At 40.6% G+C, this 143,995-nt stretch overlaps 1 protein-coding gene and 2 long non-coding RNA genes across 7 annotated transcripts; 1 reads left to right on the top strand and 2 right to left on the bottom strand.

The window, feature by feature from the left end:
* Positions 1-7,176: 7,176 nt before the first annotated feature.
* Positions 7,177-61,358, bottom strand: LOC309661055. The gene is made up of 2 exons (XR_014263833.1): positions 53,225-61,358; positions 7,177-41,049 (listed from the first exon to the last, which is right to left on the bottom strand). It is a non-coding gene; the product is annotated as an uncharacterized lncRNA (long non-coding RNA).
* A 15,664-nt stretch (positions 61,359-77,022) lies between these two features.
* LOC309661059 lies at positions 77,023-88,554 on the top strand. Its single transcript, XR_014263838.1, has 2 exons — positions 77,023-84,549; positions 84,589-88,554. It is a non-coding gene; the product is annotated as an uncharacterized lncRNA (long non-coding RNA).
* Positions 88,555-99,773: 11,219 nt separating this feature from the next.
* On the bottom strand, positions 99,774-141,754 carry SPATA18 (spermatogenesis associated 18). Of its 5 annotated transcripts, XM_082462310.1 has the most exons (13): positions 141,408-141,754; positions 127,349-127,454; positions 127,101-127,216; positions 125,570-125,682; positions 120,763-120,858; positions 118,613-118,852; positions 116,676-116,931; positions 115,076-115,234; positions 114,051-114,226; positions 111,751-111,874; positions 109,860-109,943; positions 107,176-107,221; positions 99,774-106,865 (listed from the first exon to the last, which is right to left on the bottom strand). In XM_082462310.1, exons 1-13 carry the CDS (start codon positions 141,492-141,494, stop codon positions 106,858-106,860), a joined length of 1,611 nt encoding a protein of 536 aa, XP_082318436.1. In that variant the 5' UTR covers positions 141,495-141,754; the 3' UTR covers positions 99,774-106,857. The 5 variants fall into 5 exon arrangements, with proteins under 5 accessions (XP_082318436.1, XP_082318438.1, XP_082318437.1 ...); XM_082462312.1 differs by lacking the exon at positions 118,613-118,852; XM_082462311.1 differs by lacking the exon at positions 118,613-118,852 and having other exon boundaries at positions 116,676-116,940.
* Between the last annotated feature and the right edge of the window lie 2,241 nt (positions 141,755-143,995).

The following is a 143,995-nucleotide window of genomic DNA, read 5'->3' on the forward strand; positions in this document are numbered from 1 at the left end:
CGGTTCTATTATTCATTTGCTCACACATACATACACACAGAGTGATTTATTAGATGTCTGTTACCATGTGCCAGCCACAAGGCAAAATTCCACTAATGACAAATCTTTCAAATCTGCCTTATCTGTGGGAGCAGGCAGGGAGAACATGACACCAGGCCAAACTTGGTCTAGCTGCAGGAAAAACGTTACACCAAGTATCAAAAGAGCAGGATTGAACCAAGCAGAGCAGGCCATGTGTCCATGTGGTGTGACTGTCCTGGGAGTTTTTAGGGCCAGGATTGGATGCTCCCACAGTGAAAGAGCCCTTGGGGAGATCCCTCTGATTTATAAAGTACAGACTTCACAGGAAAAAGGAATTATGAAGCAACAGCCTCATGCCAGGGAGAGGAGGGTTTTTCTCACAGCCGTCGTAAGGAGCTGCCCCCGCAACCGTTGCTCCTATGCCTGTGTTCTCTGCCCCATGCTCCCAGAACGTGCCAGAATGCGCCCATTCTGTGTCACCTGCAGTGGAGTCAGATTGCTCCTTATTTCCTGAGAGGAGTGTTGGTTCCTTCTCCCATGCTGCACGCGCCCCAACTGTGCTCTGAGGCCCACTGGGTGGGTCAGTCCTGACCAAACCCCTCCTGCCCAGGCTTTGCGCGAGGACGGGCACACCTTGGTAACTGAACGCTCGTGGTGGTCAAGAGGGCAGGCTCTGGGGTGTGAGCTGTGCAAATCCACCTGGGTGCAAATTGTGGATTGATAGTAATTAGCTGTGTGAACTTGGACAAATTATTTAACCTCTCTGTGCCTTGGTTTCTGCATCAAAACAGGAGAAGGGATAATATTATCTATCTGCTAGGGTTGTCCTCACATTAAAAGACGTAATACTCAAAAAATGCTCAGAGGTGTTCCTGGCACTTAATCAGTATTAACCTTTATTATCATTTTAAAGTTATTATCATTATTACAGAATTGGGAAGGCTCTTGAACATTTACTATCGTTTCAAAGTTATTATTACTATTTTGCAGCAACGTGGAGGGACCTAGAGATTATCATACTAAGTGAAGTATGCCAGACAAAGACAAATATCATACGATATCGCTTATATGTGGAATTTTTTAAAAATGGTACAAATGAACTTATTTTACAAAACAGAAATAGATTCACAGACATAGAAAACAAACTTACGGTTACCAAAGGGGGAAGGTGGAGAGGGATAAATTAGGAGTTTAGGATTAACATATACACACTACTATATATAAAATAGATAACCAACAAGTTCCTACTCTATAGCACAGGGAAATATACCCAATATCTTATAATAACTACAATGGAAAAGAATCTAAAAAGGAGATATATACATATATATATATAAAATATATATGTAAACCGAATCACTTTGCTGTACACTTGAAACTAATGCAACATTGTAAATCAACTATATTTCAATAAAAATTGAAAAAAATAAAATGAAAAAATAAAGTTATCATTACTCTTACAGAATTAGGAAGGCATGAATTTCAGACTCTTTCAGCCATAGATAGTCTTTGTAGCTCTCAAAATTTAGTGACTATACAGAAACTCTTTTATCCTCTTTTTCTAGCCCATTTTCCCCCTACCATTCATTAGATGATGAGCGAGTGGAAATCAGAAATGAAGTCTTTGCTCTGGATCTAAACTGAAATTAATTTCCACTTTAGTTTCCTTGCCAAATCCTGCGGCTGGAGGGACCAACGAACGAATGTTGCAGGATTTAGAGCTGTAACAGGGGAGGGAGTGTGGTCGGGAGCCTGCAGCAAGGGAAGAACGAAGGAGGGGGGTCTGAACTGGGTCTCCTGTGTCTCCCCTTGAAGTCTCCTTTGTGCCCAGAGGGGGGATTCAGATGAACACTTGAAAGTGGCAGTGTGATAGGCGTTGCAGTTGCCTTTTGGGGTTGTTAGGACTTGAGGTATTATTTCAAAAATGGCTGTGACATCTACTCCAAAGTTTTGCCGGATGACATAAACCACCAAATCTTCCACCTTCATATTTATGGGGAATTTTGTTAAATGTTTTCCCTGTGCCCTCATGTCTGGACACACCTCTGTTTCGAGTCGAGAAGATCTCTGTACTATGACTAAGAGACCCCAAAGCATTATATTAAAATTCAATCAGGGTATCACATATTATTTTACAACAGAACGAACCCAGGGCCCAGAGTGGCCTTTTGGGGCTGTTTCATCCCAGGCAATCAAAGGGAATTTGGTTGGGAAATAGGGTAGCAGGCCTAAACAGGTTCTTTAATATTCACCAGAACCTGCAAATCACCAAGTAGTTCATAAAAGTCTTACTAAAGGCTTTCAGTCGAACTCAAAATACGAAACATTTAAAAATGTGCATAGTGGATTTTTAATAACGTCTGGCACAGTTATTATGAGTATTTCCTCTGAAGGAGACTTCTCAGGTTCAAAACCTGGCCCTACTGCTTATCATCTGTGTGACCCTGAACCAATCTGCTGACCCTGCTGTGCTAGTTCCCTCATCTATCAAATGGAGATGATAGTAGCCACCTCCTAGGGTTGAGTAAAGGAAATAAACCTTATAAAGCCCTTAAAACGGCACTTGGCTCATAATAACCTCTCAGTTGATGTGAGTTATGAACATAATTTTAATTTTCAAGTGTCTGGTCAACTGCCTGTGTAAAATCACAAACACATCTACCTTTAAATGCTTAAGAAATAATATATTTTTAAAAAATTCTTTTAATTGCCATATTAATATCTGATCAATGAAAAACTTACAACAGTGGTTTTATTTTTTGAATATATATAGGCATACCATAAAGAATGAATATTTTAAAGTATAGGCTTGGTAAAATACTTTATCAAGGTAAAAATACCATCAGATTTTCTCTTCTGTCCCTTGTTAAGGAGGAAGAGGAAGTTGACTTTCAGCTATGCTTGAATCTAGAAAGGTCTAGAAGGTTGCTGTCTATGGTCCATTGAACGCTCTACCAAGTGAGCACCAAATGTCATCCGCTATGCTTCCGTTGTGGGCATGGGTGGCCAGGCCTGCCAGCTTGCATCAGGGCTTGGTCTGCATTTACATCCTTCACCTAAAACCAGAGATATTTACATGAAACTGCAAGTCTCTCCTCTCCTCAGTCTATTCTCTAGCCCATGATTTTAATTACCTTCTCTGGAAAACTCACATATTTATAGCTCCAGCCCAGACTTTCCAAACTCTGGACTATCTCCAACTTAGTATGTCCTCCAGGATGCCCAAGAAACCTTGAAATCAACATAACTAGAACTGAATTCATCATCTTCTCTCTCAAACCTGATGCTCTTTCAAGCATCCCTGTTTCATTGAATGGTACCACCGTTCCATCGTTCAAGCCATAAACTTCAGCTCAACCCTGACACCTTCTTCTCTCTCTCCTTTTACCCAACTCTTCGCCAAACCTCATTGGTTCTACCTCTTAAATTTCCATGGAAGCATTTACTTCTGCATGTATCTACTCCAATCCCCACTACTAGTACTTTAGCTCAAACTACCCACATTGTTCATCTGGACCATTGCCTTTTAGCTGGGTTTCCCGAATTCACTCTAGGTGAGTAATCTAGAGTAATCTTTTCAAATCTGATTAAGTTACCTCCCTGCTTAAAATGCTCAAATGATTTTTCATTATTTTTAGAATAAAGATAACTTCTTGGCTTCTTAATTCAACCTACAAGATCCTACATGGTCTGGCCTCCCCCTTCCCTTCCTCTTTCATCTTGCAATCCAATTTCACTTGGTCTCTCCTCCTCTGTCCTTCAGGCCTTCTTTCTGTCCTTTATCTTTTTCACACTCACTCTTGCCACAGGGTCTTTGCACATATTGCCTTGAATGATCTTCCATCCTTTCTCAGCCTAATCAATGCCTACTTTTCTTTTCAGCTCAAGCGTCACTTTGGCAAGGAAGCCTTTCTTGACCTCCCTGATGAGATCAACTTCTTCTAATAAGGGATCTCTGAACACTGAAAACTTCTGACAGTACTCTATTAATGTATTCATCCAAGGAATATTTATTGAGCACCTACCATGTGTCAAGTTCTGTACAAGATACAAGAGCTATATCACTGAACAGGACAGACCATGTCTCTCTTATGGAGCTGCCATTTTAGGATGGGAAACAGACATTAAACAAACAAATAAATATAAATGTCACAGGATGATAAGTATTTTAAAAACAGATAAAGCAGGGAAGTGGAACGGATACATGGGAGGGTGTCAGATTTGCAGTTTTCCATTTGTTTGTGTGGTTATTTGATTAATACTTGTATTTTCCACTAGACTGTAAGCTCCAAGAGGGCTGGGCTTTCTCACCATTTATCTTCAGCATTTAGCACATATATACGAGGTAGTGCCTATTTAATAATAGACATCCGGTAAAAATGGTTGAATAATTCTCATTCCAACTAACAGCAATTGTACAGAATGGAATACAACACTGTTGGGTTGCCTTATATGAGTAGATATTAATATTTTTTAAAAGTGATATTTGAAAATGAATGGCATGTCTCACTTCAAAGCAACTTAACTTTTTAAATCCCTATATTTGAATGTAACACAGACATCTTGGGATATTTCAGACACTGAACACTGAGTGCACTTTGTTCTTAGATGAAAAAAAAAATCCTGAACACTTCCTGCACTTTCTTAATTTTTACACTTGTAAATGATTTTCGAATTAAAAATCAAAAACGTAATTAAATTAGTGAAATCTTCTGTGGTGGAAAAAGCCAGCTAAAACATGGCCCTGCTTCACAACTGGTTCTGTACTTTTGGAAAAAGCATAATTCTCCCCAAAGAATGGGCAATGGCCCTAAAACCATATGCTTTAACTTGAGCTTTGTAGCTATTTCGAGGAAGCAGGAATAGCTACATTTTCAAAAGGTTTATTTTTCATTTCTATAGAGAGAGTCAGCATTTTTGAAAAACAGAGGGTTTGTCTGCTAAGCATTTCTGAGTAAGGCAAAGCGCCCTCTGGTATATCTGCTTTATTTCTCAATTAGAATGAAAACTAAAATAGGGGGGAGGATGGTGAGGAAAAAGTAAATGCAAACAGGATTTTTTGGTGACATTTAATATTAAAAGCACGAAATCTGTCTGCAATAACTATCCTAAATTGTTTTTGTGAATTTACTCTGTAGCAGGTTTTCTCTTGGTTTTCACATTTTCTGCTAAAGGAGCTCTTGAAAAAAAATAATTTTGTAGAAATCCCTCCAGAAAATGAAAAGGAGGAAAGCTCAATAAGGCAGAAAATTGTACTGAAAGCAGAATTCTAGTGAGACGGGTATGAGGGTGGGTATGGGGCAAGGGCACATGAATTCATGGCCATTTGGTTAAAAAAATGCAAGAAAGCAAAAGCACAATGAGTTTGCTTTGAAAATTTTCCAAGAACAGAATATCCTAACCAAGCAGTGATACCAGTTGACCATAGAGCTCTACTGACATCTATTGCACAAAAACGTAATGACATTCTATGAAATGAAATACTCTCCATTGTTATATATACTAAAAAGTAAAATATTTATGTATCCATATAGGTCAAGAGAAACCATAGCAATGGAAATCCTTCAGTGGAAGGCTTTTTTGTTTTTTTTTTTCCTAATAACAGAATCCCAAATTGTGAACTTTTTTTTTTTTATAAAGTCAACCAATACTTTTTTTTTTTTTTTTTTTTTTAATTTATTTATGGCTGTGTTGGGTCTTCGTTTCTGCACGAGGGCTTTCTCCAGTTGTGGCAAGCGGGGGCCACTCTTCATCGCGGTGCGCGGGCCTCTCACTATCGCGGCCTCTCTTGTTGCGGAGCACAGGCTCCAGACGCGCAGGCTCAGTAATTGTGGCTCACGGGCCCAGTTGCTCCGCGGCATGTGGGATCCTCCCAGACCAGGGCTCGAACCCGTGTCCCCTGCATTAGCAGGCAGACTCTCAACCACTGCGCCACCAGGGAAGCCCGGAAGGCTTTTTTATATAACATTTCATTTGTTCCTTCTGCAATAACCCTGCAAGCAAAGCAGAGCAATTATTATCAATCTCATCTCACAAATGGGAAAACTGAGGCTTAGAGAAAGAGAGGTGATTTTCCCAAGATGACATGCCTAGTGAGGGACAGACCAGGACAAAAACAAAAGATTTCTTCCATCCCAGACCTCTCTCTTATGCAAATCTCTCTGCGTTCACAGTACTGCCTTCCCAGCTTCAGAGGACACTGAAAGACGTGTCCTCCAAAGGTAGATAAGAAGGCCTCTCCTTATTTGGGGGAAGGGGAGGGGAGAAAGGCATGGTCTGATCTCAATCCCAGGGAAACTAATTGAGTAGTCTCTCTAAATTTGTGCTACCCTAGCCTCTAAAACCACAAATTACAAAAATCCAACTCCCTAGTAAAAATGGTCATTGGAAAGTAACAAACAAATATCCTTTTTCTCCCTTTCCAAACAAAAAGAAAATATATATATATATATATATCACCCCCAAAAGTTAGAGTTTTTTCCTCCAGTATATTTTACGCTGCGGGCAGATCCCAAGCATCTAATTTTAAGTTTGTCCATTTAATAGCAAAGACAACAAACAAACAAAAAACCCAGGAGGTCAGATAAATAGTAAAGAAATTATAAAAAGAATAACTGCGGGGAGTAAAGATAGCTTATGGGAGAGAACATTTGCTTTCATTTGGGTTTCTAAAAGGATTTATTTGGGGATAACTGCAGCCCCATTTCAGACTTCTGACCCGATTCCAACCTTTCCAATGGCTTTTTTAAATGTTTGAGGTCTCATAGTTAACGTACTATAAAGTCAACTTATTCTGAATAAAATTTAATAATAACTATGCACTAAAAAGTGAATTTAGGGCTTCCCTGGTGGCGCAGTGGTTGAGAATCTGCCTGCCAATGCAGGGGACACAGGTTCGAGCTCTGGTCTGGGAAGATCCCACATGCCGCGGAGCAACTAAGCCCGTGCGCCACAACTACTGAGCCTGCGCGTCTGGAGCCTGTGCTCCGCAACAAGAGAGGGCGCGATAGTGAGAGGCCCGCGCACGGCGATGAAGAGTGGCCCCCGCTCGCCGCAACTAGAGAAAGCCCTCGCACAGAGATGAAGACCCAACACAGCCATAAATAAAATAAATAAATTAATTAAATTAAATTTTTTTTAAAAAGTGAATTAAAAAAAAAAGTGAATTTATATGAACAGGTCAAAATATTTGGGGGGAAATATAACTTTCCTTATTCATCTAGGGGAATCATGATTTGTTTAATAAATTTTATAAGAGCGTTTTTACCGGTGAAAAAGTCATTACCTATATATACCCTGGTTTATTTTAAAAAGCATAATCTCAACTTCTTTAATTATAGCTTAAAGAGCAATCAAAGAGAGCAGACATTTGTGCTTCATCTGACCTATAACCAGGATTAAACCTTCTGAAAAAGAGTGAAAAGATCTTTATGAAGATCTTTTAACTTCATCTTCATTATGAAATCTGATCTTTTTACACTGAGTTGATTACAAAAAAATGTCCAAGAGAACACTCCTAAAATTTAAAATGAGAAGGGAAGGGGTGGGGTGGTATTTAGAACTTAAGGATTTTCCCAGGCCATCAGTTTTAAGATTTGACCCATTAATATATGTTTTCATTGGAATCCTAAAAGCAAAGAAAAGGTTTAATTGAGGGAAAATGATGGTTATTTGTTGAAACAATATAATTATTTGTTTGAACAGAAAATTACTCTAATTTACTTAAACTCCCATCCAGCTCAGGATTTCATTTTCATATCTGTTTCCTTTGACGTAGAAAATAAACATATTGGAAGCTGCTGAGAGATTTATTAGGACATCTTTATCTGAGCAAGAAATAATTAGAAATTGGCTACCTACCACTTTTGTGTATTCTTAAGAGTTTGTGTTTTGTGACCATAGAAGTTTTAGCACAATGAGCAAAGGAATAGTTTGTCAATTGCTGTGTTAATTTCAACAAGGAAGCCGCCAACCCAGGTCATTAAACAGCCACCTGGTTTGGTTGTTGTCTACATTGACTGAATTAACCTAATACTATACTTCCTCTGAAAAGGTGCACAATAGTCAAAAACCTCTAAGTAGGAACAGGAAGGAAGTTATGAGAACCTGATAGGAGTAGTTCGTCTCAAGAAACTGGTAAAGGTTGTCATGGTCAAGAAATTTCTTATAACAGGAGTTGCAAGTTTAAATATCCTTAGGAGCCGCAGAGATGACATGGAAGAGAGGTGAGGGTTGGAGTTATAATCAGGGGTGGTAAAGAACGTGACAAATTGGACAGCACATGCCCTGATTCAAGAAGCATTATCTACTACCCTCCTCCAGTCAGTTATGTGAGGTAAGAATGTCAGGAGAGGTCAGGAATCAGGAGTTTTCATTGAAATCTCCCAACTTTTAAATACTGGCTATTAATTCAACCCAAAGACTCAGACAGGGCCAAACCAAGAATGTCTGTAGATTGCATTCAACTCATGAGTCACCAGTTTATGATATCTGACATGTAACATCTGGGCTGCATCAACTTTGCATTTCTCAGTGTATATATATGTGTGTGCTTGTGTGTGTGGGGGTGTGTGTGTGTGTGTGTACACAGATGTAGATTTACATATCTTAGATCTATCTACATGGCCAAGGATGAGTCAAGTTGATGAATTAAAATAACAGCCCCCGCCCCCCCCAAAAAATCAGTCTGCTGATGGATCCCCTTCAGCTATGTGATAGACACTGGTAAGGCCAACAGGGTCACCCTCCAGATCCCCTCCCCTCCCAATTCTTCTTGAGCCTCCCAACTCCTACCTCTGCCCCAATTTCCCACCTTTGCTGTACTTCGGCCTCCAACAGGCAGAATCTGCAGTTCTTCTGTGCAGGACGCCTTAGACCAACAGAAGCCACTTTGCTGACAGGTGCAGAGAACCAGAGGTACATTCCCCCTAGGGCAGGCAGCCCTTAACTACTGACTTTCCGGCATGGGAGTATGAAAGCCTGACTCCCCTGTCTTGGATTGCGGTGACTTTGAGCTGGAACATCCACCCCAGAGCTCCCCTTCAGGATTAGGATGATGCTTCCTTCCACAGGACTTTGTCTCCACTCGACCCTTGTTTGGCTTTCTCCTCTTCCCCTTTCTGCTCCCCTATTCCCCTTTGGTCACCCCTGGGAGCAAGCCCTTCCTTGATAAATCGCTTGCACATAAACCCTCCCCTCAGAATTCTGCTGAAACCAACCTAAGAGCACCAGCCTCCACTGCACCTTAATTTCCTCTTCCTTATTATGAGGACAATAATGTTACCTACCTCATAGGGTGATTGCGATGATTAAATGACTTAGCGTGTATAAAGAGCGTAGAACAATCTCTGGCAATCACTATGTAAGTGTTGGCTGAAAGTATCTCTCATGATGTTAAGAAGATACAAATAAAAATGAAACCATCATCATCCTGTCTTTCAGCCAAGTTCTGTTTTCTAATGCAAGCACATATTGACTTAAACTTTGGAGATATATATATATATATATATATATATAGTAGGATATAGTCTTGCAATCCTTTTGGGCAGGAATTAAGTAAATTATACTTGCTTAGGACTTACGGCTTTGAAGTATATATATATTTATATATATATATATATATATATATATATATATATATATATATATATATATATATAGCTCAATACATCTTTCTGTTTTCCAAGATGTACATATGACCACATGACACGCCTCTGTGATGAAGCAGGATCCCAAAAACAAACCCAACCTAAGCGCAGAATGGAGGGTGTGTTTATAGGTGGCAAAACCACCAGACCGTGGCACGGGACATCACAGACACATCAGACATCCTAATGAAGCATCACAATTGATTCAGCTGCAGCCCATCTGTCAAATGAACAGGCCATAGTAAGCTTAACTCCCATGGTCCATTTGTTTCTTCAACATTGATGTGGCTTAAGCTTCCCGTCTTTCCTGCAGAAACAGGCATCTCTTTCCAAATTTCTCCATTGTTGTCAACAGCACCATCATCTTTCTAATCCCTCAAGATTACAAGCTTAGGATAGTTTATTTCCAAATTCATACCCCCAAACCAATCTATCATCATGTTTTGCTTACTGTTTTTTCATGAAGCTCAGCAGATCTTTTCCTTTCTGAAGCTGCCACTGTAATTAATATAAGCCCTAATATGTCATGTTTGGGGATTCCCACTGCTGACTTGTTCTCATGCCTTCTTGTCTCTTCTGTCTTCAAGTCAGTGTCAATATAGCTGGTAGAATACTCTTTTAGACTTTTCATGATTTCTTTCTATAACCAAAGTGCATGTATAACCTGCTCAAATTATTTAAAATAAAAGTACATAGTGCAACCTATGTGCCTGTTCTAAGTGCTTTACAAATACGAACAACCCTCCAAGGTAGGTGCTATTATTGCCCCGGTTTTATAAATGAGGAAACTGAGAGACAAATAACTTGCCTGAGGTTATCAAGCTAGTAGATGTCAGAGCCACGACTCAAAGTCACAGCAGTCGGGTTCCAGGGTCCATGCACTTACTGTCAGGCACCTACTGACATACTGCAACACCAGCCCTGCCTCCCGATCAATACTGGCTGTCACCATTGTCAACCTTTACCACTACCTTCTCCCAAACCCTCTGTTATCCTCATTTCTGAGTTAATGTGTGTCATTTTGTAGAAACGTTCTGGGAATGGTGAGAAGATGGCTTGCTTGGGAGATTTAAGGAGGAAAATCATAGGAAATAACACTGGGGTGGGTGATCTTTTGGTGAAGAATCAGGCTACAATTATAGGCTGATCTACTCATGAACACACTAACTAGTGAATGTATCTATCACTGGCTCTAAAAATGTTAATAATCTCAGTTTTTCCAGCCTCCCACCTTGAGATATGTTCTTAGGGAACCTGGCCAGAGACTGCTTTATGGCCCCACTAAGTCCTTTTCCCCACAGACCAGGAACCAACCTCACAAAGAGCTTATGTGTAACTCTCATTTTCTTGGATTCCTTAAACCTCCAAGACTCTTCCTCAAAGGTTGGAGCAGGGATTATCTCTCTTTGTTTGAGAGTATTAATTCCAAATTTCCAATGCCATCTCTTCAATACTTTTCCAGGATGCCTAAGGGGTCTTCATGCCGATAGAACCCAAATGGCCTGCTGAATGTCCCAAAGACCCCATGAGAAATGTAAACATTAGGATACACTTATGACTCTACTACACTTGAATATATATATATTTTTTTAACTTAATGACTTTGAGGATTACAAGTAATGCTTCCATTATTACCACACTGATGTAGGTTACTTCACGCTCAGAAGGCCTGCCTGAATTCTTATTTACCTTGAAACAAACTAAATTTGGCTGTGGCCATGAATCTTTAGTAATTTACCCATCCTTGCCCTACTTTGCCCACCCACACAATTAATTTTCAAAGTAATTGCTTAAATGATCATTAACATCTTCCTTAGGAAAACATTAATATCTGCTGAATCTTTTAACCAAAATATAATTACTAGGGGTGGTTTCATAAACAATTACAATGAAGTGCTAAAAATCAACAAAAATATAATATGTTCCAAAACCTTTGCAACATAACTATTAAACTGAAGAAAATAAAGACTTCAAATATATGTGGTTCATTCACCGCATGGAATGGCTTAATACAGTAAAATACCAAAACAATACTATAGAATGTACTTTATTGTATTTCTTCAAACTAACTCAATTATAGAGCCATATAGCAGGAGCAGATTGTGGTTATTTCGTTGGGGTGAACATAAGCTTTTAAATTATTGTTTCAATTGCTGAACCCAAAGGGAGGTGACAAAGAATAGTTGGACATTAATTCCTTTAAAATTATCCCCTGAGGGAATATAGCAACAATTTTATTTCATTGTAACTGAAACATAATATCAATATGCCTCCCCCAACTGGGTCAAACATGATACATGACAGAACCATCGGCAGCAGATGAGTTGGTGGCATGAGGATCAAAGCAGGAAGGGGGCAGAAGGTACTCAAAGTCAAATTCTCTTGGCCAAAATTAATTAAATTTGCAGATTTTAAATATTCCTTATGATACTGTCTCAGGATTCAGAGCAAGGTTGTAGAGGGTTTGTCATCTTATATAAAGTTCTGCTCCTAGCTGAAATCTTAACTTCAATAGTCAGATATAGCCCACACCACCCTAGGTATCTCTATTAAATAATTCCTGGAGGGGATCTTTACAAAAGATTAGTTAAAAATGCCAAAACCCATTTTAAAGCATCAATACTGTATAAAGCTTGCCATATATTAATTTGGGCATCAATAATCACCATTCAAGCATGAATTCATACCAAATCTCATTTTAAAAGAGGTGTAATTTACATTATTAAAATATAAAGAAATGTAGAAAATTAGTAAGAGAAAATTAAGCGTAGTAAAATATTTGAAGGCAAGGTTAGTACATTAAAATATAATGTACAGGGCTTCCCTGGGGGCGAAGTGGTTGAGAATCTGCCTGCCAATGCAGGGGCACGGGTTCGCGCCGTGGTCTGGGAAGATCCCACATGCCGCGGGGCAACTAGGCCCGTGAGCCACAACTACTGAGCCTGCGCGTCTGGAGCCTGTGCGCCGCAACAGAGAGGCCGCCATAGTGAGAGGCCCGCGCACAGCGATGAAGAGTGGCCCCTGCTCGCCGCAACTAGAGAAAGCCCTCGCATAGAAACGAAGACCCAACACAGCCAAAAATAAATAAATAAATTAATTAATTAATTTTAAAAAAAAGAAAAGTAGGTAAACATATATATTTAAAAATATATACATATATAATGTACAGTTGTGAGAAATAGTTAACAAAACTGGTTCTAAGCTTCATAGAGGCCAAAGCAAAGAGAAAAATATCTTAATGTATGAAATACACAGAATTCATAAACATAAGAACAGAACACTTTTTCAGTGGAAATCAGTCTTTCTTAGTATTAAGATCTGAAAGTAATTTTTTTCATACTCCTTCATAAAAGAGGTCTGGGCGAATTCAATTTTAGCCATAGAATCTTCCTCAACAGCCCAGTACATGTGCTCTTTCCTTTTTCCAAACTCTTAACATGTTCATTTGTCTTTCATTCCAAAATGTTTATTGAGTACCTGGCATTTGTGTCAGATGCTGGGGAATTCAATGGTTGAGCAGAACAGCCCCAATCTTGCTATGGAGTTTATAGTCGGTGAGCCAGAGAGAAATGAAGTTTTTGAAAACCGCATAAACAAACATGTAATTATAATATATATCTATAATGCAATATATAAATATATATAATTACAAACTATGATCAGTGCTATAAAGGAAATCTATGAGGTACTATGAAAGCAAGTGGCTTGATCTACCTTTAAAGGCCAGAGAACACACCCCTGAGGAAATGAATGAAGTTTGTGCTTGGAACTACAAAAGGAGTGAGTACTACCTCATTTAATACTACATTGTGTAAATGCTGGAGAGGGTGTGGAGAAAAGGGAACCCTCTTGCACTGTTGGTGGGAATGTAAATTGATACAGCCACTATGGAGAACAGTATGGAGGTTTCTTAAGAAACTAAAAATAGAACTACCATACGACCCAGCAGTCCCACTACTGGGCATATACCCTGAGAAAACCGTAATTCAAAAAGAGTCATGTACCACAATGTTCATTGCAGCTCTATTTACAATAGCCAGGACATGGAAGCAACCTAAGTGTCCATCGACAGATGAATGGATAAAGAAGATGTGGCACATATACACAATGGAATATTACTCAGCCATAAAAAGAAATGAAATTGAGTTATTTGTAGTGAGGTGGATGGACCTAGAGTCTGTCATACAGGGTGAAGTAAGTCAGAAAGAGAAAAACAAATACCGTATGCTAACACATATATATGGAATCTAAGAAGAAAAAAAAAAAAGATCATGAAGAACCTAGGGGCAAGATGGGAATAAAGACTCAGACCTACTAGAGAATGGACTTGAGGATACGGGGAGTGGGAAGGGTAAGCTGGGACAAAGTGAGAGAGTGGCATGGACATATATACACTACCAAATGTAAAACAGATAGCTAGTGAGAAGCAGCCGCATAGCACAGGGAGATCAGCTCGGTGCTTTGTGACCACCTAGAGGGGTGGTATAGGGAGGGTGGGAGGGAGGGAGACGCAAGAGGGAAGAGATATGGGGATATATGTATATGTATAACTGATTCACTTTGTTATAAAGCAGAAACTAACATGCCATTATAAAGCAATTATACTCCAATAAAGATGTAAAAAAAAATACTACATTGTGTTTTGGGGATTTTTTTTCCCTACTGTTTAAGGGGGAGGGAATCTGGTCTTGTTTTCCAAATTTCCCTTGTGGATGCTGAGCCCCTCTTGGCATAAATCATACCTTCTCCTTCTGTATCCTCCATCCTGCCTCAACCATGTCAGGGACACTGCAGTACTCAAGAAACCCTTGATTCGGTCAACTGCAATTGAAGAAGAATACAATATAGTTTAATACCACCACCACCAAAAGCACTCAGCAAGAAAATATAGCTCCCTTAGCCTCAACTCTTAGTACTTTGGACTAACGAATGTTTTAATTGACGGGAAATTCAAATACATCTTCCAATCACTTTATTATTATTACAAGTTTTCAGGGGGACTGGACTTCCCCTGCAGAGAAATTTAAGCTGGAGAGCTGGAAAAACCCATGCTTTGTCACAAGCTGGGACTTTCTCTTCACATGCTGTTTCTCTTCTGCTCACAGTAACTGATATTTCAATATTCCCTCTGCAGCAAATAACCAAGCAGCACCTGCAGACCTGTTCTCTTGTTGCTACCATAACAAATTGCTAATTATTCACAAATACAGCCAAACTGTTGCAACATGCCACTGAGGTCACTTAAACCAGTCTCAACTTCTCTCTTCCCCTTTTCTCCTTTTTTTCAACTTCCCGTCTTCCTTCCCTCCCTCTCTTTTCTTTCCTGTAACCCTCACACGCATCTCTCTCCCCTTCTAACCCTACTAGCTTCCCTTCTCAGGATGTAAAAATAATAAAACCTGACGATGCTGCATCATGACGCAAAGCCTGTGGAGATCAGTGATTATGCGCTTGGTGACTTCACCCCTAGATTCGGGCTTTTCCTGCCTGGAGGTGCAGGAGATGCGGCTGGCCTTGGACTATCCCTGCGTGTTTGTAGGCGGCAGTCAAGGTATAGGCAAGGAAAGAAGGTCCGGCAGAATAAAAGGGAACTGATGTTCCTATCCTACATGGAGCAGGAGCAAATAGCAAGGGAAGATATTAATAATGAAACCAGTGGGAATGGGCAGAGAGCAAGGCTGGAACCCAAAGAGAAAGCCCTCAATGGGGAATGAGCAATGTATAGTTAGGGAGTTTGGGTTAGAAAACAGATTTTCGAGGAATTCCCAGAACCGAGGACATAAGAGACAGACCTTAGTCTTGGGCTGAGTCTGGAAGGAGGAATCACTGTTGAGGGTCCTTTGTCCAGATAACCTTTTTCCCCCAGCTTTATTGAGATATAATTGACTTAACGTTGTGTAAATTTAAGGTATACAACATGTTAATTTGATACACTTGTATATTGCAAAATGATTACAACCATGGCATTAGCTAATGCCTCCATCACGTCACATGACTACCATGGCAGAGCGATGAGGGAGTGTGCAGTTAACTGCAGCACTCTGGGGTCAGATGACCCAAATTGGAATCCTGATTCTGCTTCTTAAGCTACATGACCCTGGGCAAGTGACTTACCTTCTCTAAGCCTCATTGCCTGATCTGTAAAATGGGGAGAATAATATGAACTACAGTGGTAATTGCCCAAGAAGTGGTAGCTCTTATTATTTCTTCTTCTACTATTACTATTCTAACAATGTCTAGCGTATGGTAGGTGCTAAATTTTGTTATTGTTGTTGACTGTGGAAGGGATATATGTGCTATCTTGGAAAAGTAAGGAAAAGTTCTTCTCATAGAACAAAGTGCAACCAATCAACAGACTTTAAAAAACTTCTTTCAAGGGGCTTCCCTGGTGGCGCAGTGGTTGGGAATCCGCCTGCTAATGCAGGGGACACAGGTTCGAGCCCTGGTTCAGGAAGATCTCACATGCTGCGGAGCAGCTAGGCCCGTGCGCCACAACTACTGAGCCTGCGCTCTAGAGCCCACGCACCTAGAGCCGGTGCTCCAAGACGAGAGAGGCCACTACAATGAGAGGCCCGCGCATGGCAATGAAGAGTAGCCCCTGCTCACCGCAACTAAAAAGAAAGCCCACGCACAGCAACAAAGACCCAACGCAGCCAAAAATAAATAAATTTAAAAAAAAAAAAGAAATGTATTTCCAATAAAAATTTAAAAAAAAAAACTTCTTTCACATATTACGAACGTTGGCTGGATATTAAAGAGCTTGTGTTAAGCCCTGACAGTCCCCATGTGGCCACAGAGCACTGTCCTATGCTTATTTTCCTGGATGTCCCCCTATCATACGATCGGGTTTGTTTCACTCTTTGGGAGCTACAATCTGCCAATGGAAACATCAGCATCCTCTTCCCTCAGGCCAGCAAGCTATGCTATGGAAAGGAAAACAGCCCTCTTGACCTGCACTTAGATGCAACCTTGATTTGGGGCAGCCAGGAGCTGAGAGGCTGGACCTCAGTGTTGATGGTCTCTGGGCAAAGATCACAGTTCTGATGATGTGGATTTCTATCAACAGCATGGCAAGAAAAGTGACTGCAAGTCATCTGCACTCTCTATGACCCTGACAATGTGACTGTTAGGACCACCCATGCCAGTTTGGATGACTAAAGCAAATGAGAAGCCTTAAATAAACCAAGCGGAGATGTCAAAATATTAAGATGGTCAGATTCCATCTGGCATACTGTGTTGAATTTTGGAGACCATATTTTAAGTGAATATCCTAAAGTTGCGGCCCAAGAATAGCAACAAGATGAGAAAGATAATGATAATTTATGGACCACAGCACACAGATGTGTCAGGTACTGAATTAAGAACTAAAAAACACTTAATAAGCATCATCCCATGGAATGTTCACCACAGCCCCATAAGAGAGCTAGTGGTCCCCATGTGACAGACAAAAACACAAATACTAGAGAACTATAGGTAAAGTTTCTAAAGTCACAGCTAAAAAGCTATGAAGATGAGTTACAGCCTCAGGTCTGTTTCATTCCAAAGTCTCTCCCCTTTACAGTTACAGAGATTTGGGACATGACCTTTCAGAAGAGGCTGGGAGCACTTGAGAATGGCCAAGATGGAGAAGAATTGACAAAGACAAGACACAGCATTTGTCTTCATTGTAAGAAAAAAAAAATTTTTTTTTCTATTTAGCTACAGACCTTGATTCTAGGATGGAAACTTCTTAGAAGCAGGTTTGACTTAATATAAATAGGAATTCTCCAACAGCCTGAGCTGACTTAACAAAGAAATGGGCAGATGGGCAAGTTCTGAACGTCCCTACATATTCAAGCAATAGCCCAGTGTTCTTCTGACAAGGAATGTGGTAGAGAGACCCTTGCATCAGGTGATGGCCAGACCATTACTTCTAAGATCTCATCAATACCAAGATTATGCAGTCTTGAGTCAGCATTTGCATTGTGTATTATCAGGTCATGTTGCACGCACAACAGGCCAGCTCTTGCATAGAGCAGTGTCTAAAGGAGGACTCTTCTGATCTCAAATGACTGAAGGCCCAACTCAAACTGGCCTAAGCAAAAAATAATAAAAATGGAAATAAATAAACCAGAGGGAACATACTGGCTCAAGCAATTGAAAAGTCATGTAGCTGTGGATGTGGCTAGAAATACCACTGGATCTAGTCACAAATAATAGCTTCAGGATCTGACTTCTTCCTTTTTATCCCTCAGCTCTGCTCCATCTCTCTTGAGTGAGTCTCGCTTATAACATCAAGATGGCTTCCAGAATTTCTAGGGGACTACATCCTTCCACGTTCAAAACCATCATGAGAAAAAAAAAAGTTGAGCTAAGTGTGTTTGTCCCAACCTTCCAATGAGTCCTGTGATTCACTTTGATAAAACTGGCTTCAGGACCTATTATGTCCAGAGAAATGAGAAGGTCTGATTGACCTGGGCCAGGCCACAAGTCAATTCCCAGGAGACCCACCCAGACCACGCAGACAGAAGTGGGGAAAGACTAGATGTTTTACTCATTCAGTGAACATTATTCTATAAAAAAAGAATGAAATAATGCAATTTGCAGCAACATGGTTGGACCTAGAGATTATCACACTAAGTGAAGTAAGTCAGATAGAGAAAGACAAATATCATATGATATCACTTATGTGTGGAATCTAAAAAAATGATACAAATGAACTTATTTACAAAACAGAAATAGATTCACAGACATAGAAAACAAACTTATGGTTACCAAAGGGAAAAGGGGGAGGATAAATTGGGAATTTGGGATTAACAAATGTACACTACGATATATAAAATAGATAAACAACAGGGACCTACTATATAGCACAGGGAACTATATTCAGTATCTTATAATAACCTATGATGGAAAAGAATCTAATATATATATAATATATACATACATATTTATACGTAACTGAATCACTTGGCTGTATGTGTGAAACGCTGTAAATCAACTACAACTTTAAAAAATGAATATTATTGAGGACCTACTATGTGAATAGAGCATTGTGCTGAGCACCAGCGAGCATACAAAGATGACTAAAAAAATCAAACCTGTTGTGTATGACAGCTAAAGACAAGGACGGTTCATTTGTACTGAATGACATTTAGGAAGCGGTTTTATACTCATCATTTTGCCTTTGTGTAGGAAATCTTATTTTTCTTATATTATGAAATCTGGGGAACCTCTCACTGGTTCTCAATCGAGACAATTTTACTGTCCAGTCCCCACCTCCTGGGGATCATTTGACAACATCTGGAGACAACTTTTGTTGTCACAAGCAGAGGAATGCTCCCAGCATCTGGTGGGAAGAGGCCAGGGTGCTGCTAAACATCCTATAATACACAGGACAACTCCTGAAAAAAAAAAAATATGCAATGCAAAATGTCAATAGCACTGAGGTTGAGAAACCCTCCTGTAATGGAAAGCACATTGCATTTGCAATGTCCAGAAGCCTCCCTGTTACAGGTAAAACTCTATGGTACTGTAGTAACTGATAGCACAACAGTATAGCTCTAAAATGGGAGAGGTGTGCCACATTCAGATTGGAACAAAGGGTAGAGAATCAGGCCTGGGTTCTGCTTCCTGCACAGGCACTGCTAGTAATTGCTCACAGGTGGTTGGTCACCTACTCTCTCATCCTAATGAAACCATCCCCAACTGGAACGCACACCACGTTACCTTCCAGCTTCCAAACTGATCACCCAACAATCAGTAACCCAGGATCACTAGGAATTCATACCTGCTGGAAACTAGCCAGACAGCTAATGAATTGCACAGGGTTGCTGTCAAACACACGTCTTTAATTGGTCAAGAGACCTAACTTCATTTCAAAACTATTTGCTTGCCTCGCAGATGGGTGTTCCAGATGTCAAGGACAGAATTCTGTTGATGATCCAGGAACTGTGCCAAAAATATTTGCTGGCAGTACTCCAAGGAATTGACTTCACACTCTTTGCAGTGGGCTAGAGTCGGCCAGTGGTCGTGTGAGGGTTCTTATTGAATTTGTGCTGCACAACCAGACCTCACGGCCCAGAAACTTCATCAGCCTACAGTGAAATTCTGCCTACACTATCACTTTAGCACGTCTGAAGCAGACTGGCAGATTGAAGGACAGAACATGAAAAAAAAATATGACTGAAACTGTATTATTTCAAACCAAAGAGCCTTCTTCTGCCTTTCTGCCTCATTCTGAATTTGCAAAATCCTGCTATAATAAACTAATCCATGGATAGTCAAATATCATCACTTTTAGGCCATGTCTATTCAACTCCCCCAACACTATCATTTTATTTATTCAATTTTACCAATGGGGAAACAAATCAATGGTTTGACTAATTTAGCATTGATTTCACTTAAATCGGTAGTTCTCAATTTTGGCTTTATGTTGGGACCACTTATGGAGCTTTTATAAGTCCTAGTACCCAAGCCACTCCCTCGACAAATTCTTACGATTATGTAAGAATCTCTGGAGGTGGAAACCAGGAATCAGTATTTTTAAAGCTCTCCTGGTGATTCTAAAGCACTCCTGCCTACACGTCCATATTTCCCACTTTATGATCTGGTTACCATGAATGACTTAAGGAGGCTTAGACTATAAGCATGACCTGAGACTTACCACTAATGAAGGAAAAAGGAAGGAAAGAAAGGGAGGAGGAAGAAAGAGAGGGAGGAAGGGAGGGAGGAAGGGAGGAAGAAGGAAGGAAGGAAAGAAGGAAGGAAGGAAGGGAGGGAGGAAGGGAGGAAGGAAGGGAGGAAATTCATTTCAGACCATTGCTATAGGTTCATTAGACTTGGAATTTGGGTTTCATGTATGCATAACTTCCTCTCTATTAACAATAAAAAAGTAGCTGTTCAGTTCTCTTGTGCAGCAATAATTCTGCATAGTGAAAGTGATTTTCTACAGTTTATGCAAGTAGAAAAGAAAATCATAAACATTTTAGAATGGATAGTGTAGTCAACGCTGAGATAGATCATTTTCTGGTATTACTACTTGTTTACCCATGCTAATAAAAATATTGAGCCACAGCCAACTGCATGGTGGTTGGGGACAGAGGAGAGACTTCTCAATTTCATGTTAGTCAATTCAGGGAAGCACAGATGACTTCTATGCATTTGCGTTAGCCTTAACTAGAGACCACAGCTCTGTTATAGATTCTTGGCTTCACTTGGGTCATTAGAGCTAAGAGATGCCACCCACCTCCTTGAGCTTAGATTTTCCTAAAATAGTGGGACATAAAAGACGGGACGAACGTTCTTCTTCCCTGGTACAGGAGAGTTCTCTGGCAATTAGCTTCTCTGCAGGATCGAAAACTACCCTTAAAAACTTCATAAATTCTGCCTGAGAGTTATGTTTTTCCAAGCCTAGGTTGCTAGTACAAGCTGTTTCCTGAAATTAATGACCAGTTGGAGAGAATATATGTTTGGAATCTGCATCCATGTAGGCTGTATAACCATCTCAGGACTAGATCCCTTTTTCCTGGGAGTGGTATGCTTCTCATAGCCCCTGATAGCTCATCATAAAAGGTTGTTGCTGGACTTCCCTGGCAGTTCACTGGTTAAGACTCCGCACTTCCAGTGCAGGGGGCGGAGGTTTGATCCCTGGTCGGGGAACTAAGATGCCGCATGGCACGGCCAAAAAACAAGGTCTTTGCTAAATTACTTGCCGTCACTCCCAGTGGAGACAGGAATGTTTGATACCATTTCAGGCAGTGAGGATAGGTGGACGGCAAGGCAGATGCAGAGAGGGTATGGGGCGGTAGGCCTACTCGGCTGAGGCTTCAAACGTACACTCAACTTTATCTCCAAAGCATGGAATTCACAGAGTCACCAAGATGACTGGGAAGATTCAAAGGAGTTATTCATTACATCCATTTCATGTATACCCCACTAGCTGTCTATGGTGCCTCTAATATATTATGAGTTAATATTTTAATAAATTCTGAATTTCTTATGAATAACATCATTACCTTGCATTGTTTTTTCATGTGTTAAAAGTGCTAATATATTAAATGTGGACATTTACTATACACTACGATTTTTATAAACATGTTTGGATACGTCTTTTTTTTAAAATGAACCTCAAACTATGGAAGTGGTCAAGGTCTCTCTCAAATTCTGAGGGGCCAGCGTGAAAGAGTGTGCATCAGGAGATGGTCAGCAGAACCCTTCCAGAGGGAGCAAGGTATTCCATGTGGCTCTGTTCTCTGAAGCTCGGCAGGGGCTGGGGTTTGGTAGCCCTTTGATCTCCCACATGCTGACAGAGCCACATTCGGCTCTCCCTCGAGCTGGCATAAAGGAGAGACCGGATCCCCTTTGAACGGTTCCTGCCCAACAGAATGCAGACAGATGCTGGGGGAGGAGGTACCCCCAGTGCAGAGGCCTGCTGGATTAACCCTCTGCCCGTCGGCTGCTCTTTCACACCTTCCCTGGTGAGCAACCAAAGGCTGAGTTCAAAGGATACACAAGTAGGGCCCTGGCCTCACTGGTGAGCACTACAGTACCATATCCTGAGAAGCTGGACATGCCCTAGACCTTGAGTTGAAGACTTTTAAACTTATGTCTATGGGTTTTCTCAGATGATGACTCTACAGTAGAAAATTTTTCTCAGTGCCCCAGCACCATGGTTAGAGGAGCTATTGCTAATAAGAAGGGGGAGTACAAGTGGTTAGGCTAAATAATTTTTAAAAGAGCCAGTTCTAAACTAGTTGTAATAACAGAGCCAAGGATGATGGAGTAGTTTCCTACTGCAGCTGTAACAAATTACCACAAACTTAGTGGCTTAAAACAACACGAATTTAATATCTTATAGTCCCAGAGGTCAGAATTCCAAAATGGGTCTCACTGGGCTAAAATCAAGGTGTCAGCAGGGTTGCATTCCTTCTGAGGTTCTAGGGGAACATCTGTGTTCTTGCCTTTTCCAGTTTCTAGACACGCATTCCTTGGCTTGTGGACCCTTCCTCCATCTTCAAAGCCAGCAACGGTAAGGCAAGTCCTTCTCACCGAGCATCTCTCTGGTTCTGTCTTCTGATTCCCTCTTCCACATTTACCCTTGTGATTACCTTGGGCCCACCCAGATAACCCAGGTTAATTTCCCTATTTTATGTTTAAATTCTTTTTCTTGGCAATTTTTAAAATTTTATTTTTCCCAGTTTCACTGAGATATATTTGACATTTCATTAAGATATAATTCCCTGAGATTATTGTATTAGTTTAAGTTGTACAACATAATGATTTGAGATATAGATATATATAGATATATATATAGTGAAATGATCATCACAGTAACATTTAGTTAACATCCATCATTTCACATTGTTACAATTTTTTCCTTATAATGAGAACTCTGAAGATCTATTCTCTTACCTATATTTTTGTATTCTATGGAAATACCATAATCTCCCTATTATAAAGTCAGATGATTAGCAGCCATAATTCCATCTGCAAGCCTAACTCCCACTTTCCCCACAACATGTAACCTAACATCTTCATGGGCTCCAGGGATGGGGAGGTAGACCTCTTTGGGAGGTCATTATTCTTCTCCCATAGGCGACATGGATACATTCCAATTGGAGATCAAACAGGCTTTTATTAACAGACATCTATTGAACACCAGTTTGCACCAGGGGCGTAAACACTAGACATGAGGGGAGAAGGCAGTGCGAGAAGTAACAGGATGCATGCCTCGGCAAAGAGGAAGGAATGGCTTACTCTGCTCGGTGGGACAGGGAAGTTCTCACGCGGAACGTGCCGTTTATCCAAGAATCTCACTTATTTCCGCCACTTTCCTGACAGTCACGTCAGAGCTGCAAAACTAAGTAGACAAATGGGTTCGTGTACCATCCTCATCGTTGCTAATGTTTAATGGAGCACTTACTGCACGCCAGGTACTGTCCTAAGATGCTTTACTTATACTAACTCATTAAACCCTCACAACAATCCAATGAGACAAGTGCTGGTATCTCTTTAGTGGAGAAGGAACCTGAGGCCCAGAGTTTGCATAACTTGCCCAAGTTCGCAGAGCTGGAAAATACTCTTGCTCTCCCTCCTTCTGCTGGCTGTGTTTGTCATTGCTGTGGCAAAGAGACAGGCAGAAAATGGTCATAGTAGTGGTAATAGTCATAGCAAGTGTTTATTGAATGTTTTCTCTTTACCAGGTGCAGTACTAAGTGTCCTACATACGTGAACTCAATCCCAGTGACACCCCTGAAATATATTTATTATTCCCACTGTCCTAATAAATACATAGAAACTCAAAGACATCCACTTGACCATGGTCACCTAATCAGAAAGTGGTGTTCCAGTTCATCTAGCTTCAAGCCCTGTGCTTGGCAAGAGAAAAACAAGGAGGAAAAGCATGGCTCAGTGCCGTGGTTCTCAAACTTCAGTGTGCCTGAGAATCACCTGGAAGGCTGGTTAAAGTCCAGATGTTTCTGATTCAGCGGGAATCTAGTTAGATCTAGAGCTCTAAGCTGTGGCTATGGCAGAAGGAAATGACAGCTTCCTGGTTCTTTCAGCACTTCAGCTATGTTGAACTTTGACCTTTGCCTCCAACCATCATGTGAAAACCTTCACCATAGAAACATATGGGTGATATGCTCATGGAGTCAGGCCTCCCAGAAACCTGGGAGACAATTTCATCTCAGGAGAGCCTTACTAGAGCCAACCCTATTCTCCCAGAACTTCTGGTAACAGTGATGGGGACATTTGTGGCATCAAAAACCTGGTGGGTCTGTGAGGACTGAGAAAAGAGCTTGGAGACATGAGCACTTATACAAATTGTATCATTATTTTTTTTCTTTAAAGGGTAAACGTTGTCTCATTTCAAACATTTCTCCTTCAGTCATGTACTTGAAACAAAACCAGCGCCAGAGTCTTTTGGATTTGATGAAAGGTTAGCTTCATTTTTCCCCAGAAGAAGTTCCATCCCTCTGCCAACCTCCTCATCATTAACCACTGATCATAACCCTCAGCTTGCACTTTCAGACACGCCTGGTAGAGTTCTCTTTTAAGATGCTAAAATCACCAGAAAGAGCCATAGACTCTGAGAAAATTTTCAGTTGTTAAGATACAACAACAAAATTGACTTACTGAACACTTTCAATATTATCTCCTTTGGACACAAAATATGTTCCCAGGAGAGTTAATCTGATAAAATAAAATGAGAGGCCAATGTCATGATTTATTAGAGAGATAGTTCTTGGAGAAGTAACGTCCAGGCCCTGGAGTAAGGGCTGATAAACACTTGGAAAACAGGGCCATGAGCATCAAGAAAGTCTGGTGTCTGTTATGCAAGTCTGTGAGAAAATTAGAGATAAAAAATGTCAGTCTGTGTCCCTATTTCTTAAACATTGCAGACGTGTGTGCTTACACACACACACACACACACACTTTTTTTAAAGGGTACCCAGAATTTATTTTAATCAGGTATGGTAAGACATGACAACATGAAAATGATGGTCATGAAGGAAGAAGTTTCTTATACTCACATATTCCTAGAAACAGGAGGCATGAGACACCACACAGGGCCACCCGGGGAAGCACCAGGGTTGGTGAGGAGGCAGAAGGAGTGAGGGGAAAACATGGGCAAGAGCCTTTATTGTGGTTTTTGTGGGAAGGGTAAGCAGGCTTAGGCTAGTTTGAATAAATTCAGCGAGTTCTGGGGCATAGGGGCTGTCCCTGGTTGTCTGGTATCTGGCCTTGGAGTGATCAGGGAGGGTAAATAGTGGCCCAGAGTGTGAGAATCCAGTAGAGAAGGTGTTTGGGGGAGAGGGTGGACTTTGCAATGATTGGTTTGCATTTGAAAGGCACACCCCTGGGAAAGTGGGTGCTATCTCTAGGAATTAGCTAACCCTGGAATGGCAATCCCTCCAGGGCCAGCAAGGCCCCAAGATGTCAAATCATCAGAATACAGAAAATAGGAAGACATGATGAACGTACACACACATACACACACACACAGAGCTGGGAAATTTTACAGCATAATACCTTACATCAGGCATCTGTTTGATTTCAGGATTGTTTTGTGTTTCTTCTATAGACCCTTTGCTGGCAGTAGATGCTTTTTTCCCCCTGCAAGTGACTGGCTTGGTAATGGATGTTGCTGTCTTGCTTCTGCATCACATGTTGTTTTTAATCACCCGTGTAGTGGTGGGAGGGGAGTGGGGGGGAGTCAGGGTTTTAGCTTTTCAGGACCTTTCAGGAGCTGCCCCAGCACTGAAAGAAAGGTGAAATCTAAATTTGGTGTAAGTCTGATAGGAAAGAAAAAAGCCTCTGCAGACTGATGAGAATACTGATGATAGCAACTCCGTATATCACTGACACAAAAAAATTTCAAGGATTTTGGCAAACAGGTATTCTCTCAATATCCTCAAGAGGCCAATTAGGGGCATACGGAAGCTTTGGTGTTTGTTTACCAGCACTCAGCTCCTTGCCCCTTTCTGATACCATACTCGATTGACCCCCTCTCCCGCCAATACTGCCACCAAGGTGGGTGTGTGACCAAGGCTAGGCCAATCCTAGCATCCCATCTTGCTGGCCACATGGACCTTCACCCAAGCTGGAACAACCCCAGCCCTTCCCTGGGAGTTCTCTGCTGGTGTCTTCTAGGTTCAAAGAGCTAAAATAAAACAAACACTTAAAGAAACAATAATAATAACTAATATGTGCTGAGTGATTATTAGATGCTGGACATACTCAAAACACTCTACATGGGTTATCTCTTTTAGCTTGATCTTCACAATCACCCTATAAAGGTAAGTACTGTTTTTGTCCTTATTATAAAAAGAGGAAACTGAGGCCCAAGATAGTTAAGGAATTTGCTCAAGGTCATGACCTTGTAAGCAGTAGAGCCAGGATGCTGCCTGAGGCAGTCTGATTCCTGAACCCAAGCTCTGAACAATTATTGTCTATTTTCTCTGGAATTGCTGGCAGCTGTGTTCCCTGCTGTTTGAAGGAAACATATGTGGTAGAAGAGAATACTAAACTGTTTCCCATTAGGAATTGTTTTCAACTGCATATAATAGAAAACCCAAATAACAGAGCCTTAAACAAGATTTAGGGAGTTAAACTCTTCTTTTGTATAATATGAAGTGCAGAAGTAGGCAGTCCATGGCTGGAATGCAGGCTTTCAATGTCATCAGGGATGCAGCCTCTTTCTTTCTTCTCCTCTGTCTTTAGTGCATGGTTTCCATCATCAAGTTTGCTTCATCATCCAAGATGGCTTCTGGAGCGCCAACCATCAGGTTATGATTCCAAGCAGGAAATACGAAGAATGGAGAAATGTGGGAAATGGTGGTTTTATCAACTCTTAAAGCCCCACCTGACAACTTCTGCTTATATCTCACTGGCTGCTCTGGACTGAAGGGAACTGGGAGTACAGTCTTCAAGGTGGTAATTCCAAGGAAAAAGGGGAGAATAGGTGGCAGTTCTCAATTTCTGCTACAAACACAGATATGTTCTAACAGGACACTAACAAGCAAAATTCTGTGTGTCCAACTCACTAGCTCACATTTGCAAAACTGGGAAAAGATTTCAGTCTTCTGAACTCCAACTCAGGGAATTTATCATCACACAAAGAGCTAACCTCCTAAAAGCAGCAGCCGATGTTGAGTTTGGCATCCTTTTAAGCTCAGGAAAAGCTGGCAAAATTGAGCAGAATCCATTGGCATCTCCATGTTATCTTGGGGCTTGTAGAAAGCCTCATGCAGGAGAACTAGCTTGTTAGAAATGAAATATGCAGCAGGGCAATGCCAACTTTCTCCAGGGGCTACCACAGACAGTGCTGACTGACATCCCAGGCAAATCACACAAGTTGGTTTCGAAGTTCTCTTGCGTATCCCAACCCACCAAGGACTTAGACCACCAAATCCATTCCATAAAAACCTAATAATGCAATTATCAAAAAGCCCCCAGGGCAAATGAGAATGCTTTGTTCACAAAGTAAAACAGCCCTTGTAAACAGACCCTAAAACTGGATTTCTCTCTAAATTTATGAGAGCAGTGAATTTATATTATTTCATATATCATGTAAAAATGAACAGTGCTGTGACATTTACAAGGCCCTCTCCCTCCTGTGTTATTCTTTCCTCGATATATATTCATACATACACAGTTAGTTAGACTTGACTCATTCTTTAGGAAATATACCAAGAATGCAAAAGGGAGGGCATTGCTGGTAATTAACCCTACACATCTCTCTGTCATTATAAGATGGAAGAAAATGCTGATTCTTCACAGATGTACACACACCCTATATGCACATTCACATGGTCTTTAAGCAGCCCTCGCCAGACCCTACACACCTCATGGGCTTTTGTTTGTTTGTTTGTTTGTTCATTTTGGCTTCTATGACTTTGCATGTGTTTTTCCCTCTGCCTAAAGCACTTTTATCTACCTATCAGTTTGATGAACTCCTATTTGTCCTTCAAAACTCCACTTAGATGTCACCTCTTCTGTGAATCCTAAACTCTAAATTCCCTAGGATTCTCAAAACAAATTCATTACCGACAAGGACCTACTGTATAGCACAGGGAGCTATACTTAATATTTTATAATAACCTATAAGGGAAAAGAATCTGAAAAGGAATGTATATACATGTGTGTGTATAACTGAATTGCTGTGCGGTATACCTGAAACTAACATGATACTATAAATCAACTATACTTCAAAAACAACCCCACTGCTTTCTCTCCTGTGCCATGCAGGTACTTAGCATAATTATCATAACAAATTGTTACTTTTTTGTTTTCATCTCTGTCTCCTTAACTGGACTATCAGCTCACCAGCAGGAACTGTGTCTTACTTATTTGTGCATTCAGTGCTGGCTACACAGTAAGTGCTTAGCAATGTGGTCGAATTTTAAAATGCATTGCGTTGGACAATAGCTCCCATCTTATACTGGTTTTCCGTGAGCATATGACCGCACCGTCATTCTTTCCCTCACTCACAGGCCTGTGCTCCTCAAGGAATTGTATTCCATCTCACAATGCTCAAGTTGCCCCATTCGTCTCAGCACCTGAATCTAAAGTTCTGAAAGCTTCAAACTCTGATGCCAAGAAATCCACTTCCCTCTTTGCACCCTGCTTATTTTTACTTAGCTTCTCTAAATTCTTCCCAAGAATCAGAACCTGTGAAAGAGGAAATTATGTCTTCTAACTAAGCAGTTACAGATAAGATTTTAATTTCAATTAAAACTCCCTATCTGATCCAGGAAAACAAAGGGGATATTATTGGATCAGGAAAGTTCCATAAGATACTCCTTATCTCTAAGTCAGACTGGCAAACTCTGAGCTCTGCTGGAGGCTGTGGACTGTGGATGGGAGGCTGTGATGGGTGGAATAGAGGACTGAGTGAGTGTATTGGCAAAGGACATTCGAGGGAGAGTGGGCAGGATGCCTGGATCAGATGTGGTTCATGTACAAGATTATCGGACTTAGTTTTAGAACGAATATTATATGGTTGATGGACATAGGAAGGCCCAGCTTTGGAGTTAGTCAGATTAAGGTTTGAATGATGGCTTGGTCAATCACTAAGCTTGCTTAATTACTAAACTTGTGAGCTTGGGCATATTCTGTACTGGACCTTAGTTTATCATCTCAAAAATGAAGACAGTAATATTCACAGGGTGTCTGCTGGGATACAGTGAGCTTATCCCTTTAAAATATCTAGCGGCACATAACTAGAACATAGGAAGCTGAGTGTTACTCTCCTTCTTTCCTCTTTGAAACACTTGGGTCAAGAGAGACAGAGATCATCATCCCTGACTGCCCTCCCCCTCGACCCCCTCCCTCAACCTTTATAAGAAAAAGGAGACTTGCTTTGCCGTTGAATAGAACCAGTATAGGCACTTTCATTCACTCAACCAATATGATTCAATGAATATTTAATGATGAATTGGACTACATCCCTTCTCTCAAAGAACTCACAGTCTAGAGAAAAAGACAGATCAGTAAGAGTTAAGATTTTATCCCCAAGGGCAACAGAGAGCCAGTGAAGAGACAATCATATGTGCACAGAGTGTAGAGAATGGATTGGAGGCAGAGCGAGGTGATGGCAATGCCAGTGAGATATTTGCAGCCTGATGGAAGGGGTTGCAGTGGACAGTTATGGAAGGAGAAGGGCAGTTAGAGCAGGTGTGCTGATTTAACACAGTGTAAAGAGGTAGGTGACAAAACTGGATAGATTGAATGTAAAGGAGGTGAGGAAGGAAAGGAACCTTAGAGTCATTTATGAGATAGAAATACAAGGGAAGGAGCCTGTTGTGGGAGCTGGGAAGAAGGGTGGATAAGTTCAATTTTAGACACTGAGTTTGTGATCCTATGGGACCTCCAAATAGAGATGTGCAGTAGGCAAATGGATGGGCAGTTCCTAAACACAGCAAAGAGATGTGGGCTACGGGCTCAGACTTGGGAGGAAGAATAGAGATGGCAGATGACCTGCTGAGATTATCCAAGAAGGGTACATAGATCCTAAGCCTTTGATCAGGAGACCAAATAAAATATTTCTGTATCACTTTTAATTATGAGGTTGACTATGTCTTTGGGGCCTACGGTTGTGTAGCTAAAATGTGAGCAAAGAGTAAACCAGAGAATCAGAAACAGGATCCTACCACAGCCTCAAGAACCCATAACTGGTTCTCTGTGGTTCAAAGATAGTGGCTTCTCTGGCCTCTCTTCCCCAAACATGTTTTGATTTGACTGATATTCAGAGAAAGGCCACAGATGTGGCTGAGCGAATGCATGACAAATATAACTGTCTCCCTGTCCCAGATTTCCACTAGCAATTTAAGGTGCAAATGAGTATGGGCAGAGCTATAAGGATAGGACCTTGTCCTAGCTTGAGGTAAGCTGGCCCTCCTCCGCAATTTCCTGTAAAGGTACAACCTTGTTTATCCTGTTGTCTTCCAATGACATCTCTGGTTTTCAACGTTCAATTCAATGTGCCCATAGTAGTTCCTAGGTGCACGGTACTGGTTCTGCCTGGGCCATGTGGCCCTGACAATAGCATATCGTCAAGTCTCCAGACAAGAGCAGCCTTTCTCACCTTGAATTGTGTATAGTCTTGAGATATCCTCTGCGATCAAGTGGCACAGCAAGATATCCACCCAAGCAGATGGGTCCAACTTCAGTTGCTCTTTTTTTGGCCAAAGGAATCCATATGGGCATTTACAGTAGCCACAGTGATTGCAAATTTTAACATATCTGAGTCATTGAGATAGCCATCTAAGAAAGCTAATGTTGGCAGGCCTATTCACTGAAGCATCTCAAATCCAGTGTAAGGAAATACAGTTTCTCATGGACACAGAGTCAGTTTCACACAATGGCTATACAGTTTTCAAAAGCTCTGGCTCTGGAGCTAGACTGACTGGATCCGATCTGTGGCTTCAGTGCCTATTAGCTGTGACCTGGGACTTCTATTTTTCCAGTCTTTAAAATGGAAATAATCCTACCCATGTCACTGGGTTTTTGTGAGAACTGAATACAGGTAGCATGCCTAAAACTGTACCTGGTACATAGTAAGTACTCAATAAACGTTCGGTATTATTATTTATATTACTATTTCTACATGTTTCTAGAAGGAGGATAGTGTGCTCAATCTTGTCTCAGTCTCACACAGTCATCCAAAGAAAATATCACAAATATGGAGTTAATTAAGAAAAAGTGCCTGGGAGTATGTCAGAGTCAACTTCGAAGGGCTGGAGTTGGAACGCTAGCTGCACACAATCTGGCTGATGACGTCTTACAGAAGCTAAGATCATCAACGTGTTATGAAAAGGCCCAGAGCACTACTTAGAGTCCAGTTAGCTCTGACCAACCACATTCTAATGACCTGGGTGCAAATGAGTCAAAAACACATGGACTAGATTTCCTGTCTTATACACATGGGTTTCAAAATTAAGGGGAAGGAGCGCTTGCCAAAATGCATTTCGTAATAATCACTATAATAATGAATGGCTCATTGAGCCAGAAACATCAGTGGATCATCTGTGATCCTCATTAAACCCACGAGGCAGCAGGTTGAAATACTCAGGAAATACTTAGAAAGAGATCAAAGAGGCTCTGTCCCATCAGTGCTTGAAAGCTGAAATATGACTGATTGGAGAAGAAAAAGGAAGATGTTTCTTTTTTTTTTTGGAGGATTATTCCAAAGGAATATGATTTATTTAGAGAAAGTAGTCTATTTAAAGCAACATCATTAAAAACAAAAAACAAAAAAACCGGCACACTGTTCTAAACAGGGGTTTACTGTAAGAAGATGTTTCTTAACTCTGGTCAGGAGCATGGCACTAAGAAAGAGAAAAAAGGTAGATTGAAAGGTGACAACTTGCTTCTCTGGACCGAGTGCAGGGTTGCATTTTGGGAGGCTGGATCCCATGACAGTTCTTCCCTAGTTAGCTGCCGGACCTTGGACAAGTTCTTTCACCTCCTCAAGCCTGTTTCTTCATCTGCAAAGTGAGGGTTTGGATACAATGTCCTCTAAGCTTTCTTGCCATTGTGAACATCGGTAGGCATTTTTTAGCAGAAAATAGGGACTTGAATCCTCTTGGTGTCTAGTAAGAAAATACCATTCCAAATTAGAAACAATATGTCAGGTACTTGAAGATTTGGAAGAGAAGAATGTTCGAGACAAGAAAACTTTCCTGATCATAGCAAATCTCTGCTTTTGCCAATTGAAGGCCTCATTGAGGAAAGCTGAAAGACTCACATCCAGATGGGAGTGTTTTAATAAGGCAGTTTTGGCCCAATCTCTTGCTGCTGCAGTCAACAGCAGTTTCTGCTAATGAGCTTTGACAGGATTAGAAATATTAAAGTAAATTATAGATGTGGCAAATACACATTTTGACTGAATTACAAATGTCTGGATGAAAAAAAAAAAGCAAAAGTCACCTAAAGCCAAATTATCCTAATCAGAGAACATACTTCTGGGATAACCACGATAAATCTAAATAATAATAATTATTATCAAACCTTTATTATTTAACCTTTTATTAGCTAAATTGTACAAATTTACCATTAAGATTTAGAGGAATAGTTTCTGAGCTTTGCCAGTTGCTAGATTGCTCCTGGGGTTACTTGCCTTCATGTTTGCTGCACTGAATAGCCACTGACTTTAAACTGATGGCAGAAAAGGAGGGAGAAGGTTTTTAGATACTTCATTTTTCTCTAGTACTGCCTTATGTTCCTCATAGTGTATATTTTTTATTACATCTGGATCAATGGTAATTTTTCATAGATGGTGCTGTACATGATTATGAAGATTTTCCTCCTTACATAATTTTGAGATGAAAAAGTTGGCGTTCTGCTTTTAATTCATTCACCAAAACTCTTAAGCAGTCTTTGTCTTCAAAGAAATAACCCAAATGGGGGTTAAATCACTCAAAATTAAATAATTTCTTTAAGATTATTTTGTTCAATGTTAGGAATGCTAATACACCAAATGATTCCACAAAGATTCTAATTATGAATAAAATCGAGCTTTATTATTCAGCCTTGTGTTATTGTTTTAATTTTTATAAGCACTTGTTGGCTAGAAAAGGATATAAACTTCTTCCTAAAGTTGCCTAGTTAATACATTCTCTTAATGTTCGTACAATGAGTCAATTTACCTATTTAACTGTTCGAACATTCTTTTTGTTTTTGTATGTAAAATTAACAACTTTTACAATAATTAGTAATATAATATTACACTCTTGAAATTAGTAAGTGTACACCTACTTCAAAGAAATAATAGAATTTCAACATATAAAACACATAAAGAGATTTTTCATCCAAGTTACATCAGCAGTGCTTACCTACATTTAAAAGTGAGTATTCAAATGTTAATAAATTTGCTTTGTTCACCTTATAGACTTTGTTACAATGATTAGATACGATAGATGTGATTGGAACTTATCCAATCATGCAATCATTGGGACCACCCAAGTTCAGGAAGGCCAAAAATGATACTGAAGAAGAATTTGGCTATTCATTTCCAACAGTGGCTAAGTTAAGGGGCAACTTTTGGCCAAAGCCAACCTGCAGTGCATTCCTGCAATGCTCACAGGACTTCCCTCCAAAGCCTCTTAAAGAGAATTCTTCGCTCAATCCATTTCTGGGCCTTAATTTCACTATTTAAAGCTACGGCTGGACATTTAAAAAACTGAAGAGCTTACATTTATTAACACGAGAGAGGCATGGACCTGAGTCTGGAAGGTGAGAGAGATCAGCTGAGGCTGGAGAGAAAGACGAAGACTAGAGACTGTCGGGGGGAGCAGCTGCTGTAAAGATGCAACTCTGGGGAGAGAGAGATGTTTAAAGATGGGGTTTAGGAATGTTTGCTGTGTACTGTGTGGCAGTTTTCCATTTACTGCCTCTTCAAAGAGACTTTCATAAATTTTCTTTCCAAACATTTTGATGTGAAATTTTGTTTCCTTCTAGATGAGTCACATGCTTATTATTTTGAGAACACAAAGGCTCAGTCTCATTCAAATGGCAAAGAAGAAAAAGTCAAAATCACGCTGTCCCTGCAACACTGTTCACATTTAAATAGCTCTTGGTTAGAAACGACAAGTGGAAATATATTTCAAGCACATATAGAAATGTTCATTTTGACTCAGCAATTCCACGTTGAGTAATCTAGAGTAATTAGAAATGTAAGCAAAGATCTATGTGCACAGGTATTCATTATACCAAGATTTGTTAGGAGCAAAAACAGTGGAAATCTTCAAAAGAGAAACGGTTCAGTACATTACATATAATCACATGATGGAATGTTATGTATCTATTAAAATGATGTTTTCAAAGAGCCTTTGATTAATTTGGAAAGGTCTCACATTTTTAAAGGGTTTTTTTAATCAGTATAAAATATAATTTTATGACTCCATGATGTATTTTTACCAGTATAAAATATATGTTTGACATAGATGTTTCATTTGCATCTTCCTGAAAGTTTTCCAGGCCAAAACAGTTTGGGCCAGACTAATGGAATAGAACTTGGACCTTCAAGTACCCATTTGTCTGTGCTTTGTAGCCCTTTGAAAACAATTTCCCCAGGGAAAAAACCTTGGGAACAAGCACCTCTTCAGCTCACTTCTAAATAAATAACGGGATGGCCTTCTAAAAAGATGGGCAAGGTTAGGCCACTTCATTTTTCCAAGAGGATTTCAACTCTACCCTCAGTATTTTACCCCAACTCCTGGAATCCCCACCATGGTCACCACCCAAACTGTCTCTTAAGACCCATGGGTCCATATCAGTGGTTCTCGAAGAGTGATCTCTGAAGTAACATCAGCAGCAGCACATGGGAACTTATTAGGAATGCAAATTATTGGACCCCACCCCAAGCCCTCTAAAGCAAAACCCCTCGGGGCGAGCTGATAATCTAGGTTTTAAGAAGCTTTCTTGGGGAATCTGATGTAAGCACAAGTTTGAGAACCACCGTTTGTTCCATGTTTAACTCCAGGGTTCACTGGTAGTAGACCTCACTACTGTACTCCCCAATACTTACCAATCCTCGGATGAAAAACATTTTAAAACTATACTTACAGATGATTAATTACAGGATATGAAGTCCATCTATTTTTCTTTAGAATCTAAAATCTACCTCTATAGATTGTGCTGCTCTCCCACATTAATTGCCTTTCCTGAATTCAACTTGGTCTTTTCTGAGGGATGCTACGAAACACAGACCACAAAATTCATCTTTTGTCCCAGTTGGGATGTTCCTGAAGTAGGCCTTCCCTTCTCCACTCTGGCACTCTCCCCCTACTTGAAATGATATATTTTTAACTTATTTACTTGGTTATTGTCTGTCTCTTCCACTAGAATGTAAGATCCCTAACACAGAAACTTATTAAATACTGTATTCCTAACACCTAGAACTGCCTGAACCAGAGTAGGTGCTTAATAATAATGAAACAATAAATGAAAGAATAAATAGCCTCATTAATTACATTACACAATAGCCAAGTATTTATAAGATTATTTCTGCCTGGTCATAATATCAACAATAGCAGTATTTCTGTTGACAATTTGATCTGTTTTTAATCTTATGAACACCAAGCCTTTTGTAATGGACAATGCTCCCCTTTATGGAATTAGAAGCTTACAAACTTAGAGCAAACTTTGTGGAATGCCAGAAGCATAAAAACCAGAAGGTTTTTATGGTTTGGAATTTTTAGTCAATTCCTGATTCCATTTTATGCTCTTACCTTTGTTTTTCCTTCCGCTGTTCCTGTTTTTAACTGATGTCACATCACTCTGTTCTGTGACTTGGAGTGTGGGTACTTAAGCACAGTGTTCTGGTTCAAATCCCAGTCTCACCACTTATTTCCCTTGTGACCTCGGGCAAATTATATAATCTTTGTCTGCCTCAGTTTCCTCATCTGTAAAATGAAGATCATAAGAGTTTTAACTTTATATGGTAAAGTGCTTAGAATAGTGCCAAGCTTTTAATAAGTGCTGTCGTGCTGGTGACGGTAAAAGAAACAAATACGTAAACATAGAGATATAAAGAAAATATGCTCAAATGTTTATAGTGGTCATCTCTAGGTGCAGAGTTGGGGAATCATTATTTTCTTTTTACACTTTCTGTGTTTTCAAGATCTTAAACAAAGAACATGCTTTTAAAAAAAAAAAAGAAAAGAAAAGAAAAAAAATAGCTCATGGAGTAATGTAGTTGTGTTTAAAAAACATGACAGGAGAATTTACTCCAGTCATATCCCTAAAGAGCAATATATAGATCTGTCAAAAAAAATCAGCCCTCTAGTTTATCCAAAGATATATGGCTGGTGTAGATGACTGTGAGAGACACAGAGAGATGATTCAATCATAAAGATGACAGTGTTGGCTTATTTCCCTCAAGAGTTCCTAAAACCTGGACATGGACATGTAGGAAGATGGTGATGGTCATATATTTCCCTTACATGTTTCAACCACAGTAAATAGTGTTATTTTAGGGTTTTACTACCATTTCTAAACTTTCACCCATTTTTTTTTTTTTTACTCAGCCTAATTTTAAAGCGCAAAAGAACAAAGGAAGTAGCAAACAATAAAAGGCACGTAAAGTGTAAGGCTCATTGCCTGGTTGAGATGGGGTGCTGGGTTGTCTCACTTGCCCTTCCAGATCCACCCTTCACCCTGCTCTGTGTCCTGGGACACTGACCTCTATGGAGTCTCTCAGTTGGGCTTCTTTGCCCTCTGTTTCCTGTCTGTTTTGGCCAATGGCCATCCCTGGCAAGGGATTCAAGGTCAAGAAGAGAAAGATGTTGGGATATTTTGCTCCACGTTCCTTCCCTACTGCGTTGGCAGTGGCTGTGGTCCTCCACCAATAGCTACAGCTCCTGTCAGGCAGCCATCTCCTACAGCTGCAGACTCCTTCCATGTGCCAGCAACTGCTTCTCATGTCTCCTCCAGGCTCTGGCTGCAGTGGCTTCCTTCCAGCTGCAGCGAGCCCCAGGATGTCCCACCGTAACTCACTGGTTTCCCTTAACCCTCCCCAGACCTTCATTAAACTCTTGACAATGACTTGTTTAAGCGTCAGGAGGGCCAAGACTCTGCCTTATATGGGGGGAAATGTGCCAGAAGAGATGTAGTGAAGGAAACCAACCAGACTTGTATACAGTACGTAGTTCCAAGCCCCCTAGCAGCCAAGTCAAAAAGAAGAGCATGATGGATTACACGGCTCTCCTTATCTAACAAAAGGAAGCATAGCTGGTAGCAGAAAAGGATGTTCTTGCTTTATTCGATATTCTGTGATAACCTATGTGGGAAAAGAATCTGAAAAAGAGTGCAGATATGTATATGTGTAACTGAATCACTTTGCTGTACACCTGAAACTAACACAAAATTGTAAATCAACTCTACTCCAGTAAAATTTTTTTTTAATTTTTAAAACTTCTTTACTCTGGGCCCTGAGTGGAATTTTTCACATGCGTCTTTACACAGTGGAAGCGTCCATACATCTCACCCCCATCATGGTGCTCTAACTCCTCGTGTAGGAAGAAAGTGATGAGCATCAGGTCAAATCAAGAAGTAGGGCAAGAGTGAGGAAGATTCAGCACCCTGAGAGCAGCTCTCCACACTTAGCCAAGGTGATCATCATGCCTGTGAAGTAACCAGACTGCCAGGAACTTTGTGGTATCTTCTAGAAAAGTGCCACTAGGCACATAGAAGACTCTCAATAAATAATAGCTGAATGAGACAATGAATATCTTAAAATCTTTGAAGCGTCACATCTTGGCCTCTTGGCCTCAGTTTTTGAATGCCACATTTCCCATAAGGAAGAAACATGATGTAGTAGAATAAGGTTCTCAAACTTGGCTGAACATTGGTGTTATCTGAAGAGCTGTGACAAATACAGTTGCCCGGGTCTTATGACAAGTCATTCTGATATCCTTGGTCTGGGGTTCAGCCAGGGCATGAAGATTTTCCCTAACATCATCCAGATGATTCTGATGTGCAGTCCAGAAGGAGAACATAGGTTTGCAAAATGTTCTGAAATTGGAGTCAAGAGACCTGGGTCCAGACCTCAGCTCTACTAACGACAAGCAGAGAGTTCAACTCCTCTGAACTGCAGTTTTCCCGTGTGTGAAATGAAGACAAAAATATCTGCCCCGAATATCTCACAGGCTTTTGCGTGAATTAAGTAAAATTATGTCTGTAAAAATTCCTCGTAAACTCTAAAACACTCTACATAGACATCACCATCATCATTAACATGTAACAGGAAATGTGTTAACATATTAGTGACACATAAACCTGCTTACAATGTTGAATATTCTCCCTCAGGTCACATTTTAAAGTCCCCACAGAAGTGCATTTGATGTTGAAGACTTTCTTGAGATGCTATTTGAGGTCTGTAAACCATTATCCCCCAAGTTAAACAAGACACACCATACTTGGCAACAACACTGATAGCTCAAAGTAGAGGAAAAAGGCTTTTTCTTTAAACTCGATGAATTTGTAAAAAAGCCATGCTGAGAATGTGAATTTCCACGGTTGTTTGGCTACACATGAGTACAATCTCAAGCTTGGTCATGCTAGAGAGTCCAACTGTGGCCCAGGATGGATGGACTTGACCCCAGCATTATTCTTTCTCTCCCAGATGTGCGTCCTATGGTGATGATCATTATCTCAGGTTCTTAGCATTTTAGAATCCTTGAGTCAGTTGGCTCCCTTCCATTGTTTATTCATCCCCTTAATGTGTGTGATCATAGGAGATTACATTCCTTTTTGAAAACCCCAATAGATATTTTTTAAAATTCAGTCCAAAAAAGTTGGTATTACATATTCTACTAGTATAATTCTATTTAAATCTAGTGGGACATTTTGAAACTATCTTTGGACTAAAACAAATAGTAGAATTCAAATGATACATTTTTATAAAACTGTAGATTGTCTTCTAGTTACTTGAAAAATCTGTTTTCCTTATAAAGTGTTTAATGTTCACTAGATCCCATTTAATTTCTATAAAATTTTCCAGGATGAGGAGTTGGGGGAGAAAAACCTGTAGGTTTTTTCAACCTAAACTTTTCTGTAAGTTCCCTTAATCATGCAAGTCTCATATTGGCTCATCTTCACACAGCCATTTCCTAGAGCAAAAAAAAAAATCTCCCTTATAAGTCTGGAAGCCTTGTCTATCACGTCTGAATTCCTTAGGAAAATCACTTCTTGCTAATGCTATGACTTTAATTCAACCAAGTGCCTCTGGCATCTCTTCAAGGTTACTCTAGGCCCAAATGTCAGCTTATAAACTCATTTGTACAGATATTGATGGGAGATGGTGTAGATTTCTAAAAGGCCATAGGAATGTGAGGACATGGAAGGGGCAGTGTAGAGAAGGTCACTTTGCCTGAAGAATTTGCCTGAAAACACCCAACTAAATGTTAGTTCTGTAGATAGGAAACAGAACAGAATCCTCATAAATTTCAAAAAATATAAGAAAATATGTTTAGAAAGTGAAGAGATTAGATATAAAGCAAGATGGGGGAGAATTCAGAAAAACATTGATACATTTTTAAAAACATACATTGGAGTACTTTGATTCCTTGATAGCACTTATATGCTCTAATGATTTTATATGTTCAACTTAGCAGTTCAACAGTTAGATGACAAATTACATGGTCTTGGCATATAAAACCATGCCCAGATGAAAGTCACCCTTTTTAAGTGTACAATTCAGGGGGGTTTAGTACATTCACAGAGTTGGTATATTCAACATAACCACTACCTAATTATAAGTACATTTTCATCACCCTAAAAAGAATCCCAGACCCATTAGCAGTCACTTCCCATTCCCCCCTTACCTCAAGCCCTAGCAAACACGAATCTACTTTCTGTCTTTATGTATCCGCTTATCTTTGATATCTGATACAAATGGAGTCATATGATATGCGATCTTTGCATTCATATTTTCCTTTAATTCTGTAGACATTGTTTCCTTTAGTTCTTTGCAAATATTTGCAATAGCTGACTTAAAGTCTTTGTCTAGTAAGTCCAACAGTTGGACTTCCTCAAGGACAGTTTCTATTGACTTCTTTTTCTCCTTTGTGTGGACCATACTTTTCTGTTTCTTTGCAAGGTGGAAACTGGATATTTTAAATAATATAATGTGGCAATCCCAAAAATAAGGTCGTCCTCCTCTCCAGGGATGCTATTGTTGCTGTTCATTTTTGTTGTTACTATTTGTTTGCTTAGTCATTTCCTTACTAATTCTGTAAAATCTATAATATTTTTTATTTGCAACCATTGAAGTACCGTATTGGTTAGCTTAGTGGTCAGCTAATGATCGTATAGAGATTTCCTTAAATGCCTTGAACCAGTAAGTTTCCAACTCTCTTCTGAGGAGTTCTCTGTGTATATTGTGACATGACTTCAACACTGTGGCAGTTTACAATTCTGCCTGAGCCTTTACTACTTGCTTATACAGAGCCTCAAGGTCAGCCAGAGGCTAGAAATTAGAGCCTTCTCTTTCCTGATAGTGCACATGTGTGTGTCCTTCTAGGCTCCCAGTAATATGCTGGAGCTTTTCAAAGTCCCCTATTCCAATTTTCCCTTTGGAAATCCCCACCTGGTATCACTGCCTCCGGCCATTGTGATGCTAAACAATTGCCATTGATTATTTACAACAAACATCCTGGGAAAAGGGATTTCGCACTGAGCTAGGTCTGAGTCAAGTTAAATAAAGAAAAGCTCTGCAAAGGAGGTTTTCAGAGAGCTGCCAGACAGGTCATTTTATGACAAATCTCTGGAGATGGGACTTGGGGGAGCTCCAAATCCATCTGCCATCTTTAGGGGCAGTGAGGCTGTTGACATAGCTGTTGTCATAGCTGTTGTCATGGTTGCAAGGCTGTTCGTATTCAAGGCTACCATAAAACTGGAGAGAGGAAAATGAGATAGGGATAGTTAAAGTGCCACAAAGCATGCTGTCCTTATCAAGATACAGCCATTTTTCTTGAATAAACACTCTTTAGATTTGTGCAAACTTTTGATTAATTTGCAGAGAACTGAAAATTTTAATTTTGAAAATTTTTACCAATGTTTCTGTTGCTTTCATTGAGGAGTGGATTTTTGGACGTCCTTATTCCACAATTCTGGAAGTACTTTCTCCCAAATAATAATTTCTCAAGTGTTATTGATTGAGATACTCCTGGTTTGGGATCACAGCTCCAATTTTAGTCAGCCATGTGACCTTGGACAAAGTACGTGACCTTCCTAAGCCGACTGGTTTTCACTTCAGAAAATTTCTTGGAAAATCTTTGTAAGAGCCCATAATAGATGCCCACAAATGTTCATTTTTCTTTCACTTTGCCTGAAATGAAATGATACTAGCACTCCACTCTAGTGAGAGATCTAGTAGCAAGTCTGCTATACATTAACTATTAACCTGGACAGATTATTTAACTCTAGGTATCTATATCAGCTATAAAATAGAGGGGTTTGTTAACCTCCCAAGTCCATTCTTTTTTTTTTTTATAAATTTATTTATTTATTTATTATTTATTTTTGGCTGCATTGGATCTTTTTTGCTGCGCGCGGCTTTCTCTAGTTGCAGTGAGCTGGGGTTACTCTTTGTTGGGATGCATGGGTTTCTCATTGTGGTGGCTTCTCCTGTTGCGGAGCTCAGGCTCTAGGTGTGCAGGCTTCAGTAGTTGTGGCTCGTGGGCTCTAGAGCGCAGGCTCAGTAGTTGTGGTGCACGGGCTTAGTTGCTCCGCGGCATGCGGGATCTTCCCGGACCAGGGCTCAAACCCCTGTCCCCTGCATTGGCAGGTGGATTGTTAACCACTGTGCCACCAGGGAAGTCCCCAAGTCCATTCTTGCACTCTGTTTCTATGAAAACTTGGTGCTTTCTTTTCCCACTAAGCAAATTAATAATGCAAACAGGCAGATTTTTCAAATTGATGCTTAACACTGTCTCTAAGCATTTTCAAAGTCAAAATAACATGATCCATTTACATGCACAAAATACATCATTACAAATTATGTTATCAGCTTGTTAAATTAGGCATTCTTTTAAGCAGAGAATTATTAATTTTTGTGATATTAAATCCTAATGTACTAAAAGAGTTATAACTATTAATTCTGATTTTCATGAATTTGAACTGTCTCTCTATATTTTTTTCTACATTTGTAAAGGCAACTCAAGCAAAAAAATGAAGTTCAAAAGTGCAAGATAATCAAAGTTTGGATTTAAAACAAAATACAGGTAGTTATCTCAAGAGTTAAAATATATTTATTACCTATAATATAATAAATATAATACATATGTATAATATGATAAATACTTTTTTTCACTCAAGACTAAAAGTGTGCTTAGATTCAATTTCAAAAATGAAGTGAAACAAAAGACTAAGCCTCCTTTCCAGTTCACTTGGATTGGCAGTCTTTTCCTGCAAAAGTTTTTGCATAATTATATTTCAAACTCACAGGACCTCCCAGATTTATTCATAGTAAATACCTGCAACTACAGTATGTCTCTCTTCACTCTGAAATCTACTCTAAAAGAAACTACATGGTATCAGACTGTGAGGAATAATGTGACCTCGTGTCTGTCTTCTGACATGACTGCACTGAAGTCTTCATTCCTCATGTCTACTTGAAAAGCTGTTTCATAGTAGTAAATCCCCCTTTTCCAAGCAACTGAAAATATTGGGCAAACTGAGGACAAAAGGGTCCAAAATTTATACCTGAAATGCAAATGTGAATTCTTCCAAATTTTTAAAGTAACTGTTCACTTTTGATTACAGAAATGATATATTTTACAGTTAAAAATTATAAAAGTATCCAAAAATAAAAATAAGAAAAAAATGTCACCTATATGTTGATCATGCAGATGTGGTCATTCTTAATATTATGGTGTTTTTATTTTCTACTCACACATGTATATATAAAATATATGTATATATATATTTAAAATATGTTATATATTCTCCCTCTCTCTCTCTGTCTCTCTCTCTCTTTCTCTCTCTCTCTTTTGCTCTCCACTTATCCCTCAATATCTATGAAAAATTTGTTCCAGGATCCCCGCAAATACCAAAATCCAAGGATGCTCAAGTCTCATATAAAATGATGCAGTATTTGCGTATAACCTACATACATCCTCCCGTACACTTTGTATACTTTAAATCCTCTCTACAGTAGGCATAATACCTAATACAATGTAAATGCTATGTAACTAGTTATAAACACAGTGTCAGTGCTGTGAAAAATATTGCCAGGGTGTGGCAAACTCAAGTTTTGCTTTTTGGAACTTTCTAGAATTTTTTTTTTTAATACTTCCAATCGGCAGTTGGTTGAATCTGTAGATGTAGAACCTGCAGATATGGAGGGCCAATTCCATATGTTTTATATATATATATATATATATATATATATATAGAGAGAGAGAGAGAGAGAGAGAGAGAGAGAGAGAGACTTCTTTGAGAGAAAACTAACTTTAAAATATAAGTGTACATTGGGATTCCCAGGAAAGGAACAATGAAAAGAAGAAGGGGGAGCCCTAGCCATGCGAATGTTCCGGGGGAGGGCAGCCCTTAGCTAGGGATCCTAAGGTGCAAGTGTCAGCCGCTCCCGATGGCTGACCCCATATCCCCTTGGCCCACCCCCGAGTTCACCTTCAGTTCCGGTGAGCTAGTGCTTAGCACACTGACAGCTGCATACCTCAACACCACCTCTCTCCGCCTTTCTGAATGAGGGCTTTCTCCAGCACCAGAGGAACCACCATGGCAGAAATGAGGGCTGTGCACGTGCCCGGTCTCATGAGTCCCTTTTCACCAAACCTGATAGAGGTACTGTCACCGATGGGTAACCGACTTATCAGGAGCCAGACTGATACTGAGCTCTTTTGAGGAGACGGACCAAACATTTGATGTCAAGTTGATTACCAGGGACCCCTTCTACTCTGGAAGGAGCAGTGATTTATGGTAAAAGAAGTTTGATAAAGGCCACATAACCATGGAATTCACTGCTCTTACCATATAGCACCATCATGCAGAATCTCTTGATTGCCCTGGTAAGAGCTTTGAAATGGGCTCTCAAAGGCTCAGCTAAGGCTCTAGCTGGAGGAAAACACATTTAGAGCTGGGGCACTGTCTCTTCCCAAATGCAGTCTATATGTGGAATCAACAGCCACTCACGATGCCATGTCCCATCAGCCAGAAGACAAATGCTAGGAACCAAGGGGGTGGCAATGTCCTGCACTCCCGGCCCCTGCTTCGGGGATTTGTGCTTCCACGGCCACAGTTTTAGGTTCTGCAGCATCATAATCCCCAAGAGGAAGTAGAGGATGCTTCCACCAAGAGATATAATAAGAGTTCCACTTAAACCTAAGTTTACAACTGTCACCTGGTCATTTCGTGATCCTGATGGTCGTAAGCCCACAGGCAAAAAAGGAGCTACTTTACTGTTGCGGGGAGCCAAGCCACGAGAAGCTAAGGTCGTGTCTTCATGGTGGAGGCGGGCAAGTGTACGGCAGTGGGTGAATTCAGCACGGGGCGGCGTGGGGTGTAGGTCTCGGTCCTTCCCCATCCCGTGAGAACTGGATGAGCAGCTGGTGGGCTGGAAGAGATCACGGCTGCCATCCCACCCCTCAACTCCTAGACAGTTTGAGGCAGGTTGTCAGCTGCCTTCCTAACTACTTGCCTCTCTTTGCTTATCTGCCTGAGGGTTTTCTCCATCCCCTTGAGGGAATTTGTGCAGCCCTCCTGCAGGGCAACCGCAAATGCCAGGGATGTTGCACATCCAAAGATAACTCTCAATTCATGAAGGACAGAAGTTGATGGATAAATACTGCAGCTTCCTTGCCTCTGATGGAGGTCAATTCTAGGACATGTTCCACATGGTTTCTCCAGGGGCCCCCAGGGGGTTGAACTCAGTCCCTGACAGTGGTAAGTCCTCATTACTGCCCCGTGCATCAGCTTTGACCGCTTCCCTCCCTCACTTTCCCTGCTGCCTTACTCTGTTCCTTGGGCTCACCTTCCCAAATGGAGTACCTGCACTCCAGCCCTTGCTTCCGGGTCTGCTTTTGGGAAAACTCCAGTTCAGACAGTGTTTTAAAAGTTAAAAACAAAAGCGCCAACAGGGAATGAACAGAGGCAGAGATAATACCCGGGAAACAGGAGTGGGCAGTGCAGCGATCACGGGCACATCCTCACCCAAAGTTCATATCAAGAACTGGAAAGAGAGACAGCAGGAGAACAGAGGGGCCCAGGACTCCAAGTGGACACCCTCTGCATGGATGGTGGCTTAGGTGGGGCACCTTCATCCACTCAATTTAGAAGAGAACTGATGGGAAGAATTCCAGGAAATCTTATGAGAGGGAAGTACATGAATAGGGCCTCAGGGCGCAAGGGAAGTCTGCATTTATTCATCCGCTCATTCACTCAAATATTTATTGATGGCCCACTGCTTGCTGGGCATCATTTGAGGCCCTGGGGATACAGTTAGGACCAAACTAGCAAGACCCTGCCCTCATAAAGCTCCAGTTCTAGCAGGGGAAGACAGACAATAGACACAATTAAATGTACAACATTAGATGTGTGCTATGATGAAAAATAAAGGTGGGTAAAAAGAATGGTAGGATTTGTTTAGCTTTGTTTCTGTTTTGTTTTAAGGTTACGGGTCTCTTGGGGATTCTCTGATTAGGTGACATTTGCACATAGACCTGAGTGAATAAGGAAGCAAACCGTGCAGCTTTCTAGGGGAAGAACAGGGAAAAGAAATGGCGAGGACAAGGCACTGTCCTAGCCCAAACCCTCCAATTAGACCTGGAGCAAGCCATCTGCCTGATCAGCATATTTGTTTTCTATCTCTCAGGTAATAAATTACCACACGTTAGCGGCTTAAACAGTACAATTTATTATTTGCCATTCTGGAGGCCAGACGTCTGACGTGACTTTCACTGAGCTAGAATCGAGGTGTCTGCAGTGCTGTGTTTCTTTCAGAGGCTCTAGGGAGCATTCATCTCCTTGCCTTCTAAGCTTCTAGAGGCTGCCTGCTCTCCTTACCTCATGGCCTCCCCTTCCTCCATCTTCAAAGCTAGTAATGCTTTGTCCCTTTGACCCTTCTTTTGTCCTCACATATCTCTCTGAGCACAGGCCTGGAAAGGTTCTCTGCTTTTAAGGACTCATGTGATTAGACTGGGCCCACCCAGATAATCTGGGATAGTCTCACAAAGTCTTAAACCTTAATCACATTTGCAAAGCCCCTTTTGTAAAGGTAACATATTCACAGGTTTTAGAGATTAGGGCGTAGGCATCCTTGGGGGCCATTTTTCTTCCTATCACAGAGAGTTTGGATGAAGGATGTGGGCAGGCTCGAGGTCTTTGCTGATATAATTAAAGATCTTGAGATGAGATCATCCTGGATTATCTGGGTGGGATTTAAATCCAAGGACAAGATTCCTACTAGAGTGAGGCCGAGGGAATTTTGACACAAAGAGAAGATGGTGATGTGAAGACAGAAGCAGAGTTTACAGTTACACAGTCATAAGCCAAGGAATGCTGGCAACCACCAGAAGCTGAAAGAGGCAAGGAAGGATTCTCCCTTAGAAACTTCAAAGGGAGAGGGGCCCTGCCAACACCTTGATGTTGGACTTCTGGCCTCCAGAACTGTGAGAGAATAGATATCTGTTTCAAGACACCTAGTTTGTATATTAGAAAACTAATATACAAGTGCATCCAGTGTTACTGGATTCTCTCACTTTCCAAAATTAGGTAGAAATCCAGAATTTTGTCCATGTGAAATCTTCTTATTTTTAAAGGTCAACAATGTTCTCAATGTTAAAACACTGAACCATCCAAACAAAACACATGTGCAGGTAAATTCTGAGTCACTGGTACCAATTTGCCATGTTTCTGCTAAATATTCACAAAGCCTTCCCAATGCTTAACCACTCATTAGTCAACTTTGACTTCAACACACATCCAAAAATCAGATTTTTTTTCTCTATGGGCCTTGTTCTGGAAATAGGCTAAACTGGTCTCCAAAATCACAAGGTGGAAAATAAAAATCACTTGTTCTTTACATCCATCATTGTTCAACACTAAAAATGAGAAACATTCCAGATCCCCTGTTTGATACACTTAGAGATACAAATGCATCGATTAGTTTTTCTGAACTTGACATATGTCTTTCAACCCAAATCTGTGTCAGAGACAGATGCTAAATTTGGCCTGTTCAGACATCTACCCTCGTTAAGAGTTTGGCCAGCAAACACTGGCTTACAGGCCCGTGACCCTGTCAAAAGAAATCAGCTGTGAATCCATCTCCTCCTCCTCTTTCCAGAGAGTTTTGAATAATTGCTGTTAGATTCATTCCTGTAAATAGTTTTAATTTGCTGTCTCCCCATTAGGATTTTTAGGTTGCTAAGTCATTTTGCCTGGATTCCAGGGTAATTTTTAAGAGGAAATAACAACTAATCTTCCCCATATTTGGGCTAGGCCTGGCCAGCAGGAGACTTGGGCTTCACTCCCAGTTTGCCACTAAACAGCTGCATGACCTTGGCCAACTCTCTTCACCTCTCTAGTCCTCAATTTCCTGTAGCTGATCTCTGAATTTCCTTTCAGCTTTAAAAATTATTTGGACAGGGTAATTCAATTATGCAGTAAGATCTCAAATCTAGTTCATCTTTCTTCAGGTTTACCCAAGGGTAGGGAACGCAGGATGATTGCTTGCGTTCATTCACCAACCATTCACTAGGCTTCTACCTTGTGCCAGACGCTCTGCCAAGCGCTGGGGCACAAATCTGAATACAACTCCGGCCCTGCCCCATGGATCCCACAGTCTCTTGGGAGCTGGGGGTGCAGCTACAAAGAAATCAGCAAATATGATACAGGACTATGTTAGAGGGCTGCATGGAGCTCAAGGGAAGCCTTAGAAAGGCCAGGCAACTCACATGGGAAGAGTCAGGGGAGGGTCATTGAGGGGGTGGGGCTTGCAGGACCAGCAGAGGTTAGAAAGACAAAGAAGAGAAACAGCAGCCCACGCAAAAATATAAAGGAATAAAACAGTCCCCGGAAAGCGCACGGCACTCCGAGAATGGCCAGTAATTTTTAGCTGAATGAATAAAACGGGATGACGACAACACCACCTGAACTACATTTTCATTCATTCTTTCAAGGAACAGGATCCTCTAGATGTTGCCAAATAGATGTGAGCTAACAGACTTACTACTAAATGAAATCTGAGTAATGGGCACTGTCACAATGGCTCACAATGGACAATGTTCGTTTTCCACACACCCGTTTATATGAAACTTTAAAGTTCTTGGGTGCACAATAGACTCCCCCACCTTATCCTACCTCAAACTTTTGTGGCTCCTTGACTACACAACCCAAGTGCTGAAAATATTCACAGCACACAAACAGGAAGTTAAGGATAAGATAAAGCTTTTCAGCTTACTATGAAAGACCAAGAATACTGTATTTCTATGTGAAGGACACGTTCCTTCTAATTTGATAAGAATGAGAATCATAGCAACATACTGTGATTCCTTCTTCCTGAACATTCAAGCACATAAAACGCAAGATCTACAGACGATGACCTCGCATAATCTAAAGTGTGTTTACAAGTTGTCCCTAAAGATGATCCTTTCAAAGGAATTAGGCAAAGAAAAAAAAACTGTAAAAATAGTCAGCAGTCAATAGCTCTTCCTAAACCAGTTAAACGGCTACAGAATTGACCTGTGTACAAGAACTCTCTGGAACTTCTCATTAAAGAACCTCATCTGACCTTTGGTTTAGAACGAATGTCTTTTCAGGAAATTCAGCTGTAAGAAGGTGTTAGCGTCTTGGGAGAAAGAGGATTGAAAAATGTACACCATGTATTTTCCTTAAAGAATAAAATCATAGCAAGCAAGTTAATTTGTGCCCATATTCCCAGCATGTTTATGGAACTGCTACGAGGTCAGTTCAAATATTTTTATTTTTTAAAAAATTCTGGAGAACTCAACAGGACTTCTTGTGACTTTCTTTTAAATGTTGGAAGGCATACTGCACAAAGGAAGCACTCACCAACTGGTGAAGACACAAAAGAATGGAAACAACCACCAACTAAGCACACTTAGCAGAAAGCCAAGGCAGGGGGATCCTAACCTGTGGTCCTGCAGCACCTTTCCCCACTGCCTGCACCCGCTCCAATTCCTTTTTGCTTTATCATTGCTGAAGATGGGAATCTATTGTATCAGCAGTCATATGCATTCTATTGTATCTCAAGGGACTGCTGAATCCTCTTCTTATTAAAATTATTTGATCTCACTCATTTAGCTCCCTTAGAGAGACCCCCAAAAAAATGACCATTTAAAATACATGAAAAGACTTGACATTCAGACATGTTTTATTGCTGGTGTGATCAGTGATTTAAGTTATTTCACGTACAAACCACGAACACTTGTCAAAAGGATGTTTTGCAAAACGAAATATTTTCTCTTAAACATTCCCTTATCTGCACCAGACTTCGCTGGATATGCCTTGACTCACGTGAATTTTGCTTTTTTCTGTTTCTCCTGAATAGTCATGATTTGATTTACCTTTAAAACTAATCGATAAAATACGGGAACTTGAAAAAGCAAACATGAATCATACTTATTCTTTGGGTTTTATCAGGTAGATCAGGCTGAAGTTAATTTTCTTTGTCTTCTAGGAAAACATTCAAAAATATTACCTTCTCGTGCCATTATCTTTAGTTTGAGGGAGCTCTTTATTCTTTTCCAAGGCCAATGCAGTGTTCTGGATCCGGGAGCTCTTAAACCCTCAGAAAGAGGTAATAAGATGAAGGACTGAACTTGTCCTTGCTGTAGGTCCAGTGCCTCCCTCCCCTCCAGCCAGGAAGCCACTGGCTTTAGGTCCTGCTTACTGCCTGTAACCTCCTGCAGGGCATAACAAAATCTCATTTCTCTCTGGACCTCCATCACCAGATACATAAAGAAGCAGGTGTTCAATAACCGTTTGTTGAATCGATTAGTTTAGTGGCAAAAAAAGATAAAACTGAGAACAAAATAATAATAAAAAATAACAATAATAGTTAACATTTATTGAGAGCTGCTAGTGCCAGCCAATATTTTAAGTCCTTAAATATTTTTCAATTTGTTAATCTTATACAATAGCCAAAGGAGGCTATTAGTATTACCAATATTAATGTCAATTATTATCAATAGCCAATAGAAGATTCTGCTTCTATTCTCCAGTATTCAGATGAGAGAAATAGGCAGACAGGGTAGTCATTTGTTCAAGGTCACGAAGCTGATGAGTGATGGATCTGGGAGGCACACCCCCAGGCAGTCTGACTGCCACGCAATTAACCATGACAGCTACAAATTGCCATGTATCCAAGGAGTTCATGAGTTCTATCAACTGCTATAAACTGTTGCCCAGACTTTGTGGCGCTTTCCCCATCACATTCCATCATAAGTTCCACTGGCTCACATTTCAACAGAGAAGTTCTGGGGGCACTTGAGGTCTCAGGATGGTTAGGTGACCCAAATCCTCATTATAAGAGTTATAGATATAGAGTGCCTCCATTGTGTAAAATGTCTTCCAACATTTAAAAGGCTGTCACAAGAAAAGGGAGTTAAATCAGTTCCATATTCATCCAGAGAAGACAATAAGGACTAGTGGTAGAAGTTACTGGAAGGTTGACTTTTCCCCTAGTCCTTTATTATTTCAAATATAGAGAAAAGTTGAGAGAATAGTAAAATGAACACCTCTATACCTATTCCTTTCAACAATTAACTTTTTGTCATATTTATTTTATCTACTATATATAAGTATATATGCTATTTTTCCTGAACCATTTTAAAGTTAGTTGCAGATATCATAATACTTCACCCTTATTTTTAAAATGCATCTCCAGTAATAAGGGCTTTCTCCTACATAATCACATGACCATTATGCACACCTAAGAAAATTAACAATAAATGAGAAGACGGATTTGATACAATATACAAAGGAATTTGTTCAGAACTAGAGCTCCCCAAAAATCAAATATGAAGTGAGTTCTCCATTGCTGGTAGAATGAGTTCATAACTACCTCTCAAGGAAAACATAGAAAGACCGTACATATCAGGACTTGCTTGGAATTCTAGGTCCTTCCTGGGTTTGAGTTACATAACTAAAGCCTCTTCCCATTATCTTATACCAGGAGACAGAACAAAACCTAACCTACTTTTCTAGGAAGAAGTGTGCTTTTTCTCCTTCTGCCATCACCCCAGTACCTATTCTCTCATAATCCCAAGTATCTGCCCACTGGGACCACCCAGCCGTCCTTCGTGGCTCCACTGCATAATTATTGACTCTTGAAGTTGGAAGATTCCATCAAGGCCACCTATGTTAGAGCCTGCTTGGCATCTTAAAAACAACCTTCCTCCACCCTGAACCCACCTTCCTCACTGCCCCAAAGCTGAATCTGCAGTAGATCTTCAAAAGCTCCAAGCCCAGCCTGATGCCTGAACGCTCTTCCTAGAAAGGGAAGTCTGAATGCCGGGTCCCACATGGGGTTATAGTTTATTGGCCTAAGCGCAAGCAAGGACAGCACTGATCTATGAGCCCAGAGTATGGGGTTGAGGATTATTCGAGTTCAGGGACAGTGAAATAGCTAGACCAAGTGAAGGGGCCATCCAAAAAGACTAGGCTGAAAGCCAGGCTCCCCCCTAGGCAACAGGACAGAAGCCATATTAGTCAGCGTTTTCCAGAGAAACAGAATCGATAGGATATGCATAGATAGATAGATAGATAATCATTTGTCAATTGACTGGTTGATTGAGTGATTAGAAGTTACTGGTTCACATGATTATGGAGGCTGAGTAGTCCCATGATCTGCCATCTGCAAGCTAGAGACCCAGGAAGGCCAGCAGTGTAGTTTGAAAGTCTGAGAGCTAAAAAGTTGATGGTGTAGATTCCAGTCCAAGTCCAAAGGCTTGAGAGCCAGGATCTTTGCGGACAGGATGAGACCAATATCCAGCTCAAGCAGTCAGGCAGAGGGAGCAAATCCTCCCTTCCTCCACCCTTTTGCTCTATTCAGGCCCTCAATGGGTTGTATAAAGCCATATTGGGGAGGGCTGTCTGCTTTACTCAGCCCACCAATTCAAATGCTAATCTCTAACAGAAACACCCTGAGAGATACACCCAGAAATAATGTTTAACCAGCTACCTGGGCACCCCTTGGTGCAATCAAGCTGACACATAAAATTAACAATCACAGACACCTAGGATCCCAGAGGTTGAGAGAGAAGGGTTGGGGGCAGAGCCTAGTAAGAGATGCTAAGCTGTTAGCAAGGCACTCTTGATTAGTGTCCACACCCCCAGATGAGTCAGGAGGAAGCTAAGGGAATAGAAGCGAGTGGTTGCAATGAAGCCCAACTTGCAAAAAGAGGTACATGAGCTAGGGGAGCAGGAGTTCAATCTTCTAATCCAAGGAGTCTGATTGATTTCAAGATGCTCTACTCAGAGCCCAGCCCACTCTGAGGCACTCTGCCTTTCCTGTCCGCTACCTTGTAAGCTGAAGCCACCTTGCCAACCAGAGAGAAGAAATGACTGAAAACTTTGAGCAGGGGCTAAATAACAGTGGAGGAGGAAACAATGGGATGAAAAAGACAGAGACGCTGTAGTAGAGGGAGGGAAAAGGCAGAAAGAGAGAAATTCCGGAAGAGATGCTGTCTGCTGACTGGGAGGGATGGTCACACAGCATATTAAAGGAAAAAAAAAAAAAAAATCTAGGGTCTGACAGAACACAGGGGAGGCTGACAGGCCAGCAAAACCAGACTCAGTTCCCCTCCTGCTGTGAACAGGATGATAGCTCTTGAATCAGAAGTAAAGAATGAATTGAACATTCTCAAGATTGCAGGTGTGGACTTGACCACTAACAGGAAGACCACTGTGTTACAGATGACACTGCCAGTCTCTTGTACATGGGGCATAGTGCAGAGCTACTAAGAGCTTTTCAGAGGTTATCACAGGAGAAAAACAACTTCCCCATACTCAACTATTCCTCCAGAAAGAAACCAGAAATTCACTTGTTTATTTTATTAAGAAAATACCACCTTGTCTTTGTGTCTTACCTTCAATAAATGATGATTGGACAGAGACAGAGGTGGAAACGTGGATACTTCTGAACTTCCCCTTTCCTTCTTCTCTGGCTATAGCAAGGAGAGAAGACGAGAATGAGCCCGGGGTCTAGAGGAAGCTGGGAGAGGAGGCTGCCTCTCAAGCTGCGTGTCAGGAGAGACCTGAGCCCCAGAGATTGTGGTCTGCCTTCCTTCAACACACTCATGGCGGCTCTGCAATGCGTCGGCTTGGCTGAACTACACTTCCCAGAATTCCCTTTTCTGCACGTTTCTGGGTAGGGTGGGCCAGAGGAGACATTTTGGTGTGATATTTGGAGCGCAAAAGTGAAGAGGCAGTCATATCGGTTCCTGTGCTAGCAAGGTGGGCGCCTGCTCTTGTGTATCATTCTGTCTGCCGACCCACCTCCTTGTCAGGCAGCAGCCAGCTCTGCGACTGTCCCCTGGTCCCCTGGGTCCTGCTTCAGCGTTCCTTCTCGTGGGCTAGGTGTGTGTTTAGCTCCTTCGTGCAGGGCGCTAACTTCTCCTGCAAGATACCGCATCATCAAGGTTGGAAGCAAAGAGAACTGACTTGAATTCCAGTCAGTCTTCATGGGTTCCAGCTTGTCCTTGCTCTCTCCCACTTGACATCCATCTCCCCTTCCCAGCTACCGGCCCTGTGAACTTCAAGCTCATGATTAGACACAAAAATATATCTCATGCACAAGTAAGATATAGATATAGGTATAGATATAGATATAGATATACATGTATGCTTCTCTGATTGAACCCTGACTGATTCAATTCTCAGAGGAGAGTTCCAGATCCTCCCCAGGACACGCTGCTCAACGTTTTCAAGGTCACATTAATTTTCCACCAGATTGTTATCAGCAAACCATTTTACATGCTCCCCTGTCAGGAGAAATAAAAACACAAGAATGCAGCCATTTTGAAGAATTTTCTCAAACATCTCCAAGCTGACAACTTGTATTAAACATTCTATGTCTCATTCCAAGTAGAAGAAGTTAATGATTCCCAAGCTATACGTGTTTTTGTTGTTGTTGTTTTTAATCTCTCTGAGCAGTGAAAAGCCCCTTGTTAACTGCGCAATTTTGAGCAAGTAACTTCAACTCTTTGTATTTCATTTCTTCATCTGTAAAATGGATCTGTAAGAGGATTGTTGTGATGATTAAAAATAATGGCAGTAAAGAAATTTGTATAGTATCTGGTACAGAATCATTATTCCATTTGGAAAAAAAGGAGAGAAAGCAAGGAGGTCTTGAATTTTGCGTTAAGAAAAGAGAAACTTAGCCATCTAGAAGAGAACTTGGAATCAAAAGATCAGGCATAGATGCAAAGAAAGAGCTCAGGAATTTTTCTAGATTTTCTCTAGGGGCTGGCTAAATAAACTTTGAAAAGCCTTTTATTTTAAGAAGGAATAATCAGATGAAGACTTCTTTAGTTTGTTGAGTAATTGTGCTTAAGAGACAGGGGCACCTGCTTCTAGAGGTCACAAGAAAAATGTAAGAACTTCAGAATATTGAAAGAGAAAGTAGTATTTTATCCTTTTAAAAATTAATTTTAGAATTTATTTTATTGATAGTTTTAAATGGGAACAATTGCTTATCGTACAAAATTTAAGATATACAAAAATACGTATAATGAAAAGCAGTCCTCCTTCCCCCATTTTCTATTTCCTCTATTACCCATTTCTTGCATATCCATTCAGAGACAGTCTATACACGTATAAATACACACACATACACACACACAGACCCATCTGACAGAATACAGGTCAAATAGACATGTATGCTTTATATAATTATACAATATGTATTTCATATATTGTTTACTTTTGTATAGTTTATTCTACATATTCTTCTCTACTTTGCTTTTTATACTTCACAATGTATCCTGGAACTTCATTTCAGTACAAATATGCCTGCCTCATTCTTTTTAATGGTTGCATAATATTCGGTTTTATAGATGTGCAAAAAGTACAATAATTTTTGACCTGTACAATTACAATGTTGCCATTCTTTCACTATTAAAATAATGCTGCAATGAACAGACTTGTACACATTATTTCACATGTGTGTGGCTATATCTTAGGTTAAATTCCCGGAAAAGGAAATTGTTGAGTCAAAGGATTTGTATGCTATTTATAGACATTGTTAATATAATTTTGTTAGAGATTTTATCAAGTTTTACTCCCACTATACAATTCTCTGTTTCCCTACACTAACAACATTGTGTTATCAAAAATTTCATATTTACCAATCTGGTAAAAGATATAACTCATTTTAGTTTTAAGGACATTTCTCTTGTCATGAGTAAAGACTGGATCTTTTCATATTTTAAGAGTTATATAAAATTTTATTTTCTGTGAATTATCTGTTAACATGCTTGCCCAATTTTCCACTGGTGGTTGGTCTTCCTTATACCTATTTGTAAGAAAATTCTTTATACTAAAGAAATAAGCCCTCTGTGATATGAATTGTAAATACAGTTTGTCTTTGGTCTCCTGACTTTGTGGTGTTTTTATCAGGCAGAATTTTTTCAAACAAGTTGTACTTTTATATCCTATTTTGCTCCTGAAAAGTGCTGATCTACCAAGCTTCCTGAGAGCTCAAATGTTTATTCATGAAAACCTAGATTAAAACTCTCAAATAATATTAATTTAATAAAATGTTGCTTGGATTTGACCTAAGATTGAAACCATAGGTGGACAAATTTCTCCAAAAATGTTTATATCCTAGGAAAAGCTTGAAGGATTCCATAAATAAGTATTGGAGAAATATAAAGAAATGTCCAGTTTGGGACAAAAACCAACTTATTAAGCATTAGTTTAATTAGACCTTTCTGTTTCAACTATCAGTATTGTTAAGGTATCTGTGCTAAATACTGAACCAGAAAGTATTAATTTAACAAATTTATTAAAACTCTTATTAGTGTAAAAAAATTAACTATAAAAGAGCCACAAGCTACAAGGTACACTAGTAACCCACAGGAAGAAAAGCCCCAAACCTAAAAGCTCATGTCTGCAAACATTTCACAAAGCTACATTCTCCGCAAGACACTTCTCACAACCTGTCCAGAGAAGCTTCTGCTGAGAAGCAAAGGGCAAACCACCTCCAGAAACCAGAGCATTTGGACTTGTGTGACGTCTCTGACTTCACAAAGGCATCTCAGTGAGTTTTGTCCCCTGAGATGGGAGGAAAATGGAGTAATTCCTGTTCTCTAATTGTAAAAGTCAAGTGCTGTCCCAGAGCCAAACTGAGAGAAGGATACAGGAAGAAAGATACAGGCAATCCCGGGCAAAACAGGAAGGGCAAGAGGGTTCCGCAGACTTGAATGGACCACAGACAAACCCAGCAGGTATTCAGAAAAGAAAAACAACATCTCTCCCCTCTGACCAAGTCGCACTGCTGTCCTGGGAAGGCAGCCATCGTTTAGCAAGCGCTCTCTCTTCCTAGGTTCTCCTTGGAGAAGGGTCAAACCCTCAGCTAGGGAGCCCCGTGTCTGTGACCTCAGAGACCTTGAACGATCGTTTCTGTTTGTGCCTGATGTTGTCACAGATGCTGCTGGTTCCCTTGCTGACTCTGGCTCAAGGACCCATTGCCATCCCTCCAGAATGACTTCCCTTTGGGGTCCCTTTCCAGGTTCTCTCAACTCTGGTTCCTGAGACAGCCTTTTGGTTCTTGGTCTTCCATTTTTCAGTAGCTGAAGGAGACACTGTCAGGAGGTGCAAGGAAATATGTTGTGGAAAGGAGCTGCTTTTTACACCCCTCAGCCAGCATGAAGCCAGAAAAAGCAGTGTTCTTTTCATGGCTTCACTCTGGGTCGGTGTGGGCCAGAGGGAAGCAGTGGAGTAGGCTCTTCTGTAGCCAAGGACAGAGGAAGCTGTCTAAAATCAATATACGGAGTTGTCTCATACCATCAATTCTCACTTTCAATATTGTAACCAGACTTTCTGCCCCTTTCCTTCTCTGCCTGCCCTTTCAGCTGGAAAGCACTGTGGATTTCACAGAACAGCGAGCATCTGAGAAATATTGGGACTTAAGGAAGTGGTAAATTATGCAGATGCTGTTGATAAACTGGGTCTCTAAAGCCAGCTGTCTGTCTCTATGCCAAAGCCTTGACTCAAACAAATGGTCATAGCTCGTACAGCCAGCAGGAACCCTGGAGACCATCAAGTACAGACACCCTTCTTACAGATGAGGCAGAGAGAGTAAAGGTGCTTAAGTGTCTTGTCCAGGGTCATTCAGCTGCAATTGGCAGAGCCAGGATGCTGAGCCAGGTCTTTTGACTGGAGGTCCTGTGCTGTTGCCATGATCCACATATGAAGTGACTGCAAATCCAATGGCACTTGCAGCCATGAGCAACTGGCTGTCCATAGGCTGGGATTTTGTGAAAGGATTGCTGCACCCTTCTTTGAGCTAGCCTCAGCAAGGGAAATGTCATACACACACACATAAATACACACACACACACACACACACACACACACCCTATGTACAGTGCCTTTTCAGTCCTCAAGTCAGAAAGCAAACCCTGGACTTCCTGGTGGCTCAGTGGTTAATAATCTGCCTGCTAATGCAGGGGACACAGGTTCGAGCCCTGGTCCAGGAAGATCCCACATGCCGTGGAGCAACTACGTCCGTGTGCCACAACTACTGAGCCTGCGAGCCACAACTACTGAACCCTTGTGCCGCAACTACTGAAGCCCACACACCTAGAGCCAGTGCTCCTCAACAAGAGAAGCCACCAATGAGAAGCCCGCGCACCGCGACGATGAGTAGCCCCCGCTCGCCACGACTAGAGAAAAGCCTGCGCACAGCAACAAAGACCCAACAAAGCCAAAAATAAAGAAATAAATTTATAAAAAACAAACAAACAAACAAACCCTTAAGCCTTTGGGCTTCTAACAAGTTGTGCACAACCCTCCCTAGCCAGTAATTGGGAGGTTTCTATAATATCAAGCAATACATCAGCCATTCATTTGTCTAAGACAGTGAAAATTTGACCAATCCGAAAAAGTTACCTTTACGTGTAACTCCATTGTAATTGCTCAGAGGAGTTCTCAGGTTTTGAGAATTTCAGATGGTTTAATAAATACTTCTTGCTGTTTATCTTTTGACTTTGGTGACTCCCAGATGAGCTTTGTCCAAAAAAAAAAAAAAAAAGATTTAGGAAACGAAAAAATTATGGACTTTCAGCTAAAAGTCTGGATTTAAAAGTTTTATTTGGCTCACATCGTGTTTGGCCTGGGAAGCAAAGGTTTTCCCTCAATTCTGGTCTAGAATTAAATGTCTTACCATTTTTCCAGATATCTCATCTTTTCTTACAGATGTCACTATAATAATAAATTTGTTGGAGTAAGACACAGGACTGGCTGGGAAAGGTCAAAGGGCACAGAGAATCCCATTTCTTGAGCAGCAATCTGGTCAGGGATGGTCGCTTACTCTTCATACATTGGTAGCTGGCAGTCAGTGCTGGCTGTGAGCTGAGACTCCCACTTACAAGGGAACTAGAAATTCATCATTTTCCTAGCTCCCAAGGAAAAAGCAGGGCTCTGCTGCCATTGAATAAGGGGAGTTCCAGTATCACCCACAGATGCTGTAGGCAAAATAAAATCAGATCTTACCAATCCACTACGGTCTTCCCCGCTGATGACCCTTTCTCAGGTAGGAAAGTTACCTGCCACAAGGGAAATGTGCTGTCATCTACCCCAGAGAGGCATTTCCTCTCTCTCCTTGTACTCAGAGCATTACTTGGATGGCAAGGTTGGTGGGCTGGCAGTTGGAGGATGAAGGGGAGGGGAGCAGGTCAGTGGTCTGTGCTATCATCACCACCATCACTCTCTCAGCCAGCACTGGTTGTCACTGGGTCCGCACGGGACCTTTGGCGGCAGCTCCCTCCTCGATAAAAGCAGCCCTCGAGGCTCAGAGGCTCAAGACCTCTCTGAGAAGGACCCCGTCTCTGAGTGTGTCTGACGACACTTTACTGATGATGTGATGAGGAACTGGGGAGCCGGGTGTCCTGTCTTCCTGTCTTCTGGCTCCTGGACACACCAGAGTAGTCTATGCACTCTGGCTCTACACTTACCTTTGCATTTTTACCTCTCTTCCCTCCTCCATGCAATCCAGTTAGAGAATCAAATCTTAAATCAACCAATCTGTAACTGGATAGGAAGGAGGGGTAGGTACAATCTAATGGCTGTCATGATTTATCTGTTTTCTAAATCTTAAAACACTTTATTTCAACTTAAAAATATATAAATGTACCATTTAAATTGTATACAATATATATTGTATATTAAATATATAATACGTAATCATAAAAATAGAAAAATATATATATAAATATACAAGGTATTTGTCAATGTGTAGGGCCAAGGCCTTTTCTTTTGGTGTGAGTACATTATTTGATGATCTGTAAAATCTGCCTGACACCAATCATACCCATAATTCATTGCCTGACATTCCCAACGTCAATTTTTTAAAGATGAACAGAAATTTAAAGACACTTCCGTATCAGTTAAAGAATAAAATTTTTGAATTTCTATTACTTTTTTTCCAGCCCTTGTCTAACACATGTAGTTATAGCTTATCTTTAGTTTGTGGCAATGAATATTTTGTGAGGTCTACAACAGTGGTCATAAAATAAATAGAACCATAACATTTTCTATCACTGATTTCATGTGTGATCATGTTTCATTTAACATTTGTAACTTTTGTTCTCTCTGAGAAAGGCACACTATAAAATGGGGAGAGAAATTCAAATAAAAACTGGTACACAAACGTTCATAGCAGCACTGTTAAAAATAGCTAAGAGGTGCAAATTACCCTAATGTCCATCCACTGATGAATGGATAAACAAAATGTGGTCTGGCCACATGAGGGAATATTATTCAGCCATAAGAAATGAAATACTGATACATGCTATAACATGGATGAGCCTCAAAAATACTATACTAAAAAGAAGCTAGACACAAAAGGTCATGTATTTTATGATTCCATTTATATGGTATATCCAAAATAGGTAAAACCATAGAGACAGGAAGCAGATTAGTGGTCGTCAGAGGCTTGGAAGAAGGGTGATGTGGGAAAGACTGCTTAAGGGGCACAGGGTTTCCTTTCAGGGTGATAAAATATTTGGGGACTAGATAGAGGAGGGGGTTGCACAACATTGTGAATGTACTAAATGCCACCGAGTTGCACACTTTTAAATGGTTAATTTTAGGTTATGTGAATTTTAACTCAATACAGAAAAAGAATGGGAGAGAGGGAATAGGTCCTAAGAACTTAGGAATAGGTGTCCCCCAGCACACTCCCACTTGCACTCATGTGGTACACGTACATGTACATACATGAGTGATGTCGGTGACCTAGGGTTTCCTTAGCAGTGGGTCCTTCTGCCTTCCCAGAGGTTACTGCACAGTTACACCTTTCTGTACCAGGGGCCTATTGATCTCTCAGACCCTTAGCACCACTGTAACCATCTTATGATCGTCAATTTCTCCCTACCCAGACTAAATCCCATTCTCTCCTCAAAGTCTGCACTAAAGGGATTGCCAGGATCCAGCCTTATTGGCCATTTGGGACACTCTCCTGAGATGACCCCAAGAGGTCTCACTGGGCCATTTCCCGCTCCATGAAAGTGACCAGTGGCGTAAGCTGCATATCCCTCCCCCATTTGCATTCACTGAAGGACATTACTTCCTTTCCCGAGCACAGATGGGCCACATCTGGAGATGAACACACCAACTGCTTCTCCCAAAACGTAGATGTCGTAAGCTAAGCCCTGCTGGTGCTGCACACATTAGCCGCACTGCCGTGCCCAGAATGTGTATCTCAGGATTGGGTGGGCTCAGCGACCTCTGACTGAAGCTGCCAAATGTTCCACAAGAAGAGGAAGAAAAAGAGCTCCAATGGGACAGCTGAGCTCTGAACAGGAGTTTCTCCCATCCTTATCTCTGGGAGCCCTACATAAAGCAGATCCTGCCCTGGGAGCCCATCATGAGATGCGGTGAGCCTCGGAGAGGGGGATTGAGGCTAACAGAAAGCAAATGTCTACTTTGGCAACATCCGCAGCTGACGTCAGTGTATTTTTCTCTCCATTGTTAATGAAAAAAAGGTTATAAGAAGACAGCTCTAAAAAAAAAAAAAAAAAAAAAAAAAAAAGAAGACAGCTCTGTGGAACACGCTAAATACAAAAATGTTCTGTTTGACTCTGATCATTTGCACTTCCTATGATAAGCAGCATATGGCAGCAACCCTATTGTGCGAATGTACTAAATTAACAATTTAAAGATCTTTTCCACAAAAGTTTATCTGCTGGGGAAGAAAATGGCATAGGACTAAAACAAAAAGAATGACTCCAGCAAAGACACAAATATATGTTTGAATGTACATAATGAGCTTGATTCTGTTTGTAACCCGGTGTCCCCAGATTCCCCAGGTTTCTGGTGTTACCCTTTAACATCCAAATGAAATGGCTGGAACCCGCATCCCACGTGCTGTGGGAAAGACTCCAACCCCTGCCAGGAATTGCTAGGGGAGCAGGGGGAGATTTTCATTCTGTAGACCCGTCCAGGCTGAGCCTTCTTTCCGGCCATCACATTCAGCTCTACAGAGGTCGCCCTCTCTCACTGTCCTATCTCATGCCTTGCTGAACACAACCCAACACACTTTATACCCCAAAGACTCACGAACCCAGGGTTGTTGTGCATCGCCTGTTTTGACTAAAAGTTGGGGACGTAGGAGGAACTGCCAATACAGTAAGGTAAATGGCAACAAAGAAAACTGTATTAGACATCCCTTGGTTGTTCCCTGGGATAGGGAATTTTTTCCTGCTGGTCATGCTCTGTCCCCCAGACTGCAGCTTGTCACCAACGTCTTGCCTTCCTCTACCCTCCTGAGACCCTTTTCCTCTGAACTCGAGTCCCCAGCTTCAACCCTCCTAAATAGTGCTTACTTTCTGACATAATGCCGTTACTCACCTACCACATCGCACGCATGCGCACACACACACACACACACACACACACACACGCTAAACTATTCTCTGGGTCTAACTTTGCATCTCCAAATACCCCCAGTTAGTGTACTCTTCTAAACAAAGGATCTCCTCCTCCAAATCTCCACCTTTTGATAGCAGAAAACCCTCACAGAAGCTTCCAAGTTCCAGGATTTCCATCACCAACCTATATCACAGGTTATACCATTAGAGGGAGGGACAGGGGCAGTTTTTTGAACTGTGCAGGGAAAGGTGCAGGGGGGTTTGCCTAATCGAAACTGGAATCATATTTGAGGGAAAGGGATGCAATGGGTACTAGGTAGGCAACCAGTAGTTTCCCCTAGGTTTCTACCTCAGATCTTTGTGAATGGGGTAGGTGTGTGTGAATAATAACAGATTTGTTCCCCTTAGCTAGAACAAGTCTGGAAATATTGTGAGAGCATATTGCTCTGGAATCAAAGGAGATTTTATGGGCAATAGAAATGGATTATGCAAAAATATTAAGGAATCTCTAAACAGATCAAACAAGCTCCAAAACCCTGCATTCAAATTAACATATGGAATGATGTTTATGCCTCAAGCTTGAGAAATAATGTTTTGTTTAACTCAATATGGAGGTGTACGATGAGAGTAACAATAATGAATTTGTGTGGATTGTGAACAGTCATGAATTTGTAGTTTTTCAAAACTGCATTCTAATGTGTTGTCTCATTTGATCATGCTTAAATGTGCTACAACTAAGGGAATCATTCTGCCAGTTTAATTTTTAAAATATTTCATTTTCATTGATTAAGCCACCATTTTATGGAGATATTCAGCCTCCTCAAGTGCATTCTGACTTCGAGAAGCTGGTTAAGACTGCCCTGAGAGCAATGAGGAAGAAGCAATGGCTGATGATTTCAATCTGTAAAAAGGAAGAAAGATCAACCATTTTTATAGTTCTTCCTAGAGGAATCGCATTAAAACTAAATAATCTTATGTGAGTACTGGCAACAATTTTTCCTCTTCACGAAAGAGTTGCTGCTTCTGAAATTTGGGGGAAAGTCATAAAATAGCTATTAATTAGTTTTATTTTTAAATATTACTTAATCAATCTAAAATGTTTTAAATTATTGATTCCCAATATAGCCAAGCAAATCTTTTACCCTTAGCAAAAAAAAAAAAAAAAAAATCAGATGAAAATATATGAGAAGCATCCAACTGAAAAGAAATTGTTTATGAATATGATGCCACAGAAAATAGCAATCTCAGGGTCCTCCTACAAAAAAGTCCACGGTTCAACAGCTATATCTAACTTTCAGTACATCAAATACATCATTCAGTTCGTCAGAATGAAATTCTCAGAATACTCATTTATTTCCTTTGGAGTATAGCAAATCCCTTTAGAATGTTTATTATACCGTTGAAGGACATTTACACTAAAACAGGTCAAAAATTTAAATTCAGAAAGTCAAAAACTACCATGAATTTGTAATAGCCTAAGACAAATTTGGCTACCTAGAGTTCGTGGGATGTGCTCTGTAAGTTAACTTCCATCTGTGTACACTGTGAACAAATTAAAATTTCCACAAAAGCAAATAATTTTGACATCTCCAATTCATGCATTCTCCTGAAAACTCATGACTCTAGCAGATCCAAGGAAAGAAACCACTGAGAAAATGCTGTCATAATTTTAGGGAGAACATTTTACAGTTTGTGTTTCACTTCAATTATCTCTTTGCTTCTTATGGATGTTTGATTTATTACTGCTGTCAAGAAAACTCCTCAGTTTCTAGTAAGAAGCTGAAGAAAGGCTGAGACGCCCACATCCCAGATGTCCAAGGTTCCCAACACATGGCATCTGTGAAAATATAAGTGATAAAGCTCTGGTTTCCAATTTTAGTTGATGAAAATCAAGCTTTCAATTTTTCCTATCCATCTAGTGGTTATATCCCTTTTGAACTTTATATTTTAAAGTTAAAAGCTCCAGGAATATTGTAAACCAGTGAGCCACAAAGACTTTATTTGAAGAAATAAAATTATTTTTAAAAGTATCATTCTTTTTAAAAGTATCACATAATAACAATACCCCAAATCCCTATGAAGCAGATTTAGGAAAACAATCCAAATCTCAAATAACCCCAAATCTCCAGAGATAAACACATTTTTCTCAGGAAGGGAAAGACAGAAACACTGGAAAGCAAATCTATATTCAAAAAGTTTCAGTCTGAAGCATTCTGGCTAATGAAGTCTCAGAGGCTTATTCAGAAGACTTTATATCTACTAATAATTATAGCCATCAAGTTTCCAGAAGGTACACAATTTTGCATTTTGTCAGAAGTTTTCAGGCTTGTACATATTCTTGGGAATACTGAGTCTCAGTCTTAGTTTGGGGGTCATTTGGGGAGACTATGGTTGGAGACCAATAAATATGTACCCTGAGGGGTTTTACAAGTGGTTCCAGGCTCTCCATGTGCTTGTACTGGACACTGTTAGCTCCCTGCACAGAATTCTTTCTTCCTTCTTCCTTCCTACCAACTTAGGTTGAGCTCCCGCAGTAGCAGACGCTGAGGCAGGGATTTGTGGGCTAGGGGTTTGTCTGAGAGGTGATGTGAGGAAACACTGGTAAGAGTGTGAGGACGTGACACAGGAAGGGAAGGGAAGGAAGTAAATACAGTGCGTTGATGAGCCAATTATCACTGTGAGCAACGAACTCGGTACCCCTGGGGACCTAAAGGAGATGGTGGAACATACTTAAGAGTTTTCCCTCCAAGGGACAACATAAATTCTCATCCATCAGTGACTGAGGGCTGCTTCCAGGAGAATCAATTCCTCAGCACTTTTCAGTCTGCCCCACATGCAAGCCAAACACGTTCTTGTGAAATCCCTCAGATAGAGCAAATTCCAGAGAAATCCCTCCGAGAGAGAGAGAGAGAGAGAGAGAGAGAGAGAGAGAGAGTAACAGACACTTGCCTAGGAAGTTATCAGCATGCATCAAAATGGTGCCTAACAAGATGAGGGCAGGTATCAATCATCTCTGCTACACTAAGCAAATACCAATTTTGTCCAGATATCCACTGCTCCCCAAAACACTATTGCCTCAGGAGAATGAGGTACCCATAGCTTTAAGGAGACTGATATAAAATAATCTCATTTACATTTACAGTGATTTCAGAAATGGACCTGAAATTTATGGCAATTAAGTTATGGTTAGAGGTCATCAGAAAGGAAGGAAGATTATAGGGAAAGTTTCTTTCTGTTAAAACAGACTTTTAAAAATACATTGTCTCTCTTTTTCCAGGGACAATGGCACGTCTGGTGGTGAGTGCTGGAGCTGCTGCAGCTATTTTGCCACTTAATTGAGGAGGAAGCCAGCATTGAGAAGAGTTGTAAAGAACCTGTTCCTGACATCATTGGGCACATGAATCCCCCGAGCCTGAATCCTGTCTTACTTCTGCACAGCTATTAATGAGGTACTTCCTTATGTTTAGGCCAATGTGTTTTAAGTTTTCTGTTTCTTGCTGCAAAAAGAATCCTCAACAATATTACCTATAGACTGAACAGGTAATATGAATTACTCATATAATTTCTACTACTTCCAGTGCTGTTGAGATTGAAAAATATTCATTCACAACTGTTACTAAAGTATTGATAATATCTATCCCATTTATTTCCTCAACCAAGAGCTAATAAAAATACCACAATTTGTAAGAGGGTTCATATAAATTTTTTACCTTAAAGAAGGATCCTTGCACTTGAAAAAATAAAAAACCATGGCTGAAGATAATGAGAAATACGCTATTTTATGGTTACAAAAGACCAACCCATTCTTAACATTTATATAGACTTTATCATTTATAAAACATTTTCATACCATGCTCTCATTGCTTTTACAGCAAAGTTGTAAAGAAGTTTAAGCTAGTATTTTTATCATTCCCAACTTATAAACATGTATATACATGAGGAAAGTGGGGCTCCAGGGTGGTAAGTGACCTGTTCATAGTCTTACAACTCTTAGGAACTTACTTACTCCAAGTCTCAAACTCAGCTCCTCTGATTAGAAGTACCAAGGTGTCTTCTTAGCTGTGAAGCCTGATAGCTAGTGAAACCTTATGCATTCCATCCTCTGTCTTTACTGGTCAGAAAAATCACCTACCGCTTTTAGTTAAGGAGGAGGAGATCCTATTAAGAAGTAAGACACCAGAATAGAAGTATACAGTGCAAATGAATTTCCAAGCACTTCTGGTAAGCAATTATGCTTAAAAGGGCTGCTTTGAGGAACACTGGATTGTTCAACAGCCATCAACTTGCTTTCTGGAAATCACGTTGAGGGGGAAATTTCATGAAATTTTCAAACAAACAAAAAAATTATACTTAGAAAGAGATAGTTTTCCTTGATTTAGGCTCACCCTGGGTTTACATTTCTCCATTGTTCTATAATACTTTAATTCATTTGGTTTTATTTCCATTTTATAATTCAAAGAGTAATACATGCTTGAAACACACAACATGAAAAACTAAGAAAATAGTTTTTTGATTTTTTAAATGTTTATAATAACATAAAAGAAGGCATGAATAAATGAAAGCACAGAGCATGTTCCTGGATAGGAAGACAATATTGTTAAGAAATCAACGCTCATTCAATTAATATGTAAATTTACTGTAATTTCCATTGAAATCTCAATGGGATTTGTTTTTGTTAAAATAATTCTAAAGTTTTTATCAGTCAGGTTTAAGTTGAATTCTGATTAATAGAAAATCCCAAATAACAGTGGCAAAAACAAAATTAGACTATTTTTCTCTCAAGTAGGCAGAACCCCGAGGTAAGAGGTATAGGGTTGACCTAACCCTTCTTGTATCTGGGGATTTGGCTCTTTTCACCTTATTACTCTGTCACTCCCAGTGCGTGGCTTCCCCTCGGGTCCAAGATGGCTGCTCAAACTTCAGCGGTGATTGTCTGCAGGAGGAAAAAGGAAGGGGGGGGAGGGCGTGTTCCTTTCCTTCAGAACTCTCCCCAGAAGTTGAACACATCACTTCTTCTTAAAATCCATTGGCCAGATATCAATCATACAGCCACACTTAACTTCCAGGGAGGTTTGGAACTGTAGTCATTATTCTCGGCAGCAGGTACTCACTTAAAAACTGAGGGTTTTATTAGTATAAAAGAAGGTGAGAGTGGTTTTTTAAAAATATTTTATCTTTTATTATTATTGGGTTTTTTTTGGCCACGCCACGTGGCATGTGGGATCTTGGTTCCCCAATCTGGCATCGGACCCGCACCCCCTGCAGTGGAAGCGTGGAGTCTTAACCACTGGACCGCCAAGGAAGTCCCAAAAATGGGTTTTGAAGGACAGTTAGCAATGTCTATCATATCATTTGCCTTCTCTATATTAAATAGCTACAATTATTAAATTATACCTACTGAAGAATTAAATAACAGATAAATTGATCAAAATATAAATCTCGAGAGTTTGTAAGAATTTAGTATATGATTTTTAAAAGGCAGTGGAAATTATAATCTTGGGGAGAAAGACTTTTAAGTATCATATCAATGTCAGAAACATGAAAAACTACTAGTTTTGACTATATAAAAAATTGTAATGCAAAATTCCTATACACCAAAAATGACCATAAAATAAAACAAAGCAAAACAAAATTAAAATCCAGAGGAAAAATTCCACCATATGGGATGGGGAGAAAAGGGTTACTACTTTTAATATTTAAAGAGCCCTTAAAAATGAGCGATGGCACTATTCACAAAAGCCAAGACATGGAAGCAACCTAAATTTGTCTATCAACAGATGAATGGATAAAGAAGATGTGGTACATATATACAATGGAATATTACTCGGCCATAAACAAGAATGAAATAATGCCATTTGCAGCAACATGGATGGACCTAGAGATTATCATACTAAGTGAAGTAAGTCAGAAAGAGAAAGACAAATACCATATTATGTCACTTATATGTGGAATCTAAAATATGACATAAATGAATGTCCATGAAATGGACACAGACTCACAGATATAGAGAACAGACTTGTGGTTGCCAAGGAGGGGGTGGAGGAGGGAAGAATTGGGAGTTTGGAATTAGGAGATGCAAACTATTATATATAGAATGGATAAACAACAAGGTCCTACTGTAGAGCACAGGGAACTATATTCAATATCCTGTAATAAACCATAATGGAAAAGAATATGAAAAAATATATATATATCATTTATAATATATATACTTTTTCATATTATTTTCATATTCATAAAGTATATAAAAAGTATATGTATATCTGAATCACTTTGCTCTATAACAGAAACTAACACAACATTGTAAATCAACTATACTTCAATAAATAAATTTTTTTTAAATTACTGATGGCAGACCTCCACTTCCAGCTGATATGGAATAACAAGGACTAGATTTACCCTCTTACATGAAACAACTAAAAACCTGGACAGATATATGGTGCAGCAGTTTCCAGGACATTAGACATCAGGTAACAGTGATCCTTGGGAGACAAGAAACCAGCATGATAAGCTCTAAAATTGCCCCAGATTATTCCCTTGCTGGAGTTTCCAGGCTGCAGCAGGGTGGGGGAAACACAGTAGAGCCCACACATACCCTGGGTGAAGGAGGCAAAGGTGAGAGACCAGGGAGATCAAGGAAGCTGGAGTTCACAGGGCAGAGGACCTGAGAAAAAGAGTTACACAGAGGAGTCCAGAGATGTGTAGAAATGTCCCCTCAAGTATCAGCAGAGTGCTGATCAGTGTATGTGTTTGAGGAAACATCTGAGGTTACCCAAAAGGATTTGAGAGAATAGCTCCCAGAGCTCACAGAGGCAGGAGTGAGTGCCCACTCTTGCCAGCTACACTGAAAAATCTCATAATTCATGGAGCACCAGGTAGAGTTCTCCGAAAGGTCTTGCCTCAACAGTGATAAATAATGAACCCTAGAATAAACGATGCTCTCGTCCCTCCTAACAAATCTTATAAACAAGACCAAAAGGATCAAATTGTTTCCAATTAACTAAACTGCATCTCAAAACAAAGCTCGAGAATGTTCGCAGGAATATAAAAATATCCAGCACCAAATGAATTAAAATCCACACTATCTGGCATCTAATAAAATGACTAGATATGCAAAGAAGTAGAAAAATGTAACCCACGGTGAGGAAAAAGAAATCAATCAATCAAAATTGACTCAGAACTGACACAGTTGTGTGAATGAGCAGACAAATACATTGAAACAATTATATAACTGTGTTCCATATGTTCAAAAGCCTGAGGAAAGACAGAATATGTTAAGTGGAGACATGGAAGATAATTTTAGAAAATCAAAATTCTAGAGATGAAAACTAAAATGTCTGAGATGGAAAATACACTGGATGAGATTCATGGTATATTAAATATTGCAGAAGAAAATATTAGTAACCATGGAGACACTACCCAAAATGAAAACTATAAAGCCACCAATCCAAAGCTCAATGAACGTCAAGTACAAGAAATAAAACTTTACCAAGACACATCATAATAAAATTACTTAAAACCAATAGCAAAAAGAAAAATCTTCAAAGCAGACCTGACCCTTCAGGGCGGCATCCCAAAGGAATCTGGCTGTCAGCCTGGCAGACTAAAATAGGTGACTCTGCTTCTGCCCCACCTGTGGCAGGAACCAGAGAACATGAATGACTTTAGCCAAGCTTCTGAGAGACCTTTAAAAACACTAACTGCTCAGAGCAGAGCATCTTGTGTGGTTCATTCTGAATAAGTGTTGATGGATACGTGCTCATTAAGAGCAAGTCTTTGATGTGGGCTGATCTTGAGTTTACATTTGTTCATAATCTAGATCCAGTTTTATATTTAGATACATGAATGCTTTGGTCACTTTTTAGATAATATTTATTTCATTTGCAGTTTGTGAAAAGTCATTCGGAGGAGCCAACTGCAAGAATAGCAAACACAGACTTGATACAGATGTGTAACGTGTTTCCCCATCCGTTTAAGGTAAGTCTCTCCAAAGCATAAAAGTTTTCCTCCTTTCCCCTTGAAGGAGAATGATTGGGTTTGTCAGTATCTGGAGTGGAAGAGTTTTCTTTTCTTCTGGCGATGCCAAAAGAAATAGATGGCAGATGCGCCCGAAGGCTCAGGTGTTGCAATAAAAACCTCTCTCCATGCCCAAGGCAGCAGCTGAATTGACTTTGGCCTGGACGTGGCCTCTGGACTTGGGTCAGGGATCCAGAAGAGAGGCCACGCCCTCTGAGTGCCGGCAGCTCCAGAGGCCCAGAAGAGGTAACACTGCCAGGTCTCACCTACTCAGGGGCCGCATTGCTCTTCTACACCCTGCCCTAGCTCTCCTTCCTCAACCTCCAACCAAGGGAAGGAAAAGAAAGAGCCACAGAAGGACCTCCCAGGAGTAAGAGCCACACGCATTCCCGTTCATATGAGTTGGAAAGATGCCCCGCTTTCTCCCCTTATAACCCCAGGGTCCAAGAACAACCTATAAACACTTTTATGAATATTTTCCTTTGGCCTTCAGTCTCTCATGGGCCCCACTGATTTCTGGTTGAGAGTGGAGCCCCAAATCCAAGCACTAGCTGTTTCACTTTGATTTTTCATTCATTCATTCAGCAAATATTTATTGAGCACCTAATGTGAGTTAAGAACTTTACTGGGAATTCAAGATGTGCAAAATCTGATATGCTCCCTCCCCTCATGGAGCTTATATTCCAGTGCAAGAAAAATGTGTGAATCAAACTATTGCACAAGATGATGGAAAATGGCAACAGTGACAGGTACACTACAAATGTGTGTGGTGGTGTGAGGGGAGTTGACCAAGGGTGAGTGGGGATAAGACCAATATGGTGTATGTGCTTATTATACAAATGAGTACTTTATAATACATGGTTATTATATTTACGTGGAAATTGTGGCACATATGGTTTACCTAAAACCTTGTAACTTTGAGTGGTGTGATAACAGAATAGCATAATAAGAGATTTGTAGTCAGAAGACATGAGTTTGCGTTCTAGCTGTCAGATGTGTGCTCACAGACAAGCTTTGAGCGCCTCCTCTTTCGCTATGTGTAAAAGGGAAATAATACTACCTATTCCTCCTAACTTACAGATTTCTTGAAGAAATAAATAAGATGGCATATGTAAAAGCACCTGTAAACTGTATATAGATATAGGAAGATTCATTTTATCTTTATCAATGAGGCAGACATCCCCTGGCTTTGTTATTATCTAGGGACAGCATGTTGAGGTGATAAATTAGGGCTTTTCTCTTCCAGATTTTAGGATACCAGTACTAGCCCAGCATCCTTTAACGTGAATCTGCTTTTCCTTTTTTTTTTTTTTTTTAATTAATTAATTAATTAATTTTTGGCTGCGTTGGGTCTTCGTTGCTGCGCGCTGGCTTTCTTTAGTTGTGGTGAGCGGGGGCTACTCTTCGTTGCGGTGCGCGGGCTTCTCACTGCGGTGACTTCTCTTGTTGCAGAGCACGGGCTCTAGGCGCACGGGCTTCAGTAGTTGTAGCTCACAGGCTCCAGAGCGCAGGCTCAGCAGTTGTGGCGCACGGGCTTAGTTGCTCTGCAGGATATGGGAATTTCTCGGACCAGGGCACAAACCCGTGTCCCCTGCATTGGCAGGCAGATTCTTAACCACTGCACAACAAGGGAAGCCCCTGCTTTTCCTTTATGTGGCCCATAAAAGCTGAATCCCTGGGGAAGGCCTGACTTTAGCATATGGCTCGAAACCAAAAGATGGGGAGGATGGGACCAAAGGGAGTCAGGGAGCATGGAGACTTGGTGTCCCTTTACAGCTTCACCGCTTGCGGGGAGGGTAGGTGTGGAGTCCCCTGGGGCGCAGGTGAGGGTCTGAGACTCTGGAAGAGGAGGTGCAGGAGTAGAGGGGAACGTGAACACCAGGCAGGTCCCAGCTGGGAAATAAAATGGGTCAAACCAGGAGCACTTCTTACTCACAAATCAAAGGGAAAGTCTCGGTGGGCAAGTCACCAGGAGCGTGCTGGCCGCCCGCCAAAGGAAAAACGGAAAGGCTTATAGACTTCCATTAAAACACATGCCCAGACGTAAGCAGAGTTGTTTTCCCTGCTGAGAAGATGGGAGAAGGAGGCAGTGCTGTCTCTGTCCCCTCAGGAGCGGCTCACTCATTGTAGCGCGTTCTGCAGAGCAACCGTGTCTCGTCACACATGCCTTGCAGCTCCAAGCATAACAGCTCATATTTGTTGTATGATTTTAACTGAATCAAACTCAAGGTGAACAAAAAGAAATCAATTCGTAACTGTTTTCTGAGCACACAACATGTACAACGAACTCTGTCGAGTGTGTACAAGGTGAGACTATAAAGAAAGGAGGATTTAACACATTTTATTTAATGCATTGTTCATTGATTTATACCTTATTTATAATTTTTCAATATTTAGACATATGGTACTGGGTCTCCATCTGTACCCTTACCACAAGTCCTGCAATGGTGAAGAAAAAGCTTGGCCTCAGAGAATTATCTTAAGTAGCACCATGATAAATTAGTGATAGCGAGAGAAGTTCCACAATCTAGCAGGCTTACTAATTGCGTCCTTAATGTATATTGGTGAATTAAGTGTTTAGAAGCCAATATTTATGATAGCTTTTTTCTGACAAAATGCCCATTAACAGAATGGGAATTTATAGAAAGTACTTTTTCTTTTAAAATATTTAGGTATTCAATAAAAGTTTCTTGATATCGCCATTAAAAAAAAAAAAAGCAAAGAAAAGGCTTGGCCTTTGGTGCTAGAGGCAGAGAAGCAGGCAAGGCCTCACCAGATCATTTGGGGCACAGTTTGCCAATATTCTCTACCTGCTTAGTGCCCCTGCTGCCCACGTTCTAAGCCTCATTCTCTCACCTTGCCAGCAATTGCCTTTCAGCAATGTTCTCTTTTGCTTAAATCAGTCAGACTTCATTTCGGTGGCATGCAACTAAGTACACTAAATGGAGAAAAGACTCTTCAGTGGCCTGTGAGTTAGCTGAATGGCATGGAACCATCTAAATAAAATAAAGCCGCTTCTTCTGCTAGCAGCTTCTATTCAGCATCCTGATTCTCAGTTTACGAAAGGTGTAGCCTTTCCAGGGCTCACATGATCCAGGGAGAGTAAACTGCTCTCTGTAATCACAGCCACAGTCAGAGGCGTCTGGGGATTGTAACCTGCACAGCTGTGGGTCTGGGAAATATTGTTCTGGCTGTTTCCAGCTAAGGCCTTAAGCCCGAGTCACCTTTGGGACTTATATGCAAAAGATCACTCTCCAGTCACAGGTTCAGACGTCCCATCTCCGGGAGGTCTCAAAAGTGAAAAGTTGGAGAGACTTAGACCCAGAAGAAAAAACAATTGACAAGAGCGTACCATGCCTTGGCAGGGCATCTGTCACCCAGATTTCAACTAAGGTCCTCCCCATCTTGTGCCATGATCCCAAATACATTAGGGATCCCTATCTTATGGCATCATAAACTATGTTAGAACTGTACATAAAAACACACACACTCTTAAATACACCCCCCTCCACACACACACACACACGCACATACATTTTATTTACATAGGAGGAAGGCAAAGACCATCAGGAGAGTTGCCCATATAGTCATTGTGATAACTGATTAGTGGTAAGATTATAGGTGATTTTTTTTTTCTCTGCTCATTTGTACTTCCTACCTTTTCAACAATAAACAGATTGTATTTATGTAAAATTCAAGAAGCAGGAAAAAGAGAAAAGAGAGAAAGGGGGAGTTCAAATCCTAAAACTGAGAGTTTAAGATTTACACATGAGCACTAGATTAACACTCATGAGTCTCCTCAACTGATAAACTCGGGCAAAATCTTATTAGTTCCATTTGTTGAGAACTTCAGCATTACAACAGACTCAAAGTTGCCCTGGAATCACCCCCTTGATTATGTGTCAATATTTCCCTCAAAAACATATTTAATAATCTTGTCTCTATCATTGTGCCAATTGTGTTGGCTTGCATGTGTTTTCATTCTACGGAGCTTCATTGAGGATTCTTGAGAGCATTATAAACATGCATCACTCGATCTCCCATACAGAAGCCTTTTTTTCTCTCTTCTCACTCTTTGTTAATCTGAAGAATATTAGAGGCCCTTTGTCTTCAGCTAGAAATTATTTATCATGTTGCAGAACAAGCAGGGAATCCTCACTTGGCCAGTTCTCACCTAAAGTTTGGAAGCTAACTTGAAATTCGGGCCTCGTTCTTCCTTCCATTCAAACTTCAGGGACATCCTCATAGCTCTCAGAGAGATTTCTTTCTCCCCTTCTATTTCAAAGAAGTTTGTAATCATTTGCCAAAGCTAATATGTTTATGATGGAAACATATTATAAATTCTCAACCTAAATTTGCCTCATTGTTTGTAGGGGCAGAAAGTCAAGATGCCAAATAAGCTGGTATTCTATACTAAAGGAAAATCTGAAATCAGTCTCTACAGTTATGGAGCCTATAGAGTTCTCCATGTGGTGCTCAGATGGAGAATGAAAAGTCCAGAAGAATAAGTATCTGCAGAAGGTGGGCACAGGAAGAGGCAAATCATTTTTCACAGTTTCATTTAAGCAGCAAGAGCTAGATGTAGGAAGTATGGGAGGAGACTGGTTACAAGCTTGATTCTGGCAATCAAACAGATCTGGATGCAAATCCCAATCCCACCATACATCAGCCTTATGATCTTGAAGAAAGTACTTCATCTCTCTGTGCCCTGACTTCCTCATTATAAAAAGGGAATTCTAATAGTATCTGTTTCAGAGTTCTTTTTTTTCCTGTTTGCTTTTACATCTTTGTTTTGTTCTGTTTTATTTTTAAGGATGCACTAAGACACACCACATAGAGTACCAAGCACCATGTCCAGACCATAGTTCTCAATAAACGTTGGTCTTTCAAACTTTATCTGGGGGATACTTCCAGTCGTCATGGATTAACAGGAATCAGATTTACCCTCCTGCCTGGACAACTTAAAAACCAGACAAAGTTTTTGAAGCAAAAATTTTCAAGACATTGAACACAAAGCAACAAAGGAAAATGATCCCTAACTTGATCATTACAATCAAATTTCCCAGCTGGTTTCTTTGTTGTTGTTGTTAAAATTTACAAACTGATTCTCAAATTCACATAGAAACAACTTTGACAAAGAAAAATAAACTTGGAAGACTTCTACTATGTTACTTTAAGACTTATTTAAAAGCTACAGTAATTAAAACTGTATGTTATTAGTGTCCAAGTAAACAAAGATCAATGTAACAAAATATAGAGTACAGAAATAGACCCACACATGTATGGTCAACTGGTTTTTTTTTACAAAGGCACAAGGGAAATTCAGTCTGGAAAGAATAGTATTTTCAACAGATATTTTTGGGTCAAGTGGATATCCATATGCAAAAAAAAAAAAAAAAGCTAATTTGAATTCATATCAAATCTCACAGTAAATACAGAAATTAACTCAAAATGGATCATAGACCCAAGTGTAAAACCTAAAACTAAAATTTCTATAATACATAGGAAAAAATATTTGTAACCATGAGTTAGGCAAAAATTTCTTAGGTAACATCAAAAGCAAGAGCCTTAAATGAATAAAAATGTATAACTTTTTTTGGATCTGCATCAAAATTAGGAATGTCTCTCCTTTGAAAGACACTGTTATGAGAATAAAAAGAAAATTCACAGATTAAGAGAAAATATTTGCAAATCATATATCTGATAAAGAGTTTACATCCACAATTTGTAAAGAATCTTCAAAACTAAATAGTAAAAAAATAAGCAATCAAATAAAAAGTCAACAAAAAACCAAGAAACTTCATCAAAGAAGATATATGGATGCAATAAAAAGAAAGAAGAGCATATCCTCAGCATCATTTGTCATTAGTGAAATGTGAATTAAAACCACAATGAGATACCACCACTACATACCTACTAGAATAAGAAAGACTGACCTTACCAAGAGTTGGTAAGAATATGGAGCAACCGAAACTCTCATACACTGCTCAAGGAATGTAAGATGGTATAACATTTTGGAAATTAGTTTGTTAGTTTCTTAAAAATTTAACCATCCAGCTACCATATGGGCCAGACATCTCACGCCTAAGTATTTACCCAAGAGAAATGAAAGCATATGTTCACAACAAAGACTTGTACACAAATGTTTATAGCTGCGTTATTTGTAATAGCCCAAGACTGGAAACAATCCAAATGTCTAATAGGTGAATGGATAAACAAATTGTGGTATATCCATATAATGGTATACTACTCAGCAATAAAAAGGAATGCACTATTGATACACACAAAGGATGAATCACAAAATAATTATACTGAGGAAAATAAGCTATACAAATAAAAGAGAGAGAGAGAAAGATGCTGTATGATTCCATATATATAAAACTCTAGAAATGTAAATGAATTTATGACAGAAAGCAGATAAGTGGTTGCCTGGGGGCATGGAGAGTGGTGTGATGGAGGGATTATAAAGGAGCACAAGGAAACTTTGGGGATTTGTAGATATGTTTATTATCTTGATTGTAATGATAGTCTCATGAGGATTTACATATGTCAAAAACTCATCAAAAGAGGGAAGAGATATGGGGATATATGTATATGTATAGCTGATTCACTTTGTTATAAAGCAGAAACTAACACACCATTGTAAAGCAATTATACTCCAATAAAGATGTTAAAAAAATTTAAAAATTTAAAAAAATGAAACATGGTAAAGAAAAAAAAAACTCATCAAATTGTACACTTTAAATAACTTTGTTCATAGTTAGTTATATCTCAATGAAGATTTTTTTTTAAACTCAAGTCTAATAATTTTTTAGAAGTCTGTGAAATGATGACTGTGCAATTTATTCATTGTAGCATTATTTTTAATAGAAAATTGAAAACAAACCATACCATTAATAAAGTTCTGGATAAATATGCTATGGTGCATCCATATATTAAAATATATATGGAAAGATCTCCAAGATGCTCTGATAAGGGCAAAAGGCAAGGTCAGAAGATTCTTCTAGAGCTCTGATCTTGAGTAGGCATTCACACTCCCTTCCATGAGTACTGAATGGGGAAGTCTGGAGGCTCCAGAATACTAGGGAACTATATTCAAGTGTTTATTTAAAGACACCCATTGATTTGGGATTCTGACTTTTGTCCTCTGCAATTTAAATTAAAAGTTTATATTTACATGTGTGTGTTTAAATGTTGGAGATCAGAATCTGTATTCATTACCAATATATTCTATATATTATATATTTGCTCATATATATATAAAGATATTCTAGAAGGATTCCAAAAAGTGGAAAACCATGGAAAAGAAATAGGCAGATGGGGGAATAAGTACAGCAAGGAGCTTTTAAAAATTAACTTGATAATCTATATCAAAATCTGTCTGAATCTTTAAAATAATAGAAAAATTCTGCCTAGGGACTGAGGAAAAGGAGAATTTCTAATGATAACTCTGAAAAGGTATATTTATTCAGAAATCTGGAACTAAGACCTCACAGCTTCCTCATCCAAGAGAAAAAGTACATAAAATAACTAAACTTCAAAGATGCAGAACCTTTTTTGGGACTTTCCCCCCTAGTTTTTTAGACCTTTTACTGAATTTCACAAAGCTTATTTCAGTTCCAGTTTTCTGATATATCCTGCTGAATTTTTAGTCTTGTAATAACCTTCATAAAATGGATTAAAAGTGTTAACAACTTCATAGTTATTGGTATATTCCTAATAGATAATGACCAATATTCAAGACGTTTATCTGTTCTTCTATTTTTCTGTTTTTCCCCCTCTGGCCAGCCCCTGTCTTACTTTCTTGTAGGTCAAATATTAAACAGTCAATGTCAAAAGTTACTTGCAGGCAAATAAGGAAATAAAATAATTGTTATTTTTTTCAAACAACAATTGTTTAGTTCCAGAAACCATATGAAAATGAGTGGTTAATTGTGCTTAACCTTATTAAATGAAAAAAGAAAGGATATTGCAAGCATCACACACACAAAAATAAAGGAATTATTAAATCTCATTTATAGTACCATGAAATCTATACAATTCAGCTGAAAAACATTTGCCCACGGATGGCTGCCTCATTGTGAGCAGATGTTGCCTTCAAAGAATTTTAGACAACAGTGGGTGAAGAGCTTTCCAAATACAATTTAAATGTATACATCTATATTTATATGTTACCCAATGTCCAGTGGCATAGATACATTTTTTATCTGGGATTCAATTTCTTCATGATTGCCTTGATCTGTGTAATAAGTTTCAAGTAATTGTGACCTTCACCATATCCCAAAACTGAAAGGATTTGGCAAGAAATAAATAAAAGTTTGATTTTTCTCTTCATTCACTCATCAAGGTTATTATTTGCTATTTGTTTCATTCTTTATTTCTTTGGCTCAACATCTGTTTTATTGGAAAGACATGTGTGATGTAGAGAAAATTAAACCAGGATTATTTCCTGGCAATCAACAACCAAAAGTGAATACTAAATTTGTTGGTCGTTAAAGCCTTAAAGAGTATTTGGAGGAAAGAGTATTTCTTTCTCTTATTTCATTTACAGTGGAAAATCAAAAAGTGGATTCTGGAGGAATCATCTCCTGATGATTTTTTTTTTAATGTTTTTATTTTCTCTGTGAATCTAGTGGAGATTGCACATTTCAGCAGAGATGGCCAATACACTGAGTTTTATAAAGGGACAATTCTGAGTTTATTTTCTTAAATGGGTTTATACTTCATATATAGTCCCCCTTTTTCTTTTAAGAAAAGAAATGTCATTGGCTTTTCCCCATGTAGGAAATTGTATAAATTTATCTTGCACATAGGTTTTTTCTGAAACCTAGTTTCTATAACTTGGTTCCAGAGCCAGCTTCATGGGTGTGTGATCTGTCCAGTAACACAGGGCCCCTCACTCTGAAGGGCCCAATGCTTGAGTTAATGCTCTGCTGTCGCCATCTTAGTACTCTTAATAATTAGAACAAGGGACCTCACATTTTCATCTTGAGCTGGGCCCCCCAAATTTTGTAGCAGGCATGCTCGGTTCATGTAAACAATCATCAAAGTTATAGTGAAAGAGTATCCTGGGCCTTATGAAGTATAACAGAGGACATTTATTGAGCATTAGGTGCTGTTCTAAGAACTTTATGGGTATTAATTAATTTGAGCGTTAAGAAAACCACTACAAGGTACGTGTGATCATTTGCCTCATTTTACAGATGCAGAAACTGAAACACAGAGGTTCATGAAATTAATCACTTGCTCAGTAAAGTGAGGGGCCAGAATTAGATCCCAGACAGCCTGACTCCAGAGCCTGCTATGTTAAAAGTAGTGAGAGCAGTTAAAGATCATTTCAGAATCACGTGGCTTCCATAACAGAGTGCCAATCTTGTTTTGTGCCTCTATGTCCCATTTCCCTAGTTTCAGACTTTATCTGGGTAACCAGTATACTGTAGATGTTTGATTTAGCAGAATTTATAGGATGCCCCCATTGCTTTGATCCATGAAGTATCCCACCTGCAAGTATATCCACAGACCAAAGGATCACATTCTAATTCTTTTGGGAGCATCCATGTTACCATCAAAGCACCTGGGGTGTTTAAGGCTAACTTCCTAATTCACATATTTGCTAATCCAGAAGATATTCTTACTTTTTACTTCTTATTTAAGATGGACTCAGTTCTTTGGCTGAACTAAAAATGCATATTGCCCCATAAAACTTGCTTCAGCCGACTTGTAATTAGTTTGCTTTCTGTCAGCAATGGGGAAACCAGCTTCTGGACACTAATATTTTTCAGGCAGGGAAGGTAATAAAATCTGGCAGTCAGCAACTATGAATAAAAACAAAGAAAGCAGAAAGGAAGTCCCATTTTGTGAGACATGGCAACTCAAGGCCAAAACATCCACGTGGTAAGGGATTTACTTAAAAGTATTTTCAAACAAAGAAAAGAAGATGTAACATAAATATCTCATTGGGGGGAACATGACTGAAAGTGCTAAAAAAGATTGCCAACATATGCCCAGTGAAGACAATGAGAAGAGTTTACCCTGGTGGCTATGAGCTATAGCCTTAAGACCCGGCTTTAAATCCTGGCTTTATCACTTAATAGAAAGTGAAATCTTAGGCAAGGTTTTCTTTTTTTTGGCTGTGTTGGGTCTTCTTTGCTGCACGGTCTTTCTCTAGTTGCCGTGAGCAGGGGCTACTCTTCATTGCGGTGCGTGGGCTTCTCATTGCGGTGGCTTCTCTTGTTGTGGCGTGCGGGCTCTAGGGCAGTCGGTCTTCAGTAGTTGTGACACGTGGGCTTCAGTAGTTGTGGCTCGAGGGGTCTAGAATTCAGGCTCAGCAGCTGTGGCACACAGGCTTAGTTGCTCCATGGCATGTGGGATCTTCCTGGACCAGGCCTCGAACCCGTGTCCCCTGCATTGGCAGGTGGATTCTTAACCACTGCACCACCAGGAAAGTCCCGGCAAGGTCTTCTTTTATGTAAAATGAACACCTACTATGTGCCAAGTGTTGTGCAAGCGTCAGAAAAAAAAAAAACAACCCAACATGGTGCCTGCTTTTAAGACATTTCCATCTAGAGTGATACTAAGATAGTAGAATACTACTATTGCACATATATACAATAAGTATAAAAGATGGTGAGTTCTAGCATCATTCAGTATTCCACCTCTCTGAGGAACTGGTTATAACCTTACCGAGGGTTAACAGAACGACTTGCAATGGGATGTCCATTTCTGGCTTCTGAGTCTTCACTTCCAATGACACAAAGAGCTCATTCTGCTTAAGCACTCCTCAGGAGTGCTTACCAGAGCAGCGGTAGACCCAACACTGGGCTTCAGCAGCTAATGGTGTTTAGGGTTCTTCCCTTGAAGCATCTGAAGTACTGGGTTCATGAAGATGATGCTAAGTATTTTCTTAGGGCTAAGACCATAAATTCAACTACAAAACTGGAACATTTTCAACCCTATTTCCCCATAATGTGAGTGTTTGGGGTTTTTCTAAAGTACTTTTCCAGTAAATTGCACACTGCTTGTCCACAGAGGTAAACAGCAGCGCAAGGGCAGATGATGAACACCCGTGGCCTTCGGTGCCTAAGTTGTAAGAACACTTCCCCCTCAAATGCCACCGAATTTCTACAGCCAAGTTAAGCGCCATATGTGTGCCACATTTATTCCCGGAGCAGCCGTTACTCTTATTGCCCCCAGCAAAGGTTATGAGTCATGTTTGGGTGACTCAGGACTTCATAAATTGTGGTAAATGGAGTCAAATTTTCTTTTTCCTATGTGATTGAGCAACAAAAATCACTGCTCTTGATAACACAAAAATGGAGTATTGTGGCACACGTTCACAGGGCCTCGAATAGGTTAATAGGCCCCTTTCAGAACATCTCCCATATTTTAAGGTCCATGTTTTTTCCAGCGCAGACTTGGGTACCAGGCTTGAGTGATTTTTGTATTCCCTTGGTCTCTCCGCATTAAAATCTTAGGCTCTGGTCAAGTTCAGCTTTCCAATCCAAACCTCCAGCTAGATAAAAGAAAATGTGCTAGAGACGTAGCTAACCAAATCTGGAAAAGGAGTCTTAGGAGTGTGGATGAGGGGTGACCTCACTGGGATGGGTAAGAAGAAAATCTTCTTTATCATCAGTTTGGTGGATGTCTGGAAAACAAAACAGCTGCAGTTATTCCCCTCCCTGCATCCAGGCCCTTTGCAATGCGATGCTGCAGCCCCTGTCATCATCAAGATGCAACCTGTCTCCCCAGTCCTCGGATCTGGCCTAGCCTTGTAACTTGCTTTGGCCAAGAGAATATGGAAGAAGTGACAGCGTACAAGGACTTGCACTCTCCCCCTCTCCTTGACCTTGCCTCCACCATGTGAACAAACCTGGGCAAACCCGCTAGAGAATGAAAGACCACTTGGTCCATGGTCAGCTGACTTGATTTACCAACTGTACTCCCAGCTGGTACCTATGGTACACATGGTACAGGGTCCAAGAGCCCCATGTGACAAAGTCCAACCAAGACGAGCTTATTGATCTGCAGCTGACTGTGTACAGGCATGAGCAAGCCCAGCTGACATCAACCAACCCTGGCCCAAATCATCAGAACCACACAGGTGCCCCACTGACTTGTGAGCGATAATATGTAGTTATTGTCTTAAACTATGGAGGTTTGTCGTGGCTTGGTATACAGCAGTAACTACCTGATACAAGCATAATCACCATAATCATCTGCATCATCAATAACCATCATTCATTTTCACATTTTTTCCATATACCTTCTCATCCTATCCCCAGTTTCCCTTATTATTAACATCTGACATTAGTGTGGCACATTTGTTACAATGATGAGCTAATATTAATACATTATTATTAACTAAAATCCATAGTTACATTAGGGTTCACTGTATTGCACCTTCTACATGTTTTGACAAATGTATGATGACATGTATTTCCCATTATGGCATCATACAGGGTAGTTTCACTGCCCTGAAAATCCCCTGTGCTCCTATTCATTCCTCCTTTCCTCCCCCACTGAGTCGCTGGCAACCACTGACCTTTTTACTGTCTCCATAGGTTTGTCTTTTCCAGAATGTCATGTAGCTGGAATCATACGGTATGTAGCCTTTTCAGATTGGCTCATTTGAACAGTTTTTATTTGTCTTGCACTGTGTTACTTTTCCTAAATGATCTCATTTAACCCCGTAGGGTGCTATTATTATGCTTAGTTTACAGAGGAGAGAACTGAACTCAAAGATGAGTTAACTGGCCCAAGGACACATAGCTAATAAGTGCTGGGGCTCCAGAAACTCCGGCCTTTCTGATTTTAGAGCCTAAACTCTTAATTATTACAGGAAAAGTTGCAAAGTGGGATCCAGAGGCCACATTCAGCCTATGGTTTTGTTTCATTTGGCTCACCTGCTGTTTTAAATACCAGAAAATTTCAGCTTTTCTTTTAAATATTGTAGGGTGTGGCAATTTTAGGCCTGAGTTCTCACACTGCAGTTGTCTTAGCCAGCTTGGACTGGGTAGTTTAAACAACATTTATTCCTCCAGTCTGGAGGCCAGAAGTCCGAGATCAATCAAGGGGCCAGCAGACTGAGAAGTGAGAGCTCTCTTCCTTGTAAGGAGGATGGTCTGGCTAAAGAATGACAATTTCACTCGGCCAAACACCTTGATGGATTCTGGTCCTGAGAAAATGGGCCTGGGGGTACATTGGGAATAGGGGCTGGAGGGGGGAACAGAGCTCGAGGAGCATGGAGTCCCTATGGGCACCTCGGGCCATATGCTGGTGAAGGAGAAAGAAAGGAAATTGAGAGAGAAGAAGAGCTAGCAAAGTGGCATGAAGCCTAGGCATTATATGGTGTGGCAGAGCTAGTGAGAGATGCTGGTGGTGATAGGTGTCTTAAAACATCTAAGACCAAGTGCTGGCAAGGATGTGGAGAAATTGAAACCCTTGCACACTTTAGTGGGAACTCAGAATGGTGCAGTTACTATAGAAAGCAATATGGAAGTTCTCAAAAATTAAAAAATAGAACTACCATATGACCCAGCAATCCCACTTCTGGGTATATATCCAAAAGAATTGAAATCAGGATCTCAAAGAGATATCTATACCCCCATGTTCACTGCAGCATGATTGACAATAGTCAAGATATAGAGACAGCCCAAATGGCCAGATGAATGGATAAAGAAAATGTCATATATATATATATATATATATATATATATATATATATATATATAAATATATATATATATATATATATATATAAAATGGAATATTATTCAGCCTTAAAAAACAAAGGAAATCCCACCATTTGTGACAACATGGATGAAACTAGAGGACATTACGCTAAGTGAAATAAGTCAATCATAGGACAAATGTGCATGATACCACCTATATGAGGTATCTAAAAATAGTTAAACTTGTAAATCAACTATACTCCAATAGAAATTAAAAAAAAAAAAAGTAGTCAACCTCACAGAAACCAAGAATAGAATAGTAGTTGTCAGGGGCTAGGGGAGAGGGAAATGGAGAATTGTTTCTCAAAAGGTATAAAGTTTCTGTTATGCAAGATGAATAAGTTCTAGATATCTGCTGTACAGTACAGTATCTATAGCTAATGACATGGTATTGTGCACTTTCAAAATATGTTAATAGGATAGATCTCATGAAGTATTCCTACCAGAAAAAATAAAATGCAAAAGAACAAAGGAAATTTTTGGAGGTGAAACATTTATTTAGTACCTTGTTTGTGGTGATGATATCACAGGTGTATGCATATGTCCAAATTCATCAAGATATATACATTAAATGTGTGCAATTTTTTGTATATCAGTTATACCCCAATAAAGTTAAAAAAAAGAATAAAACTATTTAATATGCAATTTCACACTGATTACTGTGCAGTGCGGTGTTATGAAACTCCCTCATACTAATTCATAGACCTTTACTGAAAGTTCTACTACAGTCCACAGCTGTGTATTCACAATTGTTTGGGGGAGAGACATCAAGAGGAAGATTCTAAGTTTGGAGTAATATGGGGCAGTGAAAATTGAAATAACACTAAGATTCAGAATGTAAAACAAGACTTCAGAGGACACAGGAAATCAGAAGGAGTGACAATGAATTTCAGAATGTTGGGTGGACATTGAACTTTAGTTGAGGTCTTTATTTGTGGGTTCAGGCTATTTCTGTCTAGATCATTAGGGCTCAGGAGACTTCAGATGATATCTGAGTTACACAACCATTGTGTTTAATCAAGAATTTCCCACTGAAATCTCCCAGCTGGTTCCATTTGCCTTGCCCCAGGCAAATGTAAACCACAGGTATTTGACTCTAGTTGGGGAACAGGGTGTCCAGACAGAATGAATGCATGGGCCTTGATAGTATATTTTCCCAACAACCTCTGCAATTAAAGAAGTTTGTAATCCAAGATTTGAGTAAGTAGTTGTATGAGAGAAGATGGAATGTGTTTGAGGTTTCTAGATGAATTATAAATAACAGAAATCCTTAAATTGCCTTGAGCTTTTTACTTTGAAAAGTATGCCTTCAGAGTACAGGACATTTTGGCATCTTGACCCGGTGGAAATTTTTATCCCAAGCTCTTGATACTAAAGACTATTTCTGCTCATGGAACATTCTCCAGGATAGATCATATCTTGGGTCACAAATCAAGCCTTGGTAAATTTAAGAAAATTGAAATCGTACCAAATATCTTTTCCAACCACAATGCTATGAGACTAGATATCAATTACAGGAAAAAATCTGTAAAAAATACAAACACATGGAGGCTAAACAATCCACTACTAAATAACCAAGAGATCACTGAAGAAATCAAAGAGGAAATTAAAAAATACCTAGAAACAAATGACAATGAAAACACGACGACCCAAAACCTATGGGATGCAGAAAAAGCAGTTCTAAGAGGGAAGTTTATAGCAATACAAGCCTACCTCAAGAAACAAGAAACATCTCAAATAAAAAACCTAACCTTACACTGAAGCAATTAGAGAAAGGAGAACAAAAACCCCCAAAGTTAGCAGAAGGAAAGAAATCATAAAGATCAGATCAGGTAAAAAATGAAAAAGAAATGAAGGAAACAAGAGCAAAGAACAATAAAACTAAAAGCTGGTTCTCTGAGAAGATAAACAAAATTGATGAACTATTAGCCAGACTCATCAAGAAAAAAAGGGAGAAGACTCACATCAATATAATTAGAAATGAAAAAGGAGAAGTAACAACTGACACTGCAGAAATACAAAGGATCATGAGAGGTTACTACAAGCAATTATATGCCAATAAAATGGACAACCTGGAAGAAATGGACAAATTCTTAGAAAAGCACAACATTCTGAGACTGAACCAGGAAGAAATATAAACAGACCAATCAAAAGCACTGAAATTGAGACTGTGATTAAAAATCTTCCAACAAACAAAAGTCCAGGACCAGATGGCTTCACAGGCAAATTCTATCAAACATTTAGAGAAAACTAACACCTATCCTTCTCCAACTCTTCCAAAATATAGCAGAGGGAGGAACACTCCCAAACTCATTCTATGAGGCCATCATCACCCTGATACCAAAACCAGACAAAGATGTCACAAAGAAAGAACTCTACAGGCCAATATCACTGATGAACATAGATGCAAAAATCCTCAACAAAATACTAGCAAACAGAATCCGACAGCACATTAAAAGGATCATACACCATGATCAAGTGGGGTTTATCCCAGGAATGCAAGGATTCTTCAATATACACAAATCAATCAATGTGATAAACCATATTAACAAATTGAAGGAGAAAAACCATATGATCCTCTCAATAGATGCAGAAAATGCTTTTGACAAAATTTAACACCCATTTATGATAAAAACCCTTCAGAAAGTAGGCATAGAAGGAAATTACCTCAACATAATAAAGGCCATATATGACAAACCCACAGCCAACATCGTTCTCAATGGTGAAAAACTGAAACCATTTCCACTAAGATCAGGAACAAGACAAGGTTGCCCACTCTCACCACTATTTTTCAACATAGTTTTGGAGGTTTTAGCCCCAGCAATCAGAGAAGAAAAAGAAATAAAAGGAATCCAAATTGGAAAAGAGAAGTAAAGCTGTCACTGTTTGCAGATGACATGATACTATACATAGACAATCCTAAAGATGCTACCAGAAAACTACTAGAGCTAATCAATCAATTTGGTAATGTAGCAGGATATAAAATTAATGCACAGAAATCTCTTGCATTCCTATCCACTAATGATGAAAAATCTGAAACAGAAATTAAGGAAACACTCCCATTTACCACTAAAACAAAAAGAATAAAATACCTAGGAATAAACCTACCTAAGGAGACAAAAGACCTGTATGCAGAAAACTATAAGACACTGATGAAAGAATTTAAAGATGATACAAACAAACGGAGAGATATACCATGTTCTTGGATTGGAAGAATCAACATTGTGAAAATGACTATACTACCCAAAGCAATCTACAGATTCAATGCAATCCCTATCAAACTACCAATAGCATTTTTCACAGAACTAGGACAAAAAGTTTCACAATTTGTATGGAAACACAAAAGACCCCGAATAGCCAAAGCAATCTTGAGAAAGAAAAACGGAGCTGGAGGAATCAGGCTCCCTGACTTCAGACTATACTACAAAGCTACAGTAATCAAGACAGTATGGCACTGGCACAGAAACAGAAATATAGATCAATGGAAAAGGATAGAAAGCCCAGAGATAAACCCACGCACATATGGTCACTTTATCTTTGATAAAGGAGGCAAGAATATACATTGGAGAAAAGACAGCCTCTTCAATAAGTGGTGCTGGGAAAACTGGACAGGTACATGTAAAAGAATGAAATTAGAATACTCCCTAACACCATACACAAAAATAAACTCAAAATGGATTAAAGACCTAAATGTAAGGCCAGACACTATAAAACTCTTAGAGAAAAACATAGGCAGAACACTCTATGACATAAATCACAGCAAAATTCTTTTTTGACCCACCTCCTAGAGAAATAGAAATAAAAACAAAAATAAACAAATGGGACCTAGTGAAACTTAAAAGCTTTTGCACAGCAAAGGAAACCATAAACAAGATGAAAAGACAACCCTCAGAATGGGAGAAATTATTTGCAAATGAAGCAACTGACAAAGGATTAATCTCCAAAATTTACAATTAGCTCATGCAGCTCAATATCAAAAAAACAAACAACCCAAACCAGAAATGGGCAGAAGACCTAAATAGACATTTCTCCAAAGAAGACATACAGATTGCCAACAAACACATGAAAGGATGCTCAACATCACTAATCATTTGAGAAATGCAAATCAAAACTACAATGCGGTATCACGTCACACCAGTCAGAATGGCCATCATCAAAAACTCTACAAACAATAAATGCTAGAGAGGACGTGGAGAAAAGGGAACCCTCTTGCACTGTTGGTGGGAATGTAAATGGATACAGCCACTATGGAGAACAGGATGGAGGTTCCTTAAAAAACTAAAAATAGAACTCCCATATGACCCAGCAATCCCACTACTGGGCATATACCCTGAGAAAACCATAATTCAAAAAGAGCCATGTACCACGATGTTCATTGCAGCTCTATTTACAATAGCCAGGACATGGAAGCAACCTAAGTGTCCATCGACAGATGAATGGATAAAGAAGATGTAGCACATATATACAATGGAATATTACTCAGCCATAAAAAGAAATGAAATTGAGTTATTTGTAGTGAGGTAGATGCACCTAGAGTCTGTCATACAGAGTGAAGTAAGTCAGAAAGAGGAAAACAAATACCGTATGTTAACACATATATATGGAATCTAAAAAAAATGGTTCTGAAGAACCTAGGGGCAGGACAGGAATAAAGACGCAGACATAGAGAAGGGACTTGAGGACACGGGGAGGGGGAAGGGTAAGCTGGGACGAAGTGAGAGAGTGGCATGGACATATATACACTACCAAATGTAAAATAGATAGCTAGTGGGAAGCAGCTGCACAGCACAGGGAGATCAGCTCAGTGCTTTGTGACCACCTAGAGGGGTGGTATAGGGAGGGTGGGAGGGAGATGCAAGAGGGAGGGGATATGGGGATATATGTATATGTATAGCTGATTCACTTTGTTATAAAGCAGAAACTAACACACCACTGTAAAGCAATTATACTCCAGTAAAGATGTTAAAAATAAATAAATAAATAAATAAAAAGACTATTTCTCTATCCGTTTTAATGAGAATGATATGAATATTGATAAATTTCCATATACTATGTTTCAGAAAACATAATTATCAGTTAGACATTATATTCAGCTGTGAGTAAACTGATACCTGAAAAAAAATAGTGTATTGATCACACAAGAGTGTATTCTCTTGTGTAAAAGAAGTCTGGAGTCAGGCCCTCCAGGGATCATGTAGTGATTCAGAGTTTATCACTTCCATATAAACACAGGAGCTTTCTTTGCATATCGGACTAGGAAGAGGCCATTTGTGACTTCACCAGAACTGCTGAACACTTTAGTAATCTAAGGGTCCAAATGTTCTGCTTCCTTCCACAACTGCTGTCTCATGCGAGTCTCACCTGAGGTAGGTCTGGAGACATTATTACCTCCCTTGCACTAATCATGAAAGGTAAAGGATGTGAGTCATAACCAGGAAGTGGCAGTTCTCTTTCCACTGAGTGAATGAGTATGAAAAGCTCCAGATTTGCCACCAAAGACTGGACAAACAGCTTCTCTGGGACAATGGACACATCATGGGCACTGCTCTCAGGACACACTGAGGTTTCTCACTTCAACCCAACAGTAAGTTTCTGGGCAGAGAATGCCCCCATCCAGACCAAGCAAGGCCTGGGAGAAAGAACCCAGCTGCCCTGGGTCTCAGTGTTCTCTTCCCACTAAGCGTCCACAACCCTGTTAAAGCTCCAGACCCTACTTATTTCATAGTGTGACAAGGACAATTTATTTGCAGCTTTCTCAACTCTCACAAGGCCTCACGGTAGCTCTGTTGATCTGATTTAATTAAAATAAATTCCTGAAAAAACTCATACAAAGGACTTGACCTATAACAATATTCCTTGTTCTCTTTTGTTAATTTACTGGAAAAACATACTTAAACCCGTTGAACTCAACAGATTGCAGATCCAACTGTATGATCATCCAAAAATTTATTTCTCACTTCCTAAACTAGTTATATAGTCAGGTTCAGGTTCACAGGAAACCCCCAGATCTCATGCAACTTTTTCAGCGTCCAAAGATGTGAGCTGTGTTCCCTTTAAGATGGACGGGAAATCTAGCATGGAAATGATGTTTCTAAATCAGATTCTCTCACTCTGTGGGCTCCAGCTGCTCAAATTTCATGAGGATGACTTCTCAGGGCCTTCAGATCTCATTTCACATCAAGCAAAGTCTGGTCTTGATTAAAGTAGCAGTGAGGAAAGCATACGGCAGTCAGAGATGCAGAGACTGAGTAATCAGCCCCTGCAGGTTCACACTGAAGAAAGTAAGAGCCCATAAACTGTCTGCATTGAAGCTGGGCTCCAAATGAAACATGAGCTTGCACAGTCCCTGTGTTTATATATTTGAGTTAATTGAGTTTTTAATTATTAAAAGTGAGTCGAGCCAGGCAAAGGATTTAGTGAGCTCCGTATTAAAATAACACATAGAGGCAAACTTTCTCCAACTCTTGACAGGATGAGTGTCGGAACTCTTTGTTGTCACGTATTTTAATAGGAAAGGAAGGGGTTGGAGCTGAGACCATGCACAAGTTACTAGGCTTTTGCATCTGCAGAGTGGAAGGAATAATGCCTTTAGCTTTCGAATTCCGTTAGGACTAGACAAAACACTGCTTCCGGGAAACACTGCAAGAACTAGCCATGCAAAGAGGAAATGGAGCTTCTCTTCCTGTCATCAGAGCTACAGGCCAGACCAGACCAGAAATTACACTGGTTACTTCTACAGACATGGCACGGGGAGAGCGTTTGCAGAGAGGTCTCGTTACAGAAGGAATCGATTCACAGGTCTTGTCCTAGATGTTCGGAGTTCTTTATACTCAGGAGAAAAGCTTTAAAGTTCCCCAGCTTCATAAATTGTTTGCTTTTTTATTTTAATGGTGTAGAATATTTCAAAACAGTACGATAGTATTGCAGCAGGGCGCTCCTGTTTTTTAAGATGTCTGCATCCTTTCCTGCCAAAACAATGTGCTATTCAGTCCTCTCTCTTATGCACAATCCTTAACTATTCTCAAAAATATTAATTCTTTCTAAAGAAACAGTGGTAATGTTTTTTCACCAAAGCCCAGAGCAGAACCAGGTTTGACCTGGCCGCCTGTATGTATACTCTACAGTGGGTTTTCCTTGGCCAACAGTGTCCTGCCTTCACTGACAGCTTCTCACAAGTAATATCCCAGGATTCCTAGAAGTGACCCTGCCTGGGAACTGAAAACCAGAAAACTGAGAGCCTGGGAATCAGAGAAAGGGGCCACAGCACTGGGGAAGAAAGGGACGGGGCTGGAGTGGGGTGTGCAGAGACGGAATGCTGAGCGTTGTCAGCAAGAGACAGCTTAACTTCTCCAGCTGCTTCTTCTATGTTCTATGGAGATTTGGGTTCTCAGCACATTTATCTAGTACCTGTTCTGCATTGTTTCAAATTTAGTTCTTAAAATATCCCATTTTATCCATCAAGAAAGTGAGTCTCTGGGAAGTTAAATGAATTGCCCAAGTTCACAAAGGAAACCACAGGCAGCATAGGGATTCCCACCACCAAAGAACTGATGCCAAGCCCTGGGCACTAGTTCCACAGACCAAACAGCCTGAAAATGCTGCCCAGGGGGTCAAGAATTGGTTCCCATTGAGTGATGGAGCTATGTAAGGCTCAGCAGTTCTGGGGGATGGAGTGAGGGGAGGTAACAAGAGGGAGTGGATAGTTTGGCTGTGAACTCAGAGGGGGCAGCAAATGCTGAGACCTCCAGACCCACCCAGTAATCTGCCACTCCTTTTATCCATGACTTTTATCCTACCAGTTTCTCTCCGTAGCCCTCTCTCTCTGTGCTGGCTTCAAATACATCTCTTTCATCCACCCAAATCACCCTCTCCCTCCTCCTGGCACCCAAAGGGAACTCCCACCTACTGGTAGGAAAGCCTTGTTGCAGCCAAGGATTCTTCTTAGTTAGGGTGAAGAAGGAGAGAGAGAAGAGGGAAGAAAGGAGAGGAGAGAAGATAAGGAACCCAAACTGATGGTACCTCAGCAGGGGTCACCATCAGGGAGTCACTTCTCGTCTTCCTTCTGTACTCTCTTGTTCCTGACACTTCTCCCTACAAGGCCCGGCATTCCTCAACAGAAGCCAGGCCCTGCACAGCTCTGGCTAGTGACCATCCTCCAGCCCCAACATAACTGGAGGAGCAACCACCTGTGGATGAGGCCATTCCTCTAACACACCTTGCGGGGCAATGGTGGAAGCTCTCATCCATCCAATATCTCCAGGCTGGAGACTCGGGTCCTTGGGGTGAAGTCTCCCACCTCCCTGAGATGTGGGGTTGGCCTGAGACCTGTCAGAAACCTCCCAAGCTCTGGACAGGGCTGCCTGAGTACAAAATGGTCCCTGAGCAAACCTCTACTCGCAGCTGTGTGAGGCCCAGTGTCACTTCTCCCATCCTCCCAGGAGGAAGAGAACCACCAAGACAGGCCTCAGAAAGCTAGAACACCCCCAGACACTTCATTTGACTTTGAGAGGGCAAACTCCTGGGAAGATTTTTTTCTCTTACAGGAATCATTGCACCCCACTTCTGAAGTTTCTGGACTGACAGTTACCTAAAAACTGGCATCAACTCAATTCTCATGCTACTCTCAGTAAGAGCAAATATTTTACTTCATGAGACAGGAGTGAATTTTTTTTTCAGAGACTCATGGCCTGGGGTAGACTTTCTCTGGACACCTCCTCTCTGAGGCAGGGTCCCAGCAGGCAGACTTTACATATTCAGAGTAAAATTGCCCCCAGCCACGTCTCCAGCCTTTATCAGCACACCTTTGCATGCAGTACAGAGTGTGTGTCCATGTGTTTGTGAGCCGTTGACAGAATCTCTCACTCGGCTGGTTCTGGAATGCCTGTCTGTTGGTCATATACCAGCAGAGGAAGCAGCCCAGTGAAAAAGCACTGCCCTCACGTCACCTCCCAGCCTCCCTCGGTCACTCTGGCCCTGCGTTTTGCGCAGAGCATCGGCAGTCCGCTGCGCTCAAAGCTGAGCCAGAGGAGAAGTGATGGAGTGGATAACCCAGCTCTCCTCTCTCAGTAAAACCTGGAGAAGTATTCTATTTATGCACACAGCGCCACGCTAGTCCCCATTCAGTGTCCACACTGGCTGGCGTGGCTCCCTCATGGCTCAGAGACACCGTGTGCAAAGCTGCCTCTGTGGCTAGAATTCCCTCCTCGGACAAAGGCTGTGGAGTTGAGGCTGGTACTGAAGTGAGTTCCCTGCCAGGGGTCCTGTGGAGAGGGCTTCTGCTGGCAGCCAGGACCATCACATGGGCAGTAAAGGGCGGGGACAAAGGGAGTTGTCCAGACATGGAGAACTTCTTTTCTGGTCAGAGTTTCCAGTAACAAAACCAGTCCCCTCCCGTGTGGGAAATTCTGAAGAGAGGCGAGCACAGTAGCTGTGGAAAACGTGCAGGCTGACCATCTTCTTTTTTTTTTAATTAATTAATTTATTTATTTATTTATGGCTGTGTTGGGTCTTCGTTTCTGTGGGAGGGCTTCCTCTAGTTGCGGCAAGCGGGGGCCACTCTTCATCGCAGTGCGCGGGCCTCTCACTATCGCAGCCTCTCTTGTTGCGGAGCACAGGCTCCAGACGCGCAGGCTCAGTAGCTGTGGCTCACGGGCTTAGCTGCTCCGCGGCATGTGGGATCTTCCCAGACCAGGGCTCGAACCCGTGTCCCCTGCATTGGCAGGCGGATTCTCAACCACTGCGCCGCCAGGGAAGCCCTGACCATCTTCTTGAAAAGCCTCAGTGGACAGACTGGCTTCATGTTTTGCCCCGTACGTGTTATTTTGTCTTCAAAGACCTTAAACCTTGAAGAAATTATGACGCATCCCCTCCACCCATTTACAATTCAATTTTTTTCACAGTCTAAAAGCTTAAAGAAGTCCAACAAAATTCTGATTTTTTTTCCCTAAAGCTACTTATAATACTTTTTGAAAATAACAGACACTAAGTTATTTTACTTGGGGGGTGACCTTGCTTTGCTGATACCCTAGTTCATGTTCAGTCTGACTAGCAGCAGCCCAGGATTGGTCCTGGTCCTCTACTTCCAAGTATGAAAATCAAAACAGAGCATTGTTGTTGGCCCTCGGGGTTATAAGCAAACACAGATCTGCAGGTTCATAAGAAGAAGGAAAGAATAAGCTTTCTTCTGTTTTCAATGACTCTATTGTCATAATTAAGAATATGTAGAAATTAACAAGTTCATTTAAATTTATTTATGGCTCTTGGGAAAGGGGTGTTCCAAGAGAGGAGGCTTAGTGGGACATCGGTATTATCTCCAAAGGGAATGACTTTCCAAAATTTCTCTATGAAGTTCTTATTGTTCTTCAAAGCAGAGATCACTCAAGTGCTAGTGTACTCTGCACCATCCTGTAATTGATGGAGGGCTAACTCTTCTTAAGGCAACTCTCCAGTACACAGAGACTAAAGCCAAACAAGATACGTATTTCAGAAAGCCCCATCAAAGAACAGACGATGGGATTACATCCAGTAATTAACAACTCCCCCTTATCTTTGACTTTTCCAAGGAAATGTCTCTCTTCCTGACACAAGATGTTCTCTTTCAGTGTGAATGTCAGAGATTATATTTTGCCCAAAAAACAGTTTCTATGTTGTTAAATGTCTTTAAATTTTTATTCACTGTACCCTTGATTGGAAATGCCTTTTAGGTCCACGAGTACAGATGTCCACACATCAGACTGGCACTTCCATCCCAATGTCCATATTGGTCTGAAATACGCCTAGGATTAAAAGGAAGTGTATTGATCAGACCTGTGCAACAAAGTTCATGTGATCAGAAACTGAAATTGGGCAAATCCTCATTATTTCTTAGATCTAGCATTTTTTATTTTTGTGGCTACAGAGAAAGGTTGCTCGTAAATGCAATTTCATGTGATCCAAGAAACCTGTTACTTTTGGTCTTGTTTCCAAACTGATTTACTGAAAAGATACAGATCACAATGAGATTCTCTCATCAAAGCCCAGAGATACTAGCCATATTGAATTAATTTGCAGACAATTCAAAGCATGCATTCAGAATCCAAAAGAATGTACTATCAGTATCATCCCTGTCTTTATTTAAAGTGCAAGTACTTTGTTCGTCATGGATTTTTTTCATTAACGTTGACTTTTTTTAATGTTGCATTAAAATATTATTTTATTACTGAGTTTTTGGTACCCAATGCAACTGCATTACTTGCCTCACCCTAGTCCAGATCCTGTGCATACTTCTCTCCCTAAAGGATCTCAGAAGAAAGGGAGAAGCCCCATCTGAAGAATATGGTTTATTTCCCCTCAGCAGGGGAACAGCAGAAATGGTTCTGATAATCTCTTCTAGATGAGGCCTTCCGAGAACTTTGAAGATGCTACTAAACCAATACTAAAGCCACCTTCTCTTATGCAGGTTTGCTGGATAAGGTTCACTGTTGGGCAATGCACAGTTCTAGGGGACACTGCTCCCATCATAGTCTAATTGGCGCTGCTCAGGACTGCTATCAGCCCACAAGCTATTGATTTCAGGTCCACCATTAATTAAGGAGCTTGCATCAGAATTTAAATCAACTCTATCCCTAAGCATGCTGTTTAGTGCAGCTTTTTTTTTTTTTTTTTTTCCCGTAGCAAAACATTCTCAACAAAGGAAGCAGTTCATTGATTTACAATCAGGTCCCAGCTCCTTGTTGACTGGCACTTTGAATAGCAGTGATCCAAGTGAGAGATGCTCCCTGGGGTTGGGAAAAGCAAAATCTGCACAACTGAACGTGGACATCCTGTTTTCACCTCTCCTTGACTTCCTGATAGACACAGCTCCAGAAGCAAAACTAGTAACAAAGAGATGTCCTTGAAAACAGACCCCCTTCAACCTCTTCTTTAATCCTAACCCCTTTTCCTTATATCTTTAACACTCAAAACTTTTCCTTTCCATTTCCTGGATTGACTCTGGGGCAAAGTCACTATTACACTATTCTGGTTTAAGAGAGAGGTACCTTACCCACAGTGACTTCTGTCCTCCTGGGACCATGCACAATGTCTATTTATTAAAATTAAATACTAAGTAGATGGATGCGCTATTGTTAAAACTATATACAAATAAGCTCTTGGCTTCCTGATGGCTTGTAACATCAATTAACAGCATCCTTGTTATTGATAATAAACACACACCAAGGAAGAGTTTCCTTTCCCAGCCATCAGCGACAATATCCTGAAACTGTTATATCTCTGAGGATAGTGGAAAAATTGGGGATTGATCCCCTTACCCAAAAGTCTGACCCAGGTGATACAGAGCCTAAAGACCTGGATTAAAGCCTCAGTGAGGGAGGGGGATGTATAAAATCCTTTGTAAAATTTTGTTTGGAGACTAGAATTTTCACTTAAACTTAGGTGTGTGGTCATTGGCAGAAGGAATATTTAACTGATAAATTCACTGACCTTAAAGACGTAAATTTTAAGATCAATGTTCTCAGAAAAATTATGTTAAAAAATAAAATAGAAAAAAAATACCAAAGCAGGTCTAGAGAAGCCAAAATGCAAATCTACATTTTTTAATTGAAGTATAGTTAATTTACAGTATTGTGTTAGTTTCAAGTATACAGCAAGGTGATTCAGTTATGCATATATATTCTTTTTCGGATTCTTTTCCACTATAAATTATTACAAGATATTGAGTATAGTTCCCTGTGCTATACAGTAGGTCCTGGTTTATTTTGTATGTAGTAGTATGTATATGTTAATCCCAAACTCCTAATTTATCTCCTCCCACCCCCCATCCTGGAAATCTACATTTTTGACAGGAAACATTTCTGCTTCTTCAGAGATTTATTTTTTTAAGTAAATAGTTTTAATTAATGCTGTAGAATTTTCTTCCTTTCATTTGTGACCTTTTTCAAACGCTCACGTATTATTCTCGTGAGTCCCTATAATTTCTTAAGAGAGTTTCTCAGCAATATTATTCCATCTTCCAGGTGAAAACTGAACTATTTGCTTGGAATAACCCTAAGGGTCTCTGAAACTGACCTCCCTGCTCAGGACGGACCTGGGGAGTTTGGACCATGGGAAAAGCTAACAATCTGAAAAATTTTGGAAACCTTCAAGGATGATTAAAGCTTCAGTTTCTCCTATTCCATGTTTAAAAGCAAAGAACTATATTCAAAATATTTATTAACAAACTGAATCATGCCTCATTAAGAACTCCAGGTTAACAAGATGGTGGTGGTAGGTTGCATAAGGAAATTTAAAAATTAACACACAGAAAGCTTTGTTTTAGCAGAGGAATTTCTTCCCAGGCCTTGGGGATCAAATACATAAATCCTTTATTAGGTATAATGATAGTTATTTAACACTTCACATTTTCTATCACACTTTTTGTATTTTATGCATGGCCATCCTCCATCGATTTAAGTTATTCTCTAAATTTATGGAGAGCAGTAAAACTGGTAATTGTTATAGATTTTACCTAAGGAATTGCTATTTCCCAGTTTGAGTCTGAGTACTGAGGGACAGTAGCCTATTTCTTAAGCAACATTGCCATCTGGTGGCGGTCTGTACATTTCCCAGGCCTACGTGAACTAAAGAGACCTCAAGTTTGGAATTGATTTATGTCCCACAATTTCCTTTAATTGTGGATCAAATTGGTTAAGGACAAAGGGATTATCCTGCCCCCCCAAAATTTTACAACTTTTATTTCCAATAATCAATGTTGTTTTGTTTTACAAGGCCACTTCTGGCTATTCCATGAAGAAAAGCTGAACCAAACAAGGAAAACATTAAGAAAAAAAAAAAAAATCTATCATTATTTCCACCAAAGCACCATGTATTTCAAATACTGGCACATTCAATTTGAAGTTACATTTAGCCCCTCTGTATCAATATTTCTTTCTTGGAGCTTTTGAGAACCTAATTTTCAACACTAAGACACTAGTGATGAGAGATTATATTGCGCTCTGAAAACAGAAAAAGTGCTTTAGTTTTTACGAATAGAAACTGAGACAGGTTCATTTCTAATCTTCTCTTTGGGACATTTGTTGAGTAAACAGAAAAAGCCAAATGTCTCTCCTCTATTTAATATTTGGGAAAATTCCAGTTGAGGTGGGCCACCTGTGAGGTCTAATATTTGGATGTCAGTTTCACTCTATTTTAGATTTTCTCTAGAGATTCATATGAATAATCATAAAGCTGTTCCAAAGTCTGAATCATCCAGGTGACAAGCTCCATTTGGCAGACAACCACGAGTAGGCAAACTGTGGCCGATGGGGACTCGTTATTCTAACTGTGTTTCTAACTCTCAGTAATACACAGTGAACACAGGTAGAAGGGAATGACATGAAATACACATTCTGACAGCTCAACAAAGAAGCTATCCAAATATGAAACACAAGAGAGGACATTTTTTAACCTCTAGGGAAGAAAAATAAAATTTCTATTCTTTTTTGTCCTTCTCTTTCTTTTATTGAAAATCTAATTATATAGCAATATTTTTATATGTATGTACACAGATCAAGAATACATATACTAAATTTTCAGTAATTTACCTATTACTGGAGTATGGCAAATAATATTCTCAGAGGCTTTTAAATTTACATTTTATTTTCCATTTAGAAAGTTAAGGACAGCATAATACATGCAATAAATTATTTCTGCAATATTCTGCTTGTGAGTCATTAAAGCCAGATCGAGAGCAGTGCTTTTCAAACTTGTCTGCCAATGTTAAAAATACAGATGCCCCTGGAGATTCTGATTCAGTATGCTTGGAGTAGAGTCCAAGAATCTATCTTTGATAAGCATGCCAAGTGATTTTCATCATCAAACAAATTTGGGAAATATTAATCAACATTTTTATTGAAGTGACTTAAGATGTAAGTATAATCACAACTCAGACTTATTGGAAGTTACACATAAGTTAAGAATTGTCATTTTTATTAACCCAAATATTCAAACATTTAGAAAATAATTATTTTAAAATTTCATAAAATGCATGCATATATGAATCAGGATACAAATTCATCTTTATAGGGAATGCTATTCAGTGTGTTCTAATTTTGAATAATATCCATTTGTCTTTTTCATTGATTCATAATTACATTAAAGGTTAGGTACCGTTTTTAAGAAGTGTAAATAGATTTACATTAGAGAGACTAACTAGGAAAACAAAACCCTGATAAAGCAGAAGAGAACAAGAAAGAGAAAATAGAAGTAAAGATGCAAAGGCATCACATGTGAGGGACTGAAGGAGAAACATGAATGCTGGAAAAGCAACACTGACATAAATACTGGGTTCAAGGGAATTTTATTTTATGATACGCTTGATAGAAGGGTGAAGAAAATAAGACAGAAGGGAAAGATAAGCAGAAGTATAAAGAATAGGGATAAATAAGAGATTTCCATTTTGAGCCTTTTATCCCATAACGAATTTATTGAGTGAAAAGTCTGTTTATCAGGTGATAGAGTCAGAATTCTTCCTTCACTTGTAAAAGTTGATAAAACCTAACTCCCAGTGGTGAGCAGCATCTGTAATTCTAGAAAACCAATAGGTCTTAGGAAGAATTTCCTGAAACAGGCCTTCTAGAACAGTACTTCTTCAAGAACTCCATGAAAAAAAAGGCTTCCATGGCAAAATAAATTTAGAGAGTCTGCACATGACATTCTCTTTGAAGTTCCCCAGAAACAGTAGATTAAAGGCTCTGAAGTCCTATAGAGATTTGTTCGAATCACTTTTAACTCATTATTTTCCAAACTTAGTTGGCCACAGGACACTTTTTTTCAGTTCACATCTTACTAACATTCTGTAGAATCAGGGAGAAGAGGGTGGGGCTCAGCATCAGAAAACCTGGGTTGAACTTTTGCTCCAACGTTTACGTGCTTCATGACCTGGGTCAGGTTACTTAATAACTTAGCCTTAGCTTCTCCATCTGTAAAATGGGTTTAATAATGCTTAGCATAACATCTGGCACATAAAAAATGTTGGATTAAGTACTAGTTATTTGTATTCTGCAAAGGCTATTCTGAGAAACATCTTAAGCTTTCTGTCAAATTATCAATATGAAGCGTATGTATTAAATTATGCCATCACTCTTCTTAACATCAGAAGAAATTTATTTTTCCAATCAAAGAAAACCCGAAAATTTTTCTTTTATTTTTCCTCCCTCCACCCCCAACCCTTTTTATTTTCAGTTAGGCAATTTCAAATCAAACCAAGAAAGGTCAGAAATCGGTCACATCACATCCAGGCCAGTGATATGCAGCAGAGAGTTGTCATAAACAACAGGATAGAATGGATACAAACGGGTCTTAGATAAAGATAACCATTATCTTAGTCTGTTCGGGCTGCCATAACAAAAATAGCATAGAGTGGGAGCTTACTCAACATTTATTTCTCACTGTTCTGGAGGCTGGGTTGTCGAAAATCAAGGTGTCAGCAGCTTCAATGTCTGGTGAGAACCCGCTTTTGGGTTCATAGACGGTCATCTTCTTGCTGTGTCCTTACATGGCAGAAGGGCTGAGGGAGCTCGAGGGGGTCTCTTTTATAAAGGCACTAATTACATTCATGAAGGCTCCACCCTCATGACCTAATCACCTCCCAAAGCCCCCATCTCCAAACACCATCACACTGGGGTTTAGGTTTCAACATATGGATTTTGGGGGGACACAAATATCCAGTCTAAAGCAACCATTTCTAAGATGAAGCTGCCTTCTGGAAACACAGAATTCTCACTGCCTAGTAAAACTCTACTGGTGCCAAACACAAGAGTGTAATAGGTGTAACTTGGTTTTCATGGCCTTGACCATCCCATTCAAAGGGTAAAATTCCATTATATATCCTGCCAACCCTAATCACATGCTAAAGGCCCTAATAGTCCTTCATCTCCCCCTCCATCCATATGACTTCCTGAAAAGACTCCAAAACCTCCTAACACCATGACTGAAACATCATTTAACAAGCATCAAGGGACTTCCCTGGTGGCACAGTGGTTAAGAATCCGCTTGCCAATGCTGGGCACATGGGTTCAGTCCCTAGTCTGGGAAGATCCCACGTGCCACGGAGCAACTAAGCACAACTACTGAAGCCCATACGCTTACAGCCCATGCTCCGCAACCAGAGAAGCTACCGCAATGAGAAGCCCACGCACCGCAAAGAAGAGTAGCCCCCGCTCACTGCAACTAGAGAAAGCCCGCGTGCAGCAACGGAGACCCAATGCAGCCAAAAATAAATGAATTAAAAAAAAAAAAAAAAGCATAGACAAATGCTTCCTAAATGAATCAATGATGAATGAACGAATAACTGTTTCCATTCTCACTTCAACTTTGTGACCCACAGAGCCAGGCCAATCCTAAAGTCTGCTATTCTGAAGACACAGCTCTGAAATGTGTTCCCTGGTCTAAGAAGATAGAAGCAAGTAGGAGGGGCGTATAATGCCACATCCCCAGCAACCCAACACCAGAAATCAATTGTGAAAGGGTCCGATTCATCAAATGGCGCTCAAGAGCTTCTGACAATTATCCGATTACTACCTTTTCCAAAATATATTTCACATCACATTTCAAGAGATTATTTTGGTTGTATCCTAAAATTATGGCTTAAACTATATTGAAATAAAGCTATAACATACCCATTTATCATATTTTTTGTTGTTCACCCAATAGCAAATAGAGTTAGCTGCCTGGTTTTTTTGTTTGTTTTTTGGTTTTTTTTACATCTTTATTGGAGTATAATTGCTTTACAATGGTGTGTTAGTTTCTGCTGTATAACAAAGTGAATCAGCTATACGTATACACATATCACCATATCCCCTCCCTCTTGCGTCTCCCTTCCACCCTCCCTATCCCACCCCTCTAGGTGGTCACAAAGCACCGAGCTGATCTCCCTGTGCTATGCGGCTGCTTCCTACTAGCTATCTATTTCACATTTGGTAGTGTATATATGTCCATGCCACTCTCTCACTTCATCCCAGCTATCCTTCCCCCTCCCCGTGTCCTCAAGTCCATTCTCTATGTCTGCGTCTTTATTCCTGTCTTGCCCCTAGGTTCTTCAGAACCTTTTTTTTTTTTAGATTCCACATATATGTGTTAGCATACGGTATTTGTTTTTCTCTTTCTGACTTACTTCACTCTGTATGACAGTCTCTAGGTCCATCCACCTCACTACAAATAACTCAATTTCATTTCTTTTTATGGCTGAGTAATATTCCATTGTATATATGTGCCACATCTTCTTTATCCATTCATTTGTCGATGGACACTTAGGTTGCTTCCATGGCCTGACTATTGTAAACAGAGCTGCGATGAACATTGTGGTACATGACTCTTTTTTTTTTTTTTTAACATCTTTATTGAAGTATAATTGCCTTACAATGGTGTGTTAGCTTCTGCTTTATAACAAAGTGAATCAGTTATACACATACAATATGTTCCCATATCTCTTCCCTCTTGCATCTCCCTCCCTCCCACCCTCCCCATCCCACCCCTCTAGGTGGTCACAAAGCACCAAGCTGATCTCCCTGTGCTATGTGGCTGCTTCCCACTAGCTATCTATTTTACATTTGGTAGTGTATATATGTCCATGACACTCTCTTACCCTGTCACATCTCACCCCACCCCCTCCCCATATCCTCAAGTCCATTGTCTAGTAGGTCTGTGTCTTTATTCCCATCTTGCCACTAGGTTCTTCATGGCTTTTTTTTTTTTTTTTCCTTAGATTCCGTATATATGTGTTAGCATATTGTGTTTGTTTTTCTCTTTCTGACTTACTTCACTCTGTATGACAGTCTCTAGGTCCATCCACCTCACTACAAATAACTCAATTTCATTTCTTTTTATGGCTGAGTAATATTCCATTGTATATATGTGCCACATCTTCTTTATCCATTCATCTGTCGATGGACACTTAGGTTGCTTCCATGGCCTGACTATTGTAAACAGAGCTGCGATGAACATTGTGGTACATGACTCTTTTTGAATTATGGTTTTCTCAGGGTACATGCCCAGTAGTGGGATTGCTGGGTCATATGGTAGTTCTATTTTTAGTTTTTTAAGGAACCTCCATACTTTTTTCCATAGTGGCTGTACCCATTTACATTCCCACCAACAGTGCAAGAGGGTTCCCTTTTCTCCACGTCCTCTCCAGCATTTATTGTTTGTAGATTTTTTTGATGATGGCCATTCTGACTGGTGTGAGGTGATATCTAATTGCAGTTTTGATTTGCATTTCTCTAATGATTAGTGATGTTGAGCATCCTTTCATGTGTTTGCTGGCTGCCTGGTTTTGATACACTAATTGCCAGTGATACTGTGGAAAGTATGATATTCATGCTGGCACCCAGGGGGCAATTTTTTAAGCGTGAAATTATCGCATCACATTGCATTTGAAAGAAAATTAGTTCCTGCTTCATTTTCGATGCCCCTATTCACTCAGTGTATTAAGGCCAACAGCCTTCACCGTTTTGGTATTTAAATGGCATATGCTGAATGTCACTTACCCTACCCGTATGATTCCTGGGCTCACAGTTCAATGACCTAATGCAGTTTGGAATACTAACTTCTTAAAATCTCCTTAACACATTACCCTTAACTATAGGTATAATACTATTGAAAGTCATACTGCTAAGAAGTCTCCCATTCAACCCAAACTTTATAGAACACTATTGGCAGCAATCTGCCTTGTGAAGGATTTGCAGGTGCCTAAAAGTGAATTATAATGCTCTGCAACTTGCCATTTCTTAGGAATATGGCAGGTGGAGGACACAGCTGCAGTAATTGGAAGTATTAGATGGATCTCTGGGCCCCTCTCCCCGCACTCATTTTATGGTTGATGATGACCCTAGGATTATAGTTTCAGTAGATACTTGTAAAAAGACTGAGTAATTCACCTGTGAATGACATAACTGAGTTACATTCTTTTGTGACGTTCACCATATTTCTCCCATTGTCTTGCATAACTTTCTTATATATAGGTATTTGCCCCCCAAATTAATTCTTCAATTGATATGTGGCGCTCTCTCTTTTAAATTTGCTCTACTGGCTGTATTGTTTTTTCTTTCTTCCATCATATATGCTCTCTATGACAGGAAAAACACAAAGGAATGCAACTGGACATGACATTAAGCTCCAGAAGAGCCCGAACCTTGTCCATCACTACATCCCTAGCAGGACATACTGTATCTAGCACACAGGAGGTGCTCATTGCACTTGTGAATGTATGAATGAATGAATGAACGAACAAACCAATAAACAAAATAGCTGATGCTATAGGCCATGGAGGAACAAAAGAAAACAGGAGAGAATATTATTCTGAAATAAAAAGGCTTGGAAGAAGACCACATGGTGTATTGGATGAACAGGTTCCTAACCTATTTTACACTGAAGACACCTGGATTTCTCGTGGGGAGAAACTGAAATAATGTACATGAAAACAGTATAGAACTACTCAGAGAGAGTGTCTTGAATATGAAGACAATGAATTGTGAATAAAATAAGCTGAAGCTGATAATTAAGCTGCAGCATGGAATCACAGCATCATGGAGTCAACCCCAGAGCAGAGGCACCATTGATATTTATTGAGGGAATTTGTGGCCCTGGTTCAGACCTCAGAAAATGGAGATGGGTGAAGGGAATCTGCAAGGAAAGCAGTTCATTGCAAAGAACCTACAAGTACAGAAGCACTTTTTTTCTTAATTTTATTATTAGATGTTAAACTGGTAATACAAAAATTAACATTTATCCAGGTTACAAAGAAAGAGTTTATCATTTTTCAAAGTCACCAAGGTTAAGATGCATTAAGATGTTAACGCATCTTTTTCCCAATCAGATGCATTCCCATATTTCACTCCTAAAAAATTCTGATATGTAGGCATTCTCATTATTTAATGAGATTTTAGAAAAGACCTTTTAACATATAACACATTCTATGGTTTTAATATACACCAGCTTCTCCAGGAATGCATTTACTACGTAAATTAAGGCACAGCTGTAAGTTTTTGTTCAAAACTTTACCAAGAGTTGTTCACCATTTCAGAAAACCCATGACATTAGTGTTTATGATATTGCCAATACAACGCACATTGATCTGCATTTGTAGCTAGTAATTCTACATAAAGGCGTAAGCGTCTGATGACTTTATCTTCCGGGATAGTCATACCCAAGCTTTTTTGTTGAACTACATTCTATTTTATTAAAAACTGCTTTCCTTTTTTCTGATTTATATTACAGTTCAAGTACTGTATTCGTTGTTTAAAAGTATATATGCCTATAAATCATATTAACTTTGAACATCATTTCAGAATAGCCAAAATAAAATATTTGTTATGAAAGAGGGCATGAGTCTGGGAGGGTTGAGAGAACCACTGATCCCATCCACCCTCCTTGCTATGCAGTGAAACTGAGGCTCAGAGAGATGCAGTAACTTGCTTAAGGCCACCAAGCAAGCTGATGACCAGGTCAGAACTGGAGTTACCTGGGCACTGAGTTCTCCTTCCAGCACGCGTCCCTGCCTCAAAGTGATGACTACATAAATGCAGAGGGAGAACAATTAAGTTCACGCTTCAGAATGAGTTGGTGACCATTAGACCCAAGGGGTGGAGGCTGGGGAGGTCTCTCCCTGTCCCTGTGTCCCAGCACAAGAGGCAAGATGCTTTACAGAAGATTTTTTTTGTTTTTTTGTGGGATTTTTTGTTTGTTTGTTTTCACCTAAAAAGCCCCAGGTGCTGGTTCTGGTGCTGAGCTTACACAAACTGAGCTGTGACCAGTTCAGCGCTTCTCTCTAAAAGGCACACAGCAAAAGCTGTCATTTGCAAAGCTTGTGTTTAAAACCAGCGTTAAAGTGAAAAGAATTAAAAAAAAAAAAACAGAAAGAACATTATTCATCTTGAGAAAGCAACATTCCATTATAATCTTGAATGTGAACTTTTTCAACAGTACTTCACAGTGAAGAAATCAAGGGATAGACCTTCAATTTAAAATCCATAAATGGTACCCTTAGCTTTTAGCCTTGAGTTTGTTTTTAGTCAGATGGAGTTCTTACGCGGTCTGAGTTTGTAAACAACCAGGTGGAATAGGTAAAGGGTGTGTCCCAGGAAGCTTTTATATTTCACACGTACATTAAAACTGCCCGAAATATTCCCGGGAGATAAACACAAGGTAATTAACATTTATCTCCAAACTGGCTTCTATCCAAATCACAGCTCTGCATTTATGAAGCAAGAGAATTCTCTCAAGTAAGTAGCTTCAACAAACAGTGCTCAATTCAGCCACACTGGGCACTTCACAGTAAGAAAAGAGAAGCGAGCCAATGAACTATATTCTCCTAAAACATCATCACCTACATTTAGCCTGAAGTCACTGCTATGCTATAAGTTCCCCAACCTGAGACTAGGGCTGTCTTCCAAACCCCCAAAGAAAATTAAAACACCCCAGATTGTTTCCCATTTAAAGCTAAAACCAGCAATTATAATATTTATGATCAGTTTATAAACTGAAATGACTCCTCTTGTCTTTTGGACTCAGCACGGTAAAGATTTTCTACTTTAGTTCTTGTAGTTGCTATAAAAGAGCCTCGTATCTCAGGATGAGAATCCTGAACCTGTGTAATGGACTTTGCTTCGAATGAATATGATCCTAAATACCTAGGCAATTGTTTTTTTATCAAATTAATGGACTCTGTATCTATAAAATAAAATAAAATGCAATATATCTGAAGTTACAAATGCACTAAGCCAAAACATTTAACTCTCTGTGTGAAGTGATACACAGAATTGCCTTTTCACATTATCTTAAGTGAGGTCTGAGGCAGACAGCAGGCAGGCGGAGGCACTGGGTAAGTTGGCCGTTGCAGACGTCCTGGGCAGAGGAACATGGCTGGTGGTTTTAAAACCCTAGGGAGAAAAGTAAACGGTTCATTATTATGGTCCATTTCTTAGACTTTCTTTTGGGAAGACCTAAAAGAAAGGTGGGTGGTTAATCTAAGTTTACATCAATCAAATCTCTCCATGAGAGCCTCTTCCTGTGTCACCCATGGCACCTGCTGTGGTACCATCCCGCGAGAAGGCCCAGAAATAAAAGGTGTGAAGTGGAGGTGAGAAATGTTCTCCAAGGAGCAAAACATTCATTTTGCTGCACGATGCTGAGTTCTAAAAGCAACAATAAAAAGCAGAAACTTTGTTCCATCTAGACCATCCTACTTACTTGGCAATCCATATCTTATTGGAGAAGGACTCCGGCTTCGAGATATCTGGAAAATATAAAAGTGTAGTGTGAATTACACAGTAGATGGAGCTCAAAGAAAGAATCCTTTTAATGTTTTTTTCCTAAAACCAGCTAAGGAGTTTATCTGAAGCAGTTTAGAACTATGATGGTTTCCCCCTGAGGTTGAGCCCTGTGATTGCTTTTATACTTCCTGAAGTAAATGGACACTCAACTTAGCTTAAATTATATTATTAACTAAAAGCTGAGCTCAGTGGCCTAGTTTTTTGTTGGTTTTTGTTGCTGTGGTTGTTTTTAGTGGTTGCTAAACACTTTGAGATGGGATGCTCACTGGCCATACTGAAGTCTATGCTTTCCAGAAAATATTTATTATTATTAATTAAGGCTAAAATGATCCAATACTCTCTGGCACATCCTTTATATGAATTATATCATGTTTCCAAAATGCTGTCCTATGAAGGAGGGTCACTGGGAAGCCAGAAAAGAGCCATTTTTCAAATCTCACCTTTGCTTTCACTGAGGAAAAGCTACCCCCATACCTACAAGCCTGCGATGGCTCGGAAATAACTGACCGCAAACATCATTCTTGCTGTGAGCTTTCAAGCACTTTAGATAAATAGACATTAACAAAGATGGAAGCTGTTCTGGATATGAGGTCTCAAACAAGTCAACCAGATTAACCAAAAATGCTTGTACCGGGCTTGTCGTAAAGAGATGATGCTGGAAAGGGACAGGATTTTGGCAGCAGTTTCACCTTTGAGAATCTACTTTAGTCTGTCAAAAGTTTAAGTTTGTTCTCCCTGGGCACAAAGTAGGAAAAAGAGAGGATGGGTTCAAACACATACAGGTACTTATTACAGAGGGACATTGCCCTTTGCTAAGCCTTCCAATGAGGGTCCAGAGTTAAAATTCGCCGTGGCTGTAAGTGCAACAGGTGTCTAATATTGCTCTTTCTTCTGATAGAACACTTCGTCTTAGAATGAGAATTGTAATTCTTCCAGTATAAAACTCGTAATATGTCTTTTTAATTTATCAGCCCGTTAAATGTACTCTCCTTTTGCTTTTTCCTACTGTGAATACCTATTTGGCAATAAGGATAATTAAGTTATATTAAAATCAGCAAGAGCTAAAGAACTGTGTCTGACACATGGCTTTCCATTCTCAGGCCATTTCTTTCATGTGGACAGTCGTCCCCAGTTTCCCAGCCCACAAAAATTCTGCCAGATCACATAACACCTCCCCCGTGAACTAAATCCAGAGAGGATCTCTACCTCCTCTGACAGCTTTAGCTGTCATTCAGTAACATTCAGTTACTTTGTTGAAATCATACTGATCTTCCTATATTGAAACCCATTCAGGGAAGAAACCATGCTTTAGTCATTTCTGTATTGCCCACACACACATACACACTAGCATCCATCTGATAACGGAAAAAATGTTTGATAAGAACGTTATCAGGGTTCTCCTGGTGGCACAGTGGTTAAGAATCCGCCTGCCAATGCAGGGGACACGGGTTCGAGCCCTGGTCCAGGAAGATCCCACATGCCGCGGAGCAACTAAGCCCGGGTGCTACAACTACTGAGCCTGCACTCTAGAGCCCGCGAGCCACAACTACTGAGCCCGTGTGCTACAACTACTGAAGCCTGTGCACCTAGAGCCCGTGCTCCACAACAAGGGAAGCCACCGCAATGAGAAGCCCGCGCACTGCAACGAAGAGTAGCCCCCGCTCGCCACAACTAGAGAAAGCCCGCGCGCAGCAACGAAGACCCAACGCAGCCAAAAATAAATAAATAAATAAATTTATTTTTTAAAAAAAAGAACATTATCAAACATAATGTTTTGTTGAGAGGGGTTTAGAAGTTTAGGGCTAGAGTTGCATCGCTAGAGATAATTTCAGAGAAGTTGCCTTCTCTACCACTCTCCCTAAAACAAGTTTGAACAAATATTTAAAGAATTTTTATTTGAAGGAACAGCAAATTGTTAGCCTATCTGGTATCTTAACATGTCTTGGTCTAGATCTGTATTCAAAAGGCACTGACTAAATATTATGTGTTGAATGAATGAACAGTGGTGAATCATAATAATGTTAGTTTTTAGGGATATTATCTCCACAGTTTTCAGAGATGTTTTTGTTGTTATTTTTTTTTTTTTTTTTTGATAGATGTGTTAGTAATCCTAAGAATGAATACACAGAGACTAATCCTAATTCTTCCTACTTTGAAGTTTGGAGGAAAATTAAGACCTGCAATGCCCTTTATACAGTATTGAAATCCAGACCATTTGAGCAATTTCTCCAAACTCATACAAGAAGTTCTAGAGATACCAGAGACTGATGTGTGCAGAGACCAGTTGACTAAGATGTCCTATTCTCTGTTCAGGAGACTCATAGCTAATAGCCCATTTTCATTTAAAGATAAAAATAAAACACGAAATAACTAAAGTCTATTATTCTTTCAACTAATGAAGAAAAATACTACCTCTACTTCCTTCTTTCTAGAATGATAAATTCCTTAGCCAAGGTAGTATAAAAATCAATCTGGGGTGATTGTAGTAGGTTCTCTTTCTACCTACAAACTTATCATCACCTCTTTTATAGGTGACTGTGGACAAAAAAAACCATCAACCATAAGATGATTTTGTGTAAAAATGATTAGACAGATACGTACCGTGCTTAAACTAATACGGCTACGAGGGCAGATGGGACTTAAACTCCTGCTTCGACATCGACTTAGAGATCGCACTGAGTTCCACTAGAGAAAGAGAAAGAGAAAAATAGTCAATAGTTTGTGAAAGCCCAGGTGGCTTAAAACAATACTCATATCCCATAGAACGAACAAGAGGTTTTTCTGATATGATTACACTTGCCCGTTACTGGTCGTCAGTATGAGTACACTCATTTGCTATAGCTGCCCAATATTTGACAATAGCTCTAGGGTACTTCTCAAATAAAATTGCATTACAATGAACTTTGGGATATTCAAATTCATGATGCTAGTGGAACTTTGTTTTGATGAGTAAACTGTCAGAAATTACATTCAAGTTTGCAAGTGTTGGAGAACGTAAGCTCCATCTGGTCAGGAATTTGTGTTTGTTTTGTTCATTGCTGAATCCCCAGCACCTAAACACAGTGCTTGGGTCGTAAATAACTATTGGATAAAATGAATTAATGAATAAGTGAGTGAGTGAATCACTACTGTGGCCCACCTACTGTCCAACTAAGTTAATGAACAAAAAGAAAATTTTATTTCCTATAATGAGATTTTACTAGTCAAAGTCTTCTCATCAATTCCCGTCGTTCAACCCTTTCCCAAGTTCTTGCTTTAAGGGTATTTTCTTTGTTTTAGGAGTTTAAGCTTGGGTAAATATTGGTGACATACTTGAGGGGAGAGAAGAAGGAAGTTAAAAGGCAATTGCTATTTGATGGAGAACATAGGAATAGTGGCTATTTCCTCTCCCTCCCTTCCAAATTGCACTGCAGACAATCTACAACAAGAGTTTCTTAATAGAGGGTAATTGTTGTAAGGGCAAGAAGCACGTTTTATGAGCTCATTCACTGTAGAGCACATGCGATTGCCAAGTCAACACAACCCAGTTTCTATGGGCTCAACTCTTACAGCACAGAATATTTTCATTGAGATACTTTATATGCTACAGTGGGATGTTTAAGCTTAAGTTCTTAAGTTCTTTTAAATACACTATTCCGCTTCTCCACTTCATGTGTGAAAAGCTGCCATGAAGCCCTTCCCCTATTCTCCAGGTCAAAGAGAACAGGAACTGAGAGCACCAAGATGGTGGCTTTGCTCTGGACCTGGGAGCTCCTCTCCAGAATTCACTTAACTTCTAGGAAGGGCAGGGTAAAACTCCATAATGGGAACAATACAGAATATCCAAGCACCCGTAGCAACCAGTTCCAACATCCTCTCCCCACCTTAACACACACACTTACACACTTGCATACCTAAGACACCATTCTGAAGGCTGTCCAATTATTTAACATGTTCAAAACATTCTACAGCCAATGTATACAGGAAGCAACCCTCCAAAACTCATTGGCTCCTCTCTCCCCACCTCCTCTGCCCTCTTTTTCTCCATCCCTCCCCTCCCTACACATCATACCAAGGAGAGAAAAACAGGACACATCCATCATATCCCAAAATACAGAACTATCAGTAAAAATTGGGCCAATTGTTTTCTGACAGTTAATCGATCACTTTTAAATGCTTAGAATTGTAGAGGGCCTCCAAAAGTTGAGCTCAAAGGGCTTTGCCCTTATAATAGCATAATATTTCTAAGACAGAGGAGGCAAATAGGACCAGTTCTATCTTGTAAATAAAGCAATAAACAAAGAAACGACTGCCAGGAAATGATGAAGACTCATGGAAGAATCAAAGAAAAGAATCTGTTCTTTCCCAGCTGGTCCCTTTCCTCTCCTTTGTACGAAATCTTATCAAATAACCCTTTATGAACTTCTTTTATAGAATCTCTGGGTTTATAAATGTTCTCGAACTTGTGAATCAAACACTTGTGATGAATTGTCACTATGCAAGGCCACCGTACAAAAGCCCCTCTCCTGGTGACAGCTTCTCCCTTCATAATGATACAGTCATTCTCCATGATAGCAGGCCACACGTGATAGAAGACCAAGGGAGCCGTGAAATCGGAGTCATAGCTTCGACGGTACCTATTTTAAACACCCAAAAGAACAAGAAAGAGAAGGTAAGCAGTTATGTAACCTAACTGGGAGGGAAGGGGACATCAGTATAAATTTTCATCTTTTATTCTGCTCACATTTAGATAAATATGGATCCTGATTCTATTGTTAAAGAGATAGTTGTGGGCTCCTAGAATAGGAACCAGTGATAACAAGGACCCGACATGGGCTCACTAAAAACAAGTCATGTCATAGAGAACAGACTGGTGGTTGCTGAGGGGGAGGGGTTGTGGGGGGGATGCAGTGGGAGGTTGGGGTTAGTGGATGCAAACTAGCATATTTAGATGGATAAACAACAAGGTCCCACTGCAGAACACAGAGAACTATATTCAATATCCTATGATAAACCATAATGAAAAAGAATATTTTGGAAAGAATGTATATAGAGATATGCATATGTGTAACTGAATCACTTCGCTGTAGAGCAGAAATTAACACAGCATTGTAGAACTGCAATGTGCTATCACTGCACGATGGAGCCACCCCAACACAATACTGTAAATCAATTATACTTCAATTTTTTTAAACTGACAAAAAAAAAGTCATGCCAGACTAGTCTTGTTCCTTCTCAGGATTACAAGAATTGTAATTCAGTCAAATGCTAGAGACAGAGACCATCTAAGTCCCACAGGCAACCTATAAGATTTCTCATGCTGGGGACTTCTCTGATGGCACAGTGGTTAAGAATCTGCCTGCCAATGCAGAGGACACGGGTTCGAGCCCTGGTCCGGGAAGATCTCACACGCCGCGGAGCAGCTAAGCCCGTGCACCACAACTGCTGAGCCTGCGCTCTAGAGCCCGCGAGCCACAATTACTGAGCCCGCGAGCCACAACTACTGAGCCCACGTGCCGCAACTACCGAAGCCCATGCACCTAGAGCCTGTACTCTGCAACAAGAGAAGCCACCGCAATGAGAAGCCTGCGCACCGCAACGAAGAGTAGACCCCGCTCACCACAACTAGAGAAAGCCCACGCGTAGCAACGGAGACCCAACGCAGCCAAAAATAAATAAATAAATAAATAGATTTATTTTTTAAAAAAATTAAAAACAGAATTACCATATGATCCAGCAATGCCACTTCTAGGTACTTATCCAAAGAAAACTAAACACTAATTTGAAAAGATATATACACCCCCATGTTCATTGCTGCTTTATTTATAATAGCCAAGATGGACATCTAAGTGTTCATTGACGGATTAATGGTTTAAAAAGTTGTGGTATCTATACAATGGGATACTATTTTGCTATTAAAAAAAAAGAGAATGAAATCTTGCCAACTGAGACAACATGGATGGGCCTTGAGTGCATTATGAAATAAGTCAGACAGAGAAAGACAAATACCATACAATCTCACTTATATGTGGAATCTAAAGCAAACAAACAAACAAAAACCAAGCTCACAGATACAGAAAACAGATTAGTGGTTGCTGGACATGGGGGCAAAATGGGTTAGGGAGGTCAAAAGGTACAAACTTCCAGTTACAAAATAAATGTCATGCAGACATATAATTGTTAACAATATAGTTAATAATACTGTATTGCAAATTTGAAAGCTGCTTAGAGAATAGATCTTAAAAGTTCTCATTGAAAGAAAAAACAGTTTTGTAACTATATATGGTGACTGATGGTGATAATCATTTCACAATATATACAAATGTAGAATCATTATGTTGTAGACGTGAAACTAATACAATCTTATATGTTAATTATACCTCAATAAAAAAAATTTTAAACAATAAAAAGCAATACATGTCTGTATTTCTATAGCACTTTTCTTTTTTTTTTAACATCTTTATTGGAGTACAATCAGCTATACATATACATATATCCCCATATCTCCTCCCTAGCACTTTTCTTTTAAAGAGTTCCAAACAGACTCCAGGTACTCATTAGTTCTCCCCAAGACCAATATGTTCAATGGAAATCATAACATCACCTCTGAAGCACATCTGACTGAGAAGGAAAATTACCCCAGAAGAGGGCCCTGCCCTGTAGTACAGAGAAGTATACGGCTGGGCCTGAAAATCAGGTAATGTCTGTTGATTTCCCCACCCAGAGTTCTTTTCCCTAAATTGTTCCCAGAGAATACAGACAAGATCATTTATTTATAAAGAATCCCTTAGCTTCTGCTCCTATGTCTCTTACTTGCAATCATTAAAAATTTCTCCATCGGCCCCAAATGCAATATCGAGGGGTGGGTCTAAAGTCTGCATTGCAAAGGCAATGCAACATATCTCATGGATGAAGTTACTGAGAAGGCAAAAGTCAACTTCAGGAGGGAATGAAATCTTGGGATTGACATTCATGGCTCGGATCACATCCTGAAAAACAAAAAGATGGCATCACCTTGTTACCAACCTGTGAAATACACACTGACAATCCTAAGGACATTATGACTGATGGGAGGGGAAAAGAGCATGTGAGTGAAAACAAGGTAAACTAGAAGAGAAGTGCATGTGCTGAAAGGAGGAAGACTCATTAACAGAGAAGGAGGAAAGATGACAGAGGACAAATGATATACTAAAGGCCAAGAAAGTCTCCAAAAACAAAAAACTAAAGCAAAAACCCTTAGTAGCTTTCATTTATTATTTCCTTATTTTTCTATTCTGGGCAAGTTATATAATCGCCAACACAGGACTCTGACTTGTTCATAATCTATAACAATAACAATTATAATAGCTTGCTCTTATTGAGAGTTTACTCTGTGCCAACTCTTGTGCTAAGCAAATTACCTGCTTCCTTTCATTTAATCCTCTCACAAACTCTATGGGGTCATGACCATTGTTGCTCCCATTTTAAGATTAGAAAACTAAAGCACAGAGAGGTTAAGTAAATGTGCAAGGTCACACAGCTAGTAAGTGGCAGAACCAGGATGCAAATCCATAACTATCTTTCCCAAAATCATTGCTCCTAAGCACTATGGTATTCTATCTTCCAATCTTAAGAGCCTGTCTGAAGAATAGAACCAGAAAGCTCAGGATATTTTCCTCATAATATGTCTAAGAAAGAAAGAGCCAATAATGACTGGTTCTACAAAATACATTGGATGCTCATTCCTGCTCTTCCATTACATAGATGCGATGCTAAGCTGGATGGATTTCTGAGTTATTAGTATTCATTACAAACAGCAGCAGCAGCAAACCAGTCCCAATAAAAGACCCAACACTTACATTAACACTGCTTTGGGAATCATATAGATCAAGATGACAAATGATATAATCCAAAACAGCATCCTCAAAGTCATTTGACCCTGCATAAGACGGTGTCAGCGATTTCCTCACACGGATCTTGAAGTGTCTGAATGCCACTTTAGCTACATGGAACGCCTCCTGCACATAAAAGTACAGCAAGTTTATCTGGTGGGAGGAGGGAGGTAAAGAGGTCCAAAGCAAGGAATGAAGAAAGAATGCCCAACAAAAATTCAACATCATATTGGACTTCTGGTAACTAAACCCAGCGGTCAAAACTACTTTTAACCTGGGAGAAAATACATATCTAAATTGTGGAAAGTACATAAATACATATAAGACTATCCATATTCACTAATTTCAAGACAGTTGACCACTGTTCTGGTAATCCTGATTGCAAGAAGCAGGACAATGCAGGCATTCAAGGAAATAAAATCACCTGTGGTTACATAAATACTTGAAATATGCTAGTTGATGCTCTGATCCCACAGCAATATCATATTACTGGTCAAGAAATAAGAGAAAATTATCAATCTAGTGGTCACATCATACATAGACACATATCAAGCGTCTGACATGTTTCCTGGCATATATTAATTCAACAAATATTTATTAAATGCCTGTAATATAGCAGGCACGGGGAAAATTCAGTTATGCATGAAAGATATAGCCTCTACAATTACAGAACTTTAACCAACTCAGTACATGATTCTTAATTATATAAATTATATATAAGTTAAATAATTCTTAATGATATAAATTATTTTTTCTGTAAAAAGTCAGATAGTAAATATTTTAGGCTTTGCAGGTAAAACCATTCTTATATGTTAGCTCTTGGGTGGTATTTCTCTTAGAATTACAGATCAGGGCCAGATACAGCCCAGGGGTCATAGTTTGCTGACTCCTGATATAAATGAATAAATATAGGATAAAGTCCGGTAGATTCTGATAATTCCGCTCTCACACCAATATTTTGTTTTGTTTGTTAATATTTAGCTGTTCTCATTACAGACTCTTAGTATCTCCGTATGGTACCCACAGAATAAACACATTTGCTTTGGATTTTAAGATTATATATGAGCATTTTTTAATCTTGCCATACTCAAGTAGTTAGCAGTTCTAGTAACTACTCTTAGTTAAATAAACAGAAGAGTGAACACAATCACACCCTTTTGATTTTTCTAAGAAGGGAAGGTAACCTATCAAATGATAGCCCTTAGCAATAATATATCCATTGTGCGTACATATACCCATATTACAATAGAAGACCCAGTACGAATCAACTTCGTATGTACCCATCTGAGATAGTCCTACGTTTATGGATGCTTCAACAAATGTCTGGTCAAAATAGATATTAACATATATGAACAGTTATTGAGTGTGAAAAATAATTCATCGCAAATATCTGTAATGGAAGGAAGGGAGGGAGGGAGGGAGGAGACAGATGGAAACCCACCCTCCTTCAGTGACCTCAGGCCCTACCAGTCTTTTTTCAGCCGTCCTGTTCAGTTGACCCAAGCACTGCCTGGCCGCAGCGCCCTTGGACCGCGGAAGTGCAGCGGCGCGCGCGAGGCTCACGTACCACTGCCGCGATGTAGATGATCCGCTGCACCGTCTCGGCTTTGTCGATGCAGCGCCGCAGCAGGCACTGCGCATCCAGGCGGGTCTGGGAATAGGCGTTGCTGAACCGGGACAGCAGGGCGGCCTTGCGCGCCGCGCTGGACAGTTTGGCGCGACTCGGAGACGGGCTCCTGACCTTCGCGACCGCGGTGTTGGGGCTGGTGGACCGGCTGCGGCTGCGGCCGCGGCTGCGAGGGTCAGGGCTCGGAGACCCGCTCCTGGCGGACCTGTTGGTGAGCAAGAATCAGGCAGGGAAGCGCTCTGATTCCCTTCACTCTCTTGTTCCTAGACTCGGCTGCTTCTCTCCCCATAAACCAGAAGCCATGGGAGTAGGGAGAGCAGCTCCCTGTGAGAGGCACTGTGTCTCCACAAGGCCTCAAATAGGACCACAAACAAAAATCAATACTCTATACTTGCCTGGTGCATTAGAATTTATAACACACTATCACTCACTCAGCACATCAATTTATCCTTCAAGCAGCCAGGTAAGGTCAGCATTGATCGTTGGCCCTTTTACAGATGAGGAAGTTGAGGCTCAGAAATGCTAAGAGGGCTGTCCTAGAGTAACACAGCTAGCAAGAGCTAGAGTTAAATAAAAAGTCCGATTTTCAGTATTTCTTACCCCAACCTTGGGCCACTAACACATCACTGAGCTTTCTGGTATAAAATGAGATGAACGCTGATTGAACAATGAGAAAGAAAATCTGTGTTCTCCTTCCATAGCAATGGAACCATTTGCAGTCATTTTCTCCTCTGCAGGTCCTCCATTTTCACCTACAAAATTTGTGCCCTATTTTGGGATGGTGGGGAGGTTATCAAGTGAGCTAATGCATGTGGAAGTAACTTGGTGAATCGAAAAGCATTGTATCAGTGAAACGTATATTGCTACCAAGTACAAAGTAAATGATCAGACTAGCTAGTCCAAAGGGAATGGGCCACCAAAAAGAGAAGTTTTGTAGAAGGAACTGTGGGGCAAAAGGTAGTACAAAGCAGACTCTCTGAAGGTGGAAAGGGGACAAAAAAGCCCTCATTTATAGTGTTTGCCAGTTTCCATGGTGCAACAAATACTCTCACCATAGCCAATTTCAAACTGTCAATGTGACGTCACTGAACCCAGAGTTAGGTAGAAATGCACAGAATCAGTTCCCAGAGCTAGTACAAGCTGGCACTCGCACAACACTGATGGAGTGATTCCCCAAAATGAAAGCCTAAGGTGACATTTAGGGGAATGGAGAACAGGGTTAGGGGTGGCTTTGATAGCCTGAATCTGGGTACACTGTGGGGCTGGGGGGGAAGAGGGGAAGTGTTAGAAAGAACAAGGAAAATGCAGAAACTCCTAAGAGAGAAATACTCTACTTTGTCCTCACTTAACACTGTCTGAATGACCTGTCTTAACATTCTGTCCATCAGTAGAAGGGAATTTCACATTCCCTTACCTACTCATTCCATCAAACAAAGTGAGATGTAAAAAAGCAATACCCTCTAGTAAAATGACAGTTGGTCATCCTGGCGAGAGAACTCGTAGAACTCAGAGAACAGGACCCTTCCCCTATCATGGAACAGTCTTTCAACATGGGTACTGCCTTTTGCATCATAGGCACTCAAATCTGGTATCAAGACAAAGAACCTTCCTTTTGCACGTCTTAGTTTCATTCCTTAAGCTTCAATGTCAGTCCGAAATTAATTAGTGCCCAAGTATTGTCAATCCACGAGGTATTTTCTCTATGGAAGCGTGAAGTTAGAGAAAACAATCCCTCTACAATTCAAAGTTTTCCATATTATTGGGGTTCGCACTCAGGATGTCACTTTATTTTTCTTTTTTCCTTTTCCAAGCCAGGCTTTTATAACTAACTCAACAAAAGGAGCTTAAATGAAAAGATATGTGAGACTTTGTTAGACCTTCCTCGGAGTACAGATTTTTCAGCGGACAGAACAGCTATCTCGTCCTTCAGCGTTCGGAGCTGTTTCTCATAATCGCATATCGCTTCTGCCTTCCGCTGGTCTACGCTCCACCCGTCTGCGCCCATCTGCTCCGAGCCCCGCAGCTCCTCTCTCCTACGCTCGGAGCCCCGCTTCTCTGAGCTCCTATGCTCTGAGTGTCTGTGGCGAGATTCCTCCTGGGCTTGAAGAGATTTAAGCCTGAACAGAAAAAAAGGTTTGAAAGAAAAGAGAGAAAGGGAGGGATGGAGGAAAGGTAATAAACAGCAATCGGCCTACTTAAGGAGGCTGCTCTATTTAGTGTGCCGTTATTGCCCTGGGAAACTCAGATGGAAATACATAGGATCAAACACAAATTAACAAAGAGCAGAATTGCCAGGGTCAGGGTGCCACTTCATGTCTGCAGCTTGCATGGGAAAAGGCTCCTGAAGAAAAGATAGGCATGCAAATCCTCTAGCCAAAGCAGAGTGGGCAGAGTCATGAAGTCTTTGCAGAGGCAAAGCGGAGACATACTATTCTACGTTGGACGGCTTCACTGCACAAAACTCTGGAAACCTGTGACCTCCAAAACCTAGTCCAGAAGCTGGTCAAAGATATAATCTATTCTCTCTAGCTCTTCTATTCTCTGAACAGACGGAATGTGGGGGGAAACTGCAGTGGAAATTGAATACCATCCACAACACTAAGCAGAAGTGTGGACCTATGAAAATAATGGACTACTATGGAAAAGAGTAAAGCTTTAGAAATAAAACTGGCATCCTCATTAATACAAAGAGGTATGACCATCATACAAGGAAGCAAAAGCCGTAAGAAGAGAACATGCTGTGATGAAAATAACGGTGATGTAAGAAGAAAAGGGAAGGGGTAAGATTAAGAAGGATGTAGAGGGCTTCCCTGGTGGCACAGTGGTTGAGAATCTGCCTGCCAATGCAGGGGACACGGGCTCGAGCCCTGGTCTGGGAAGATCCCACGTGTCGCGGAGCAGCTGGGCCCGTGAGCCACAACTACTGAGCCTGCGCATCTGGAGCCTGTGCTCCGCAACAAGAGAGGCCGCGACAGTGAGAGGCCCGCGCACCGCGATGAAGAGTGGACCCCGCTTGCCGCAACTAGAGAAAGCCCTTGCACAGAAACGAAGACCCAACACAGCCAAAAATAAAAATAATAAATAAATTTAAAAAAAAAAAAAGAAGGATGTAGAAAAACTAAAAATGCAATAGCAGAATTAAAAGCTGCCCTAGAAACAGTAAAGAACAGAATTGCTGAGGAATTGTGCTGAAGGAATTGCTGAGTAATATGATCAAAGAATTTGAGAAGCTGTATCAACTAGGAAATGAGATTAGTGCTCCAAGCTAAAATTTATGGATGTTCCTGAAGAAATCAGAACAATTGGAACATGTATGAAGGCAATAGAAAGGTGTGTATGTGTATATATGTATATATATATATATATATATATATATATATATATATTTTTTTTTTTTTTTTTTTTTTTACTGCAACTCCCATTTGCTCTTTTTGGGGGAAAAAAAAATCAAAGTTAAGATTGAAAAAAGTGTGCCCTTAAAGGATCAGTGTTTATTTTCCCCTTCTAGAAATTTATCTTTAGAGGATAGTCTGAAATTTAAACTAAGATTTGCCACAAAAAATTATTTCTAATGCTGAAAATTGGCATCAAAGTAAATATTCCATGTTAGGGAAATACCCAAATGAGGAAATATGATGTACCTATTTAAGACTAAGCTCTGCTTTATTTTTTCTTAGTAATAGAGAAAAATGTTAAATGAAACAATGGGGTCCACAATTGTATACTTACATTTTGTTGTCTTAACTTTATTTTTAATGTACTAATTGGAAGAAATAGCAAATGGTGACAGTAACTGGCTCTGGAATTATGAGGGCTAAGGTTCCTTTCTACTATGTTGTACTTTGAAGATTTTCTATAGTAGATAAGTATTGTTTTGTAGTAAGAAAAATATATAAACCATTAATAAAAACATCGCTGCTTTTCCTCTTTATGGACAGATTCTTTCATATTGCAATGGAGCACCAAAAAAGCTAAATTCAAAGGTTAATCAGCAGCCTGCAATAATCCTGTCATTATTTTTTCTTACTGCTTTCTTAGCTGATTTATTTCCTCCTCTGCAGTCAGAAGGGATATGGCCGATCTGTTCTTGGTTTCTTCAAGAGTCTTTTCAGTTTCAGCCATACTGTAAGAGAAATCAGTAACTAAAGACAGATTTCCCAAAATTGGCAGACTTTCTAAATCAAGGCATAGGTTCTCTTGGGAACTTTTGCCATATGATATAAATTCGATATAAACAACATCAAATTATAAGACATCTGCATTCAATTAGATGATATTACAAATATTATGGCACACTAGTATGCAAAAACATGCTAGCACCTTTCCTCGATGTCAAACACAAAGAAATTACAGAGCTACTACCTCTAAAAGACTATGTAATAATTACTGGTATTAGAATGTAAAAGACAAACTTGTTCAGTTTCTCCTTCTCATCCTCCTAATTCATCTGCTCTAATTACACCGAATCCCCAGGTTGCCTCTCTCTATAAAATCTCCATTTTTCTGTAATTATTAATACCTATTCTTATTACTTTGCACTGTAGAGCTGCATTTGACTTAATTTTCCCAGATTTACTAAATATAGAAAAATTATTTGCCCGCCTATAAAAAAGTCCTCCACTATTACACTCGACTACCAAGTACTTCGTGTCTTCCTGCCTCTGACTTCCACCACTAAATGAGCACAGTTTTCCTGAGTTTTCAACCTAGCTTAGTCCTTGTTAGTTTCAAGGACTCTCCTCGTTGTAGACAAATCATAATAAATCATACTATTTCTTTAGGAAGTGAGAATGTGATGGATGCCATTGGATGAAGACCAATGGTTCTCAATGAGGTTGTCCTAGTACGGTGAGAGGCTGTGGATTGGCAAAGGTTTTTGGACTTCTCTGACCTTGCATCCCTGGAACACCCAGTATTTTTCATCATAGTAGTTCTGAAGCTAAGAGATTGCAACTGCTATCCAAACTCACACCAGTCTTCCTCCCTACACTTGGATGGAAGCATGGAAGGTCAAACACTGGCTTCCCCTATACAGTGAGGCAGACTGAGAAATAATGGGACAGCAGGATCCCTATCAAGTCCACACAGATCCGATGAGACAATGCAGGAGGTGGTGTGAGTTTCCCCAAATTCCATCTCATCCCCTTCTCTAACAAACGCCCACTCATCCAATGAGTGCCTCTCCAAAGGCCACACCTGACTCTCAAGCAAAGTTTGTCTTCCCTTCTCCTGAGCCCCTCCAACACTTGTTCATATCTGTAATCTCATTACAAACACACTGTGAACTACTTGAAGGCAAAGATTTTATTTTATTCATCTCTTTATCCCCAGCTCCTAAAACAGTACCTGTCATATAGATTTTTTTAAAAAACTGAAAAACTGAATGAATGAATGAATGAATGAAATGTCTGAAGTCTACAATAAAACCAGAGGAGCAATAACTTCACAATAGGGATGCTGGCGATTGTAAGGAAATTGCTGTGATTTAATTTCACTGTGACTATGTTATAGATTTTTTAAAGTATATATGGGAAAATGAACATTTTTATCAAGAGAAAACTGTGGAAAATTAAAAGAAGAAAATAGACCAAGAAAGGAAGAAGAGTATGAACAGTAATCGGGTTTTTTTCTCTCAAGACATGGCATACATGTGTGAGCACATATATATACAAGAAAATATATATGCCAACTTGGCCCCCTTGGATGATATACAGAGAGAAGAAAGGAGATACCTTCATGTGACAAGCATTGTTTTAAGCAGGCTAACACATTTATTTTTTGTTATGGATTTATTCATTCATTGAGCAAGTTATTGAGAATTTACTATGTGCCAGGTACGATGCTAGATGCTGGAGATACAAGTGTCAGAATAGTGATACAGGACAGTAACACTTTGGAGCTTCCAGTCTAGTGGATCATAAATATTCAAACAAATTTTTCAAAGTTCCAACTTGCAATAAGTGCTATTCTTAGATGATTGTGAAAGAGAATTAGAAGAGAGGGAGAGGAAAGACCATTCAATGTATAGTGGTCACAGACTCTGAGAAAGTCACATTTAAGCTGAAACCTAAAGGACAAGAAAAAGCCAGCCATGCAAAGAGCCAGCAGAAGACTTCCATTTCTCTGAAAATGCACAGGCAAAGGCCTCGAGGTGAGGAAATAGACAGAAGACTAGGTGAGGGGAACTTGGCATGAGATGAGGGTGGAGCAGGAGGTAGGGTCAGATCACGCAGGGCTGGGAGAGCCCTGGGAAGGAATTTAGAATTTTTTTCTAAGTACAAAAAGAAGCAACTAACAGCTTTTAAGCCAGGGGGTGACTTGCTACAATAAAAGTATATCTATATTTGCTGTGTGGAAAATGAGTTGTAGTAGAGCAAGAATGGACCCAGGGAAGCCAGTTGGAAGGCAACTGGCTGAGGCAAAAGGTAACAGCGACTTGAACGAGGGCAGTGGTAGTAGAATAGAAAGGAACATGTGTGGGAGACGTTTAGGAGGTAGATTCCACTGGATGTTCTAATAGATTGGATATAGGAAATGAGGACAGGTGAGATTTCTAACCAGAGTCCCAAAATAAAATCCAGCAGTCTTCCCTTGTCTAGGGCTCGTCAAACCTGAGCAGACCTGTCCCCATTCAGCACTCTGTTGGAATTTGCACCTTTGGAACTGAGTCACAGCTAAACTGGTCTCCACAGGGTTAGACATGGGAACCTCCTGGGGTGGGCCCCTCATTCCACATTAGGTAGCACCCTGGATTTAGAGACAGGTAGGCAGAGCAGTGGAGGAGAGAGCTGGCTACCGTAGAATGTGGGGAACAGCCTCCGTCATTTCTGATGCCTTAAAAAGTGGAACATGAACCACACGTGGGTTAAAAAACAAACCAAAACAAAAATAGGGAAAAGCACCTTCCTGTGTGCAACTTTCAAATGGGGGAGGGCAGTGTGTATACAGATAGGGAGAGTATACATACAAATGATAAAGCAGGGACTTCCCCTGATGGCACAGTGGTTAAGAATCCGCCTGCCAGTGCAGGGGAAACAGGTTCGAGCCCTGGTCCGGGAAGATCCCACATGCCGTGGAGCAACTAAGCCCATGTGCCATAACTACTGAGCCCGTGCGCCACAACTACTGAGCCCGTGCGCCACAACTACTGAGCCCGTGCGCCACAACTACTGAAGCCCGCATGCCTAGAGTCCGTGCTCCTCAACAAGAGAAGCCACCGCAATGAAAAGCACGCACACCGCAACGAAGAGTAGCCCCCGCTTGCTGCAACTAGAGAAAGCCTGCATGCAGCAATGAAGGCCCAACGCAGCCAAAAATAAATAAATTTAATTAATTAATTAATTAAAAAATGATAAAGCAAACAGGGCAAGGGGCATATGAAAGGGTATATGGGTGTTCTTAGTATTATTCTTGCAAATTTTCTGTATTTGAAATTATTTCCAAATAAAAAGTTACTTTAAAAAAAGCGTGCAGTCATAGTTTTTGGTCCATGATGCCCCTGCTGGGTAACTACACAGCCATAGTGACAAGAGAGGCAGGTAGGAATTCCTGGCTCCTACGGATTCTGACTGAAGACAAGAATCAGCAGTCGCAAAGCTTTGCCTCACAACCAGAGGCAAATGGAGGCAGCAGCAGGGGCCAGCGAATGCCTGAGGAAACTTAACCAGATGAGCCGCAACTCAGCGCCCATCAGCACAAGACTCCAGTGCCCAGGTAGAACCAAGGCAGCAAGAACCCAGAGGGCAGTACAAGACCAAAAGCCCCTCTCCTCCATCACCAGGAGAGCTCGGAAAGGAAAACTGTGTGAGAAAGGAAAAATGTCTGGAGTAAAATATGCCAAAATGTTAACAGGCGTGAACTAACAGGTGATTTTCATCTTTATACTTTTATTTGTTATATGCATTTCGACAAAGGAAATGTGTATTACTTTTATAATCGGGCAAAATTAAATCAATCAATAGAGATGTTTTCCTTAGAAGGAAATCTAATCAGAGAACAAGGCAGAATGCCATACCCTATTCCATCACAAGCCTTAACTAGTGACAAAAGAACCCCTTGCCGTCCTCTACGTGTCAGCCATGGAGCAATGCTGCGGTAGGAGAAACACCTTACGGATGGATTTTTATTAGATGTGTTAAAAGCAGTTGCATCACATTTGTCTGTCTCCCTCAAGTACAACCCAAAGTTTGCAATTTTCTTTGCAGTGATTCTTTGAACTTGCTACCCTGGCTTTGCACACAGCATACATCTGAGATCTGTTACTGCCAGACATTGCTTAACTTTTTAAAAATACATTTTTATATCTAAAAGTTATTCCAAAATCTTGAATGGTTCTCAGTTAGGTGTGAATAACCCCTAACTGACAGATAGATGCAGGCTGCTTCATCTTACTTTTTCTCTCTTTCTCTTAATTTTTCTCTTTACCTGATATTTCACTCTCTTTGACCCAATCTTTCACTCTCTTTCACCCTTCCTCTTCTGCCTCTTTTCTTATTTTCCTCCCCAAAGTTAGATTTTCATGCAACAATCTTTCTATTTTATACATATGGACTGATAGTGGGCCTATGGAAAAGGAGGAGCCCCAGGAATGAAGCCAAGGGGACCAGGGTCTTAGGGATCATAATGTAATATAGGAATCCTGTCCCCAAATTCAAAGACACTGCCTCCCAACTCATACACACACACACACACACACACACACACACACACATCATATGACTTATTTGCAAATGTCTACATTTTACATGAGCCAGCAGTATTCTCCTTTCAAACTTAAAAATTAAGTTAAGAACAAGCAATTCTTTTTGGAAGAAAATAACTTGCATTCCTCTTACTCGTCTTGAACCTGGTTGAGTTGATTACGAGTTGCATTCAAATCAGCATCTAAGTGTTGTATGTCCCGATCCCGAGCGCCAGACTCTTTATGTCCGTCCTTATCAAACGTATCCTGGAATGGTACACAAATCAAAACAGAGTCTGAATACATGAAACCGCATGGGCAGATTGCAAAACATTACTCTGGGAAAAAGAAGTCAAGTACAAAAGGGCACATAATGTATAGTTCCATCTTCATGAATTTCCCATGCAGGCAAAATTAATGGAGAATGATAAAAATCAGAAGAGTGGTTGCCCAGAGGGTGGAAGGAGGGGACTGGGAAGTGGCACAAGGGAATGCTCTGAAGTGATGGAAATGTTTTATAGCTCGATAGTGGTGTGACTTACAAGAATATATCCATTTGTCAAAATTCACCAACCTATGGTTTTCACTATAGGTAAATGATTCCTCAGATTTTTAAAAAAGACAGTGAAATATCATCCTACATCTTTATACCCAAAATAACATCCACAGATGGTAAAAATCTAAGAGGCATATGAAAATCCCCACATAAAAAAATATGTTTAATAACAACTGATGTCTCCAGAGCCCTTACTACATGTAAGGTGTTTCGCAGGTTTATCACGTTTAACTCTCACAGTAACCCTGTTAGGTCAGCAAAAGCATTGTTTCCATATCACAGATGAGGAAACTGAGACCTAACAGGTTGGACAACCTACCCAGAACCATAGAAGATAGACTAGAATTCTGTCCAGTGATCTTTAAGCAGGAATCCTTTGGCCACTACCTCATAAGGCCCTCTTGCTTAGAACGGCCTACTCTAAATGGTTCAGTTTTTGAAAGGAATTTATGTAAATCCATATAAACATTTAAAATCAAGGTTACAAATGTTTTGCCTATCCAGACATAGTGATACCAGCGCCTTAAACAAAGTATGCGTTCTCTTTCCAGTCTGGTCCTCAACTGTTAAAACACTGCCACTGTCGCATGGAAACCACCAATATCAACCACAAATAATGACACTCATGATCAGTCTACCAGAATTGAGTTTTCTTCTTATCTTGGAAGTTTCCAATTAGTTTTATTTAACTCTTTCAGAATACTGAGCTTTCCCCCATCTAATGATCTCTTTCTCTTCTGACCCCGCCCAGTGGTACCCTGTCTGAGTGGCTAACTTGTTGTTTAAAAGTTACTATTTAGTGCCTAGTGTGGGCCCAGCAATGTCCCAGATGCAGATCATCACCAGGACCTTTTCACAGCTGAGGAAGCAGGGGCTTATCGAGTTGCCTGAAGCCGTACCACCAGTAAGTAGGCAAGGCTGAGATTTTAATGCCGATCTGTCTTAGGAGAAAGCTCAATCCATCATGCCACGTGTTACTGTATAAAGAAACTCACCTTTTTGACCCATGTCTCAATTCCCTAACTAGAGTTGAGCCCCTCACTAGGTAAAAACCATATCTTACGTATGTTTGAGTCCCCAGAGCCTGATGAGGTGCTGAACACCTAGAAGGATCCTTTAGCATCCCTACCTGTAGAGAGGACACCTTGCTGTCGACAGGTTTTCCTAGGGAAGCAGCAGTAAAGGAGGCCTCCAGCCAAGGCAAAAGGCGCGATTTGATTGTTTCCACACCATCATAATGTCCTCCTAGAAGAATCCACAAATCAGGTCAGTGAGAGAAATCCAGCTACACCAACCCAGTCAGAGAACACAGAGAAGGGACAAAGAAAAGAAAGCAAAGACAGAAGAACCAGAGGGGGATGCATGGGCCATTCTCACCTTCTTGGGCTGCTGTAGTGAAGATCCCAAAGAGTTGTCTCTGCACTTCGGCGACTCGTTCAATGAGTTCGAGGCAATGATTTAGATTTTGATCACATGAGTTCGTCTGCAACGCCAGAACAGTAGACGTCAGTGCAATTTCCTTATTCTGGGACCCACTGCAGGTGGACAAGCACTTCACTTTACACAAGGGCCAGTGGCTCTGGTATGCTCCCAGGGCAGAGACTGCTGTGTGCTCACAAAACACACTTCCCTCTCCTCCTGGGCAGCCACTAGACTGCTTTCCCCAGCTTCCCTAGCGGTTGGTGCAGCCGTGCAAACCATTTCCTGTTAGGGATGGGAAGTAATGTGATTGTCCTGAATGATTGTCTTCTTCCTGTCTCCCCATCTACTAGCCAAATGCAGAGGACCGAGCAGAGGACCCCAGGGGCATAAGGGATGGTGGAGCCACAGGATTTAGAAGGTTGCTAACTGAACACTTGCATTGAACTGTCACATCACGGAGAAAGTTTTTTGGTGGCCATTAAGCCAGTGAAACTTGGGGGTTGTTTTTATAGCAATAACCCTGACTCCCTACTCAATGGAACCCTGCAAAGACTTCTTTTAAAAGTAAACAGTCCTTTTGTAACACATCACTGCCTCCTAATTTACCCACCTTACTGGTTCTTACCCTCTACCTAAGTTCAATACGTGCATAAAGGGCACTACTTGCTAACAATAAGAAGGTATTGCTGGTTTGAGGATACAATAGAGAATAAGACCAAAAAGATGGCCCAGGCCATATGGCGAGCCAGACAAGTCGGGGAGAAAGGAGAGTAGACAGTTACCCTGCAGTGGAATAAAGTCTTACTATAGGGATGAACGCAAGGTCTATTCAAGAGCCCATTGTCTTAGAAAGTCAGGGAAGGCTTCCAAGACAAAGTGAAATCTAGGTGAGAAGAAGTTAGGCAGACTTGGGGAAAGTCTGTCCCCAGAATGAAGAAGCCAAGAGGTAGACCTCTCAGCTCTTTTTCTGCTTTTCTCATCTCCTTGGTGACCTTTCACCAATTCCTTGTTAGCCAAACCTCTGATTCTAACTCCAAAGGAATGAACACAACTACAAGCAACAAATTGTGTGGGTGTAAAAATGCATAGATTTATGTGTGACCTCAAGCCATAATAAGGCACTAGCAGGGGGTACCTTCTGGGCACTACGAATCCCGAGACAGGAAGTGGGAGCTAGAAACTGGAATGAAGAGGAAAGTTTCAGATGATCTCTAGGTAAAAGTTTATAAGTAAAATGCAGATCTGTGTCAACAAGGGAAATGGTTCAGACAGGCAGTAAGCTCTTGTGGACAGAGGATATGCCTGGCCTGTTCACTGTTGCATTCCCAGCCCTGCATTCTGTTGTCTCTATATATTCAAACTCAATGTGTATTGGGCTGATGAATGAAAATGAGACGATTCACTCACTTTGGCTTTATTACATCCCCCCTAAGTGCCAGGCACTGTTAATGCTTTACATACGTAAACTCAGTTAACCGCACTATAGTACTCTAGGAGATTAGGAGGGCCTTTGTCATCATCCCCATTTTCAGATGAGAAAACTGAGACCCAGAGAGGTTAAATAACATGGCCGAGATTACTTTAGTAAAATGCCAGAACTGAGACCTGGTTCTGGTTAAGAGCCCATGCTCTTAACTACTAAACTATAGTGACTTCTGGATCATGATTTGTGCCGGGAGGAGGAAGAGAAGGACTCGATGATGTGACAAAGTGTGAATGAGGAGGGCACTCAGGGAGGCCTCTCGGAGGATGAGACACTGGAGCTAAGTTCCGGATGCAGAGCAGCAGAGAAAGAGCAGGCTGGGCTGTGGGAACAGCAAGGGCAAAGGCCCAATGGCAGGAAGGAGTCTGGCAAACTTGAACCAGAAGTAGGTACATGTGACAGAGGACAGGTGGTCAGAGAGGTTGGCAGGACAGATCCTGGAGGGCCCAGGAGGCCTGGTAAGCAGTCCAGATGGAATGGACTCATTGTAACTGAGAGGAAGCTGCTGGTTTACCTTCCATGCCTGGTTAACGGTACCTCGGGACTAGCTCTGTTGTAGCATTGATTTCTGTTGTGGCCATTTCTTCTTCTGTCTCATCTTTCTATCCCCTTCTCCTGCCAAGACTAAGTTTTTTTGTTTGGGTTTGGTTTGGGTTGGGGTTCTTTTGTTTGTTTTTTGTTTGGTCGCGCCGCACGGTTTGGGGGATCTTGGATCCCCGACCAGGGATCGAACCTGGGCCCCCTGTAGTGGAAGTGCGGAATCCTAACCACTGGACCACCAGGGAATTCCCTGGTTTGGTTTTGACTATGAGTTTTTTTAAAGACTTTGTCTTCTCATGTTTGTATTAATCATCACTAGTATCCATAGCAAATCGAAAGGCCCAAAATATTTGATGAATGAGTGAGCAAGTGAGTGACTTAGCATAATATTGACATGATCAGAACATATGGAACCCACAGCCTGAACAGCTCTCTCCATTCCTTCCTCGTTGAATCAGGAGCTCCTTGTCCTTGCTGTTTTATTCCTGCATTTACCACAGTGAAATTCAGTTCCCCACTTACAGCCATTTGCCCTCTGGCTAGATCATGCCATGTGCTAAGTGGACAGAGAAGGGGCTTGGGAGTCAAGCAGACCTGAGTATCTCAGCTCTGCTACCTGTCACAGTCCTGTGTGATCCTGCACAGGTTATTTAACCTCTCCGATCCCATTTCCTATCCAGGAAAATGGGATAAAGCCTTGCAGAGTGTTAAGAGAATTAAATCAAAATAATGCACGTTCCACACCTTAAAGGCAAAAGATGTTCAACAGTTGGTACCTGCGAGGCACTACACAGAACTGAATGGAGCAATGAACTGAGTAATAGGGCAGACCATGGTTCAGATCTAGTTCTCCACTTATTAGCTTTTTCTCTTAGAAAGGACATTTTAAATATGAGCTTCCATTTACTCGTATTTAGAAGGTGGTTGATCTCACCAGCTAACTTAGGTGCAGAGTAGAGGAGGTATGTAATAATTAGCATTATTGTAGTATTATTACTATATGTTCCCGTGCTATGCCCAATGCCTGATACAAAGTAGGGGCTCAATGTTTGTCAAATGAGTTTGTACACACGACTTAAATAACAGAAGAGAATATACTACGTCAGCCAGTTCCTGATCCCAAGACATGTCACAACATGCTGCTGTTTCTAACACAAAGCATTGCACAAGACACTCAACTTGCAATAGAGTCACAGTACTCTACCAAACAGTTACTCCCACAAGATAAATAGAGCAAGGATATGAACTAATTATATTGTCTCCTAATTCCAAAGCTCATTCATTCATAAATCACTGAGTTCCTTTAATTTGTAAGCCTTGGGCTGGCAGCTCAGGAAACAAAACTACATTAAAAAATAAAAAGTTGCCTGCTGTCAATGAGTTCACCAGCTGGGGAAGCAGGATGGAGAATGGGAAACACACAGAGGTTAAATAATTCCCTTAGCGTTTATTAAATGCTCCAGGAAGACAATGAGCTGTAGAGGGAGCAAAATACACTCTGGTGAGGGGTGAGGGTAAGAGGTTAGGACACTTCAAAAAGAAAAACATCAGGTACCAAGGCAAGAAGCAGTAAGGCATACTATACAGGAGAAGGGAATGCAGGGTCCAGCGACCAGGTAATGAAGGACTTTACTTGCCACATGAAGGGCTTTGGGTTTTATCCCATCACTGAAAAGTTTAATGGGGTAAGTGGAAGATTTGCTTTGATTTTACAAGAATTACTCTGGCAGGAACAGACCAGATAATTTGGATTAGAGAGCGAGTCCTGTGAGACGGTAGTAGCTGTCTGGCTGAGAGATGCTGAGAGCTGTGGCAATGACAAGGGTCCCCTAAGAGTCCTTCCCAGCCCCCAAATTACATCTGTATCAGGCAAGGTCCCACTGAGTCTAGCATTACCTGAGGAGGAAGTCAGGATGTTTGGAAACAGGTAAGAGGTATGAGAGGGAAGATACTGTTTTCAGACAGTTTAAAGAGTTTGAAGGAGCTTCAGATAGAGATGTCCGGTGAGAGTACGTAACCATTACTGAGCACCTACTCTTTGCCAGCCAGGCACTGCACTAAGAGCTTTAAATACATGTTTAAACATTTCATTTAATCCTCAAAACAACCCTACAAATTGGACACCATCCATCATCTCGAATTCACTAATGAGGAAAACAAAGCTCTTAAGTAATTTGGAAGACATGGTGGTTCAGCTGGAACCTAAACCCATCCTTGCAGCTTCTGGAACTGGAGCCGAGCTCTCTAACATGAGGCTTTACCAAAAGCCGTTGGAAAGTCATCTGGATCTCAGAAAAGAGGTGAGGGTTAGAGGTGCGGCTGTGGAAGCCTCCAGCAGAGGAAGAATGGAAGCCACGTGCACAGAGGGGAGAGTGGGGAGGGGGCTGAGGGCGGGGCAGAGGGCAATTTGACTGTTTCGGAAGTGGGCTGAGGAAGAGGGGCCAGTGAATGAAAAACAAAGCAAGAGCGGTAAGAAATAAGAGGACAGCCAGAAAGAAGGATGAAGAACGAGAAAGCCAAAGAAGATGGTTTATTCTCTGCTTCACTCATGCATTTATGTTCTCAACAAATCTTTATGGAGGAGGCTACGGTGTGCTCGGTGCTAGAGACCCAAGATAGTCTCGTGCCCCCAAGGAATTTATAGTCTCAGATAAACATGTAAATGAATGCAAAATCGAGTACTGCCTGCTATAATAAAGGCAGGTCCAGAATTCAGAGGTGAGGCTCAAAGGAGGACGTGGTAAGAAGCCTTCACCCGAGGAGCCTTGTGGGTTCCCACTCTTAAAAATTCTAATTGCTCTAGTGTGGGATCTGGGCATTAGAAAGCTTAAAAAGCTTTCTAGATGATTTGTAGGTGTAGCCAAGACCACAACATTAATGAGGAGTGATATTGATTTAGTGAGTCTCACCCAGCTCCCCCTAAAAAAATTAATGAAAAAGAAAACAGAGGACATCACAATTACTAAAGATAAGAATTATTTATGAACCTTTACTTCAGTTATATAAGGGTGTATGTGTGCTCTGTCGTGATGTAAAATGCATTCATTTCTATGGGTAAGTTTTAAAAACACTGTCCCAGGGCATAGGGCTTTGCCTGCGTTGAGAATCACTGGTATGGGGAATGAGGAGCCCCCCAAAACGATCCCCTGTACAGCTGTATAAAAATTGGATTGGAGAGGCGTATGGAGCAAGGCAGGAAATCAATAGGAATATGCCATGTTGCAGGTGTGGAACTTAAACAAGTAAGCTTCAAACTTATTCTAGTTGCTTCGTGAAAATAGGAAAGCTAGAGGTAAGAGAAAGGAGTAGAACGTTCCGGAATATAACCACCAGCATTATTAACATTTTTTTTTTAAGTGTTCTTTTGAAGCTACAAACCCCTGTGCAACAGAGATGGGCTACTAGCCTCCTTTTGTAACCGTGACGGCTATAAAAATACTGTGAGTTGTCAGGGACAGAATTCTCTGCACAGCAAGCAGCTGCTACGCCAGTGCGTCTTCTCCCTGCAGCGGTAGGCGTTATTGCTATAAAGTTCACTTGAGATCTGCCTTAAACATATCCTAGAAGTTGGTTTTCCCACATATATAAGAAATGATTGGCGTTTGAATAAGAACAATAGCAGCTAAAGGGGAAAGGGAGGAGATATTTGAGACCTTTAAAAGGTGGAGTCCTCAGGGCTTGATGAACCCATTGGCGAGGTGTGATGGGGAGGGAGGGCGCCCGGGCTTCTGAGTTGGGCCACAGGGGAGATTGTGATGCCGTTGCCTAACCAGAGGCCACAAGTGGAGAACCTGCAAGACTGGAGGGAGGGTAACTAGTCCCGTTTGGTTCATGTTGGGTCAGAGGATGTGGACATCCATGTGGAGCTGTCTGGAAGGCAGGTGGCCGGCCACTCAGGTCAGGAGCTCTGGAGAAAAGCCCAAGCTAGAGATAAATCTGGGAGTCGCCAGCATCTGGGAAGGAGCTAAAGCCATAAAATGGGGTAAGATGTGTCAATTGCTGCAGAGAAATCAAGGAGATAAGGACTGTGAAAAAAAAAGAGATTGGACGTGACTGACCATCAGGTGGCTTTTAGTGACCATCGTGAGAGCAATTATGACAGAATGATGCAGGGGCAGTGGTGCTTGGCGTTGTTCCAGATTATTCCAGGTTGAGGAACAAATGGGAGTTAAAGAGCAGAGGCAATGAAGACAGATTTCTCTTTTAAGAAGTTTCGTAGTGTGGGGAAGGAGAGCAAGGAGACAGGGGCTTTGTTCCCATCCCTTCAGTGTCACCACTCTCTTGCCCAAACCAAAGGTCCTAACCCACTGAGCCTAAGTGTTGCCTAATTGCCAAGGTCCTTCATAATGTGCCTCCCCACCACTTACACAGCCTTATTCCTCCAGCGACCCTCTCCAATCCAGCCACCATCCTGTTTTGCCATCGTACATGTGACGTGTGCACCAGATTGACCACCAGTCCTTTGATCCCTTTCACTTCCTTTACTTCTGAGCAATCTTGACCTTATTAATTTCTTCGCATGAGACCCTGATCATCCCAGCCTCTATCAATGGTTCTCTCACACCCACTATTCTATTCCTAACTCGAATCACATCCACAACATGAAAAAGAGAGAAGATGTTTCACCCCAAAATAATAAAATTTATCACTAAATATGTTTAATCAACTTGCCAACTTCAGTTTGAAAAGCTATTCAAATCTATCAATTTTAGTACAAAACACAGTTATTACCACTTTGAGAAATTTTCATCTCATATACACAAAATATGCTTCATCTATATTAGATAAGAATTAAACTGTGCCAAAGGGTTCATCACAATATTCCTTTAAACTATGAATGCTACTACAACATTAAATGATTTGCCTGACATTTTAATTTTTTTAATACTTTTCTTTTTAAAAAAAAAAAAAAAAAAACCTCATTTTACATACAACAAGGATACCATCTCCAAATCTGCCAATTAGGGAATATGTAGGTGAGCAAGGGAAAGAGATGAGCAGTAGGAAGTGTGTGGAGTCTAGTCTGAGGGGCGGCATTTCGCAGGTCCTTGCGGCTGGCCCTGGAAAGTCACACATGGAAAGCAAAGCCCTAATTTTTACTTTCTTTCCCTGTTCCCCGCCCCCGCTGTTCAGGGTATTTATTCTTGGGGGAGTGGGCAGGGGAAGGATGGCAGGAAACAGACATCCTTCAAGTGGAATGTCCTTATACCGTCCCTCCTTCTGTAGGAGATAAGAGAATGGACTTGACAAGCAAAAGACCTAGATTCAAATCCAAGTTCCACCCTTTCTAGTCGACCTAGATTCAAATCCAAGTTCCACCCTTTCTAGTGGAGTGACCTTGGGCAAGCAAGCTGCCCTCCTGGGGTTTGGTTTTCTCATCAGTAAAATGCAGAAAATAAAGCCTGATATTTCATAGTTTCTTACAAAGTTTAAAGGCAATAGTACATGAAGAGTGCTTTGAAGGCTTTCAAGGGCTCTTTAAATGCTGGTTATAGGGATGAAGAGGTACAAACTACTATGTATAAAATAAATAAGCTACAAGGATATATTGTACAGCACAGGGAATATAGCCAATATTTTATAATTATAATGGAGTATAACCTCTAAAAATTGTGAATCACTATGTTGCACACCTGAAACTTATATAATATTGTACATAAATTATACGCCCCCAAAAATTTTTTTAATGAAGTACGCTAGAAAGTAAAAACAAAAATTCTGGTTATAACAGGCTATAACCTCTTCTCTAGGGAAGTACAGTCCCATATGTGGGCAGTCTTTCAAGCAGCCCTATTCCAAAATCAACCATCTGTTCTACATCATGGCTGACCTTGCCGGCCACACACCACTGCCTCCACAACAAAGTTTTTAAACTGAAGTCCTGAATTTTAGATATAAGAAAAAGCAGGCTTATGTACACCCCAACGGTCTAGGAAAAGCTTCTGTTTAGACTTCTCCACGGGATTTTATTATCTTGACCCATAGTTAATATTCCTACTGGACTTTTTTCATTACTTCTTCTCCTTAAACATTAAACAACGGTGATGTTTACATTAACCAGTTTGCCCAAGATGAAAATAAGAAAAGTCAAATGAAAAAGTTGATAGCCTCTCTGTTAAAAAGAAAATAATCTTCCTTAATCACTTGTCAATTTTTTTTGTAGCCATGGACCCATCATTAGTAACTATGGCAGAAGGGGTAGCACCAATTAAGTATTCCACGTGCTTTTCTACATTTCTCAGGCTCCCTTACAATTAGATGGGAGCCACATAACTAATTCTGCCCACAGGACAATGAGTGCAGGGGACGTGTATAATGTACAAGCAGTGCAAGTTCTCCACTCCGTCTCTTACCCTGCAGAACCTTCGAGGTCCCGTAATGAGTGGTTGCTCCACCTGATGGAAGGCACCTGAATCTGAGCCAGTGACCAATGAGAGAGCTACCATCAGGCTTTGCATGAATGGGAAATAAATCTCATTTTGTTGAGACACTAAGGTTTGACATTTATTCATTACTGGCTAGTAAAAAGATAAAGGTCCTGAAGAGAAGAAAAATGTTCTCTATAAATTTACTAATTAGAATGAATCCACAAGAATGTAGAAGGGGAGGGGTAAAGGAGGGCAGGGAATCTGGTTGAAGACACCATAGCAACGACAACAACCTAGTGTACCAAGAAGCAGGCATACTTTGGCATAAAGGCAGCCTCTATTTCAACCACAAAGATTATTCTAAAACAAGCAGAGGAGACACCTCTTTAAGAGCTCTTTTTTATGTGCTGATATTTAATATACTGTTTTCACTTGTTAGTACAGATTTCTATAGCACAAGAGGAGAGTAATGCAAGAGGAAGCATTATCAGCCCTCCCTACTATCCCCACTTATATATCAAATAATCAGAGGTGTCCAGAGTGTAGTGTCCTGGTGTCTATTATTTTACTTAAGAAATGTAATCGTGTCCTATCTTAGGGATGGGGTTATCAGTGGTATTAAGCTCTTACCATTTCTCCATAGAGTACATTTTAAAAAGTAATAAATCTCAGAGAATCTGACCAAAGTTAACTTCTTGGTCCACAGGACTCTGAGTCTAAACAAAAGTATCTCAGAGGGAGGCGAGTTTCAGCCCAGAGTTGATCTTCTCCGGGTACTGCTAACATTATAAGGAAGTTAATTTCTCTTCTTATCTTGACATCTCTAGGGAGTAATTAGGTAATCAGAATCCATTTCTGCATAGGTGGTTATTTGACCCTTTGAAAGAATTAACCAATAAAACCATACAGATGTTGCTTGATAAATCGGAGGCATTTGGAGCCGCACACTCTTACATAAACCTTAAAGACCATCTTCAGAGTCTTTGACCTTGTTTACTAAATGTGCCAGAGTAGTTTACAAGGAGCTGATTTATATAATCTCTTGCCGAAAGTCTTGCAAGAGACCGTTCTCCCTAGGGTTTCCAATTTTCCCATCATAGAACAGCTAGAGCAACCTTTCCTGAACACAATACAAACATGTCTCCTCCCTGCGTAATGCTTTTAGTTTCTCCCCATTGCCCTTATGATAAAGTCCAAACTCCTTAACACACTACCCAAGGGCCCCCATCCTCTGGCCCCCAACACCCCACCTCCTCGGCCTCTTGTCAACTCCTTGCCTGGAAGTATTCACGGTCCCCCTAGATATGCTAGCTTTTTCATGCTCCCTGCTTCTTGCACACACTGTTTCCCCTATCCTTCAACCTCTTTTCCGGTTGGAAGTTCATCATTAAGATGCAGCTGACATTTCTATTCCCAGCACCTAGCACAGACACACACACATTGTAAACTCTGAAAAAAAAAAACATTTTTTGAATGAATAAATGTACACTGCAAGAAGTGTGCAGTGTACATTTATATAGAGTGTCTGACCCAAACCCTTTACACATACCAGAAGCTAAGTAACCTTTTGTTTTTCGGTTTTGTTTTGTTTTTTTGACCACACCGCCCTGCATGTGGGATCTTAGTTCCTTGACCAGGGATCTAACCCATGCCCCCTGCATTGGAAGTGCAGAGTCTTAACCACTGGACCTGCCAGGGAAGTCCCAGTAACCATTTGTTGAATGAATTATTAAACGCTTAATAATTGGCTGAGTTCATGGTTAAACAAGAAGGAATTCTCTATAACCACAAAGGAGGAAAACCAACTCTGCGAGTTATGTGTTTACCCCAACCTGTCCCTCATCCTCCAGTGGAGTCCAAGTTTTAAAGGCCAAGTAATGCAATAATTCAGCATCTCTTTAATAACTAAAAGAAAATGAGGTGGTGATGCTTGCTGTTATTTTTAGGATTTGTTTCTCACTGGGGGGGTTGAAAAATATTTCTTCTTGAAGTTTTTTAAGATAAATATAACTTTAAAAAAAAAATCAAGTGCTTCCCTGGTGGCGCAGTGGTTGAGAGTCTGCCTGCTAATGCAGGGGACACGGGTTCGAGCCCTGGTCTGGGAAGATCCCACATGCCGTGGAGCAACTAGGCCCGTGAGCCACAACTACTGAGCCTGCGCGTCTGGAGCCTGTGCTCCGCAACAAGAGAGGCCGCGACAGTGAGAGGCCCGCGCACCGCGATGAAGAGTGGCCCCCGCTTGCCACAACTAGAGAAAGCCCTCGCACAGAAACGAAGACCCAACACAGCCAAAAATAAATAAATAAATAATTAAAAAAAAAAATCTAAATGTTGAAATCATCAAGATTTGTCAAAAAAAAAAAAAAAAAATCAAGCAAGAAGCAGTTTTGCCTAAGGCCCAGAAGATTGGTAGATGTTTTAAGATAAAAAACAAGTAAAATACAAAGGCTTTGGGGCAGAAAATTACATTTTTAAAGAACTTACTGTTTCGGCCAACATATCAAGGAAACAGGCTGTGCCTGAGATGGTGGTGATGCCCGGATGAAGGCAGAGGGGATGGGAATGGATGAAATATCAATGGATGAAAAGCTTTCCAGGCAGAGGGGAACAGTGAGGGTAAAATGCCCTGAAGCTGGAGCATGGCTGGTGTGTTCTAGAACAGCTCTGTCCAATACAGTCGCCACTGGCCATATGTGACTATTTAAATTTAATTAGACTTCAGTGAAGTTAAAAATTCAGTTCCTCAGTTTGCATTTGCCAGATTTCAAGTGCCCAGTGGCCACCATACTGGACAGTGCAGATATAGGTATAGATATAGATACAGAACATGTCTGTCATCATGGAAAGTTCTGTTGGACAGCTTTGCTCTAAGGCTGCCAGTATTGCTGGAGTGGTTGAGCAAGGGAGAGGGTAAGAGATGATGTCACATGGGCTTCCCTGGTGGCGCAGTGGTTGAGAGTCTGCCTGCCAATGCAGGGGACACGGGTTCGAGCCCTGGTCTGGGAAGATCCCACATGCCGTGGAGCAACTAGGCCCGTGAGCCACAATTGCTGAGCCTGCGCGTCTTGAGCCTGTGCTCCGCAACAGGAGAGGCCGTGATGGTGAGAGGCCCGCGCACCGCGATGAAGAGTGGCCCCCGCTTGCCGCAACTGGAGAAAGCCCTCGCGCAGAAACGAAGACCCAACACAGCCAAAAATAAATGAATAAATAAATAAATATTAAAAAAAAAAAAAAGAGATGATGTCACAGAATTTAAAGGACCACAGTTGTATAGGAGCTTGATGGCCATTGTAGGAACTCTTTTTCTGAGACAGGAAGTTTGGAGAGTTTTGCCAGAGGAGCAACTTGATCTGACTTGACATTTAGAAGAATCACTTTGGGTTATTTTTTTAATGATCCAAATAAAAGATGACCAAAGGTGGACAAGGGTGGCAGCAGCAGGGTGGTGGAAAGTGGTCCGGTTCTGCACGAATTTACAACTGGTACCCACAGATTCTGCTGGCGAGGAGAAAGCAGAGTATGTCATGATAAAGACTATTAAGTTAGGAAAGAAGTTGGTGTTTGGGGCATGGGAGAGGCTAGGGTCAGTCTTAGACTGATTTGACTTTGAGATGACAATAGCACAACTGAAAATGTCCAATGTACAATTGGAGAAGAGAGAGCTCAGATGAGAGTAGGACCTGAATATAGATGTGAGATGATCAGCATAGGAGTAAGAGATGAAGCAGGAACGGAGGTAGAAGAGAAGATTTCTAAAGTCTGGCCCTTGAAGAATGGTCACAAGAGGGGAGTGGGTGAGGCAAGAAGACAAATTATTAGAGCCTTAGAAGAATAGGGGTGTCGAGAGTCAAATGTGACAGAGACACCAAAGAGTTGAAGAGAAATGATGTTGCCCAGGGAATGGCCACAAAATTTGGAAAGCCACTGATCTCTTAGAGTGCAGTCTCTACTATTCGTGTGTGTGTGTGTGTGTGTGCGTTTTAGGGGGCGGGATGGGACAGGTGAAGAATCTAGATTAAAATGGTTTCAGTGAGAACAGAGGAATGGGATGCACCAGTGTCAGTGAGAAGGGAAAGTGCAATAAACTTTGGCATTTCTCAGTTCTTACAGGTATTTTCAAAGCAATCATTTAATTCGGTCCAGCCACTACTAGTATCATTTGTGTTAAATGTTGTCTAGTGACAAACTGAATACACTTTTTAATATTCCGAGTTAATTTAGACCACAAGCAAGAAAAACATTCTTTTTTGTAAGAGGGAGTTTTAAGAAGGGTGAATACATGTATAGGATTTGTTATTCTCAACCTTCTGAGACTAGGTAACAAGTAGCCTCTTTTAAAGGTAGGTGGTGAGGGGAATCCAAGTCTTTGTGCTAGAGGTGAATTTTAGTTTTCTTGCAATCTTGGTGGAGAAGGAATAATCAGTGCTGGTTCTTTAAATGTGCGCGAAGGGGGTAAACACTAGGAAGGAAGGCTAAGGAGAAAGCTGTAGCTATGCTTTGAGCTCCCCTCCTCCCAGGAGCCCTGGTTAGAGGGTGGATAGGAAAGCCCAGGGACTCATGACAGCAACCAGTTGCATTTTTCCTGGTAGAATTTCAGAAACAAGATGATCTAGACTCAAAAATTTGAGATCTAAAAAGGAACTTTACCTATCATCTAATTCCAGTCTCCCATTTAGCAGGGGAGGTACTGAGACCCAGAGGTTAAATAAGTTGCCCCAAATGATTCAGCTAGTTCTATGCAGAGCCAGACCTAGAAGCTAGGGGGACTGATTCCATGTCCCCAGCTCTTTCTGCCTCCCTGTTCTACTTGCTGTGTGAAAATAGGACTCCCCTTTTTAAGACAGACCAACCGAAGCAAAATTCAGCACTGGAGTTCTACTCTCTGGGTGGTGGAGATTAGCTGGAGCTGGAGTCGGGGTGGGGATTAAGGAGGTTTGAAGAACCCTTCTGGGTTTGATGAGAGAATATGGGCTTACAAATGCCTAGGCAACAGGCCTTCTGAAATCTGCCCTGGTGTTGAAACTGTGCCTTACTTGCCATGCTGACCAGCACACAAGTGAAACCCGCAACGTTAACAACTGCCCGTTTCACTGATTTCTGGGTACTAACTCCTGGGTGTATTTTTATAAAAATCCATTCTGATACAACCACAAGTTATCCCCAGAGTGGGAGACTTGAGGAAAGGCAAGAGGAGGGATGTAGTTAAAAAAAAAAAAAAAAATTCGAGTCGGGGGTATGAGGATAGACTGCTGGCGGAGGGCATAGGAGGGAGAGTGGCAGGCTTGACCAGTCCCCGGCGGCTCGCAGGGCTTTCGCGTTGCTAGGGCCGCCAGCGTCCTTGGCTACCGCTGGGTAAAATGCGCGCTCCCTTCCCAGACTCCGAGTCCCGCGCTCCGCGGGCTGCGCCACCCAAGCGCCGCCTCGCGCCGCACGGAGAAAGGGGAACGCGCACTGTCCTTCCTTCCCGGCGATGCGGGTCCGACGCTGGGCCCCAGTTAGGAATCACAACCGCGGGACTTGGCAAAGCGGCCACCTGGAGACCAGTCCTAAGAAACCCCCGCCGAGGGTCGTGCGAGGAACTAGAGGGAGGGGCGAGCCCCGGGGGTCTCCCACCCTGACTCACGTTGTACTCCCTCAGCCAGGACTCTAGCTGGTCCTGCATCGATCTTAAAGATTCGTTGGAGACCAGTTTCCTCAGGTTATCCGCCATTGCTCGCTTTTCCGCTCGGCCCCGCTCTGGGAGATGGGCTCGTAGACCGCGGGGCGGTGTGGCGGGAAAAGTGTTATCTTCCGGAGGGGCTCAGAGCGTGGCTGGTGTTTCCATCCTCCCTCTCCGGTCGGACGGGGCAGGGTTCGGGAAGCCGGGGGTGGGGGTGTGCCCTGGGCCACAGCCGCCGCACCTCATCCGCCGCCCCGCGCGGTCTCCAGGCTCCCCTGCGGCTGCCCGGAGCCCCGGCCAGAAACACCCGGGTGATTGTGAAACAAACCTTGACGTGAGCGCGCGGCTGCTAGGTACGCGCGCCGCCCAGCCCCAGCCGCGCCCTCCGCCCGCCTGCAGCCCAGGCGCCCTCCCTCCGACCCCGCGCGATGCCGCCGTTCCTCCCGCTGCTGAAGCTCTTCCTCCTGCTGCTGGTGGTGCTGCTGGTGGTCGAAAGCGAGGGTGCCCAAAGCCAGTGAGGCTCCGGGTTGGGCCGGGGGCTGGAAGACGCTAAGACTACGGATGGCGGCCGCCCTACCCCCTGATGGGCTGAGACGCGCCCGCAGTGTAGGATGGGGGGCAGCTGGAGGCCTCTTGTCTAGAAAAGCAAAGGTCGTTTCTCCCTAGACGTCTTTGGTTAGGCTCTGAAGAAAGCACCTGTTTGGGTCCTTCCTTTATTCTTTCATTTCCCAAGGCTTGAATTCTTCATCTGTTAACACCTAGGGTTTGGTGGGTGCCCAGCTAAATAGATGTTAGCTCCAGGATGTTCACAAATTAATCAGGTTTAAACAAGATTTGGCCTATTTTTAGAATCATTAACACTCTAAAGCTTCATTTAATTATGAATTCTCTAATTGAGATTTTGTTCAAGTTCAGAGCCGGTTTGGCGCTATTTCAAAAGGGTATTAAGCCACAGTGACAGTTTGAACTACTTAAGAAATGAAACCATTTCAACCATCATTAAGCACTTTAGAACCCTTATTTTCTATGCCATCAAATGATGTGCAGATTGCAAATCATCCTTATCTATTCATTAAAACAGTGCGGGTGGAGCAGGGCCTCAGCCAGCTAGTTTAATTCAGTTCCTTTTTTTCAGGTATATGAGAATACATGAACGTTGCACATGTCCACCTACCGTAAAATTCAGAATTTTTGCCCCCCCCCCTTTTTTTCTCTTAATTACAATGGTTTTAATGTCCTCTACTAAAAATGAAAGGCTCATTTCTGGAGCCTATGTTCTTACTATCTTCTATAGACCACAAAATAAGAACTATAAAAGTTCTCATCACAAGAAAAAAAAAACAAACTTGTAACTATGTGTGGTGATGGATGTTAATTAGATTTATTGTGGTGATCATTTCACAGAATATACAAATACTGAATCATTGTACATAATGTATTATTTTGATTATATCTCTACAAAAAGAGAAAAACTAAGGAATATAAAAAGAACACACATTTTATCATGGTGCAATAACAATTACTAAACTACAAAAAAAACACTATTCATTAGAGACTTTCTTCCTTTAAAAAATTATAAAGAAGGAGGAAGGGAATGGGGAAGAATCTCATAGATTTCTTAATTTAGGGCCAGTAACTGCACATTTTAATAGGCAATTGGAATCTTTGAACAGTCGTATTTACTTATTAATAAAAACCAAGTTGGAATATTTGCTTATATCAGATTGTGTTAAATCCTCTTCCTTGCTATGGGCACTTTAATTAACTGCTAATCCTTGTTTATATCATCTTACAATAGTTCTTACTTCACAGGAATATTAGAGACTAAATAAGATCATTCATGTGACGTATACTTAGCACAGTGCTTGGCATATATTATAGCAAGTGCTTCCTAAATGCTATGATCACTCTTACGACGACGAATGTAGATCACAGTATTATATTAAACAGAGAACACTAGGTTGGAAACAATGTAAATCAATGATAGGGTAATGATTGAGCAAATCATTCAATGAAATTTTCACACTAGAAATCTTGTTATTGAAGAATATCTAGTATCTAGGAATTCTTACTACATAATGTTAAGTGAAAAAAGCCAGACACTCTATTATATATATTGTGTTACGTTATACAACATGAAACAAAGGCATGATTATGGATGATTTTAATTTGTTCCTTTATACTTTTCTGATTTTCCAAATTTCTACCATGAACACAAACTGCTTTTATGAAAACTTACTCAGAAACAAAGTTACCCAAAAACTTTACCACCTTCAGAAACATGTTAGTCAAAATATCAATATTTAAGCCAACTCAAAACAGAATATGCTTTGACCAAATGTTCATATTACTAATTTAATAGACTTATAGAGTCTTAGGATAAAATGGGTCTTTGAAATCACTTTACAATATGCTACCTGATGTTATTTATCTCTACAATACTGGAGCCCCACAGCTAGATTCAAGACCCTTCAGGTCTCCAGGCATTTCATGCACTTCTTGGTTTCTGTAGAATCCTGGAGCATGGTTGCCCATAGCAGGAACTTGATGCT

The sequence above is a fragment of the Balaenoptera physalus genome (assembly GCF_965194825.1).
Source record: "Balaenoptera physalus genome assembly, chromosome: 5".
Taxonomy (NCBI): domain Eukaryota; kingdom Metazoa; phylum Chordata; class Mammalia; order Artiodactyla; family Balaenopteridae; genus Balaenoptera; species Balaenoptera physalus.

Excerpts from the sequence above, each read along its gene's own strand:
- SPATA18 (XM_082462310.1), bottom strand. The coding sequence starts at position 141,494 with ATGGCGGATAACCTGAGGAAACTGGTCTCCAACGAATCTTTAAGATCG. Across the intron at positions 127,217-127,348 it reads CACTACAGCAGCCCAAGAAG|GAGGACATTATGATGGTGTG; the intron begins GTGAGAATGGCC and ends GGATTCTTCTAG. Across the intron at positions 125,683-127,100 it reads GCAAGGTGTCCTCTCTACAG|GATACGTTTGATAAGGACGG; the intron begins GTAGGGATGCTA and ends GTACCATTCCAG.